The sequence below is a fragment of the Kogia breviceps genome, chromosome 3, assembly GCF_026419965.1.
Source record: "Kogia breviceps isolate mKogBre1 chromosome 3, mKogBre1 haplotype 1, whole genome shotgun sequence".
Taxonomy (NCBI): Eukaryota; Metazoa; Chordata; class Mammalia; order Artiodactyla; family Physeteridae; genus Kogia; species Kogia breviceps.
The window spans coordinates 1,085,040-1,198,932 of NC_081312.1; the positions used below are offsets into that span (position 1 = coordinate 1,085,040).

General features: G+C 59.7%; 2 protein-coding genes and 1 long non-coding RNA gene across 11 annotated transcripts; all 3 read right to left on the reverse strand.

Annotated features, from left to right (window-relative positions):
- Positions 1–230: 230 nt before the first annotated feature.
- ADSS1 (adenylosuccinate synthase 1) lies at positions 231–18,735 on the reverse strand. Of its 2 annotated transcripts, XM_059058856.2 has the most exons (13): positions 18,441–18,735; positions 11,519–11,621; positions 8,196–8,258; positions 7,406–7,456; positions 7,112–7,178; positions 5,742–5,849; positions 5,564–5,645; positions 4,947–5,073; positions 4,335–4,489; positions 3,465–3,589; positions 1,984–2,081; positions 690–839; positions 231–617 (listed from the first exon to the last, which is right to left on the reverse strand). In XM_059058856.2, exons 1-13 carry the CDS (start codon positions 18,630–18,632, stop codon positions 565–567), a joined length of 1,374 nt encoding a protein of 457 aa, XP_058914839.1. In that variant the 5' UTR covers positions 18,633–18,735; the 3' UTR covers positions 231–564. The 2 variants fall into 2 exon arrangements, with proteins under 2 accessions (XP_058914839.1, XP_066883737.1); XM_067027636.1 differs by lacking the exon at positions 7,112–7,178 and having other exon boundaries at positions 18,441–18,716.
- A 2,991-nt stretch (positions 18,736–21,726) lies between these two features.
- On the reverse strand, positions 21,727–49,510 carry INF2 (inverted formin 2). 8 transcript variants are annotated; one of them, XM_067027644.1, is made up of 23 exons: positions 49,207–49,510; positions 37,852–38,251; positions 36,544–36,659; positions 36,319–36,478; positions 35,802–35,835; positions 34,724–34,865; positions 33,952–34,093; positions 33,120–33,737; positions 32,560–32,708; positions 32,421–32,482; positions 31,642–31,744; positions 31,419–31,504; positions 30,773–30,873; positions 30,197–30,267; positions 30,006–30,113; positions 29,621–29,691; positions 28,239–28,359; positions 27,652–27,816; positions 27,465–27,570; positions 27,153–27,293; positions 25,892–26,539; positions 25,400–25,457; positions 21,727–22,747 (listed from the first exon to the last, which is right to left on the reverse strand). In XM_067027644.1, the coding sequence occupies exons 2-22, from the start codon at positions 38,240–38,242 to the stop codon at positions 25,402–25,404; spliced, it is 3,591 nt and encodes a 1,196-aa protein (XP_066883745.1). In that variant the 5' UTR covers positions 38,243–38,251; positions 49,207–49,510; the 3' UTR covers positions 21,727–22,747; positions 25,400–25,401. The 8 variants fall into 8 exon arrangements, with proteins under 8 accessions (XP_066883745.1, XP_066883741.1, XP_066883740.1 ...); XM_067027640.1 differs by lacking the exon at positions 49,207–49,510 and adding an exon at positions 47,976–47,994; XM_067027639.1 differs by lacking the exon at positions 49,207–49,510 and adding an exon at positions 47,484–47,530.
- A 3,195-nt stretch (positions 49,511–52,705) lies between these two features.
- LOC136793901 (uncharacterized) lies at positions 52,706–54,137 on the reverse strand. Its single transcript, XR_010839978.1, has 2 exons — positions 53,717–54,137; positions 52,706–53,421 (listed from the first exon to the last, which is right to left on the reverse strand). It is a non-coding gene; the product is annotated as an uncharacterized lncRNA (long non-coding RNA).
- Between the last annotated feature and the right edge of the window lie 59,756 nt (positions 54,138–113,893).

The following is a 113,893-nucleotide window of genomic DNA, read 5'->3' on the forward strand; positions in this document are numbered from 1 at the left end:
GATGAGAGGCCCGCGCACCGCAACGAAAAGTAGCCCCCACTTGCCGCAACTAGAGGAAGCCCGCGCACAGCAACGAAGACCCAACGCAGCCAAAAATAAATAAATAAATTTATTAAAAAGCAAAAGGAAATGTGTGTCACCCAGACTGCTGATGCGGCAAAGTGGCGCCTTCCAGCGTTGAAAAGTCACAACGACGACGACAAAGTCAGAACAAACCATGCACTGCTAACTGCTGTTCAGCGGCTGTCAGATTTATTACTAAACTGCTCCAACCGGGCATACAACCATGTGACAATTCACGTGCCACAAAAGGTCTCTGTTTTGAGCGCTTCGGCTCATTTGAAATAGCAGGATTTTAAAAAATGTACCCAACGCTGGTTTTCAGATGTTTAAAGTTGCTGTAGAAATTAGCAGGTGGAGTTGAAGGTTTAAAGAGAAATATAAAAGTAAAGTAAATAGTTTTCAGATCTCTTTGTTTACGGCGTTGGTTTTGCTGGCTGCGGAAAGAACACTGCTGTGGCTGCTGGCGTGGACGTGGCCTGCTGGCATCAGCTCTGTCTTTGTCTAAAACAGCTGGATTATCGAATCTCTGGATCTGCCAACACCAACCCATTTCACTGAAAGGGAAAGGGGAGGTTCAGCCCAGGGCGCGGCGGGGAGAGGGGGCAGCCAGGGCTCAGGGCACGCACCTGCCACTCCAACGTGGTTCTCCACAAACCGGATGTAGCTCTGGGCCTGTGGGGGCAGGTCCTCCCACTTCCTGGCACCCGTAGTGTCCGCTTTCCACCCAGGCAGAATTTCATACTCCACCTCCACCTTCTGCAGAATCTCCTGGTTGGCTGGAGACACGCAGGGCACGCGTGAACCACGGTCCGTGGACAGTTGCTGGGCCACGGGCCCGGGACCCCCAGCCTGGGGTCCGCTTGCCCCAGGGCTCAGAGGCGGGGAAGGCAAGCCGCCCTGCTTGGTTTACTCAGGGGGTGGGGGTGGTTCTCGGACACTGGCTGTACCCCTTCCAGCCCAGGGGACACGCCACCCTGGACACGGATTCACTACGTGCTCTGCTGCAACTTCCACAGCGATCATCAGAGGAGCTCCGAGGCCCCCGCTTGGAAATTCTAAGGGGATCTAGGGTCCTGAAGTGTCAAGAGGTCCTAAAGGACCTACACCCCCCTCCTCAGGGCAGGGACCCCACTTGGAGGGGACTCCGGGGCTACAGCAGACACCAACCACCCCTTATTATCAGAAGACGCTGCAAGGAGCTATCCACTGCAAGGGCCCTGGATGTGCTCCCCTGGGGTCACAGGGTCACGCCACAATCCTGCCGCGCCCTCTCGAAGCTCAGGGTCCGCAGGGCCGGGGCACACGGGCCGAGAGGACGCACGGGGCTCCCACAGCTGCCGCTGCTGGCGGGTGTACACGTGTGCCGGGGGCGGGGTAGCGGGGGGGGGGCAGCTCGCCCGCGGCCACTGGTGAGGGTGGGGTCACGTGACCCCGGTGCAGATGCACCGGTAACTGTGACCCCAGCAAAACAGCACTGCCTTTACGCTTTTTCAAAGAAAGGAGGCTTGCTTGGTCACAGAAACTCCAGTTACGACCTTAAAGAGTTTAACCAAAAACGTATGTTTTCTTAGGTCAAAATCATCTTCCTATCTGCCCAGAGCTTTGAGCGTCCAGACCTGACGTGGGCTATTTCCGGTGAGTTCCCAGCTCCCGGGAGGTGGGCCTTGACCCCGGGCGCCTGAGGGTCCCTCTGGGCCTTTGCCAGACCATGGATGCCTGGCAGCTGCCCTGAGGCCCGGCCCGGCCTCCCATCGGGGGGAGAACCTGCCACACACAGAAGCGGGATGAGTCTTGCAGACACGCGCTCACCCCGCGTGTTTGACACATACACCCTGTCCCCTGGCCCCAGAAACCACGGGTCCCGTCTGTTCCCAGGTCCCGCGAGACAGGCCAAGGACAGGAAAGCCGCCGTGCTCGCACCTGGGAAGTAGGGGATCCGCTTTCCACTGAGCTTGTACGCGATGCCGACTTTAATCTCGTCCAGGGCGTCCAGGATGTCCAGCTTCGTTAAGGCCAGCCTGTCCAAAACCAGGCGAGAAGCCGAGGCGCGCTCAGCTACGCCGTCATTTCTCCTGCCTGGGCTCCACCCCTCGCTTCTCCTCTACTTGCCAGGAATCGAGAGGAGAATGGAGAAGGCCGCCTATGGCCAGGCTGGCGCCCAGCTCCAGCCGCCCGGCCCACCTGGCCCTGAGCACCCAGGGGACCCCGGTCTGGTGGCCGTGTCCTTTCTACCCTTCTCACGGCCGCGTTGAGGGTCTGGGCGTGTGAGCCTTGTGCCCGTCCACGCCGCTCTGACCCGGGAGACCCCGAGCCTGGGCCGAGACCACCGATGCCTACGACATCGTCCACCCCTGAGGGTCTCCCGCACCATCTGCCCAGGGCCAGGGAGCCCGGGCTTCATGCAAGTTTCTCCCCTTCCTTTTCTCATCTCTGGCACGGCCAGGCCTCAAGGGTCTCTGGGTGGGTGTCCCTGGGCTTCCCGAGCCCACGTGGGCCACCGTGCGCGGGGCCACTGCCCTGACCTGGGCTGGGCCGTTGCCCTTGGGGCCCCGGGAGGCTGCATCTCCCCGTTTTGCACAGGAGGACTGCGGCCCGGGGACCACGGACGCCGTGTCCTCGGCCACTTCGTCCCTGTGCCTCCCGCGGACAGCCAGCCCACACACACCGAGCGCGGCTGTGGTTAACTCGTGGGCCATGCGCTGTGACAAGTGTGCACCCCGCACCCTGGCCCGTCTTTCTGGGGAGGAAGCAGCAAGTCCTCCGTTTGCACGAAGCCCCTCATTTCCCAGGGCAAGGTCTGAGCCGCCAGAACCACAACTGTCACCAACGGCAGCCCGGCTGCCTCGTCGGTCTCGGGGGCCCTGTGGGGGCCGCCCTGCCCCCCAAGGGGGATGCACTTCAAGACGAGGGGGACTCCTGCTCCCGGCACCCTCGGGGTCACCCTCCTGTCCACAGCCTCGCAGAGCGGGGCTCCAGAGAGGGGGGACCTGCGGAGGCCCCCGAGGGGCTGCAAACCCGGCCGGCTGCCCTCCAGGCCCAGCGCAGGCTGCACCCCACTGCGGCCTCTCTGCGGGGCCTCGCGAGCTTCAAGCGTGGCTTCTCCTGATGGCGGTCTGTTCCGCCCCCCTTCTTAGGAGCCCAGTATCACCCTGGGGGTTTGCGGGAACTGACCACAGGGCCAGCTCCAAGGCGCCCTGCCTGGGCCTCCACGTCACCCCACTGTGGCCTCGCCGTGGAGAAGGGTCTCCCTTGGGTGACATCCCCCTGCGTGGGGATACGGTGGCCCTGAGCCCCGACGCCCAGCTCCCCTGCTCCCATGGTGTTGGGGACTCAGGGACGGACCCCAGGGTGGACGGGCACCCGCTGGGCTCAGCAGCAGACGTGCCAGCAGCGCCACTCACGCGGTGAATCCGTTGACCATGTGGGCATATCTGAGGATCATCAGGTCCAGCCAGCCACAGCGTCTCTTCCTGCCCGTGGTCACCCCCCACTCGTGGCCGCGGCTCTGCAGCAGGTCCCCGATCTCCTGCGCGGGGACAGGGAGGGCCCCGGTGCCACGGGAAAGGGAGCCTGTGCCCGGCCGCCTGGCACTCACCATCATCTGCTCTGCCCTCCCCTCCGACCCTCCCGCAGCCCCTGACGACCACCCCCTCCTCACGCCTGCCTCCCCGGTCCCGGGTCCCCGGCACACCTGCCCCAGCTGAGGCCCCCACAGGCAGGGCCGCGCTGACCAGCGCCTCCTTCCGGGCCTCGTGGGCAGGTGAGGGTGGACTGACCTGGCCCTGCAGCTGAGCCTCGGGCAGGTGTGTGTTTATTTCTCAGGGATCCCTATCCCCATCCCTGCGCCTCATTCAAGCCCCTTCCCACTCTGGCTCTCAGACATCGGCCCAAAACGAGAGTCTCGGGTGCTCGCCGGCCATGGGGGCACAAGGCCAGGTGAGAGGAAGGCCAGCGGTGTCCTGAGCTTCCAGAAACACCCACGAGGCTGGAGAGCAGTTTGCTGGGCGGGGCGGGGGCGGTGCTTCTGGCCCTGCTCTAGCGTGGCTCAGACCAAAACCCAGGCGGGCTCAGGCCCCCAGGGACGAAGGTGGCCTGTGCCCCTGAGGGTGGAGTGGAGACACAGCTCTTGGTGCCCTTCCCAAGCCGAGGGGCTCCGCCGTGTACGGCCACACGGCGCGGGACGGGGCTGGAGCGGCAGCTCCGTGCATCTCTTTAGCCTCCCCGGTCCCCTCAAGCGGGTGCCCACGCGATCCCGCGGGGCTGGGACTCACGTTGATCTGCTCGGTGGGGAAGGCGCCGATGCCCACGCGTGTGGTGTAGGCCTTAACCACGCCGTAGACCTCGCCTATGTTCTGGGGGGGGATGCCCAGGCCGGTGCACACGCCGCCCACCGTGCAGTTGGATGACGTCACAAAGGGGTAGGTCCCTGTGAGACAGCTGGTCAGGCCCCCACCCCGCAGATCACCGGGGCCGAGGGGTCCCCCCCGCTTGGCAGGGTCTCCAGGGGGACCATCCCGGGGGAGTGGCTGGCACAGGGCGTGGTGGGTATGAGCTGGGGTGGCAGGGGAAGGAGAGCGTCGCTCGGGTTTGGACAGCGCGTGCCTCCCCTGCCTGCGCCTTGCGGCCTCGGTGCTGGCGTGTCCCTGGGTCGGGGACCAGGTGGACAGAGGCCCACATGGGGCAGCTGTGGCCCTGCCGGTCTCTCTCTCCCTCCCTCCCTCTCTCCCCTCCAGCCCAGCTTCTCCCTTCTCCCCTCTCGGCTGAAGCCAGGGAAACGAGGGTGGTACGCTTCCCGGGCACAGCCAGCAGCGTGGCCGTGGAGGGAGGCCGCACCACGCCTGTCTCTGAAAGGCGGGGTTTGTGGGGACGTGGCCGGGACGTACCAAAGTCAATGTCGAGGAGGGCTGCGTTGGCGCCTTCCACGAGGATTTTCTTGGGGGTGCCATGCAGCGCCTCGTACATGAAGTAAACGCCGTCTCGGACCATGGGTCGGATCCGCTCAGCGAAGCCCTGGGGGAAGGGGGAGGGTGCAGGAACCAGGGGGTCCACCCAGCTCTGGTCCCCCCCCCCACAGCCTCTCTTTTCCAGCACATTCCTGCCCAGCGAGGGGCTCGGTCTGCAGATATCCCCGCTCATCCCGCCCTGCCACATTTACAGCCCCCGACGAGGCTGGAGGAGCTGGGGTCCCAGCCCTGGAACCTTCCAGAAGGGCTCTGCACTGACATCCTCCTGTCTCCCGCCTGCTCCTGCCCCAGACAGACAGGGTCGGCCTCCGTCCCCCAGCGCATCTGGGGCAGTTTCCTCAGAGAGGAGGCGAGGGGCCGGGCCAGTAGTGAGCCCCCGGCCTCCTGAGACCGTGAGCACGGCTGGCCAGGGGTTTCCCACGGGAGGCCCGCGGCCCCCGAGCCCAGGCAAACTGTGATAACGCGACAGGCGCGCTGCGTGAACGTGCACGGGTAGTCGGCGGGGTCTGCCTGGATGCTGAGGCGCCCAGCTCTACCTTGAGCCTTTTGAGTTGACCTTCGACGTCGATTTCCAAAGTGGGGAACATGGACTGGTGCTGATGGGCCAGGTTCTTGAATCTGCAGAAGCGACAATGACTGAGACCCCCCGCCCCCTGGAGCCCTGCGCCCACCTCCCCAGCCAGGCTACCCTGGGGTCACGGGCAGGTCAGGTACCGGGTGGAGAACTCGCTGAAGTCCGACAGGAGGTCACAGATGCGGAGCCCCGTGCGGGCCGCCTTGGACGAGTAGGCCGGTCCAATCCCCTTCCTGGTGGTGCCGATGCTAAAAGACAGGCCACAGGCTGTGAATGCGGGTTCCCTGGCCAGCCCCTCAGGCCTCAGTTTCCAGCCCCATAAATCAAGGTTGAGCTGGGTGACATGTGAGGGTCCCTCCCAGCAGCAGCACCCGGGGGTTTGGGACGGCCATGAGAACCACAGGACGCCTCACGTGGCCAGCTTCCAGGGACCCGGGGCTGCGGTGGGGGCACGCGGCTCTGAGTCCCAGCCCTGACCCTCCCTTACCCCCGCTCTGAAGCCCAGTGCCCAGTGGTGCCCTCCCGGCCCGTCTGCCTTCTGCCCTGGCTTCCCTCTCGCCTGGCACGGAGGCTGCTGCTCCGGGACCGGAACCCAGCTGTGCCCGTCCTGTACTCTCTGCCCGCCACGGCCCAGCCAGGCTCAGCATTGCTACCTGCATGTGCCCAAGCCCTGTGTGCGCGTGTGCATGTTTGTGAGCACATGTGCTCCTATGGGTGTGTGCGCGCACCTGTGTATGAGCACGTGCAGCGTGGGATGTGTGCGGCGCGTACACCTGCGCACGTACGCGTGTGCCTGTGGATGAGCGTGTGCCGTGTGTGAGTGCATGTGGCGCGTGCACGTTTGCGCGCAGACGTGCGTGCGCCGCTGTGGATGTGTGTGGCTGTGTGTGGTACACGCGTGTGTACGTACGTGTGCACTTGTGGATGAGCGTGTGCCATGTGTGAGTGCATGTGGCGCGTGCACGTTTGCGCGTAGACGTGCGTGCGCCGCTGTGGATGTGTGTGGCTGTGTGTGGTACACGCGTGTGTACATGCGTGTGCACTTGTGGACGAGCGTGTGCGGAGTGTGAACGCGGGCAGTGCAGGCGCGTGTGCACGTGTGTGTGGGAGGCAGCACTCTGGCCCAGTGTGTCCCTGTCCCGGCTTTGAGAACCGTCCCTGGCACCTTCTCATAAACATCTCTGCAGAAGCAGTGACCGGCCACCGAGAGCCGGTGGGCAGGACGGGGTGCTGTGACAGAGCTGTGGTCAAGGCTGGCTGGCGATCCCAGCAGGGGTGGGGGGCTCGGCAGGCGACGCGGCATGGGCGCTCCGCGGGGTGGCAGCCGGGGAGGACGGCGAGGCCCCAGGGAGAGGCGGCTCGCTCGGGCTTCAGTGCCAGGGAGGACTGGGGTGAACCGACGGGCACCGTCCTCGGGGGCTTCGGGTGGACGCACGCCCCCCACCCCACACGCCCCCAGCTCTCCATCCGTGGACTCGAGGGCCACGAGCTGAGCACGCGCGCTACTCACTTCTTGCCCTCCTGGGCCTGCCTCTGCACCTCCTGGAGCCCATCCACCGCCTGGTGAAAATCGAACACTGCCGGCCGGGCCGGCGGGGGCACCACGAGTGGGAGAGACAGACGGTTACAGGGCCTCCGGGGACGCACTGGGGTCCCCCGGGCCTCAATCTCCCCACCTGCCAGTGGGGGCAGTGATCCCGACCTGGCACCCCCGGAAGCCCTTGGAGAAGGCGTGGGGGAGCCCCAGGCCATGGTGGGGATGGGGGCGTCACTCTCAGGTGGGCAGGGAGGGCCTGAGACTTACCGAGGTGGGCCCGGTCAGAGATGATGAGCCTCTTCTCCCAGTCCTTCAGGCCTGCGGACACGGCACGTGTTTGGCCACGGGCCACAGAGTCACCTCTGGTTAGTGGCGGGCCCTCCCCCGGGGGACGTCCACGCACGTCCCCATGGGCGAGCCTGTCTCCCCGTGGGGTCTCCGTCCCGGCACATCCCGGTGCCCGCGTCCCAGGGCCAGGTCCCCACTCGCTCTTTTCCTGCCTGCACTGAGCCCTGAGGCCGAGGCTGTGCTTCCTCCACGGCCTCTCAGGGCTGCTGGGTCATCAGCTTGCCTCTAAACGACCACTGGGCTCCCACTTGCCCAGAGGCCTGGCTGGTGGCCTCAGTCACCGCCTGCCAGCCTCCTGCCCCTGAGCAGCCCCCAGGGACCACGTTCTTCCCCGCCCGCCGCACAGTCGGCCCGATGGTCCCCAGTCCCAGCCGGACATCAGGGTCATCATTCCTGGTTCCAGGGCTCCTTCCTGGACAGCCTGGTCTTTATCTCCCAGTGCCACCCGTCCCCGGTGTCGTGAAAGCTTCCCTGTGACACCGAGGCTGTGGCCTGAAGCCAGAGCTGGGGGCCTCTGGACTGCCCGCTCCCAGCTTCCTGCACAGGCAGAGCCAGCAGGCCCGGGCAGGCGGCCAGCCGTGGAAGCCGCCCCACCCGCTCACCTGCCGCCGCCCTCAGGAGAAACCACATGGCGAGCCACCCGGCAACTTGGCCACTGGGGACATGCACGTGTCCTGAGCGGGGCGGGTCTGCGGGGACGCGGACCTACCTTTCTTCTCATTCTTTTCTGCTTCTTCGAACAAGCCTGGTAAGTGGACAACCACTCCGTTGCCTGCAACGCACAGACACAAGACTGAATCGTATCACGGGCGCGTGGGACTTACGTTTAAAACAGCACAGGGACTTCCCTGGCGGTCCAGCGGTTAAGACTTCACCTTCCAATGCAGGGGGTGCGGGCTCAATCCCTGGTCAGGGAGCTAAGATCCCACATGCCTCATGACCAAAAAACCAAAACATAAAACAGAAGCAATACCATTGACAAATTCGATAAAGACTTTAAAAGTGGTCCACATTAAAAAAAAAATCTAAAAACAAAAACAGGGACTTCCCTGGTGGCCTAGTGGTTAAGAATCCGCCTGCCAATGCAGGGGACTTGGGTTCAATCTCTGGTCCGGAAAGATCCCACATGCCGTGGAGCAACTAAGCCCGTGCGCCACAACTACCGAGCCTGCGCTCTAGAGCCCGCAAGTCACAACTACTGAGCCCACGCACCACAACTACTGAGCCTGCGCTCTAGAGCCCACGTGCCACAACTACTGAAGCCCGTGCACCTAGAGTCCTCGCTCCACAACAAGAGAAGCCACCGCAATGAGAAGCCTGCGCACATCAACAAAGAGTAGCCCCCACTCGCCGCAACTAGAGGAAGCCCGCGCGCAGCAACGAAGACCCAACACAGCCAAAAATATATAAGTTAATTTAAAAAATAAAATAGGGCTTCCCTGGTGGCACAGTGATTGAGAGTCCGCCTGCCGATGCAGGGGACATGGGTTCGTGCCCGGTCCGGGAGGATCCCACATGCTACGGAGCGGCTGGGCCCGTGAGCCATGGCCACTGGGCCTGCGCGTCCGGAGCCTGTGGTCCGCAACGGGAGAGGCCCGTGTACCGCCAAAAAAAAAAAAGAAAGAAAAAAAAAGCCTATTTTAAAAATAAACAAGAACAAAACCAGCATGAAACTCGCACTCCCATGTTCATTGCAGCATCGTTCAAAATAGCTAAGATGGGGAAGCAACCCAGGCGTCCCTCAACAGAAGAATGTGGTTCATTCACATGACGGGGATACTATCCAGCCTTAAAAAGGAAGAGCATTCAGACACAGGTGGCAACACAGATGAACTTCAAGGATACAAAGTGAAATAAGCCAGACGCTGAAGGACACGTCGTGTATGACGCACGTGTATGAGGTCCATAGAAAAGTCAAACTCAGAGGGACAGGAAGTAGGATGCTGGGGGCAGGGGCTGGAGGGCGAAAGGGGGAGTGAGTATTTAACGGGGACAGAGTTCCCGTTTAGGGGGACGACACAGCTCTGCAGACAGATGGTGGTGAAGGCTGCGCAACAACGTGAATGTACTAACGCTACCGAACTGTACAATTAAAAATGGCTAAGATAGTAAATTTATGTTATGTACATTTTATCACGGTAAAGAAAACAGTCAAAACAAAACAAAAGCCATCATGAAGCATTTACAGAGACAGCAGATCAGTGGTTGTCGGGGGTGGGGTGGGAGGGGCGAGGGGAAACTCCCCAGGGGGAGGAAAACGTTCTAGAACTGAATCGTGATGGATGTACAATTGTATCCTCACAGGAGTGACCTTCGTGGTACGTAAATTATACCTCGGTAAAGCTGTTGTGTTTTATTTAAGTGGCATGGAAATGGGAAAGCAGGAGGTGCGGAGAAATGCAGCCTCTGGCCGTTCCTGGGACCCAAGCAGGGCCTTGGGGGAGCCAGGCTTCCCCATCCACGTAAAACTGAAGTAGGGTCTACAGAGGGCGGAGGCTGAGGCCAGGGAAAGAAGGGGCTCACCAAGGTCACGAGGCCACCGCGGGCCCGGGCTAAAGCCAACGCCAGCCCCTTCCCCTAAGACCAAGCCCAGCTGGGCAGGGCCCCCCGCTGCCTTCCTGGGAGGGGCCTGGCCCCCGAGTACCGGGACTGGCCAAGAGAGACAGGACGCGGGTCCAGACGGAAGCGACTCAGAGATGACGCAAGCCACGCCGCGCACAAAAGGTCACCTAAATGCCACGAGTACTGAAACGACCACGTGGCCTGGCCTGGGGGAGCGACCCGGGCTGGAGGCGCAGCTGTGTGTGGGCCAGCTCGCTCTGCCCTTGCTGAGCGGCTTCCCGCCGCCGCCGTCTGGCCGCGCCGACCGCCGCGCTGGGCCCTAGGCCGTGCTCCCCGGTGACGGCTGCCCCCCACGCCCCCCAGCTCCTCCGAGACCGGGCAGAGCGCCCCCTGGTGGAGCGGTGCCTCCTTGGCCTCGTTTCCCCCCAGAGGGGCCCGGGGCCCAGCCACCGAGGCTGGCGCTGAGCAGCTTCCTGCAGCAAAGCCCCGGCCCCTGGGCGTGGGGTCCCGGGTGAGCTGGCGTCCTCGCTGCCCCGTCCTCATCCACTGCTGGGGCCCGGTCTGCAGCCACGGCGGAGGCTCCGGGAGACCCTTTCCTCCAGCTCAGCCTGACTGACCACTGCCCCTGCGGCCCCCCTGCCGCGTGTCCCTGGGCTCACGCTTGGGGGCAGAGCCTCTGCCACCGCTGGGCACACACCTGCCGCGGCACCCCGGCTTCCCACCTTCCCAGCCGGCGAAGGGGCGGGGCAGATAAGTCACGAGTGTGGGCCTGCCCAGTCGTGGAAAGAGCCAGAAGGAAAAGTACCAGAAGCTGCCAGAGCGTGTCCCACGGCAGGGTGGGCAACAGAAGGCGATGGGAAGGGGCCGAGGGGAGGCCAGGAACAGCTTCCCTGCACAGACCGCCCGCCTCCTGCGACGCAGCGGGGGCCACGCCCGACCCCGCTCTCGCGCACTTAAGGACACGCACAAGAGCACGCATGCGCGGTACCCGCACGCACGCACACGCTCACGCACCTACGCACGCACGCTCATACACATGCACACTCGCACGTGCGCTCACTCACACCCAGGCACACAGGCCTGTACACACACACTGCAGGCGTCTGAGCGCTCAGAGGAGCCTCCTGCACTCTCCCTCCCTCTGGCCCAGGCTGGGTGGGGTCCTGGGCTCCGGGAGGGGCTCTGAGGACAGGTCCTGGATCAGAGGCCTCTGCGAGGGCTGCCCCTCGAGGCTGGGACCTTGAACCTCCTGGCCCAGGGCCAAGGCCCCGGCTGAGCAGGTTTCTCCCTCCTGGCCAGGAGCACCTGCTCCCCATGCTGGGCAGGGCAGCGCGGGGGGGCGGGGGTCCAGCCCAGCTCTCCGGCTGCATCCAGGCCTCACACCGGTCCCTTGGGCTGGATGACGTCCCAGGTCTGTCCTGCTCACACACTCAGGAGCCCAGACTGGGGTGGGGCGGGGCGGGCACTCACCAATGAAGGACATGGCCTTGGTGTTGATGATGCCGCTGGGCAGCAGGTGGAAGTCGTACTCCTTGCCGTCCACCACCACGGTGTGGCCAGCATTGTTGCCCCCCTGCGGACAGAAAACAAACTGGCTCAGCATCCAGGAGCCCGGGGGCTTGGACCCACCCTGGGAAGGCCTGCCCAGCAACCGGCCTCACTCCAGGCAGCTCTAAATGCAGGCGCTCAGGAGACCCCTCTGGGCTGCCCGGGGTGGTGGTCCTGTCTCCCAAGGAGTGTGAGATGCCGTCCACGCTTGGACTTGGGGAGTCTGGTCCAGTGGTCGGCTCTGATGCACGTCTGGGGTGCTGGGTTAGGGCCCTGCTCCTGGGATGGGGTGAAGGGGCCTGGCCAGGGGACTGGGTCCAAGAGAGGGGCTGGCCCACACCCAGGACCATCACGTGCTGATGCTCTAGGGAGGCTGGCCAGTGCAGCCCCCGAAGCTGCGGACACACTCAGCCCTGCCCGCCCTGCCCGTGAGTCCCTCTGGGGGTCCGTCCTCTGATGCAGGAATGAGGGGGCCCAACCATCCCGGGAAGCAAACTCGGGCCCCCACGGCCGTTGCTGCCACACAGCCCGAGCTCCAGGGAAGCAGAGGGCGGGCCAGGCAGCACAGCCCTTCTGGGGCCGGGTGAGGGGACTGGGTGCTGGCACAGGCCAGCAGGGCCAGGGCCCCTCACCCCCTCAGCAGGGACCCTCCCTGGGGCCTGTGTCTCCCATATAAGAATAATGAGGGAAAAACCACTCTGAGGCTGGTGGGGCTGAGTCGGGGGAGCCAGGCGCCGGCCTCCAGTCCCAGTTCCGGCCACTAGCGCACAGCGTGGGGCCCAGCACGTGCGCCCCCAGAGCCAGTGAGCAGGGCCTGGGGAGGGGCACATTCCGGCTGCTGCCAGAGGCCGTGGGCCTGCCCTGTGGGGCCCGCTCTGTCCCCAGAGCCTCGGAGCCTCGTCCGGCTCCACCTTCCCAGCTGAATCTCCTGCAGGCGCACACGCCTCTCTGCGGAGGCTCTGCACGGGGGGGGGGGGGGGGGGGGGGGGGGGGGGCTCCGCCCTCCACCCCTCCACACCCCACTGTCCTCCAGTCTCGTGGAGGGGCCGTGGCTGCTGGCCGTGAGCGCTCCAGCCCCGCCTCCGCAGGGCCCGGCAGGGTGGGGCTCCCCCCACACCAGGCCTCTCCTTGCCCCTTCCAGGCAGGGCTGAATGAGGGCGGCCCCCTCCCGCCAGGAGCACCTGTTCCTCAGGCTGGGGCTGGATGAAACGTACGTGTCTCCCGCCCCCCCCACCACCAAAATGGCCCAGGCTGGGGGCCCAGGCGCCAGGAGACCTGGCCAGGGCCTCTTCCTCCTGGACCTCACTGCACCCCCGGGTAATTTAAGAAGTGGGGCCAGAGGCCAACCTCACCCACAATACCCCTTTCACCCTGGGGCTCGGCCACGATCTGTGCCAGACGGCCCCACCACGGCCCGGCCAGGAGCCCCTTCCACGGGGGTCCCCAGACACCCTAGCATTCCGCTTGTCCAGCACACGTGGGGAGGCCTGTCTGGCCTGACATGGGGGTTGGAGGACTGGGGTGGGTCTGCCTCTGACTGACTCCTGGCGTCACTGCGATGCTGCTGTGCATGCCCGAGGCCCTGCTGCGCGGGTCCCACGGCTCAGCCGCCCCCCCCGAAAGCCGACAGTGGCTGGAGGCCAGCCTGCCGCCTCCCCGGGTGCCCCAAGCCAGGTGGTTGGCTGCGGGAACTGCGCGCAGGCTCTGAACGAATGACGGGGGAGCAGGGCAAAGGGCACGATGGGCGGGCCTGGGGGCCAAGGAGGGGGCGCCCTGTGAGCAAGGGCGGGCAGGCAGTGTCAGGCCACGGGGGGCTTGGGTGCAGACTGTGCTGGGGGGTGAACCGCGGGGGCCGCCACGGAGGGAGACAGGGAAGGGACCCCAGAGGGGCTGCGGGAGGGAAGGGGGCTGGTGCTGACGAGGCGTGGGGGGCGGGGGAGCAGGGTGGTGGGCTCGGCCTTGACCATCAGTCACCGTGACTGACGGGCCCCGGGTTTGGGGGTCAACTGTGCCACCCCCCGAGACCCCCGTCCTGGCTCTGCCCTTGCCTCGGTACACGTGCAGTGAGTCCCTCACGTGAAGGTTCTCTGCGGAGTTCACACCCAGGGTCAGGTTTCCCACCGTAGGTGGGTCAGCCCGCGGTGCGTGGCCTCCTTTGACAGATGGGGAAACTGAGGTCCCAAGAAGGGAGTCTGCAGCAGAGCCCAGGCTAGACCAGATGGCAGCTTGCAGATGCTCTCCCCGTATGCCAGACACCCCCCCCCCGCCAGCCGCATTCTGCCTGCCTTTGTGGGGGCCCAGACAGCCCGCCTCCCTCCCCTGCTCTCGAGTGCCCACTGCCAACGCCAGCTGGCCTGAGCACACCCCACATTTGTTTGGGGTAAACACCAGCGCCTAGGAACGGGCGCAGGCCACCGTGGGCCTGTGGGAGGCAGATGACCCCTGCCGGCTGCAGGGCCCAGGCATCAGGTCACAGTCCGCTCCCAGGGACGTGAGCCAGCCCTGGACGCTGAGCCCAGGGTCTGCTGACCCGCAGGGCGCACCTCCCAGCAGTTCTGCAAAGGTCCCCGTGACCGCCCCAGAGAGACCCCCGTCTGCTCTCTCCTGGCTGCACAGTCAGGGGGTGAGGTCGGGGCAGGGACAGCCCACAAGCCCTCCTAAGGCTCCAGCCCTGAAGGCCCAGGGAGAGCCGGGCGGGGGGCCGGCAGTCCACGCGGGGCCTGATTTGGAAAACCACTTGGAGGGGGAGCTGGTCCGGGTCCCAGGCCCAGCCCGGCTGCCTCTGCAGGGCCTTCACTCCCGGGTGATGCTCTGCCCCCCCGTCCCTGGGTGGGCAGGTTCTGGAAGCTCCATGCCCGGGGCCCCGCAAGAGTGAGCTGGAGCTGGCCTCACCCCTTGTCTGTGTCCCAGGGGCACCCTCAGGGCTCTGCCAGCCTCCAGGTTCTCCCCTCCGTGATGCAGCTTCAGGTCAGGCACAGCTCTGAGTCCCCAGGGATGCTGAAGCCACCCCTGTGGTCTGGCCGGTCCCTCAAACTCCCTGGTGCGTGCTCCTGCCGGCTGCCTCCCTGGCAGCAGGGATCTAAGAAAGGGGGGCTCTCTCGCTCACGGACACAGGAATGGGGCCAAGGCCAACCCACCGGGGAGTCTCACCAGCCCTGAGCCTGCTTGCCTCTGCAGGGTCACCCTCTCTGGGGGCCAGGGAAGGGGGGACAAAGACAGCAGAGGTTGAGGGCGGGGCGACAATGTCTCGGGCTGTGAAGCTGCGCCCACGCACCTGGAGGGGGGCCATGGGCGGGGCAGGAGCTGCGGGCACGCACAGCACGCAGCAAGGGGCCGGCTCTCCGGCTGGAGACCTTTGTGAACTGCCCCCCACCCCCAGGGTCGGGCTGAAAGCATGGCGTGCACGCACCCAGGCAGTCCTCAGCTCCTTGTGCGTCCGCTCTGCTGGCAGCCTCCTGCCGTTCATTCGTTCACCCACTCATTCACTCATCCCAAACAGAGCTACTCTGTCCCATGAGGCACTGGGGTGAGGCCTGGAGGACGGAGGGCGTGGGCTCCACGTGCATGTTCCCACAGCTGCGAAGGACCGGGAAACCCTGCGGAGGGCCTCCCCCTGGAGCACTGCCAGGGGGCCGGTGTCATCGGGGGGTGTACGTGTGGAAGGGGGGCTGCTTCTGGAGCGACACCAGGTGTTTTCCCCACTCTCTGTTGCCCTCGGAGGCTCCTGGACGAGCCTGGGGGTCCAGGTGAGGCATTTCCCAGTCGCCCTCCCGGGGAGAGGGGACCCAGAGCACCAACAAGCCGCAGGACGCGGCCCCCAACGAGTGAGAGCGCCGTTTCCATCGCCACAGCCCCTGGGAACTGACGGTGGTGCTCTCCCAGGGAAACGCCGGGCCGTCTCACTGCCCTTGGAAGGAGGGGAATCTGAAACCCTGCCCAGTGCGCGAAAAGGCCTCGGGGTCCTGGGCGGGGGCCCAAAGGCTGACGGAGGCAACTCTGGGAATGGAAGGAGGGCTGGCGCCAAGGCCCGACAGCCAGGTCAGGTGTGTGGGCTCTCAGGCTCCTATCTGGACCACGGGGGTGGGGGGCGGGGTGGATGTAAAACAGCAGGAAGGACGCTCAGCAGACACGGAGAGCCGAAGCCCAGCGGAGGTGCGGGGACTCCCAGGAGTGGGCGGAGCCCTCGGCCGCTCCGTGCAAACAGCAGAGGGGGCACGAGGTGCCAGCGCGGGGAGGCCGCTGACAGATGGGCTCTGGGGTCTCTCTTGCAGCGCTGTGGCAGGATCTGAACCAGAGAGAGGAGAGGGGGAGGCTGCGTGGCCATCCCTGAGCCCAAGGGGCTGGGCTGGGAGTGAGGAGAGAAGGGAACCAGCCCAGGCTGCAGAAGGGCCGCTGCTGGTGAAGGGCAGGGCTGCGCGCCCTCCGTTCAGGGGGAGGGGAGGCTGTCAGGAAACGGGTCCCAGAGTCAAAGAAAACAGCAGGAGGGGCCTAAGGCCGGAGTCTCTGGACCCTAAGGAAGGTCTTGGGGGTCTTGGGGTGCTGACCACAGGCCCCCAACCGCTGAGATGGGAAGAAAAGAGGGCGGCCGCTGGGGGCATGGGTGGCTCTGGCCCCAGGCCGCCTCTGGGCAGGCGGAAAGCGAGTCCAGGTGAGCCAGGTGGCCAAAGGCCACCAAAGGGCTTCCCGCTTGTACCAGAGCCAAGACGGAAGGCAGGCCCGCTGGTGGCAGAGGCAAGATGAGAGCTGGGCACCAGGGCAGCCACGGGGGCAGCAGCTGCCACTCAGGACAGCCCCAGGCCCAGGCGACAGGCCAGGGGACCCTTCCGGCCACTGGGGCTGGCCGGTTTTAGCCTTCTAGGCAGCCGCCCAGGCGGGCCCGGCCCAGCCCAGGCCACCCCTTGCACGTGGCTCCACTGCCCGCTGCCCTGGCCCCTGGCTCCCGAGCTCGGACCAGCTCCTGGGGTCAAGGTGCGGTGTGAAGGTTACGTTACGACTCTGGGCTTCTCGCATACACGCTCTAAGTAAAAGAAGCCTTTCCGGGGCACGGGCTGGACCCTCCCCGCGCCAGCCCCTGACGCCCAGCGCCATTGCCATGCGGGTGTGGCCCACGTGAGGGCCCGTAAGTGCTACTTATTCCAACTGCTCAAGTTCTCTGAGGCCCCACCTCACCGGCTTGTTTGCAGGCTGGAGAGAAGCCACAGTGGGCTCCCAGGACAGCCGGGGGTTACTCCCACAGGTTGCAGAGCAGAGGCCTGCAGGTGGAAATGTACTGATGTCAGCTGGAGAACATGGGTGGGGGAGAGGGTGCCTAGGGGGCCCCCCAGGTGGGTGGGGGGTTCCAGCCTGCTCTGCCCTTGGCTGGTCCTGTCCCAGCGATGGAAGAGGGCAGGGCCTGGCCTGCTGACCCAGGTGGTAGAGCAGGGAGGGCCTCATTCCAGAACCATCTCCACAGCCAGGACATCCCGATGGCTTCAAGATGAGGGCTCTCACGGGTACCTGCAAAGCCCTGAGGTCACTTCGAGGAGGGCAGACGGCCACAGGCGGGTGGGTGAGGCTGACCAGAGCTGTCAGGTCACACGGAGGGCCCTGGGCATCATTGCTGGAGCAGACAGGCCCCAGGAGGGGATGCCCTGAGCTGGGGAGGGAGGGGAGTGGGCATGAACCACGCACCCGGCTGCAGGGTCCAGGGGAGAGGAGTGGACTTGCCCGCCGTGGCTTAGGGCAGAGAGAGGGTAGGAGACTTCTCACCACCCCAGGAAGCACCTTCCAGGAACCCACTGTCTGCGTCAGGCAGGAGTGGTCCAGATGGCAGCGTCTTCCCCAAAGCCCGGCATGTCGGTCTCCCCTGGGGCGCCGGATCCCCAGGCCACCTGGCGGGAGCTCAGGAATGAGGCCACAGAGCCAGGGAGGAGAAGCTCAGAGGGCATCCCTTCCTCATTTTTGGCAGCATTCCCACCCGTGGCTGCAAAACCTGGCAGCGCCAATGCACGCACCCCAAAGCTGACCCCTGTGTGCCCTGAGCTGTGAGTCAGCCCACAGCAGCAAGCATGGCACGGGGCCGCAAGGGACTGCCCGGTGGCAGTCAGGACAGACGGGGTGCAGAGAGCAGCCAGCAGCGGGCAGAGGCCCCGCCCTGGGCCCTCAGGAGACAGAGCTTGTGCCTGGCCTCCTGGCTGGCACTGCCAGACACTGGGTCCGCCCGGCCGTAAGTCCGAGGCTCCGCCCTCCCCTGTCCCTGCTCTGCCTGCCTCAGGACCTGGCCCGCGGTCCTGCCCTGGCCTCTGCCTCTGCCTCTGCCTGGCGAACCCTCCAGGGCCACCCCTCTCAGAGGGGCCTTGCTCACACCCATTCTGGGCTCTGCGCACTCAGCCTCCGCAGCGTGCACTGACCCCTTGTGGCCAGCCAGCCCCGTCCCAGACCCAGACAGAACCAGGAAGGGAGGGTGTCTCCGTGGCCCTCAAACCACGGGGAATCTGGGGTCCCCGCCCCCCACACTTCAGCGCCCAGTGTCACACCCCCGGCACACCCCACCCCCTGAGGATCCGGTGTCCCCAACTCAGCGACTTGTATTTATAGCTCTGCCCCTGGCCCACTGCCCTGGGGGGTGGGGCTGGTGCGGAAGGCGGGGTCCCTGGGGGAGGCAGTGGGGGAGGGAAGCGTGCGGTCCCATGAGTGGCAGGGGGTTATGAGTGGGTGGTGTGTGCGCGCGAGTGGGCCGGGGTGTCTCGGGAGGGGAGGCGTGTCCCGGGAGGGCTGGAGGGCAGGGAGGACAGGGTCCGTCTGGGTCCGAGGGGAGGGGGGCTCACTGGGCGGGTGGGGGAGGGACCCGGCGCCCGGCCCGCACCTGGAAGCGGCTGATGATGTCGGCGTCCGTGGCCAGCAGGTCCACCACCTTGCCTTTGCCCTCGTCCCCCCACTGCGCGCCCAACACCACGGTCACCCGGGAGCCGGTGGTCGCCGCCTCGTGCTGCAGCCGCCCCCGCTTGACGCCGCCTGTGTGGGGGGGCCGGTCGTTGGAGGCTCGGGTCCCCGACATGCTGGTTCGTCTCGTCCTCTGCGCTGGGCCGCCGGAGAGCCCGCCGCACCACTGCGCCGCGCCATTAAAAGGACCCGGCCGGGGGCGGGAGGCGGGGCCGGGGGCGGGCTCTCGGGCGCCGTGACGCGCCGCCGTGACCTCCAGGCCGCCGGGTCACGCCCCCGCAACCCCCCGGGAGCCAGGTGGGGCCGCGGGCCCGGCCAGAGCTTGACGGGCGCAGGCCCGACGGCGCCCTCCGGGGTCCCACCACGCGGCCAGGCCGGGGGAGCCCTGGGAATGCTCTTGGGGGCTATCGCGCTCGCCTTCCCCGAGGCGAGGCCTGGACGCCGCGACCCACCCCGCCGGCCCCGCTAGGTCCAGGACCTCGGCGTTCCAGAAACCGCGGGGGTCCCCTCCAGGGCGAAAGTGCGGTTTGCCAAAGAGGAGGTGCGTCTTTGCGCCCCACTCGGGGTGCGCACCTGCCCCGCGGTGAACCCGGGTTCTCCAGACTGGCGCGGGCGCCCTCTGGTGGGCTCAGAGCGAGGACAGTGCCTCCCCCACCAACGTCCCCCCTCCCCTCGCCCTCCCACATGGGCAGGGGCCCCGGAGTCTGGCACTGGGCACCCAGGTATCACAGGCGGGCTAAATCCAGGAGCCCGGCTGCCCTCGGGTCTCAGGGCCCTGAGTCCATGGAGAAGGGACGGTGCTGTCAGGTCCCGTGGTTGGGCACTGGAGCCGCCAGTGGTGCTCCATCAACCACACTGGGCCAGGGTGTCTAGGAGGCCCCACCAGACCGCCTCCTGCCCCAGCCTGCGCAGGGCCTGGGTGCCCAGAGAGGGTGCACCATGGTCTGCTGGGCTCCTGTGTTCCCAGCTGAGTGAACGCCTGCTCTGCCCTGCCACCCACACACCCCAAGTGGACTTGGGCTTGGACACGACTGGCCCTACGGGTCGGAGAAGGGGCGAGGGATGGGCCTGTGGGGGTAGGAGTGTCCTATTAGGCCCCTGCCCCAGGGCTGGGAGCCAGTGCCCCTGGTTCCTTTCCTGGGGGGACTCTCAGTGCAGAGGGGCCTGGAGCCTGTCCCCTGGCCTCTGCCCAGGGCTCAGAGAGCCACTGAGCTCCCTGGGCTCCCAAGCCAGAGGCAGGGGACCAGATACTGCCCAGGAGCAAGGGAGTGGACCCTGGGCTTGTCACAGATTCCTGGAGGCTCAGTGATTCAAGCCCCAGCACTGCCCCACCTCCCCTGCCCCCTTCCCCCCACCCCTGCATCCTCCAGCCCCCTGGGCTCCTGGCCAGAGCCCTGGCTCCAACCCTAGGCAGGTCTCTTGGCCCCTCTGTGCTCCAGTCCCTCTTCTCTCACATGGGGACACCAGGGGTTATAAGTAGGGTGTGAGGCCTCCCTGGATGACAGTGACGGAGTGGGGGTGGGCAGCACCCCTCCCCCCCACCCTTCCGTGGGCCACCAGCCCTGGGAATCGGCTGGAGCAGGGTCAGGAGGGCCGGGTACCAGGCTCTGAAGCCACCGAGGGCTGAGGAGGCCGAGGATGGGGCGAACCGTGGGCTGGCACGGGGGGCCTGTGGCCAGGGGTGCGGAGTGTTTCAGGGAGTGAGGGCGTGGGAGGCTGGCTGTGTCGACAAGGAAGAGGCGGGATTGTAGCGCGAGGGACCAAAAGAGTTCTGGGAGATTTCTTTGCTGTTTCCGGATGCAGGAGTTGAGCTTTAGGACGGCCACCAGCAGCCCTGGAGAGGGATTTGCTGGAGTCACATCAAAGCGGGGCAGTGGTGACGCTTCTCTCTGTCCACCACTGGGTGGTGCTGAAGGCCCCAGGCGGGGACTGCTGGCTCCGAGCCCTTCCTGCGGGAGACGGGGGCTCTGGGCCAGCAGGTGTGAGATGGAGGCTCAGGGGGGCCAAGGGGACACCATGGGGGTTCAGGCGGGCTCTGCAGGGCCAGACGCTGCCCGGGGCACCAACTCCCCCAAGCCTGGGTCTATAAATAGCCAGCAGGCCTGGGGGGAGTCAGGCTTTTCTATAAACAGCCCAGTCCAGGCCCAGCAGCTGGGGCCCTGCCAATCACATGGCCCAGCCCGAATTAGAACAACCCCCCTGCAGGAGCACACAGGCTCGGCTTCCCCCTCTCTGGGGCCACACATCGAGGGACCTCACCTCACGTCATACGTGGTGCCTCAGGTGCCCCTGGAACTTGAAACAGTGCACCGGCAGGAGCGAAAACTGGTGCAGCTGCTTTGGAAAACAGTTTGGCAATTTCTTAAAGAGTTGAACATAAACTTGTCATGTGACCCAGCCATTCTTGTCTTAGGACTCTATCCCTGAGAAACGGAAACACACAGGCAGCACACACGTGTTCACGGCAGTGGAGACCACCCGAGTGTCCACAGAGAGGTGAACGCCTGAACAAAATGGGGTCCGGCCACAGAATATTCTTCAGCCACACGAAAGAATGGAGTCCTGACACACTACAGCCCGGCCAAGTCTCAAAAACGTGCTAAGCCGGTCACGAAGGCCACCCGTTGTCTGATCCCACTAACGTGAGATGTCCACGGAAAGCCAATCCGGAGCGACAGAAGGCGCTTCAGTGGTCGCTGGAGTTGGGACAGCGGGGAGCGGCTGCCACAGCGGGAAGGCGGGGACGCGGGGGGCGTGATGGAAATATGCTAAAAGTGGATCACGGTGATGATGGCAGTAGCTCGTAAATCTGCTGCAAAGGTAGCTGAATTACATACACTTACGACAGGTGAGGTTTCTGCCTGTAAATTACAGCCCCACAGAGCTGTGCTCATGTCGCCACTGCCCTGCCCTTGCCCCTATTCTAGGGGCTCTGTGGGAGCAGGCAGGGCCCCTCAGGCCCACCCCTCCCGCCGTCCCCCGCTGCCGATCCATCCACCTGTCCACCCATGCGCACAGCCCCCTAGGTGCTAATGCAGCCGTACCCCCCTCTACCCATTTACCCGCCTTCTCACCCCCCCCACCTGTCTGTCCTTCCCTTCCTCCATCCACCCGTCTGTCCATCATCCATCCATCCACCCACCCACATAATCACAGCCATTGTGATCAAACCACATTCACCCACGGCTTCTAAATACGACGTAGTCACGTGCTGGGCAAGCTTTGCTCTTTATTGGCCAAAGTTCCTCCAGTCTCAGCAGCGCACAGCAGGGGGGTGGGGGGGATGGGGGGGTGGGCGAGGGCGCAGTGCAGGCAGGGGGCCCACGGGGTCAGAGACGAGAGGGGGCAGCCCCCCTGGCTAGATCCGTCTGGTCCCCTAGGCCTGGATCCCGGCCTCCCCTCAGCCCAGCCGGGTCTGGAGGTGGCAGCAGCAGCTCGCAGGGCGGGCTGTGTTGTCGAAGAGGGGACCAGGTCCTGGCTGTGGCCGCAAGGGCAGACCCCTCCCCACCTCAGGGCTGGAGATGCTCGGACGGGTGTCAACTCCATGGGGTCCCCTCCATTCTGAGTAGAGGAACGCTGGCCCTCCCAGGCACTGTCAGACAGGCTGCCTCTACCCAAAGGCCCTGGGGTCCTCTCACCCACCTACCTATCCCCAACTGGGCCACCACAGAACTGTGGAAACGCATGAACAATCCCATTTCAGCTAAACACGACTGCTTCAGACCAACTGAGTGGGCTGGGGGGATGAGCTGTGGCGCCGGGGCTCCAGCCGCCCCCCCCCCCACCCACCGGCTAACTGCAGCTTCAGGGAGAGGGGGTCTGTGAGGGCCTGTCCCCAGAAGCAGCTGGGTGCCGGGTCACAAGCTCAGTGGTGCCCGGGCCCGCAGCCACCTGACCCTGCCCCCTGCAGGCTGCAGGTAGGCGCCGTGGTGCATGCGGTGTGGGGTCAGGGCTGGGCATCGGCGTTTGGAAAGCATACCGCGAGGGGCTGGGGGCATTCAGGCAGGCCAGGAAGGTGCTAGGCGGGCCGGGCCCCAGCGCCCGTTGGGGTCGCAGCCGTCAGCCCCTGCCAGGGCTCCGGGAGACCGCGGCACTGGCTGGGTAAGGCACAGAGTTTTGGTTTCCCGGGGGCTGGTCCCAGCCTGGCCCCGGAGGGGCCCCGCTCGGCAGCACGTCCGGCGGTCCTGCTGTGGGTCCTCTCTCACTTGGTTCTGGGCCGGGGCCTGAGGCCTGCGGGGAGGGAGGGGGAAGAACTCGGTCAGGAGCAGCCTTGCTGTGCGCAGCGGCAGGTCCCCTGGCTCCTGCTGCCCCCCCGCGACCCCTGCCCAGTGGGCTGCACCACGCGTCCCCAGGTCCACTCTGACCGCAGGCCCTTTCTCTGGAGCAGCGAGGCTCACACAGGAAGCAGGTGCCAGCTGACCCCTGGCAAGACGGCTCGTCCTCCTGTCCAGACTGGGTTTCGCAGAGCACGTTTCATCACCAGACGGGCGGGGTCTCCCCAGGTCTCACTCCGTCTATACTCACGGGTCCCCACTGTCACCGGCTCTCCCTGGAGGCCCCAGTCACTTCCCCACCGGCCCCTCACGTGGGCGCGTCCTGCCGCGTCTTTCTGCGGCTCTGTCCTCAGGGCACCGGGCCCCACCCTGCCGGCCCTGCGCCCACCCAGGGCCCTCCCTGCTCTCTAGTTCAGGGGCCCTCGCCTGGCTGTTGCCCCCAGATGCCCTGCGCCCACGGCACCCCGGAGTCAGGCGGCGGCGTGGCGCTTGGGGACCAGAGCTCGAAAGAGATGGACCAGGAAAGCAAGTGAGGCAGGAGCAGAGTCACCTCCCACCGTGGCTCCAGCGCCGGCCCCACGGCAGGCCCAGGAGGAGCAGTCAGGCGGGCCCGGGCCGGGCCGGGCAGGCAGAGGGCGTGGGGCCGGGCTGCACCCAGGAAAGGACCAGGGGAGCCAGCGCCGGCGACCTGACGCCACGCCCCCCGCTCTTCCCGCAGCCACGGGGGAGCATCGCGGCAGAGGATGGAACAGACCCGCCCACGCTTGACACTTGCACGATCGAAAGGCGGCAAAAGAGAAGTTTGCGGAAGGCACGACAGAACAGAAATGCTGGTGCAAACTGGGACACTGCCCTGGGGACACACGGGCCCCTGAGCCCCTCCCGCGATGCTCTGGGGGAGGACTCAGGTCATGGGTGTAGGATTCCTGCCCTAAACACAACCTGGACCCAGGTGGGGGACAAACAGGACACCTCCAAAGTGACTTCGTGTCTTCGGTGTTATGCAAGACAAAAGGGGCTGGACGTGTGGTCCTGGGCAGGACTTTGTTTCCAGAAAAGCAGAGCCAACGACTACCACAGGTAGACTGGGACCAGGGGTCACCCCGGCCGGGGCTGCGGGTAAACACAGCTCGGCGTCTGGGTGTGCGGGAGAGGGGCCCTAACCTGGGGGCCCCGGGGACAAACCCCAGCACAAGGTATCCTGATGGCTCTAAGCAACTCTCAAGTCGGCCCGTAAAGCTGCGGGGGCTGGGGGGAGCGATGCAGCAGGTGGCAGCAATTCTCCTAGGTTTTCCACACTTTTGTAACTTCAGGGTAAAGGGGAGGTGGCGTTCATCGGGACCTCCTTGCAAATCTTCTGTCGAGTTGAAGTTCTTCTCCGAATGAGAAGTTAGGGAGACAAGGAGGGTGGGGGTTCTTCCTCCCGTCCTAATACTGGGATGACAGGGCCCACGAGCCTGCAGACTGGGAGCCCCAGGCCTGGCCGGGGGTGGGGTGGGGGGGAACTTGGAGACCGCAGATCCTGCACTGGGCAGAGCGGTCTTTCACCAGTGGCCACACGTGGTTGCTGTCCCCGAACCCACAGACTGCACACTCCAATGTCCCCCACACCTAGGGCCAGCAGCTGGGGCTGCAAGGACAAATCCCGGCCCCGAGGGACAGGCGGGTGCCCTCGTGAAAGCAGAGAGCCCAGCTCGGAACCGCCCGGGGGGCAAAGTCCTGGGGCGCAGGGTGAAGGCTGAGCCCGGCAGTGAGGAGAACTAGGTCACGGCTGCACTGGACCGCACCCCTACCCTGGGCTCTGGCACCGGCCCGAACTCACCTCCGTGCCCTGTCCAAGCCCCGGGCACATCGGGCAGGAGGTGTGTGAGGAAGAGGGCGTCCCCCACAGAGCTCCCACCCGGGCGGGGCTCCGGGGCCCTGCACCAGCTCGCGGCCCACAGCACGGGCCGGGATGCCGTGGGGACCCAGGCCCATCACTCTGGTCGCAGCTGTGAGCCTCGTCAAAGACCCTGACTGTCCCACCCCCTCGCGGGGATCCCAGGAGGTGCCCCCAGACCCACCCACTGCCTCCAGGGAGAGGACGCCTATGTGTCCCCAGGGGGGCCGGGGGCCTGCGTGTCCCCGGCAGCGGCCTCCAGGGTACATCCTGTCCCTCACAGCCTCCCTGGGGATGCGTGTGGCTGGAGCCAGGGCCAGAGGAGGGCCGGGTGCCCTGCGGACAGACTCGGGGCAAGCGAAGCCTGGGGGCCGGGAGTTAGCACGAGGCTCTGGCAGGGCGACCTCAGCCTGCCCAGCCGGGCCGAGGGCCACACCGTCCCCGCCCTCCGGGCCCTGGAGCCCTGCTCCCCGAGGGCTCCCCGGCTGGCCCCGTCCGCCCCGTCGGCCCGGCGGCGGCTCCGAGGCCACACCTCCCCCAGCTAGGCGAGGCGTGGCTCCCGCCCTTCTCCGAGAGGGAGGGGAAGCCGGGCACCAGGAGGGTCCCAGCCTCGCGGCCCGGGGGACGCTGGCTGGAGGGCTGGGGGGGCTGGGTGAGTGTCCAGGAGGGCCGGGCGCGGGCCCTGCCTCTGCCGCCGCCATTAGTGCTGAGTGCCAGGCTGGTACGTACCTTTACTGGATCACACAGAGTCTTTTTGTTTTGTTACCGTCAGGGTCAAGGGCAACCTCTGCTTCCAAATAAAAGAAACGTGCTCAACAGCTCGCCCCTCACAAGCGACCCTGAACTCAGAGCCAGGGCCCGGGCCGCACGGACGCTGAGCCGAAACACAGCCGCACCCCAGGCCCCCCGCCGCACCCTGCTGGAGACGGCCCACGTAAGGCAGGGTCAGCGGGTTAGAGAAGTGGTGGCTGGGAGGTGCCCCCCAAGGCTGCCCCTCCCGGTGCAGAGGCGCTGCCACCTCCTCTCCGGCAGGACACGGAGATGCCCCGGGAATCGCCCACGCTCGCGGGGAAGGGGTGGCAGCGGCCGGCCGCAGGGAGAGCTCCAGGGCCCTGGCGTGTGACAAATGAGCTCCAACCACACGCCAATGCCCCGAGCCCTGCCGACTGCCCACCCGGTACCCCTGCTCGGGGTACGAGGAGGGAGGGGGGCCCAAGTTACCTTCCTGGCTCCTGGAGGAGGGGCGCTTCTTCCTTCGTTTGCCTGTGCCCTTTGACGTCCGGCCCTGGGCCCTGGGGAGGGTGCCGGACCCTGATGAGTCAGTCACGGCATCCTCGGAGAAGGACCTGTCCAGGGAGGTGTCCAGAGCGGAGTCTGGGGCTGTGTGCTCCTCATCTTCGTCCCCGTCCCCGCCACGGCCTGCAGCAGGGAGGCCAGCACCGCGGCTGCGGGCAGCTGCGTCCTCCGCGCCCTCGCTTGTGGTGTCAGCCTCGGCCTGGCGGGCGCCCGGAGGGGCCGTGGGTTCCTTGGTGTCTTGGCTCAAACCCGTTGCCTTTGAGGGCTTGTCACTGGAGAAGTTGAGGGGCTTCAGGGCCTGACTGTCTCCCAGCACCAATGGCCAGGCCCCTGCAGAGGGCTGGGGGCCCACGGGGTCCTCGGTGGCCAGGAAATCACTGGCATCCATGTACCAGGAAGAACGCCTCTCCAGGGACCCAGGACCACCCTTCTCTGATGAGTCTCCAGTGGGTTGGGGGCTGCTGAGGGTGGCATCCGCGAGATCCCAGCCGCGGGGCTCCTTGGCCGCTGCAGCATCGAGACCAGGCTCAGACGTGGGGAGGCTGGTGCCTCCCACGGGGTCCCTGGTGGCCGCTGTGGATGGAGTACACATCAGCGGAGGGCAGGGGCCCCTCAGTGATCCCGATCCCCAGGACCTGCCCAAGTCCAATACCACCCACCCTGCAAAGCCCCCTCCCCGGGAAGCTTTTCCTGGTGGCCGAGTGTGGGTTCCCACAGGGCAGGCCCGGGCCTTGATGTCCACGGTCTGTCCACAGACGGGGAGAGCAGGGGACGCTGGGCCCCGAGGTGACGGCACCTGTCACCTCTGCCCCCAGAGTCCCCAAGGAGTCCAAGGCAGCCTCCCCAGGAGTGGAGAGTCCCACCCCAGGGCCTCATGCCTGCCTCCTCCACCACCACAGAGCCCCTCTGAGCCCCAGGGCATCTGTAAGCGGGCCCATTGGCCCAACTCTTCTGCCGGCCTGGGGGCTGGATGGAGGGCCGTCACACCAGTCGGGGAGCCCTCTTGGAGCAGAGACATGCAAAAGCATCACGGGGGTGAGCTGGCCCTTATCTCAGAGCAGCGGGGGAGAGGAGCGGGCTCTCCTGTGAAATCAAGGAGGGCTTCTCGGAGGGAGGTGCTGGGCTGCAAGGATGGCATAGCACGGGGGTGGTGACATGGTGACGGGGAGGTGGGGGAGGGTCTCACCAGGTGCCTTGTTCCTCGGGGGGTCTGCAGCCGTGTCCCCTCGGCCACGGGCCGTCTTGCGCAGCTGGAAGCCCTTCCTGATGTCAGCCAGCAAGGCGTCGATGACACACACCTCCTCCTGCTTCCCGCCTCCCTTCCTGACTGAGAAGCCCAGAGACGCGGCTCAGAGGGTCCCTGGAGCCCACCCGGGGAATCACCCCAGAGGAGGGGATGTAGTGCTGCAGGACTTCCAAGGAAGGAGGCGTGGCCACAGCCCAGGGCCGGTGCCCCGCACCCCACGGCCTGGCCCTGCTGCCCCAGGCCCGGCCTCACCAGGCTCCCCATCCTCGCCCCGCAGCCTCCGGGCCTCCTCCTCCTCCGCCAGCTGCCGCTTTCTCCTCTCGGCCTTGGCCGCCTGCTCTTTCCGGTCCTTGTTCTCCTGCGGGACAGATGCGGCCCGTGACCCGGCCCTCCAGCACCCCCACCCCGCCTGCCCTACCCAGCGACGGCGGGGGCGCACCTTCAGGGCGCGGATGAAGAGGGCCCGGAAGGCCTTCATGGTGCTGAGCGTGTCCTCCAGGGACAGTTGCTGGGCATCCTCACACAGGTAGGTGGCCAGCTCCAGCCGCTTCTGCTTGATGGCCTGGAACACCTCCTCCACCTCCTGGGAGGCCGTGATGCTGGCCTGGGGGCACAGGGGCAGGGTCATGGCCCTGGGGGGGGCCCACGCAGGGCACCGCGTGCTGTCATAGGGAGATGCCCAGGCTGGAGCTCCAGGGAGGGCGGGGCAGGGCGGGGCGGGGCCCATGGCCGCAGGAGGACGCCGCCGGCACAGGCCCTGCAGGCACTGTGGTCTCTGAGCAGCACCGAGGGTCTGAGCGCTGCAGCCGCGCGATCAGGGACCAGGAACAGGGGCCGCCCTCCGGTGCGGGGGGTGTCTCTCACTCCGGCTCTCTCCTCCCCACCGTCACCTGCCCCCCGCCCGACTCGCCAGCCCACCTTGCGGACCCCAGGCCTAGCAGACTCCCCAACACTGGAGGGGCCCGACTCCCCAGAGACCACTGGGCAGCCGCCCCCTGCCCAGGGCCCCACCCGCCCAGCACTTGCCTGGAGGCGTTGGGAGTACTGCTCCCGCACCTCTGGGATGGAGAAAGACACCTTCCGTTCCATCTCCAGAAGCTTCTTCAGGTTAGTGCTGCACTCTGAGTGGATGATCTCAAGGTTTATCCTGAAGGTGCCAGAGAGCCGGTAAGGTCAGGTGACAGCTGGTGTCCAGGCTTGCTGGGACAGCGGAGGACCCCAGACTGCTCACCCTCGGGGATGGCGGGGACCCCCGGACTGCTCACCCTCAGGGATGGCGGGGACCCCCGGACTGCTCACCCTCAGGGATGGCGGGGACCCCCGGACCGCACGGTCTCAGGGACGGCGGGGACCCCCGGACCGCACGGCCTCAGGGACGGCGGGGACCCCCGGACTGCTTGCCCTCAGGGACGGCGGGGACCCCCGGACCGCACGGCCTCAGGGACGGCGGGGACCCCCGGACCGCTCACCCTCAGGGACGGCGGGGACCCCCGGACCGCACGGCCTCAGGGACGGCGGGGACCCCCGGACCGCACGGCCTCAGGGACGGCGGGGACCCCCGGACCGCTCGCCCTCGGGTACGGCGGGGACCCCCGGACCGCACGGCCTCGGGGACGGCGGGGACCCCCGGACCGCACGGCCTCGGGGACGGCGGGGACCCCCGGACCGCACGGCCTCGGGGACGGCGGGGACCCCCGGACCGCACGGCCTCGGGGACAACGGGGACCCCCGGACCGCTCGCCCTCAGGGACGGTGGGGACCCCGGATTGTACATCCACTGGGATTGTGGGACCCCGGACCACACGCCCATTGGCTGCCAGAAACACATCAGAGCTTTCAGACGGGCTGTGTCGGGGCGAAGTGCCCACCCTAGAAGGCGCTGCGCCTGTGGCGTTAGGACAGTAACCGCCACGGGTCAGCCTGTCCTGCTCGCCTGACCCTCCACAAGGCTCAGCAGCCCCAGGACCAGAGGACCTTCCACGGCGGCGCGGTGCCGGGCAGAGCCTGTGCTGGGACCGTGGACCCTGGAGGTGGATGGCCGGGGCTGCCCGCCCAGAGCTGCACCTGGGCTATGTGACCCCACGGACCCGGCCCCGCTCCCCTCCTTGTACAACGGGGTGGCACTGCCTCGTCTTGAAGGTTCACCTCGTAAAGAGGGCGTGTTAGACCAGCCCCTGGCCTGACCGTAGCCAGGTCACTCCCCGACATCCTAGGCCTCGGTTTCTTCCTCTGGGTCACACGGGCGCAGGCCACGGTGGACACGAGGTCTCGCCCAGGGTGCGAGTGGGTGTCTATCAGGCAGCGGATCCTGGGGGCCCGGGGTGGTGCCGCAGCGTGCGACCCGGCCTAGTCGAGCTGCCCCACTGGCCGGGTAGCGGGCAGTGGGGGGCAGGGCGGGAGGTACCTACCCTGCCGCCTGGGAGGGCAGCTCCAGGTCCTGGGGCAGCTGCAGGAGGTCCGGATGGCTCTCCTCCACCTCCTGCAACACGACGTGTCCGGTGAGACCCGCCGGGGCCACCCTGCGGCCCCCACCCTCGGTCGCTGTGGCTCACGGCCCTCGGAAAGCCCCCGGCACCCCGGGCCTCCAAGGCCTTCCCTCGGCCCTGGCCGGGTTCTGCCACTTTTGCTCCCCTTAGGGTCTGGGGAGGGACGGAGGCCAGCCGGACTGGGTGAGGACTGCGGGGGCTGCAGCGGCGTGAAGGGGAGACCGGGGGCTCGAACGGGAGCCCGGAGGGGCTGCGGGCAGAGTGGGGCGTGGGCGCCACCCCGAAGGCCCCCCGGGCCCGCGGGCACCTCCAGCACGTGGTGCAGCAGAGTGACGCGGCTCTGCTGGGCCTTGGTCTCCGTGAGTTTCAGCAGCGTGCTCATCTTGAAGCCGTCCGCGTCCCCGGTGTGGCTGCCCTGCGAGGGTGGGAAGTGAGCCTCTAGGCCGGGCCCGGCGCGGGGATCGGGGAGCAAGGGCGGGCCGTGTGCTGCCCACTCACGTAGTTGAGGAAGTTCCCGATTTTCAGGATCAGCAGGCAGAAGCCGGGCAGCCGGTGGCTGGCGAGCAGGCCTGCAGGATGGCGTCCCTTCACTGCCTCCCCTCTAGGCTCCAGGGCACGAGGGAGGGGACAGGGCAGCGGAACCCTGACCAAAAGCAAGCCTGGAGGCTCACTGAACCTCACGCCCCCGGGGGCAGGTGACCACTGCCCGTTCTGGGGGCGAGGACACTGAGGGGAACCTTCTGGAACCTGCAGCCACCCTGGCTCTCAGCCCGTGGCCAAGACGACAGGGGACATCCCCATCCGGCGTGCGACCCCAGCGGAACCGAGCCACGCTTCGGTGGTCAGGCCCGTCCGTGTCCCTGCCCGGTGGCTGGGGACTCCTCGCTCAGGGAAAGCAGTGTGTGTGTGTGTGTGTGTGTGTGTACGTGTGTCGGCGTGCGCACGCGTGACGGCTCAGGCTTCAAGAGGGGGCGGTGGTCTACAGGGAGGGGAAGCCCGGCACCCCCAGGCGCCTCCGCGGCCCGAGGGGCGCCCTCCAGGGCCTGCCCGCCCCCAGCCAGGTGCCCCACTCACCCTCGCAGGCAGCGAGCAGCAGCTGGGCCTTGGGCCGCACCATGTCCAGCACAACGGCCGTGCCCTCACACAGCAGCATGCACTCGACCCGGAGCTGGTAGCTGGGGCGGCAGAGCAGGAGCTCAGGGCCCGGGGGCCTCCACCCATCTGCCCTGGGCCCGCGGGGTCCTCTTGGCACAGAGCTGGTGGGGGCCGGTCCCACGGCCTGGCCCTGTTCAGCACGCACCTTCCCGGGCCAGGCCCCAGGTGGGATTCAGCAGGACTGGGGTGGGCCCGGGGAGGGCGCTCTGGACAGGCCCCTGGCTGCCGAAGATGAGGGCAGCCGCTCCCCGTGGGGCACCCCTCCGTCCTGGAGCAGGGGCCTTCCCGGGGGTCACAGAGGGGGGCCTGGGCCGGCCTGCTGGAGGCCACACAGCCCTGCCCACTGCCGTCGCTGACCTGGAGGAAGGCCCCGGCCCACGGGGTCCCGTCGAAGGGCCCCAGGGCTGGGGGTAGCACCGGCGGTATCTGTACTGCTCTTCATGGAACCCTGGGGACGGGTCTGCACAGCCCTGCTCTCTCCCCTGGGTCTGGGCCCAGCTCCTGCCCTCAACTCCCCTCCCCTTCCCAACGGGCAGGGCCTCGGGTCCGGGGCTGCCGAGCTCACCAGGGGATACCCAGCAGGAGTAGGTAGAACTGGTCAGCGCTGGCCAGCCTGGCCCGATCCTCTGTGAAGGAGCGCAGGTTTTCGATCTGCAACAGGAGGCCCACGCGTGCTCACCCAGGAGGCCTGCGGCGGCTCGCTGAGGGGCCCGCTCACCGGGCACGGCGCAGGGTGGAGCTGCAGGCCCCTCGGGCCCCCCCGACGCACACCTCTTGGGCCCACTCACCTCGTGCTTCTCGGGAAGGAGCTTGCGGAGCTGCTTGAGGACTTCCACGTCAAACTTGGTGGTGTCCCCAGCCCGGATCATAGCGGTGACCTCCTCGTTGGAGCTGGAGGAGCGAGAGGACGGGGGTGGTCACACGAGGCACCCCGCTTGGCCGCCTCGGGACCCTGCCAGCCTGGGACGGCCCTTGGCCCACGACACCTCTGCTGGTCATACCCAGGTTGCTTCCCACACCTAGGAGCTCGCAGGGGTCAGGGCCGTGGGGCACAGAGAAGGCAAGCCACCTGCCCGGGGTCACACAGTAGTAATGAGGCTGGCGGCTGAATAGAACACTTCCCATCTGCCAGAGCACCCTCTTCCTCCTCCTTCCAGGGGGCTGCTCAGGACACAGGCGGGATGGCTCAGCGGTACCCAGTGAGCTCCCGGGCAGGACACCTGCTGCAGGGAAGGACTCAAGGGCTGGGAGGCTGGGCCAGGTCCTCGGCCTGGCTTGGCCACCGCCTGTCTGTGGCTTAAGGGGTCCCCACCACTCTCTGGGTCTCATTTTCCCCAGGGAGTCTGGACTGGTGGTGTCCAGAGCCCTCAGCTGGGGTCCTCTGTGGCTGTTACCCCCGCCGTCTCTAGCCCCGGGGATGGGATGTGAACTTCCCGGGTGGCCTGCAGAGGGCACTGCTGAGCCGAAGATGCGGGGCCTGGTCGGGCGGGGCCTGGGAGTCTGACTCGGGCTTGGCGGGAGGGGCCGGCTCTGCAACACCAGCTGCTCTCAGATCCTAGCAGCTCACCATTTAAACTGCTTCAGGAAGATGTTGAGGTTCAGGCTCTTCTTGGAGTCCAGAAAAGTGATCTGGAAAACATCCGTGACCCATCAGTACCTGGAGGGCGGCCACGGAGCCCTGTCTAAGCCCTGGCCCCGTCCCCTACCTCCTTGGGCTCCTTCCTGGCTGGGGCCACTGCTTGTTCCTTGGGCTTGGCCACGGGGAAGGAGAAGAGCCGCTCGATGCTGGAGAAGTCAGGCTCCACCACCTCCACCACGTCTGGGCTGCTCAGCGACGCCCACATGGAGCTGCGCTCTGCGGGCAAAGGGGCCGCCAGTCAGGCTCACATTTACCCTGGGAGTCTGGGGGGCAGGTGGCCCAGGCCTCGGAGGGCTGGCAGGGATGCCCTGCCTGGGGCCCAGCCCAAGGCAAGCATACAGCAGGCACTTAATAAATGCCTGGCAAAGGAAGCCCTCCAGCTGACGTCATGCCACGTATGTGGGTGTGGCTGCACAGGGGGCCTGCGTCCAGGCTGGCAGGTGACCTGGCCTCTAGCCAGCCTTGGCCTTGACCTTCTCTGAGCCCTCGGCACCCTCAGCCCCTGGGCGGCATCAGAGACACACACTGGCCTGCAGCTGCGGGAGGAGAGGGGCCTCGGCGGTGACCCCTGACCTGTTCCTGCCCCGGCTGCCCTCAGAGGGAAGCCACCTGGGGGCTTGGACTCACCGCGGGCCACGCTGGACGGCAGCTTCTGCCAGTTCAGCTTCTTCATGCGCAGGGTTGGGGGGTGCACTCGCCGGTGGCTGGGGACCCAGGCGGAGCCCAGCCTGTGGCCCACGGTGATCTCCTCCGCGCCCCCTGCAGCAGGTGGCGCGGAGGTACCCGGCAGGGGTGGGGGCGGGGGCAGGCACCCCAGCCCTGGGAGTGGAGGCGGGAGGGGTATGGTCCCACTAGGGCCTGGCAGTGGGGGAGGTGGGGGTGAGGGGAACTCAGCCCCCAGGCTTGGCAGGGGCGGGGGTGGAGGAGGCGGGGGGGGCGGAGGCCGGGTTGCTGTGCCAGGGAGTGGGGGGGCAGCTGGGGGCGGGGCGGGCTCCAGCTGCTCCGGGGCCGCGGGCTGCCTGTCGCCCTGGACGCTGGCAACGTGCAGGCCGGCGAGGGCTGCCGCTGGCTGCTGGCCCCCGACACCCACCGTCGGGGCACCGGTGTTTTGTGGGGAGCTGCCCCTTGGACTCTGGCCGAGGTTGACCTGGATGCCCTTGTGGGCCTTGTCCAGGTAGTGCGGGCGGGGCCGCCCCTTGATGGACAGGAGCCGCTCGACCATCTCTTCCAGGGTGCACTCCTGGGCTAGGGTGGGGACATCCAGGTCAGGGTAGGGGGCATCCGGAAAGGTGCGGTCCCCTCCCTCGGGCAGGGGCGGGTTAAGGACCGAGGCTGGCCCCCTCCCCCACAGGCTAAGAACCCGGTGTCTGCCCACCAGGTTGGGGTCAGGGAGGGGGCCGTGGGTGGGGGCTAAGGGCACGGGGCCCTCGCCCCCGCCCCCGCCCACCCACCCACTCACTGTCAGTGGCCAGGAGCACGGCCCGGTTCACCAGGCTCTCCAGGGCCTCCCAGAGCAGCCGGCCGGAGCGGAGGGTGGGCTCCAGATGCAGGAGGCCCTGCAGCACGGACAGCAGGTGGGCAGACGCCGGGGAGCAGCTCACCTGGGCGGGGCGGGCGAGGAGTGGGGGTCACAGCCACCGCCCCCCCGGGAGCGCCCGCCCCGTCGCCCCTCTGCACCCCACGGGGGCCCTGGCGACGCGCCTGAGTCAGGGCTCCCTGACGGGCACGCCGGTGACACCCGGGGTCAGGTCACCGTGTGGGGGTGGCCGTGCACTGTGGGAGGTCCAGCAGCGTCCCCGGTCTCCACCCACTCGAAGCCAGTAGCACCCCTGCTCAGCTGCGACAACCCCAGACGTCGCCAGATGTTTCCGGATGCCCCTGGGGACACTGGCCCCTGGCTGAGAGCTGCGGGGTTCGGTGAAGGGAGGGGCTGAGCTGGACCAGAACCCAGCCCCCTGACTCTCGCTGCTCCCGAAGTCCCCTCAGTACCCCTCGCGGTGGCTGGTCGGCTCCTGTGGGTCCCGTCCTCCTGGGTCCTGTGGCCCTGGCTCTGGCCGGGGACAGCCCAGACCCGGCCCCAGGCAGCGGGCTCCGGCCTCTGCCTCTCTCCAGCCCCGGTGTGGCTCCACCCGGCCCCAGCAGGGCAGGACAGGAGGCCACTTCCGAGCCCTGAGCCCACCGGCCCCTCCCCGCCGACAGTCCCAGGAGGGGCTGCCCCTGCCCCGGCCCACCTTGTGGAAGAGGGAGGAGAAGACCTCTTGGTGGCTGTTGATGTCAATGCCCCCAAAAACCCGCAGCAGCTCCTCCTCGTCCTCGGCCTTGGCCTCCCGGAAGGCCTCCAGCTGGATCAGCAGGTCTTCGTCCTCCAGGTCTCTGAGGCGGGGGGGCGGGAGGGGGACGGGCAGGTTCAGCGGGCCGCTCCCCCAGCTCCCCCGGCCCCGGACAAGTGCGCAGACCGCCCTGAGCGGGGCCTGAGGCCGGCAGGTGGCCGCCGTAGCGGGGGCAGCGTGGCCTGTCGGGCCTGCCTCTCCGGTCAGCTCTGTGCCCCTCGGGACGGGAAGCGCGAGTTCTCACGCTCACAGGGACAGACGGAGGGGCCGCGCTGCAGGGGGCACAGCAGGGAGGGCAGCACCAAGTCTGCCCCTGAGGGCTCCACCCGGCCTCCGCGAGCAGGCGCAGGGCTCCGGCCTGAGCGGGGGGCTGCGCGTTCACTGAGCCCAGCACGGGCCTGTCCTCCGCCCGGGCAACGAGCCGCAGCCTCGGCGCCCAGCAGACCCCTGCCGGAGGCCAGCGCGGCACCGGTCGCACCAGCTGGGGCTCCTGCTCCTGGGGTCGCCCCGTGCCCACTTCCTGGGGGTGGAGGCCCCACCCTGGAGAGTGGTCCCGATAAGGCCTGGGACGGGGTTCTCAGCTACAGGGGATTCTAGGTATCCATTTAAATCTGAAGTTTAGATAAACACTGAACGGTGTTTAGCACAAGTACATCCGTGCAATACGCGGGACGTACTTATACTGCAAAAGCGCTCTGTGGTCTATCTACGATCCAGTTTAACGGGGTGTCCTGCACCGTACCTGCTAACTCAAGTTTCTCGGGGCAGCTCCCGAGCCCCTGGGCGGGAAATACTGCTTAATGGCCTGTCTAGCAGCGCTGGACAGGGACGGCCAGCTGGGTTCTCCCTGGGACCTGGCCCCGGGAGGCGTGGGCCTGCCGGGGCTACTCCAGGAAGCCCCCTCCCTGGCCACCTGGAGGCGCTGCTCGGGACCCAGGGGGAAGGGGGGCCTGGCTCTGGGAACAGGGTGGGGACTCACCGCAGCCGCATCAGGACGTCCAGCAGCTGCAGCCCTGGGAACGGACAGGTGCGGTGAGCCTCAGAGGCTGCTACTCGGGCAGCCCACCCCCGGGTCGGCCGCGTCTCCGACACCTTCCTCTCCACCCTTTCCCCGGGCTCACTCCTACCACCCAAAGCACCCGGCCCGTTCCCGCGGGACGCCGGGGACGGGGCTCTCGGGGGAGGCCGCGCTGGACGCACAGTGGTCCCCAGTAAACGGTCACTGGCACAGCCAGCAGGGCTGGAACTGGACGTCAGAGGACCCGCCTCCCTCCACTGCCCGGCAGCCTTGCACGGAGAGCCCTCCAGGGCCGACGTCCAGGGGTCCCGAGGCCCTCGGTCCACCAAAGGGAGCAGGTGGGGGCAGGAGGCTGCCCGGGCCCACGCAGAGCCGGCCTCCGGGGCCCTCGAGTGGAGGGCCTGGCGCGTCTCCCCAGAAGGGGGCAGCGCGGGCCGGGTGGCCAGGGCCCCAGTGGCGGAGGTCCGGGCAGGGTTACCGATGAACTCGCTGCGCAGCTGGGCGCGGGCACGGACGTCCTCGGGGCCCAGGATGATGGCGTTGACCACGCTGAGTAGGGTGGCCACGTAGGGCACGTTGTCACTGTCCGAGAGCTCGTTCACGAGGACGCTGAAGCGGTACTGCTGGCTGCACACCGTCTGCGGGGGGGCGGGGGTCAGTGCGCCCCCAGGCCCCACCCAGGCGCCAGCCACCCACTGCTCACCTTGTAATGGTCCAGGGCGTCCAGGGTCAGGGTGTGGCCCTCGGGCGAGTAGACGCACAGGGCCGCGAGCAGCTCCAGCACCTGCTTCTTGACCATCACGTTGGATGTGTCCAAAGCTGCCGAGGGCAGGGGGCCTCTCAGAGGGGCCCACCAACCCCCCGCCAGGGCTCCTCCTTCTCCTCCCAGCCCCGCCCTTCCCCCACCTGTGCCCACCGCCCGTCCTGGGCTCCCACACTTTAGCTGCCAAGTGCCCGGCTGGCAGAGGCCAGGGAGCGCTCTGTGTCAGCCCACTGCCCACATCAGGCGCTGGCCTCTCCAGATGCGCTGACCGTCCCCGGGACCACGGGGAGGGGTGCGGGGCAGGCAGGGCCCCAGGCACCCGGGGTCTGGTCCCCGCGGGCTCCGGGCCCAAGGCCCACATCGGCAGCCCTCCCAGGGCTGAGCCTGTGTTTTCTCCAAACTTAGTGTTCCCGGCAGACACAGCCTGCGATGCCTCCTCGTCCCCGGGTACCCCTGCCTCCCGTTGCGTTCCCGGAGCTGGGGAAGTTTTGGGGGTGTCTCTCGGCCGGCCCTGCTGAGACTAAGGCACAGAGGACTCCACAGGTGGCGACAGCTGGGCCTGGGCCGGGTGGTCTCTGGTTCGCTCACCCCCACGGGCCCTGCCCGCCCCGGAGCCCCAGCATCAGTGAAAGCGGCACAGCCTGGCAGGCAAAGAGCACACAGTGAGCGCTGTCCACCAGGGCTGCTCGCGGTCCCTCCCAAGGGTTGGGGACTAAGTCTGGCTGCAGTCTGGGGAGGCTTCCCAAGAGAGGCGACAATGAGCCGGAACCTGAAGGGCGGGCCGGACTTGGCAGGCACACGAGGGCACGGCAGCCTGAGTGGGGGTGCAGGTGGAGGACGAGGCCACTGGCGAGGGCCGCGGACCTGAAGGGCTGAGGCCTGGCTAAGGCCGAGGAACCCGGAGGCAGGCGGAGCGGAAGCGGGCCCCTCAGGTGGACATGTGTTTCTGACCCAGGTGACTCCAGCTGCCATGGTGTGGACGGGGGTCCAGAGGCCAGAGACTGGGGAGGGGGCAGGACCCAAACTGGCACAGGACTAGGTGGAAAAGCAGGGCAAAGTCACAGAACAGAGCGGGAATCTAGGTGCAGGTGGTAGAAGTTCACGGCTCCAAGGTGACCTGGAGGCTTCAGACTTGGGAAGGTGGGAAACTGGTTCCTCCTCCAGGAAGTCCTCCCTGGCTGCTGGGGGCCAAGCTCGCTCTTCCTGTGCCCCAGCCCTCCCGCCGCCTTCCCCAGCCCGGAGCCTCACCCTGGGAGAGCTGGCGCACGTAGGCCTGGTTGCTGAGGATGTACTGGATGCCCTCCCGGGAGTTCATGACGGCGCGCACGCAACTGACGCAGGTGAGCTGCAGCAGGGCGTCGGCGATGCGGGCCACGCCGCGGCCCGACAGGCGCGCCAGGGCCTCGAGCAGGAGGTCCAGGCCGCTCTGCTCCAGGAACTGCACCATCCAGCCTCCGTCGCTGCTCTCCAGCCGCTTGCGCAGCCCCGAGTAGTTGACCACGGAGGGCATCTGCAGGAGCCGGATGCACAGCTCGGGCTCGGCGCTCTCCAGGTTGGCCTCCGTGGGGTCCGAGTCCTGAGGCCCCAGCTTCTCCTTCAGCGCCGCCCACTTGCGCTGCGCGCCCTCCTTCACCGACATCTTGCTGAACTGCGGGGCCAGAGAGGGGTGTCAGCCCGGAGCCCGGCCCCGGGCCCGGAGGGGAGCCACGGCCCATCTTGGCCCCTGGCTGATGAGTGGAGGCGACGTCCCCCGCGCCGAGCCTCCACCTGCCCACGGGGGGCTCACCGCGTTGCTTGCTGATGCCCAGGCCTGCCCGGGGGACACACTACTGTCAAAGCCTCGTCCCACCAGGGCTGCCGCTGCCCGCGGGCTTCCCCTGCGCCCGGCTCTGCTTACACCCAGCCCTGTCTGCATCACCACGGCAACTGAGGAGGCAGCACCTCTGTCCTCACCGAAGGCACCAGACCCCAGAAGGCTACACGGGCAAGAACACCACTGACCCGGCGGTGATCAGGCAGCAAACATGGTGTCTCCGGAGCTCCCTTATATGGCCCCCAGGGTGCTTCCCTGCCCAGTGGACAGAATCAGATGGGGCCAATAGGGTGGGCGGGGACAATTCCAGACCCTGGTCATTTCTAGCCTACCCACGGCATTGGGAATGTGGCTGGGGAGGGGGGCTGACGCGAGGGTCATGTCCCCCGCCCACCCAATTCTGGGCAAGACCAGGGCCCTGTGGGGAGCAGCCCTGCCAGGCCTGGTTTCTGTGGGCCTCACTCTGTCCGTCTGTGTGCCGTGGAGGACCAGGGTCCCCCGGGCCTGTGGCTCTCGGAGACCGACCTGGACGCAGCCGCAGGAGGTATGATCGCTGCCCAGAGAACATCCCCCGGAGGCCGAGGGGGTGGCCCAGCCCAGAAGGACCCCCAGACGTGCCCTTTCCAAAACGGAACAGCAGGACAGGCGGGCTGTGCCTCTGTGTCATCACCGCACCCACCGAGCCCCCTCCCTGGGGCCCTGGGCTGTGACGCTGTCCCCAACCACAGACCCTGGGGCTGGGCCCCAGAGGTCAGTGGCAGTCCAGGCTCTTCCGCGACCACGTATGGCGCGGGTCTTCTACTTAGCGTGTGAGAAGGGCAGCACGGAGGGAGGCCTCAGGGGCAGGGCACGGCAACACCCCTGTGCCTCACGCCCAGGGCCTGGCGCCAGCACTGCCGCCCCCCCCGGCCACCCGGCAGGCGGGCACAGTACGCCCCCACCTCACAGGAGGGGACATGGAGGCAGCACCCAGGGAAAACAGATCACGTGCCCACGGCCCCAGAGATGGCAATGGCAGAGCTGAGGTTGGACCCCGGAGGGTGGTCTGGGGCCCTCGAGATGCTGGATGTCCAGTGCAGCGTTACCCTACGGGCTGCTGGCCCTGGCAATTTAGAGGGGAGACCCGTGGGGCCCCCTGAGGTCACGGGAGACAGGCTGAATGGGGCCAAGAGCCCAGGTGCCTGTGCCCAGCGGGGCTCGCGGTCCCCAGTGCTGCTGCTGTCTCTCTCGGAGGTCCTGCTCCCCCTCCGCCTGGGTGAGGGGCTTGGGCATCGTCCCTGGAGCCTCCGGAGCCACCGCCCTGGCCCCCGCCTGCCCGGAGCACAGAGCACCCCCCCCCCCCCCCCGCTTCATGCTCCACCTGCCCCGTGGGACCCAGGGCGTCCTTCCGGGAAGCAGCCTGGCTGCGGGGAGAGAGGGCTGACCTGCAAGTGCCCCCAGCTCTGAAGCTCCCAGCAGACCCCGGCCGAGCCTGCTCCCTCACTTGCACCAGCGTCGGGCTGCTGGCAGCATCCCGAGGGGCCTGTGCGGTGCTCCCCAGCCCTCCCCCAGGGCCCCCATGGCGTGGGTCCCGTGCTGGGCCAGGCCGCGGGGAGAACCCGGAGCCTCCCCGTGCCTGCACCCTCCCAGGCCCGGCCGCCTCAGACCCCCAGGCGCTCACCCAGATCCGCAGGACCTTCCGGCTGCCTCGGCCCATCCGTTCTGGGCCCTGCCACCGCCCGCCCCCCCCACTCTCCTGGCTTCTTCTCATTGCTGCTGACCCCTGAACGGCCCGGTACCAGCCGTGGCCCTGATCCCTCCCAGGCAGCCTCTCAGTGGAAGGGAGGAGGCCACGGCAGACGGACCTCCGCACGCACTGCCACCCGCCGTGGGTGCTGCTGCTTAAGGAGGGCCCAGCACCGCCCCGCCCTTCCCGCCCCGCCTCCACTGGCCCGAGCCCCTGGCTGCTTGGCACAGGCTGAGCGGACGGAGCGCGAACTCTCCCAGGCCAGCACTCTGGCCTCCAAGTGTCCTCGCCAGCCAAGAGCCCCAGCGGTCCCTGGATGCAGAGGCAGCCCACGTCACCAGAACCACCCTTCCCGGTGCTGCCCTGTCCTCCCAGTACACACCCAATTCCCGGGCCCAGCAGCGTACTGTCCTGAAAGGCCCCCCACACGGGAGCCCCGGGTCTGCGGGAGGGGAAGCGCAGCAGGGGACCGGCCCTGCCCTCTGCCTGCCCGCGAAGGAGCCTGTGCCATGTGCCCTGGCACCGCGCTCTGCCCCGGGCGCCGCGTGGGGCGGCGACGGTGCGCGGGACTCGGCGGGCCGCGGCCCAGTGAGCGCGGGGCGTCAGCTGGGGGCCCGGAGGCTTAGGTGGGGGGCTTTTCTCCCTCTGTGGTGCCCACCAGGCCGCCCGACATCATCGGCCCTGGGCTAAGGGCATCTTCCTAGAAATGTTCCAACTACTTTTCAGGATAAAGACTGAATACATAAATGGACCACGACCAGACCATACATAAACACGGAACTCTGGGCCACAGCTGCAGCCACCAGCCCGGGACACCCGGCCGCCATCACAGGAAGCAGCCCAGGAAGCAGCCTGCCCCGTCCGCGCCAGGCCTGCAGGAAGTCAGACCTCCATCTCTCGCGACAGCCCAGGAAGCTCTACAACTGCCCTGTGACATCCCCTCACAGCCAGGACTTGATCAGTAACCCATGGCTTCCACCGCCTTTATCCTCGCTTCCAACTGAGGACCACCTGGGGAAAACCGGAGGTGCCCCAGCCACCCCGTGGACGCCCCGCGTCTTACGGGCCGTCCAGCTTCCCAGTCCCGCAGCCCCCATCACGACCGAGGCCCCCATCACGACCGAGGCCCCCCTTGTCCTGTAAAGAAGCTTTCTGTATGCAGAAAATATCTTAACATATTAACATACATCATAGAACATGTACACAGACGGGTGTCTGTGTACGTAACATTCTACGTCTGTAGTAACCAGCCAGCAAACGACTCCCTGGCTGCAGCAGCTCGGAACAAACAGCCTTCGCCTGTTCCCGTCTGGGCGGTGGCGGAGCACTTCCAAAGGGACACCGGAGGAACCCAGGCTGTGGGGACGGCCCTTCCTGACGACACCTGGGATGCCGCGTGGGAGGGAGCGTGGTGGAAGTCTGCGCCTGCATCCTGGGCTCACCGGCTGTGCGCCCAGGGAAGTTACTCTGGCCCTCTGTTCTCCACCTGTGAAGTGTCTCCGAGGGCTGCCCCGGGTTTCCGTGCAGAAGCTGGACCCAGTGGGCGGAGCGAGCGCGCAGGGCGCTCCCAGCTCGTCATCCTGTCCGAGGACGCCTGCCTCTCTGCCCTCGGGCCCTGCTCGGCCCCGGCCCACCGTGGGGCCAGTCCAGACGCCAGCCAGGCCCGGTGGGGGGCCGCGGGGACCGACCCAGCTTGGTCTCCGCGGGGCGGGGCGGGGCGCCAAGCTCAGGAATGTGTTCCCAGTTCTGCAGGCCCCCCCCCCCCCAGATGAGCGGCGTGGCCAGCCTGCCCAGGGCAGGGCCTGCCCAGGAATTTGCAATGGCAGACCTTTTTTTGCAGCTAGCAGGGCAGGCTTAAGAAGAGCACGGCCACCTGGGGCTCCCAGGGGTCCAAGTTCAAGTGGCTCAGGCCAGCCCCATCCCTTGGCAACTGAAGGGTGGGGGCGCTGCAGCACCCCCATCTGTCCTCCAAGCAGTCCGCCCCACCCTGCACCAAAACTACAGGGGCGGCGACCCTTTGCAGAGGGAGACCCCGAGGCTCTGACATTAGTGGGACGTTGCCCGTGGATCTTTAACGTTCCCCTGTTTTCCTCCATTAACGTGGAGTTTCCACTTGGACCGGGTCATGCCGTCCCCTTCGGACGGGGACTCCAGAAGGTAGGGTCTCCCTCTGAGCTGTCCTAGGCTCAGCGCACCGATCTGGGTGTCCTGCTCACGGGCACTCGCGCAGCCCACACAGGTGCCACTTCCTCAGACACCCATCTGGCTCTCCTCCTGCACCTGGCCAGCCTGACACGGTGACGCTGGCGCCTCCACCTGGGCACCTTCGTGCCTGGGCAGCGGTGCAATCTCGGGAAGCCACGGCCCCTGCTTAGCACTCATCAAACTGAGTGCGTGCGTACGGCGGGGGCAGGGTCAAAGCTGGCCTCCCAGACCTCCCAGACCAGCCCCTGCAGACGGAGAAACCGAGCCAGAGAGGGCGAGCCAGTCCAGGCAGGTACTGGGCACCGAGCTGTGTCCCGGGCGCGGCTGCTGGGAGGCCCTGCACGGGTCCGTCGGGCTTTGAGCAGTGCGGTAGGGTGGGGAAGCCCAGACTCGCGGCTAAGCACCTGGCACCCTGTGGAGGTGGGTGAGGCCTTCTATTCCTTAATCCCTGCGAGGGCAGGAGGAGGGGCTCTGGGGCCAGGGCTAAGGAAGGCGCCTGAGGCTGGGGAGACAGCTCTGGGGTAGCCCTGCCAGCATCAGCAAAGGGGCTGGGGTGCTTCTGGGCCCAGAGCCAGCGAGGGCGGGGGCGGGTGCAAAGAGTTAGCTGTCTTCCCCCGGGGTGGGCGTAAAACGGCAGGAGGGGGGTTCCGGAACTGGGAGGCAGGGGCTGCCACACTGTATTTTTAGCTCCGACAAGAACCCAAATTTTTCCACTGCCTGGCAACTCTTGGATTACATTCCTGGCAGCTCCTGGAGCTCAGGGGCAGCCCGGGCCCTGCTGGGTAGGAGGGGGATCTGAGGTTGCCCTGCTGTGACCCTGTTACCCCTCCTTTCCAGAATCTTGGCTCCTGTGTGTCATCTTCACCAGGCCCCGAGCCCTCACGGTGCCTCAGCTCAACTGTGCGTCACCTCCTGTGGGCTCACCCCAGGTGGGGGTCCTGTGCACAGCGGGCCTCGGGGAAGGAACTGAGTGTCCACCCATCGCCTGCCCGTCCCAGGGCGTGGAGTGCGCGGGGTTCTCGTGGTTCCCTGGCCTGTCTCCCGTCCAAGGAGCCCTCCTGCCGTCTCCAGGATGGGGTGTGAGGCCCCTGCCTCCGGAGCCCTCACTGCACCCAGCAGCGGGACGGAGGGGCCCGCTGGGAGGTGGGTGGGTGCCAGGACATTCGCGGCAGCACCAGATTAAAACCCAGAGGTGACAACGAGGATGCCAGGCGCACCGCGCGGGATCCCAACCATGTGAGATGCGACGTGTCGCACAAGACACGTGCCAAACACATAGAGATTATGCATCCACGGTGAATATGCTCATTTCCATAATTATAAAGGCACAGAGCAAGCAAAATGACAGGAGACCAGCAAGCATCTCGCAGAGGGAGCTGGGCTCAGAGCAGGTCCAGCCCCAGCTCAGGTCCCCAGGGGTGGAGGGGCGGACCTGGGAGCTGGGTCTTCTGTACGGTTAGTTCGTGGAGGAGGGCCGGGGGCCCGGGCGACCCACTGTGCCCAAGGATCTGGAGCAGGTTGGAGTCACGACCGACACAGCCTGCTCAGACCCCCCTCGTTAGGAGTAGAAGCTGATGGGAGCCACACGGAGAGCGCCCTGGTGCAGGGAACCGACTCGGGTGGACAGGAAACGCCAGCCGGAGGGGGTGGGTGGTGCCGCCCTACCCTGGGCTCACTGGGAGGAGGGTCCCCGCAATGCAGCCCTGAACTGGGCGCTGTGGGTGTCTGGGCTTCTGGGAAGGGGCTGGGGGTGATCTGGGAGCCCTATTCCCTGGGGATGAGCCAGCTCGGGTGCAGGGAGAGGACAGGAAGGGTAGAGGTACCCGCACCAGGAAGCCAGGCTTTCACTGCCACCTGCCCTGCAGGCTTACAGGGACCGGGTCTGTCCTCGCCTCCCACTGTCACCTGGTCTCTGGGCCTCGGCCTCCCCAGCTGCACACAAGCAGAGCCAACGGGGAGCTCCCAGAGGGCCCGGCTACCTCTGCCAGTCTCAGGGCTCTGGTCCAGGTTCTGGGGGATCCCAGGTCGGGAGGGAGGAGACCGGCTCAGGGGCCAACAGTGACAGAGGCCACTGCCGCCTTCTGGAGCTGAGTCAGCTCTGACCACGAACACTTCAGGGAAGTAACGTGTGCAGACCCGCTGTTAGGGAGTGAGCGAGGGCAAGGAACTTGGTGGCCCCACGGGTGGCAAGGTGGCATCTGGCCAGAGCTTCCACCTGTAGGGCTCTGCTGGGCCGCATGCAGACCTCAGGCCCGCCACCAGCATCCCCTCTGCGTGGGTTCTCTCCCCCAGGACCAGACGTAGCTCAGAGCAGCCTCCTCCAGGAAGCCCCGTGTCCCCCCCCGCCCCCCGCCCCCTGCTGCCCTCAGGAAAGGCCTCTCCCAGCAGGGAGGAGGACCCTCGGTGTCGGGGAAGGGAAGGGGTAGGCCAGCTTCAGGCCCCAGGGAATTGGGGTGGGACACGAAGGCCAGCCACTGCCTGCCCCGGGGGGCCCCGCCCACCCCAGCCTGTCCTGCCTAGAGTAGGGAGAACAAAGCAGCTGACGGTGGCGGGGAGGGGCCCAGCCTGCACAGCCTGGCACCGCAGCCTGGCACCGCCAAGGGCGGCCGCCAGGGCCTGGGGGCAGCTCAAGTTCTGGCCGAGACCAGGCTCTGCTGCTGACCGGCCGTGTCCCTTGGGCAACACACAGGACCTGCCGGGCCCTGGGTTCCGTCCTCACACAGGGATGCGCACGCTGGTGCCGCCTCCCCACCCGTCTGCTGACGGACCCGCGGATGCCATCTGCAAAGTGGGCCCGTAACCGCCAGGAAGTGCCGCGCCCCGCTGCCTACCAGTCCAGTGCGCGTGACGTCGCCTCGGCCAGGCTGCCGAGGCCGACACTGAGCTGGAACGGAGCTCGCCTCTTCCCCAGCCCCCGCTCGGTGTCCCTGGGCCACCCACCCCGAGAGCCGGCCCTGCCGGGCTCGTGGGGCCCTGAGCACCGGGCACAGATGCTGTGCACTGTTCCCTGCCAGGCCCCGAGGGGCCCGGCCCAGCCTGGACTTGGTTTCCTCATCCGCAAAATGGCCAGAATGTTGTCCACGGACCGTGGGTTGGCTGGGCCGGTGCCATCTGCACAGGCACCGGGCCTGCCTGGCCGGTAAGGCCCTTCCCAGGCGGCTCCCCTCCTCCTCTCAGAGGTGACCTCCCAGGTGCCACCCCTGGGCCTCTGTCCCCGCCGTCCCTCCCGTCACTCTGCCGCCTTCCCCAGGCAGCCCCGACCGCTCTGCCTCCACCTGCACGGCCTGGCCCAGCCCCTGGGTTGATAGCCTGGAAACACCAGGCAGGGGCCACGGACGTCCCCAGAATGGGCAGCATCCGATCTGGGCACGCGGGGCTGGCGCTCTCAGGCCACTCGCGCCCGTGCACGTGGGGCGGCGGAGCCAGGCCGGGAAGGGGGACGGGCAGCACCCCCTCCCCGCCCTGGGGCTGGGTGAAGAGCAGATGTCTGTTTCCCGGCCGCGGTGCGCAGGCGGCAGTGCCGAGCTGTACATACTTGGAGCAGAAATGGGGACACGGGCTCGGGGACGTGGATGGCGGGAGAGGCAGACTGCACACCGAGGCCACATCCCAGGGCCCCAGAGGACCGGGACCAGGCCGGACGGGGAGACAGAGGCCCTCTCACCCAGCTGGGCAGGGCCCGCGCTGGCACCCACGCCCACACCCACCAGCACTTGGCGAGGACCAGGGTCAAGCTCGGGGACGGAGAAGGCCCTGCCCCACCAGCTGGGACCGTGTGTGCGCGTGTGGAGCGGGGGAACCGGCGCTGTCTGGCTGGGGCCGGCCTCTGCTCACACAGCCGAGCGGGGTCTCGGGGGGAACGCAGGGAAACCACGGCCCAGGGCTGTGACGCGGCCAGGGTGGGCCGCCCGGCCCCACCCCTCGCCCCTGACCCGCCGCACCCTCCAGCCGCAGCGCTCCCCTTCGGTGCTAGGCCTCGGCGGCACCGCCTGCAAAACAGGAGGCAGAAGCAGCCTCCACCTCCCCAGGCGCGCGCCTCCCACCCACGGAGGGCTTCACTCACTGGCCCCGGCCCGCCGGGCCTCCAGCAGCGCTGGCCTTGCACCCCTTCCCGATCGGGTGGGCCCAGGCACAACCTCGTGGGAGCCGGTGGTCCTCAAGTCTGCCCTCTGTCCCCCTCCCCACTGGGCCCGGCTCACGGAATGGGGGGCGCGGAGGGCGCTCTGGCAGCCTGTGAGCAGGGGCCCTGCCCAGGGCACGGAGGAGGTGCAGCTGGGAAAGCTGCCGCGGGGGAGGGGGCTGCGACGGGGCAGGACGGCAGGCGGAAGTAGAAAGCGGCCTTGGCCCCCGCCCCCCTGTTTCAGACAGCTCAGGGAGAGCCTTTTCGTCAGTCACCCACCTGCGACTGCTTCCACCCCCTTCCGCCCCCGGCCGCTGCCGGGAGGGTCCACCGCCCTGATCCGGCGGCTCCCGGGCTCCAGGGCAGCTGTCTGTCTGCGTTGGCTGCTCTGCTCTGCACTCACACAGGGGGGTGCCCCGAGGGTGGGCCGGCACCCCCTCCCCGCACTGGGGGCCTGGGGCAGGGGGCGCTGCTCGGCCGGGACAAAGCTCTCCTAACTCCTAGGGCATCAGGCCTGCAACCCAGGGGCTGCTGCATCCACGTGCTTGCTCCTCCCGTGGGAACTGCGGCGGCAATGAGAAGCAGGAGGGCAGCCCTGGCCTCCAAGTGCTCCCCGGGGACCAGCCAGTTCTCCCCCGGGCCGTGGGCAGCACCTCCCGCGTGCCCAGCGTGCGGCCGCCACGCTCTGGCCACCGCAGCGGTGAGCAGAGCGTGAGCGCTGACGCGCACGGTACGGGCTTCACGGACGTCTCTTGCCGGGAGGGCAGCGCTGGTTCTGTCCCCGAACCACCCCTTGTCTCAGTCTCCTCTTCCCCGTGAAACAGACAAGAACCCCAGGACCCACCCTGACCCCGGGACGGCGTGAGGGTCAGAGATCACGGTGGGAACGCGGCAGGCTAGTTCACTCGGTCCTCCTCTCCTTCATTCCTTCAGCCCACAGACCCTCAGACCGTGGGGGGACTTTGCCTCTGGGTTCCTCCTCTGGGTGCCCTCAAAAGCCAGGGGCTCGAGCTCACCTCAGGGAAAGCACCCCCGCCAGGGTCCAGGCCAGGCCAGCTGGTCACACCTGCTCCCGGGGCGGCACCCCATCATCATCCAGTTACCATCCATCCCTCCTGCAGCCCCACAAACCACTAACTTTCCCCACCCGGAAAACAACTTTGCGCTTGGATGAAAGGCAAACGGAATCTATTCAGGGTGTAGCTTCCAGGCCCCAAATGTGAGGTGTGTGCAATTAGCGCCGACAGCCTGTCAGCACCTCCACAAAGCGGGGGCCCCCACCTGACGGTTAACTCTTTGCTGCCAAGGAGCGGAGCCTCAACGGACTTGCGGCTTGGATGGGTCACGGGAGGGGCAGCCCCACCCGGTCACCCGGGTTCACGCCCCCCCCCCTCCCGGCAGCGCCCCCTCCGCCTGCCCGCCTGTCCCGAGCTGGGGGCCGGGAACTCCTGTGGAAGAGACGGGAGGCTGGGCCTGGGCAGTGGTCGGGACGGGCCTACCACACCAACCTGGCTCCGAGCGGAAGGTTGATGTCGGCCTGGAGAGGAGTGGGTACGGTGTGAAGTCTCAGACTCCAGACCTGGAACCAAACGCCCATCCACAGCTGCTACAAGAGGGCTGCAGCGTGCGCTACCCAAAGCCCGCCACCCTCGGAAGCGCCGGGACGGGGTGTGGGGCTTTGTTCTGGGTCCCCAACTCCTTCATGCTGGGCGACAGAGAAGATTCACTTCTGAGCAACTGTCCCCACCCTTCAGGTGGGGAGACTGAGGCCCAGAGAAGGCCAGAGTCCCGGTCGGTTCCCACTCTGCCCCCGAGGGAGAAGGGGGCGGGGCTGCTGGGGAGGGGACTTCCCAACTCCAGCTCCTTCATGGGCGTGCCTGACCTCTGGCCTTGTTCCTGATTCCCAGCTGGGACAGGGTCATGGCCACCTTAGGTGCCCTGAACTCCTGGTATGTGCGTCCAGCGGGGGTGGGGCACTAAAGCTGCGGTCGCAGCTGAGGCCGGCCACCGTGCAGCCTGGGGCCCTGGGTCACAGAGGCTCAGGAGAAGGCACACAAGTCTCCCGTCGTGTCTCCGCAGGAGCAGCCAGGGTTGGTGGGAGCACGGATTCCCTCCTGAGGCTATGGTCACTCCCGGGGTCCTCCCCAGGAAAGGGGGCCAGGAGTGGAACCGGAGGGGCACGGGCCAGACTCCCGGCCCCGTTCTGGAGGAACCCAGAGCAGTGACGGGGCATCGCTCGCCCAAGGCCTGCCTATGGGGGTGCCAGGGCCCCGTGTGCGCCCACCTGCATCCAGGCGGCTACAGACCCAGCAGCCCAGGCGGAGCCGCAGGCCGCCGCATGCCTTGTGGTGCCACGCGAAGTTGAAGTTTATTTCCCCAACTGTGGCTGATTCATAGTCAGGATGTAGTAGCCGCGAGGCGGGTAAATTCTGCCGGCACCGGGCAGGGAGGGCGGAGGCCCGGCCGACCCTCGGCCCACCACTCGAGGGCAGCGCGCGCTCGGGCGGCGTCTCCGCGCCGGGGCCGGCAGTCCGGAGAGGGGCGCGCGCCGGCGGGGCCGGGGTGCCGCGGGGTCCCCGCTCGGGAGCCGGCATCCCGCCGCCCTGCGCGCTGGGCTGCGGGGCGCCACCCCGGGCGCACACACCGCTCCCTCAACCCCACTCCCCGACCCCAAGCGCCCCCATGGCCCGGACTCAGTTTCCCCACGGCTCCTGGCCGGCCCAGAGGGCGCGGACTTACCGGGAGGGGACGGCGGCGTTGGGCGGGTGTATTAGGCCAGCGCTCGGTCCGCGCCGGGTGAGGAGCCGCGGACTGCCGGCCCACAGCGGGGCTCCGCACAGCTCGGGCTCCGGCTCCGCTGGGCGCGCGGGAGGAAGAAAAGGCACCGCCCAGCCCCGCCCGCCGGCGGCCACGTGGGGAGCGGGCGGTGGCCGGGGGCGGAGACTGCGGGCGGGTGGGGTCGTCCCGGGAGAGGCCCCGCCCACTCTTGCCCGGCGGGCTGGGGCGCCGAGGGAATCTCCCCGCGTCTATAAATACCCGGGCCGCCTCCGCCGCGGCTCGACCTGTTCCCGGCCCTTCCAGTTTCGCTGTTCGTGGGCTGGGGTGGCGCTGGGGAGTGAGTGAGACACACAGAGCGGCGAAGGGGTGGGGGCGTCCTGGGAGACATCTGGAAGTGGTGTCCCCACCTGAGCCCTCACTGTCCGCCCCCTCCCTGGGCTCCACTGCTCCTCCTCCCCCCACAAAGGCCCTGCAGGTCCACCCCGCGCTGGCAGCGCTCCAGGTCACCGGCTCACCCACTGAGGCTCCCCGTCAAAGCCCGGCGGTAGGCGGGACCGGCTTCCCACGCTTCGCGCACTGCGTCCTGAGTGGGAGCCCCCCTTGGGCCCGCTGCTCCCACGTGCTGACGTCTGAGGCACCCTCATGGAAGATTGGTCTCCCGGGTCTTCTGGGGTGGAGCGTGTCCCGATCGACCGGGCCAGACGGTGTGGCCTCCTTCCAGCAGTGCTCCCTGATGCCCAGCAGAGATGGGGTCTGGGTGGTCTCTGGGCAGCCTGGACCCTGCTGGGTGGTGCAGGCGGCAGGCCTGAGGAAGCCGCCTCTGCCCCAGCAGCCGTGCGTGCCACCCCCTCCTCCTGCGGGTGCGGACCCCACCCCACCATGACCCCCACAAGGCCCAGTGTGAGGCCTGCTCATGGCGGGGTGGGGGGGTGGGCAGGCCTCCCACCAGCCCCAGTCCGATAGAGGAGACACCACCCGGCCCTGAGGGTCCTGCACGGTCAGGGTGGGACCTCAGGCTCGGCTCGATGTGCACTGCCGACCCGCAGTTCCCCCATTTGTAAAACAGACTGACAATGACGCCTAAAGGTTACCAGGCGAGACGAGCACGCGTGGTGAAGTGGCTCCACTGTTGGTTTTGTCTTGCCACATCTCCCCAGAGACCTGCCGTGTTTGGACCGTGGTGGGGGCAGTGTGGGTGGAGCCGGCTCACATGGGCCGCTCAAGGCAGGGCAAACAGCGCCGGGTCCAGGCAGCTTCACAACCTTGCTTCCGCTTCTCCCTGGGGCCAACCACATACCCCTCATCCCCCAGGCTGCCCGTCGGGTGGGGATAAGAGCAGCGTGTACAGCCCCTGAAGTCTCCTTGGCTCGGCCCCAGTGGCGGAGCAGCTTCTGGCAACAGGCCCGTGGGGAATGAGGGCCCCCGAGGGCTGGGCGTGCCCAGGTGAGCCGCCAAGGAGGGTGCGCTGGCTCCTGGACGCCCTCCAGCCAGGGGACGTGTGAATGCGGAGGCGGCTCCCTGACGGGACGCTGCCCGGACTCTGCTGCTCTTGGAATGCGCGAGTCCCTTCTCCGAGGGGCCGGGCCTGCCTCTGCCTGGAGGGCTGGCCAGTGCCCGACTGGCTCCCCACCCCTCTCCGCGACCCTCCCGCGGAGCAGGATCGTGGCTTCCTCCTGGAAGCCTTCCTGTCTTCCCTGAGCTGGATTTCAGGCCCCTCCATGCCCTCCTGGATCCCAGCAGTTGGCACCTCTGGGGATGACACCAGTTGCTGACTCACTGCTTCCCCATCCTGGCTCCTGGCCGCAGCCGGTTGTGGTCAGTGGGGTGTGTCTGTCGATCCAGTGGATGGAGAAGCGCAGGGGAGGAAGGTGGGCAGTGACTTTCCAGCCTTCAGGCTGGGCTGGGGAGGGTGACCCAGCCGGGAGACCAGCGTCGAGCGGGGCCTCCCGTGCCCTGTACCCCCAGCTCTTACCACCTGGGGCGGGGAGCAGGCAGTATCCCGAGCCTCCCCCAGTGGCTGAAGCGGGAGGCCTGGCTTTGGCCAGGGCTCTATGGCTCGGCCACTGGGTCAGCCCTTCTGTGGCACACTCAGCCATGAGGACCCCTCCCCCGACGGAAGAGAGGGAGGCTCTCGTGCCCGCAGAGCCGGCTCCTGCGCAGGGCTCTCTCCCTTGCGCTCCAGCCTGCGGCAGGTGGGCACAGTCCTGACTCTCCGGGTCTGGCGGGTGTCCCGGACGGCGCCAATGGTAGAGGCCTCACCCGGGGGTCGGGTCCGTTCACCGCACCCGGCCCCCCCCCCAGCATGCACCCGCGGCGGCACTCGCGCAGGCCTGGCGCCGACCCGCAAAGAGCACGCACCCACAGCACCGTGCCTGGGCCACAGAGAGCCCGCGGAGAGCGTCCCTGCCTCCTGCTGGGGTGCAGAAAACGGAGATTTGGGGTGAGGAAGCAGAGCAGGCTTGGGCGCTGCCGGCACGTGAGCTCTGGGAGCAGCCAGGCAGGCTCCGGAGTTTCTCAGAGAGACGTCTTCCAGCCCGGGGCTTGGTGCCAGGACAGACCCGAGTGTAGCGGGTGGGCACTTGTGGGCTAAGAGGGGAGTCTGGGGCCCACCCGGGGACCCCAAGCAGCCGCCTGGCCTGGGGTTTCATTTCCTGTGTCAGCACAGGAAATCAGCACCCAGAATGCTTTTTACCATTTGCCTTTTGAAATGTTTTTCCCTTTTTATCCTGTTGGGGTGCCCTGATGTGACCCCTGATACTGCTACAGAATGGAGTCAGCAGAATTGTTCCCCGGATCCATTCACCCACCTAACCACCCATCTACCTATTCACCCGTCCACCTATCCATCTACCACCCACCCACCCACCCACTCACTCATCCATCCATCCACTCATCCACTGCAGGACTAGGTCTATCTGGTGGGTAAGACCTGGGGGACCTAGCTCTGCTACAGAGCAGCTATGGCACCTCGGGCAGCCGTCCTGCCTCTGCGCTGGTTGACAGCAACCTGACCACCCCGGTCACCTCCAGAAAGGCGGGCTGTAGTACGGCAGCAGCCGCAGGCTCCAGCCCCGGGCCCTGCTCCTCTCAGCACCCCTGCCTCTCCTTCAGCGCCTTTCCTCTGTACCCCCCTGGCAGCTTTGGCCACTGTAGCCTCAACACGCCCTCGTGGTAGGAGGGGACGTCAGTCAGGGCCCGTCCCTGGTCTGGGGAGGGGGGTGGGACCCGGGGCCAGATTCTCAGAAGGGACAGTGGGTGGGCTGGTCAGTCAGAGGCCCGGTGGGTCACTAACCTCCAGCCTCTTCCTTTGAGTGCTGGTCACACACTCAAGAGGTCTCATCATTTGCAGATCTGTATTTGGGAACTTGTCTACTCGCTAGAATCTATTTGTGACCCTAAAATCACTCCTTGTTTTGCAGTCTTTTGCTGTGTAGACCGGCAAAAACTCTGAGTCCCCAGCTGAGGTCGGACGAGGCGGTGCTCTGTGCCTTCTCGTTTAATCGCATGCTGCAAACACGGCCAATTTAGTGTTCGGTTTTCCACATTTCTGTGCTTTTTCGGGGGAAGATTTCCCTGTTTAAAGTGGCCCCCAGCACAGCTCTGACAGAGAACAAGCTTATGTATCAACTGGCTGAAAGAATGTGGCCCGAGGCTGGTGGGACCCTGACCCTGGGCTTCCCCTGGGGCGATGGCTCAGTTCTCCAATGTTCAGTGTTTGTGGCGACTCTACAGACCAGAACTGCTGTGCCCTGGGGCTGGCCGAGACGTTGTGTGGCTCCCGCATCGGGGCAAGAGGCCCACGGGCTCCCACACGGACCTCCCCTCCCCGAGTGTGCGGGCCTGTCCAGCCAAGGAAGCCACGATGCGGAGGGGTGGGGGTGTCGGCAGAGCTGGCCGACCTCTGGGCTGCTGGTCTCTCTGTCCGTGGCCACCTCCCCTCTGGTGCCTCTCTGAGCAGCTTGGCCAGTGGTCCTGCAGTCCCTAGGGCAGTGGGTGGCCGTCCCTGGGGAGTGCCGGGGCCATGCCCAGAGATGCTGCCTGCAGAGCAGAGAGGGGCTGGCCTGGGGCCTCCGCTGACCCACCAAGACTTGGGACTGTCCCTCGCCTCCTGGACTCCCTCCGTTGCCTCAGTCACCCGGTGAAGGTCGAGTTGGAACAATGGTTTTCTCCTTGGTTCTGCAGAGATAACCCAGTGTGATGGGGGCACACGGCAGCTCAGCGTTGACTTCTTTATATGGGGCGGGGGAGCATCCTTAACTCAAGATAAAGATTCTTCAGGGAAAGAGGCCAGAAACCACTGGGCCGTGCAGCCCTGGCTCTGGGAATGCTGCAGGGGGCGGGGGAGGCTGCCGGGCAGGCACACCCGCTGGAATCCCAGGGACCTCCTTAGGGCTTCAACGGTGAGGAGGTGCCTGAGACCCACCCTGCCCCAAATCCAGTGTTTGCGTCCACGTAGCAGTTTTCGACTCACCTTGCCCTTGGCCTTGAAGCTGCAGACTCAGAAGCCGGGTCTCCCCTCTCCCTTCTGGAGAGGCAGGGCTCTGGGTAGAGGGCTGAGGGGCACAGGTGACTTGGGGGGAAGGGAGGGGACAGGGCATTTAGGCTGAAGAACTGGGTCCCCCCCCCCCGCCCCCGGTGTTTGCTGAGAGATGGAAATCAAGGCTGGAATCCTTGATGCTGGTTTCGGCCACTGCGCTGTGTTTCTCAGAGGCACAGCACCAAGCCTGGGCCTCCCAGGTCTTGGAGGTTTTGTCCTGGCGCACCTGCCTCACTGCGTCCCACCCCTCCCTACTCCGGCCTCCAGACCCTCCCACGCGGCAGTCCCCTGCTCCTCCCGGGATAACCGGCTCCATTCGGCCCCCAGCCATCCTTGAATCAGGCTCCCAGCCTCTTCTCCTGTGTGGAAAAGAACCCGCTGGCATCTGAGCTTTCCCGGGGAGGAAGAGTTCGCAGATTTCAGGCGGGGATGGAGGAGGGGCTCCTGTGGCCCCCCAGCCCCCAGCGGCGGGGCTCCACTCCCTCAGGCCCCCGGACAGGGCTCTGCCCCAGCCCCTCCCGCCCCCACCGCCTAGCTGTCTCCTGCTCAGTATCTTCCTGACCCCATCACAACTCTCCTTTTCTCCTCCAGCCCAGTGGGGAGGTTTTAAGGGTTAAAAATAACCCCCAAACCATAACCCGCATACGGTTCTTCCGCATACACCGGCCTGGCTTGCCAATTCCTAGCCCAAGCCCTCGCCGTCTTTCCCGTCCCTCTGCACAGGCCGTGGGCGATGTACGGGCCGCCGCCTCCTGCCCTGGTTCCCCACCCCAACTCCCCGGGAATTTCCGCTGGCCCTGCACTAGGACCCCCTCACGGGGAGCTCCACCTCTCCACACCTTTCCGGGCCCCAGGAAGAATCACTGCGCTGCCCTCTCTCCCAGGAAACTTTGACCTCTGCTCTCCTTGCACAGGCCCGTGTGGGCGTCATCCGCGTCCCTGATTGGACTGTGAGTTCCAGGCGGAGTGTGGCCGAGAGCCAGGGTGCAGGCGGCCCAGGAGTGTCCGGTGTGTGTGGGGGTGGGAGGTACGAGTGAGCTCCAGCCCCTACCTCACCCCCAGCTCCGCCCACCCTGTCTCTGCGGGGTGCGTCAGAATGGGCCCCGGACTGGCCCCACTCCGCGGTGCAGCTCAGGACCCCGCCCGCCTCTTCGCGCCCTGCGCGTCCTCCAGCCTCCCACGGCTCTCGGCACCCCGCCCCACCCAGGGAGGCCCTCTGTGGCCGTCCCAGGCGGCGTCACCGTTTCCTTTCATCCATCAGTTCCTTAATTACCTTGGCCATATTTTTTTTCTTGAAATGAACTAGAAATCAAGTTCTAATTTGAGGATTGGCGCGGGGACTGAGCACCACCTCTAGCGGGTGTAACTCCAACGCGGTTAGGGACGGCGGATTGTTCCTTGAGCGCCCTGGGGTGGGAGGCTCCGTGGGCGCGCACGTCGGGGCGCGCTAGGGGCCGGGTGCTAAGCCGGGGCCCTTCTACAACGAGTCCCACCCGACCCTCCGCAGGCCACGCGAGCCCAGCTGGGGCGCAACCTGCACCGCATCTGGTGCCGCGAAGGCGAGGGACAAGCTTTCTCTTGATGGCTCTCAAGGGATTTTCTTTTTTTTCTTTTTCGCATTTTAAATTGGATCAGTTTCCTTACTGAACACTGAATACATTCTTAAGATCCGGAGTCACCAGCCGGTAAGGGGCGGAGGAGAGGCCCCCTGCCTGCTTTAGCTTTGGGGAGGCCCTAACCCCGGCGCTATTTCTTCCCGCGATGCGTCTGTGGATCCCCCCGCCCCCCACCGCCACCTGCTGCCCTCCCACCTCGCACCTCCCAAGGCACAGCTCCGTTTCCTCATTTGCTCCTGTGCCCACCACGGGGCCTGGCTCGTGGGGCGCTGGCTGATGGGCGGGTATGTGTTGGGGGGCATGTGGCTGATGAGCCCAGAGAGCTCCTTCCTGGGAGACCCCACCTCACTGTCCCTGGCTCCTCTGCCACGGGCTGGGCTGGGCTGGGCTGGGCTCCTCTCCCACAGGCCCAATTCCAGAGCTCTGAGCCTGTCGTGGCCCGGGTAGGGAGGACCCTGCTGGAGGCCAGGTGCACCCCTGTGGGCAATGGGCGGTGTGGCCCAGCGGTCCAGCCCAGGAACCCTGTAGCCAGACAGCCTGGGCCCAGATCCTGTTTCTGCTGCTTGGAGCTGGGGGTCCCCCGCCTGGGGCTACGGAGGCTTGAATGGGGTCCTCTGAGCAGTCCCCCTACCGTCTGCACGTGGAGCTGAGTGTCACGAGGTGTGGGTGGGAGATGGGGCTGAGCTGCCGGCAGCCCTTCAGTGACCTGGCCGAAGTCCAGGGGTGGTGGTGCTGGGCCGCTTCGTCGGGGGCAGGGAACGTTCCTACTCACCAGGGGGAGGGAGGGGCAGGAATCGGTGTGAAGGTCACGCAGGCGCAGGGCGAGGAGGGTCGTCGGTTTTACTCTGAGGCCGGGGAAGGAGTCAAAGGGGTTTAAGCAGGGCTGGGCTTGGGGGACCCTGACTTACGGTGTGGAAGATCCCCCTGGCGTAGGGACAGACGGTGGGGGACAGGGCCGGGCGCGGCTGTGACGCAGGGGCCGCGCTGGCGGGCCTGCTGGGGGTTAGACGTGAGTGCACGCGTGGGAGCCTGTTGAGGGGTCAGTTTTCCGGGGCGGGGGAGGCGAGGCATGGACGCAGGTGTCCAGCGGTGAAGGCTGCCAGGCCCTTGGTGTTCACTGAGGATGAAGTAAGCTTAGGACTAAGGGGACAGCTGGCAATTCACAAAGGTTGGGGACACTTGGGAACCTGTCTCGACTATGGTGCTGCCTTCCCCTGGGGCCTCCGTCCCCACTCACCCCGTGACCGCCTAGAGAAAGGCCACAAACCCCTGCAGGGGTGGCCGGCTCTCCCACAGCCCTTGGCAGGTCCTGGACTTAAGACCGTCAGAGCCACAGAAACATACCAGGCCCGGGGCCCTGGGAGCTGGGTTTGCCTCTGGTGTTCTCCGGGTGGCTCAGTGTGGCCCGGCTTCGTGGTTCACCTCACTGATGGATGTGGGCCAGTACCCGGGGCCCCAGAGCGCGCAGTGGGCAGCCAGGTAGGCAGATGAGCCGAGGAGGCCCAGCCCTGCCCTGGGAGGGCCCTGAGCTGGCGGGGGTCCCGGTGGTGGCCCAGAGGTTTCCGGGCTCCCACCCAAGGTGTCTTCGGGGGCTTCCGGGGGAGGACTTGGTGGGGGTAGGGGGACGCTGTCCCGCGCTCAGAGCAGTTAATGTCCCAAGGGGATTCCTGGGTGACGTCTGCTCCCCTCTGACCCACGTTCTCCCGGGAGGAGGCCAGCCTGCCTGCTTCAGCGTGGACCCCTGCAGGTCAGACTTCTTGCGTCTGGAGACTTCTCTCGTCCTCGCTTGGGACTCCCTGCCGGGCCTCCCCCCCCACCTCCCCTCAGCCGTCCGCCGGGCCAGGGCAGTGTCCCTGAGTACCCAAGCTCAGCCCAGGCACCTGGTCCAGTCCAGGCCCCTCCACTGCCCCACTCCCCAAGCCTCTCCCCCTGCCTCAGACACCTAGGGGGGCCCGGAACACGCCGATCTCCCTACTGCCTGGGCGTAGGGTGCTGGTGCCAGAGGGTGAGGGGGGCGGGAGAGGCCTCCGCAGGGTCAGCCCAGGTTGTGGGGGACGCGCAGCTCTTCCCTGCTCCCGGGCCTGGGGTGGGGGTCCTGGCAGAGATTTTCCAGCTCCTCCTCCCTGTGGCCCCCAGGTGGAGTCTGGGGGGGCCTGGGAGCCCCTGGGCCCCTGCTGGGGTGGGGGAGGGCAGGCTGCAGGCTGCTGTGTGGGGCTGAGAAGGCAGCTGCATCTGAGTCATGCTCCGGAAAATGAGAGGCCGCTTCCACCACCATCTGGCTCCTAGGGAAGAGGAGGAGGAGGAGGAGATGGGGGGTGGGGGCTGGCGCGGAGAGGAGAGCGCAGGGCTGCAGTGCGAGGGGGAGAGGGCCGCACCTCGGACCCTTCTTCCCTGTCTGTCCCCGGAGGCTCTTTCCCAAAGCAGCTCTGCCTCAGCCCCCAGAGGGACCCCGCAAGTCAACAGGGAGGGGTGTCTGATGCTCAGCATAGCAAACCCAGGCCACACCAGGCGCTCCCGTGAAGGGTCTTTTCGGGGACTCCCTCACCCCAGTTCAGGGACCCCAGAGCCTGCAGGGCTCTCCTGAGCCCAGCCCCGTGCGGGACGCCAAGTGCCCTGCCCCCACCCCTGACCCGATGTCCCCCGTCCCCCGGGCTGGGAAGCCTTGGCTCAGAGCCTTTGAGCAGCACCAGGCCTCCCATTCAACACGTCCCTGAGGCCACCGCCCTGGCAGCTCTGCAGGTGGGGGCTGGGTGTGAGTCGGGTGACTGCAGCCCCTCCTCTGGCCTCTGGGGCAGCCCCGCCCCCTGGGTCTGGGTGGGTGGAGGCGATGCCCTTTCTGACTGGCGCACCCCCTTAGGCTGCACTGCCTTCCCACCCTCTTGGAATTATGACAGATTCCCCTTGCCATGTCATGTGCAGAGGGGGCAGCTGGGGCCTGAGAGGGAAAGGAGCTCCTGGACCCCGGGTCTCACTGCAGGTCTCTCTGCAGCTGCAAAAACAGGAGCTGGGCTGGATCAGGGGGTTCTAAGGTGTGTGGAGCGTTAGTCGTATTTCAGCAGTGAGACCTCTGCCCAGTGAGAGCTTATACAGATGCTATAACGCCTGAGAGCTGAGCTTCGGCCTGCCCTGCGCTGTGCGCCCCCTCGAGCAGACGAGGGTGGGGCACCCCTTCCTAGATGTATTCACCTTCCTGAGCTTCGGGTTTCGGGACTGGAGGGGCAGAGGTTGTTCCTCTGGTCCCTGCGGCACCCGACCCGGGTCAGAGTCAGCAGGAAGCCGCCAGATGGGAACGGTGTCCGCCACCCCGAAGGCCGGGGAGGCGCTGCTGGGCTGGGCCCGGTCCTGGGGAGGGGCGGCGCCGGGGACCGTCTGTGGTCCCTGTGCAGGGACGTGGAAGTAGTCAAGAGGTGTTTGGTTGCCAGGGTCAGAACCCCAGCCTGGGGGAGGAGAGAAAGATGAGTGGACGGACGAGAGTCACAGGGCAGGGGTGCATATGGGTCCGGAGGGCCTCTCCACCCGCGGGCTCAGCTCTGCCCCGTCAGCGTCAGCGTTGTCCTCCTCCAGGCTGGTGCCGCGTCCTGCTGTAGCTGCGCCCCACTATTCCTTGCCTGGGGCCCTTGGAGGAAGAATCCGGGGGCTGGACTCTCGGGACAGTCCCGGTCCCACCCCACACCCTTGGGCAGTCTCTGGTGGGCTGGGGGGAGGGGAGACAAGGTGCTGTGAATGGGAGACTTGTCTTCGATGCCTGGGTTTACGGGGGGGGGGCAGCTCTCCAAAAGAGGGAGGCATAGCTGGTTAGCAAGACACACCTGGTGCGGGTCCTTCCCGACAGGTGGAGGTGGGTCTCAATGGAAAGGCTCGGTTCCCGTGGCTCCCGACCCCGAGGTGGGAGAGGTGTATCCTCTCGGACATCGGGGCTGAGGAGGCCTCTGAAGGGCTGCCAGGCGACACTGGCGGGCTTGGCCATGGCCACGGGCGTGGTCGGCTGTCTGGGAGCAGCTCCTTGGTCCTGGTCACCTTTGTGTGAAGGGCGAGGCTAGGAAGTCAGGGATCTCAGCAGGGCTTTTTTTTTTTTTTTTTTTTTTTTTTTTTTTTTTTTTTGCGGTACGCGGGCCTCTCTCTGTTGTGGCCTCTCCCCCCGTTGCGGAGCACAGGCTCTGGATGCGCAGGCTCAGCGGCCACGGCTCACGGGCCCAGCCGCTCCGCAGCACGTGGGATCTTCCCGGACCGGGGCACGAACCCGTGTCCCCTGCATCGGCAGGCGGACTCCCAACCACTGCGCCACCAGGGAAGCCCTCAGCAGGGCTTTGAAGGCTGCCGGCAAGTCATGTTACCCCCTCCCCGTGTCAGGAACACGCGGCCTGTGCCCTGGCACACTGGCTCCCTCTTGTCTGGGGCACGACAGAGCCTTCCCATTTACACATACAGAAGCTGAAAAGGACGGTGCCAGAGACAGTGGGATGTGTTAGAGCTAGGGGTCTTCCCATCAGCAAGCTCTTCCTTTGCTCCTGTCCTGGCTCTGTCGTGAGACACCCAAGGCTGATTAGTGTTAAAACCTTTACAGAGTCCAACACCCACCCATCCACCCATCCATCTATTCTTCTATCTATCCATCCATCCATCCATCCATCTACCGAACATTTATTGATGTTCGATTGCCATGTGCTGGGCATAGGGTTAGTACTGGTTATACCAGGTGAGTAAAAGCATAGCACCACCCTTGAGTGGTGTCGCCAGCTACAGTAAAGAGAAATACAGGACACCCGCCTCTCTGTCAGGCTGGGAGAATCTGGGTCCAGGTATCCCTGACTTTCTGGTCTTGGGGCCCTGCCCAGCACTGAGGGCTCCGTGCCCCTGGGGTGGGATGCTGTCTCTGTGTGGTCACGGGCCCCTCAGGAGGCCTGCCACCCCTCACCCCCCGGCCCTGGCCCACCCCTCCATTTCCTCCTGGCCCTGTTTCTCTGCCCCTCACGCCTGCTCGCTGGCCACCCCCAGGGCAGCAGGTGGTTAATTGGCTGGGCTTGGGTGTTTGCCTCCATCTTGTGCCGCTGGCCTATAATCTCCTTGCAGGAAAGGCTGAGTCTGTTTGTTGTTTTATCCCTTATTCACGCCTGGCAACGACAGCAGCAGCTGCTGTGCCTCACGGGCCTGTCCTGCTCTATGGGTGCTTTGAAAAATGATCTAACATAATTCTTACAAAAATCTATGAACTCGGTAATATTATTATCTGCGTTTTAAAGTTGTAAACAGAGAGGCTCAGAGAGGTTAAGAAACTTCCTCAGGGTTACCCAGCTAGGAGTGGCTAAACCAGGGGCACAAAAGAGCAGTTTTATCATCTTGAAAAATGCTTATTATTAAAATATCTATTAATGCAAAAAATGACGGAAAAGGAAGTCTGTAAAAGTCCATTGAAACCCCATCACTAAGAGGTAACCATCGTTCAATTGCCCCCCGCCAACCCAGACATCTTGCTTCACAAAAACATAGAGGGAAGAGGGTTGGAAATAGCTGAAAAACAGCTTGGGCTAATACTATATTGCTTTACTCTAAAATAAAATGTCAAACTTTATCTGGATTTAAATAGAAGGAGTTGCTGAATTTCAAATATGTATTTTATGACAACAAAAGAGACTGGTTCCTAAAAGATCTGCATGTTTTCCATAGTCATGCTGTAAAATCTGGGCGTCCTTATGTTTATGTAACCACGTAATTGACAGCCATCCAGAGGTCCTGAGCCCCTCGGAACAGGAGGGGAGGCGCCTCCCAGGCTTCTGGCCACACCCACTCCTCCCTCCGCTTCCGCGTGTAATAGACGCACAGGGAAGTGCTCCAATGTAAGCAGGGCTCAGTGCATTTTCACACACCCTGAACTCACCCGCAACCACATGCAGACCCAGGGGACCATCCCAGCCCCCCTCAAAATGCCCCTAACCCTCCTCCCGTCAGCACCCCACCCAAGGAGGGCCATGAGTTACTGGGTTTGGTTGCTTTCCCTTTGCTGGGCTCAGAAGCAGGTGTGGGAGTGTCGCTCTTGGCCTCCTTGCCCAATGCCATTTCCCCGGTGCATGGCCCCGGGTTTGTGTCCCCCTCCCCGCCCCCCACGTCTCGTTTTGAGGCTGATGGGCACTGCAGGGGTTCAGCTTTGGCCTCCTTTGTTGCTCTGAACACTCAAGCACCTGTCTCTGGTCCGGACCCTTCTGTTGGGTAAATCTTAGGCGTCTGTCTGTGCAGGTGCAGTTCTCCTAAGTGGTCACACCGGCTTTTACTGTCACCAGTGATCATGAGTTCTACTTGCTCCACATCCTTGCCCACAGGGTAAGTCCCCTACATACGAGCCTTCGAGCTGAGGACTGTCAAAGATGCGAACGTGCCCCAGTACGCCCGCTGTTGTGCTGGACTACTGGACTTTTCAAAGTACTCTACCGTAAGATGAAAAATGTTTTTGTTACTTTGTGTTTGTTTTTTAGGTATGATTTGTGTGAAAAGTATTCGAAACCTATTGCAGTGCAGTACTATATAGCCGATTGTGTTAGTTGGGTACCCAGGTTAACTTTGTTGGACTTACGAACAAATTGGACTTATGAACGTGCTCTCAGAAAGGAACTTGTTTGTATGTAGGGGACTTACTGTAACTGGAAGTTTTCATCTATAGCACGTTGACCATTCTGTGGGTTTGGGATATTCCGTTGTGATTTTAATTTGCATTTCCATGACGATTAATGAAATTGGGTCACTTTTTATATGTTTACTGATCTCTTGACTCTCCTCTTCTGGGAAGTGTCTGTTCAGGTCCTTTCACCCATTTTTCTATGGAGTTATCTGTCCTTTACTTGTTGCTTTGTAGATGTTCTTTATATATGTATATGTTCTGGACATTAAGTCTTTGGTGGTTTGCTGCACGTGCATTGCAAATATCCCCCACCTTTATTGTTACGCATGTAGCTTTACTTATATTTTTAAATTCTATAAGATATTATGAAGGACTTCCCTGGTGGCACAGTGGTTAAGAATCTGCCTGACAATGCAGGGGACATGGGTTTGAGCCCTGGTCCCGGAAGATCCCACATGCCGCAGAGCACCTAAGCCCGTGGACCACAACTACTGAGCCTGCACTCTAGAGCCCATGAGCCACAACTACTGAGACCGCACGCCACAACTACTGAAGCCCACGTGCCTACACCCCGTGCTCCACAACAAGAGAAGCCACCGCAATGAGAAGCCCGTGCACCGCAACGACACTTCCTGCAACTGGAGAAAAGCCCGCGAGCAGCAACGAAAACCCAATGCAGCCGAATAAATAAATAAATTAACAAATTTATTAGAAAAAAGAAAAAGATATTATGAGTATTGTTTTGCAGTCTATATTCATTTCAATTTGCCCACAGATTTTATCCTTTTTGGTATTCTTTATTTTTTCCTACATTTTCATGTTTACATCTGGGATCCTTTTCCTTTTGCCTAAGTAAATTTCCTTTAATATTCCTTTTAATTCAGATCTGGCAAAGATGAATAGTTTTAGTTTTTATTTCTCTGAAGTCTTTTTTTAAAAAAATTTTCTCAGGTTTGTTTTGAAAAAAATATTTATTTATTTATTTTTATTTGGCTGCTCCAGGTCTTAGTTGCAGCATGTGGGCTCCTTAGTTGTGGCAGGCGAACTCTTAGTTGCAGCATGTGGAATCTAGTTCCCTGACCAGGGATTGAACCCGGAACCCCTGAATTGGGAGCGCAGAGTCTTAACCACTGTGCCACCAGGGAAGTCTCTCTTTCTCTGAAGTCTTGATTTCATTTTCATCTTGGAAGGATATTTTTGAAGGGTGCAGAATTTTAGGTTGGCTGTTTTCTTTCCTTTCAGCACCTTAATGATATATTCCTTTGTCTCCTGACTTCCATCAGTTCTTTTTCCTGAGTCTCAGTCAAACTGTCCTGCTTCTTTGCATGTGTATTGGTTTTACGGTTTTCTCCCCTGCACATTGTTGTAGGGACTCTGGATTCTGCTGTGTTCTCTTTACACGGGCTTTAGAGCACAGGCTCAGTAGTTGTGGCTCGCAGGCTCTAGAGCACAGGCTCAGTAGTTGTGGCGCCCTAGCTTAGTTGCTCTGCAGCATGTGGGATCTTCCCGGACCAGGCTCGAACCTGTGTCCCCTGCATTGGCAGGCGGATTCTTAACCACTGTGCCACCAGGGAAGTCCTGTGGCTCTCTGTTTTCTGGGATTTCCCCTCATTTTCTAGCTGCTCTGGTCACCCCAAACTCTGTCTTCTGGTTCTTCATGTTAGTAAGACCGCATGTTTCATCATGGTTTTACAGGGCTGCCCTTGGAACACGGGAACCTCAGCTGTTCCCTTCTCCCCTGTGTCCATCCCCTACAGCCTCTGTCTGGTCCTGGCTGCTCTCTGGTGCTGTCAGACAGTTGTCTTTGTGTCCAGCAATCGTAGTTGTTACCTGTGGAAGAGTTGGTCCAGTTGGAGCCACCCGGCCGCTACTGGGAGCAAACCCTCAGGCAGCTGCAGGGCTGGAGGAGGGCAGATCCCGCAGCCGGATCAGGAATGACCTGGGGCAGGAAGGGGCTTGTCTGGTTTGGGGACTGGTCTCTTCAGAGATTCACACACGTGTGCACGGACACACACACACACACACACACACACACACACACACACTGAGCTTGCAGCTCAGCCTCCTGCCGAATACAGCACCACGACCTTACAAATGTTTTGTAGTGGGGTTGGGAGGCCAGCGGTGTGTTTAAGGCCCCTGAATTCTCTCCTTTGGCCATTTTTGCTCCTGGGACTGTGCCAAACTTTGCTGATTCCTCTCCTCTGCAGCTGCTGGGGCCAAGCGCAGTCCTCGGCCCAGCGCCCAGACCGACAAGAGTCCCCAGGGGACAGACAGCTGTGCGCCATCTGCCCGTCTGGACAGTTCTCCTGTCCCCAGAGTTTCAGGTCCTTAAGTCCTCAGGGCGCCACAGCCCTCCGGCCTCCGCAGCAGGATCTTTGCAATGTGTCCGGCTGCTCTCAGTGGCTGTCTTCAGGACGCACGGCCTTCCGTGTGGGATCCACCCTTTCCTCCTCAGAAGTGGATGTCCGGTAATTAGTTTTACATTTGTTATTTCCGTTCTGGTCTGCTTCCTGTCATTTAGCCTCAAATCCAAAGTGGGGTGTTTCCGAGGCTCCCTCTAGGCCCAGCCTCCTTCGGTTTGTAAAGATCAAATGAGAGGGCTTCCCTGGGGGCGCAGTGGTTGAGAGTCCGCCTGCCGATGCAGGGGACGCGGGTTCGTGCCCCGGTCCGGGAGGATCCCACGTGCCGCGGAGCGGCTGGGCCCGTGAGCCGTGGCTGCTGAGCCTGCGCGTCCGGAGCCTGTGCTCCGCAACGGGAGAGGCCACAACAGTGAGAGGTCCGCGTACCGCAAAAAAAAAAAAAAAAAAAAAAAAAAGATCAAATGAGAGATCAGAAACAACAACAGCAAAAAAACAACACAAAAAACCCTGTCCAAACCTCTGCTTTCCAGCTGGTGTTCAACCAAAAGAGAAACCTTTCAAACGCAAGTGCGGGGACTTCCCTGGTGGTGCAGCGGTTCTCCTAATGCAGGGGCCCCAGGTTCAATCCCTGGTCAGGGAACTAGATCCCACATGCATGCCCCAACTAAGGAGCCCGCCTGCCTCGACTAAGACCCAGCACAACTAAATAAATAAAATAAATATTTAAAAATAGATTTTATTTACTTTTGGCTGCATTGGGTCTTCGTTGCTTCGCACGGGCTTTCTCTAGTAGCTGCGAGCGGGGTCTACGCTTCGTTGAGGTGCACAGCCTACTTAGTGCGGTGGCTTCTCTTGTTTGCGGAGCACGGGCTCTAGGTAGGCGGGCTTCAGTAGTTGTAGCACACGGGCTCAGTAGTTGTGGTACGCAGGCTCTAGAGCTCAGGCTCAGTAGTTGTGGCGCACGGGCTTAGTTGCTCCGCGACATGTGGGATCTTCCCAGAGCAGGGCTTGAACCCGTGTCCCCTGCATTGGTAGGCGGACTCTTAACCACTGCTTCATCAGGGAAGTCCCAATAAAATAAATATTTTAAAAAAATGCGAGTGCCTTTTGTCGCAGCAATACCAGTCCTGGGACTTGATCTCAAGGCAAGAATTTAGAATGTGCTCAGAGATCAAGCTGCCAGGGTGTTTACAGCAGTACTACTTCGAATGTTGAAAGAAAAACTATAGAACAATAGGTAGTTGTTGAAAAAAAATTTTGGTTTATGCAGAGCGTGAAGTCGTGTAGTCGTTAAAAATATGGTGGCAGATGTAGTGGAAACATCCTCTGGCTTTACTATTGATAGAAGTTTGCAGGGTCCAAGTCCGTGTGTGCTCTGAAGGCTTCGTGGGCACGTCGCCGCGGGGGTGGAGGAGGGGTGTCTGGCGGGGCCCGCGCACCTGCTCTCACAGCCGTGGACTCAGGGTGCAGTTATTTAGTATCTTCAGGTTGTCTGTGTTTTCTGATTTTTCGAATAATGACTATTTTTTGATTCTGTGGTTTTGAAGTGTGAGTTACATACAGTAGAATGTGTAGACCCAAAGTGTGCAGTTTGATGAGTTTTGAGAAATAAGTCGCCCGTGTAACCCTCACCCAGAACAAGGCATGTTTCCACCTCCTAAGAATCCCCGGCGCCTCGTTCCGGCCTCAGGTGAAGGTGCGTAAACACGGATCAGAGAAGCTGTGTTTGCAGCCGGGCCCTCGGGGAGGCGTGTCCACATCATCCCCGCCTCCGGGAAAGCGGCCAGGCGTGGGGAGAGGGAGGGGCTCTGCAGCGGGAGGGACCCGCTACCCCGCCTCGGCTCCCGTGTCAGCTTGGGGTCACCGGGCCAGAGGGACAGAAGAACTTTTGTAGCAGAGGCATCTTCTGCCCTGCAGTGGAGGCGGGAGGGGAGAAAGGCTGCATTCCTGGGGTGGGGTGGGGGTGGGCGGGGCACTTCGTTTTGAGCTGCCGGCCAAGCGTCAGCTGCTGCCTGGAGCCAGCTGGGGCTCTAACCTGCCTCGCGGCCCGTGGCAGGCAGGGTGGGCCGACTCGGGGGACAGGAGCTTAGTCTGGGGGCGGAGCGCGGTGCCGGGTCCGGGGGCTGCTGCTGGCCTCAGGGACGCGTCTGCCAAAACCTCCCAGGCTGCGTGGCTTAGTCCAGAGACGTTTATTTCTCCGGGGAGACCCCTTTCCTTGGGTGGCAGGCGGCCGCCTTCTCACCGTGCACACGGGGGAGAGATTTCGAGCTTGGTGTCTGTTCCTCTTCTTACGAGGACACCAGCCCTGTGGAATCGGGACCCACCCTTCTGACCTCATAGGCCCCCGTCTCCGAATACAGTCACGCTGGGGGTGCGGCTTCACCAGTGAAGTTGGGGGGCACACGATTCGGCTCACAACACTCAGGCGCCGGGCCAGGGCCCCGCGGGGCGCGCGGCCGTGCTCTGCTGCCCCGGATTTGGGAGGGGCTCCTGCAGGGGGGGCCCTGGGCGCCTTCTCACCTCCCTCCGCAGGTGTCCCCAGGTGCGAACCCGCAGTTCCGCCAGCTCAGTCCTGCCAAGCCCAGGCTTCTCTCCTGCACAGCCCCCCAGCAGTGCTGGCCTCCGCTGCGCCTGATCCGGCGGGGCCTGATTCCGGGGGGAGCTCGGAACCGGGCCCGTGTGCCAGCCACTGGGGCACCTGGGAGCGGACGCACCTGCCTGCGGCAGGTTCCTGCTGTGGTCACGGCCCTCTGTTAAGCACTTGGGCTCTTACCTTGGCCCCTCCCTGCCCTGGCCTCCCTCACAGATCTCCCCATTAATCCCACTGTGGAAAATGCCCAGCGACCGGAGCAGGACGAGGGTGTGAAGGTTGTGTGTGTGTGTGTGTGTGTGTGTGTGTGTGTGTGTGTGTGTCCGTGCACACGTGTGTGTTGGGACGGGGTGGTCCCATCCCCCCTGGGCATTAGACCCCCCTCAGCGGACCCCCTTCTCTCTGCCCACGCCCTGCCCCAGGGCGTGGGGGGGGTGACCTCATCCACACTATCCCGTCCGGGCAGGTCTTCCTTTAACCCACCACAGGTGCTGCTCTGCAGAGGCTAAGACATAGTTACCTGGCGAAGCCTCAGACAGCACAAGAGGGGGGGCGTGGGTTTGGGGGTCCACGGTCTTCCCCATGCAGGTCCCCCCTGGGGCCTGTCTTCCCCATCCTGTCTGGATTCGTGGTTAGTATGGGCTCCTCCCCAGTCAACCCCGGGAGACCACAGAGGGCAGGCAATGGTGGATCTAGGGAACCGTAAAACCCCAGCAAGACGCCAGGGAAACCCCTGAGATCGAGGTCGTCTTCAATGGGGTGGACGCGGTAGGGGGCAGCCACGGCCAGGCTGCAGGGTGGCCGTGGCAGGTGCACCTACGCACGCTGGTGGGAGGGATTGATGAGCCCTTGGGTGGAGGGGGGAAGGCCGGGCGCTGACGGAGGGCTTCCTGGAAGAACAGGTACGGGGGGAATATGATTCTGACCTCAATTCCCGTGTGAGTTTCTTCCCCACACCAAACAACTTCTCCACACCAGCCAGGTGTCCTACAATTCAACTCGATTCTGACAAGACCTGGAAACAGTGTCAGATCCTACAGGTTAAAGGCTCAGCCCCACAGGACTGCCGCCTCCCCCCACTTCAGACCCCAGTCTCAAGTCCAGGTTGTGACCCACTGGCTAGACCAGAGGCTCCCACGACCCCTCCTGGGGTTCCATTAATTTGCTAGAGCTGCTCATAGAACCCAGGGAAACAGTTTACTCACTAGATCACCAGTTTGTTATAAAAGGATATAACTCAGGAACAGCCAGGTGCATGAGACACCTGGGGCGAGGCGTGCGGAAAGTACGAGGAGCTTCCAGGCTGCCTCCGAATGAGCCACTCTCCCCGATTCTCCACAGGTTCACCAGCCAGGAAGCCCTCCGAACCTCGTCCTTTTGTGGTCTCGTGGAGGCTTCACGCATGGGTGCAATTGATGAAAACATTGGCCACTGATGGTTGATTCCACCTCCAGCCCCTCTCCCCTCCCCAGAGGTCAGGGATGGGGGGGGGACTGACAGTTCCAGCCCTGTCATCACGTGGCTGGTTCCCCTGGCAACCAGTCCCCACCCTCAGGTGCTTCCAAAGCCACCTCGTTCACACAACAGAAGACATCTTGACCACTCTCTTCACTTAGGAAATGCCGAGCGTTTTAGGAGCTCTAAAAATGCCAGAAATGGGGATTAAGGTTAAATATGTATATATCTCTATTGTAAATCACAAGATCACAGGGAGGCACATCACTTGTCCGTCCTCCTTGGGCTCTGGGGATTAGAAGCAGTGGGTGCGGCCCTGCAGAACCAGAACCAGAACACGAGTTCTCACCAGGAACACGACCCCAGGAAGGGACGCCAGCTATTCAACAACATCCATGGTGTCAGGCGCCACGATTGGAAGAGGTGGACCAAGAATGTGACATAAGCATAAGATTGAAGTGGAGCAAATGGGATAGATCTACTTAAGTGGGTAAAGGAGCACAGCAAAGAAAGAACCTAGTGGAGATATTGGGTTTGACAACCGTGATTGTCGAAATAAATCACACGACAGGTAAGACAGATAGCAGGATGGATACAGCTGAACCCACGAGCAGGCTGTAGGGCCAAGAAAGCATCGGAGGGGTGGCCAGAAACCGTGGCGAGATGAGATTGCAAATATACAAGAAAAGCTGAGGGACATAGAGGACAAAGTGGAGATGTCAACCCTGGGACCCAGGAGTTCTGGGGTGGGAGGTGAGAGGGGGCATTTGACAACATAAGGAGGAGACCTTTTCAGAATCTCTGCTGGGAGAATTCACGGGCTCAGATGTGGATGGGAGAGGTAAGGGCATCCGGGCATGTTTTTGTTTCCAAATACAGGAGACAAAAAGAAAATTCTAGACGTTTCCCCCCAAAAGAGAGAAGATTCCCCACCAAAGAGCACATATCAGGCTGATACCCAGGGTCTCAGCAGCAATTCTGGATGCGAGAAGTGGAACAGTGTTGGTGGAGCTGGACCCCGGAGCCTGTAGTCAAACCACACCTAAACTCGAGGGGAAAAGAAAATGTTCTCAGGCCACAAAGCCGAGGGGAGTTTGTTCCACAGAGGCCGGCAGGGAAAACCTGCCTGGAGGAGGTGCTCATCGGGGAGTGAAAGGAATCCGGGAGGACATCCCTCCCCGCCAACAAGGCATGTGGGAAGGAGGGGGATCCCCGGCCTTGGTTCGGAATATGGTCTTCGGAGAACGTTCAGGACTAAAGGAAAAGGAGCCGTGTATTCACAGCACTTGGGTGTAAACTACACCGAGTGCCTGAGCTGCAACGCACCGAGGGCGAAATTTGGGACGTTCGTGAACTCCGATGGGAAAAGTCCCATCCTTACTTTCACGGACCCGTCACCTAAACTGAGTGCCCGCCTGTGAAGGCAGGAGGAACCCCCGAATGCCCTGTCCGTGTCCAGCCGCCGTAGGAGCTCAGCAGCACTTTGGCTGCTGCATCAGCGGCACTGATGGTCATGAGACTGGCCTCTGGATCTCCCCTAAAACCTTAGCGGGAAGGCTCCTTTATTACCGTATAAGAAGTTACACTTTGTGTTATTCCGGTGACCGTATTTCAGTGTAAGTGGTTTCCCCTGCAACTCCATGTGTTTTATTTTGTGCATTTACAAACCGAGTTCTGGGAAGGGAATCTGCAGGCTTCCCCAGAGGGGCCGTGGAGAAGGCTGACACCCGCCCGCACCACCGGGGGGTCGGCTAATGCACTTGCAAAGCCGGCAAGTCACGGCACTGCTCTATGCCTCGGTTTCCCCATCTGTAAAACGGGGACGATAAAGGTCCCACTTTACAGAGTTGCTGGGAGGATAGGTGAGTCATGGCATATCCCACGTCCCACACGCGACCACACTTAACGGCTGCTTCAGGACCGCTGGGTCCAACAGGAAATTGGACATTCTTAGGATTAAATAATGTTTGCACCACATGCCAAGATTTGCAAGACCCAGCTGTGCGGTCCTTAGAAAGAAGCTTATAAAAAGCAATAGGTTCCAAATTAGAGGAGGGCTGTGCACAATACTGTCATTTCAGATGATAAATCGGAAAACCTAGATGGAAGCCAGTAAGCTCCTTGAAGAATGTGAACTAGTAAAATAGGCACGAGACGAAATAGAGAGCTTGAATACTAATAAGTACTAAGGAAATGGAAACGGTAGTCAGACTCCCATCCCCCTGCCCCCGCCAAAACACCCACCTAGGCCCAGCTGGTTTTACAGGGGATTCTACCGACCTTTAAAGGATCAGTTAATTCCTTTCCTGGACAAATGGTTTCGGAAAAGAGAAGACAAGCTGGTGGCCCAGCTCGTGTCATGAGGCTAGAATCAACCTTGACTCTAAAACCAGGTAAATGTATGAAAAGATAATCTGTCCATCTCCTCTGTGAACTTAAGCTGAAAGTCCTGCATAACTTACTAGCTGAGTAGGGCTGGGCGGCTGGCTGCTCTTGTCCTGCCCACTCCAGCCTCTGGCCTTGGCCTTGACCTTGGCCTGGGAGCCTGGCTGGAAAGGCTGTCTGCGGCCTCAGGACCCTCCAACGTCTCACCAGCTCAGCCAAGGGGGAGCCCTGGTTGGAGATGGGGGTTGGGGGCAGGGGGGAAGGGCCCATCTCCCCATTTCCTTCTTCCTTTCTTGTTCTGGCTCTTGGAGGGAATGGGTCTAAAAGATTCTGTACTGAATGTACTTAAAACATAGCCTGTTTGGGACTTCCCTGGTGGTCAGTGGTTAAGACTCTGCAGTTGCACTGATGGGGGCGTGGGTTTGATCCCTGGTCGGGGAACTAATATCCCACAAGCCGTGCTGCAAGGCCAAAAAAGAAAAAAAAAAAATAGCCTGTTTATTTTAGAATAGTTTTAGATTTACAAAAAAGGTGCTAAAATAGTACAGGATTCCTGTCTACCCTGTACGAATGCCGCTACGTTAGGGAGACCTTTGTCACGACCACTGAAAAATAATAATACAAAAAATAAATTTATTAAAAAAAAGAGAAGCAGGCAGAGGGCATTGCGGGGGTGGGTGGGCCTGCCCTGGGAAGGCTCCACAAGGCACTGCTTGGTTACACAGGGAGATTTCTCTCGTTTCTTCTATTATTTATTGAATCATGTGTTTATATGGCTATGTCCTCTGAATACTTATTTTATACTTTTGATTAGAATCCAGGGCTATTTATTTTATTGCTCAAATTGTGCCGGCCTTGGCCATTGAGCCCTTTGGGTGGCTCCTGTGTCTTTGACATGCTTTATTTGTTGACACTTTCTCACTTTCCGGCACGACAAAAAACTGCAGGTTTTCTGGAATTTCCTCTGGCCCGGCCCCAGAATCAGCCATTTCTCCAGGGAGCCCTGGTTCCTCTCATTGGAGCATCCTATTAGAAACCAAGATCTGGGCCCTAGGCCTGCTGGCTGCTCCTGGGGTGTTGCTGCTTCTTGGCCCTCTCGGCTGACAGAGCCAGGGAATACGTGTGTGTACTAACTCGTGTACATAAACGCATGTCTGCACGTGTGTCCGTATGCACCCACCTGCATCCCTATTAAGCTGCACGTGAGTTCCTACAGGCGTCTCCACCTCAGATCCACCGCCACGTGGGTCGTTCTGAACTCCCCCGAAAATTCCCACCCATCAGTGAGGCCCTGGCCCCCACCCGTCGCCCACTGACTTCCTCGTTACGCTGCAGCGTACGCGGTGAGTGGTTTCCGCGCTGTACCCCCGTGGGGAACAACCGTGCTCGTGTACGTTTTTATTTTAAGTTTTACAGGCTTTCGTTTTCCGGTTTCCACTGATTCCTCAAGTTACTTAGGTCAGCGTCGTTCCCTTCCACGGGCTTCCAAGAGGTTGTTTCATACGTTTGTAATAACGGGTAGATTCTCTTGTCACCGTCTGCATCCCATCCCAGGGCACCTGACCTCTTAAATGACTTTAAATTTGCATACATTAACGTTTGCTCTTCTGCTGTAAAGTTCCATGGATGGTGAAAATCACAGTGCCCTGTATCCACCATTCAGTGCTGCACAGAATAGGCCCTAAAACATGCCCTGTGCTTCTGCTGGCCGACCTCCCCTCTCCCCAGGCCTCAGCAACCACCGCTCTGTTTGCCTAAATCTAAATACGCTCTTGCGGTAGGTTTTCAGTGAGTTTATCAACTTGAGAATATGCTTCCTTTGCCTCTATTCCTAATTTGCTGAGAGACTGTAAAAAAAGTCACAGATAGGTGTTCAATCTTTTTCTAAATCTTAAAAGTCATAAATAGGTGTTAAATCAGGTGCCTTCTCTTCATCACCTGAGAGAATCCTATGTTTTTTGTCTTGTAATCTATTCATATGGGATTTGCATTGACTGGTTTCTGACGCTGAACCTTCCTTGAAATCCTGGGAAACCTTAGATCTCTCAGGGTCCCAGCAGGAAAGAGAGTTGCACTTAGATTCGGTTAACTGCAGGAGGGCTTAGGCAAGGGGCAGGTGTCGGGGACCCCCAGGGCTGCCAGCACGACGGGGGAGAGAGGTTTCTGGAACCTGAGGGTGTGTGGAGAGCTGGACACCTGGAGAGGAGCCCTGACAGCCCCAAGGTGCCAGCTGGGGTGGGGATGGCAGGGGGGGCTGTGGAGTTCCCGGGGGGGGGTGGGGTGGGGGCGTGGCCCAGCAGCCTCAGTGGGGTCCCTCGAAGGGGGACTGTGACCTCAGGGCAGCTCACGAGGTCCCAGGTTTCGATTCACTGTGGGGTAAATGGGGAGGAACCCCGCCCCCCTCAAGGAGAAGGGCTGATGGCCTGGGTGCCCTGCCTGACCCTGTGGGCTGGGTCGACCCCAGTGGGGAGCCCAGGGAGCCGCGGAGGCCCCGCTGCCAGTTGGCTGTGCAGCCTGTGATCTGGCTGAGACGTGGGTGCTTCGGGGGGCTGGACCGGCCAGGGGCCCCTCCAGAATCCGGACCACCTGTGTGGAGTGCTGGAGGTGCTGGGCTGCTTTGCCACACGGCCCGCCGCGGACGCTGTCGGGAGCCCTGACACTCCGCCCAGGTGCGGGAAGGCTGGAGCCTGCGCCCGCTCCCCTCCCGCCCCCAGAAGCCCTCCAAGAAGCGCTTCCCCTTCTGGGATCAGCTTACGTCTTCCTGAACGACCTCTGATTCAGTATAAAGCAGAAAATAAGATTCCAGAAACCAAACTCTGAGAAAATGAGACATTTTCACATTCAGTTCCTTAATTTCCCCTTTAAAGAGCAGGAAGGAAACTCACCCAGCTGAGCCCGATGGCAGGGTCCTGAGCCCCTCCCAGGAAGGAGCCGCCTCAGTAAGGCCCCCTGGTTTTGTACAGACAGGATGACGTCACAACTCATCCTCCAAACCAGGATACTTTTGACAGAGGAACGGGGCCTGCCAACGATGGCACCAGGTCACGCGGCGGACCGGGTCTCTGGCCGCCCCTCTGCAGAGTGACCAGCCCTGCTGCAGGCTGACCGGCCACAGGCAAAGTGCATCTGTTACTGCGGAACAAGCTGCCCTCAAACTTAAACAACAGTGACCGCTTCTCTGATTCACAGATCTGCAGTGAGCAGGGTCGCCTCACCTCTGTCAACATGGCAGCGGCCGGGGTGGCTCAGCTGGCAGCCAGAGGATGCACTTCCGGTGGTTCGCTCACATGTGAGCAAGGGTCTGCTGGTCCAAGAGCGGGACCCCCTGCGGAACATGGGGAGGGGCTTCCAAGTCACGCAGCATCACTTCAGCTGTCGCCAAGGCCCGCCCAGATTCAAGGGAAGGGGGCTCTCCTTCCGGACAAGGTGCTAGGAGGACACGTGGGGCGGGAGACACTGTGCGGCCACTTTTGGGAAACGCAGCCTGCGCCGTGGGAATGGAGGCTGTCCCGGCACCTTACAGAGAACAGCTGGATCCCCGTGGGGGCCTCCGCCTCTCGGCAGTGCCTGGGTGAGCCAGGAAGATGCTTCTTTCCTAAGTACAGATTTGAGGCTGCACCTCCCTGCCCCGGCCGTTCCTTGAGGAGTCGTTTGGGGGTTTTCTGCAGGCTGTAGACCGGTTCCTCTCCCTCCTTTGTGGGTGACAGCCCAGACGGTCATAGCTCCCCTCTGTCCCCTGCTCGGGTGGCCACAACAGAACACCAGAGGCTGGGGCTCACACAGCAGAAGTGAACTCCTGACGGGCCTGGAGGCTGGAAGCCCAAGGTCAAGGTGCCGGTGAGGTTGGTTTCTCCTCTCTACCTCCCTCAGTGTCCTCACAAGGTCTTCTCTCTGCACATGTGCCCCTGGTGTCTTCCCCTTCTTGTGAGGTCACTGTCCTATTGGATTAGGGCCCAACTCCTATGACCGCATTTAACCTTTATGACCTCCTAAAGACACTATCTCCAAATAGAGTCACACTGGGGGTTAGGGCTCCAACACGTGGATTTTGTGAGACACAGTTCCATCCAGGACATGCTCTTCTTCCCTGGCCGCAGCATCTCAGTCCCTGTGCCAAGCCCCTGTCCCGACTCTAAACATCCAGGTGCCCAGGGCATGGTCCTGGGCCGCTTCTCTTATCTCTGTCCCTTTACATGTGGGTGCTTGCATCCTGGCCGTCTGTGAAGACTGCCTGCCTGCCGCTGACCCCAGGGGTCCCTCCACCCTGGGTCCCTCTCCTGAGCTCTGCCAGGCCTCCACCCTCCCTCTGCTCTCCCCGTATAAGTCCAAGGGGTAGCACAGCTTGCCGAGGCCAGAAGAGAGCCCGTGACCCTCTTCTGCCCTGTCCCCTTCCCCCTGCAGCCTTTTCCATCCCAATAAATCACCCCAACACTTTGCTGGAGCTCCAAACCAGGCCTCTCTCCTGATCGTCACACGCAGAGGGGCTTGTCTGCTCCCCGAATCTCTCTCGCATCCACGGCTCCTGCCACCACCCTGGTCCACGGCCCCTCCTTCTAATCGGGCTCCTGCAGGTTCACCATGAGGGACCCAGTTCGTGCTCCTTTGTCCTGCTCAAGATTATTGGGCTTCTTGAAACCGAGGTTTCAATAGTTTATCAGCTCTGGAAAGTCCCCAGCCACAGCCCCTTGCCTGTTGCTTTTCCCCATTATGCATATGTTTGCCTTGCGGAGAAGCAATCAGAAGTGCCGCGCCTTCGCCTTTGCGTTCTCCCTCCTATGACTCCTCCTCTCTCTGCTGGATCCTGGGGGGCCTTCTCGGACGGTCTACCAGTTCACCATTCCTTCTGCATCTACATCAGATCTGCTGCTAAACCGATCAATCAAGTTTCAGATTTCAATGACGATGCATAAGTTTAAAGTCTATAAAAGTCTTTTTTTTTTTTTTTTTTTTTTTCTGTACGCGGGCCTCTCACTGCTGCGGCCTCTCCCGTTGCGGAGCACAGGCTCCAGACGTGCAGGCTCAGCGGCCATGGCTCAAGGGCCCAGCCGCTCCGCGGCATGTGGGATCCTCCCGGACCGGGGCACGAACCCGCGTCCCCTGCATCGGCAGGCGGACTCTCAACCACTGCGCCACCAGGGAAGCCCTATAAAAGTCTTTTTTTTTTTTTTTTTTTTTTTTGCGGTACACAGGCATCTCACCGTTGTAGCCTCTCCCGTTGCGGAGCACAGGCTCCGGACGCGCAGGCTCAGCGGCCATGGCTCACGGGCCCAGCCGCTCCGCGGCATGTGGGATCTTCCCGGACCGGGGCACAAGCCCATGTCCCCTGCATCGGCAGGCGGACTCTCAACCACTGCGCCACCAGGGAAACCCCTATAAAAGTCTTTTAAAAAATCTGGTAATTTTTGGTAGTCGTGTGTACCTTGCTTATGTTTGCAATTCCGTTTAATTTTTTTAAAGTTTTCATTTTTATCAAATTTACACACCTACCTATATCCAAGAGTCAGTGGGGTTCTACACAGCTGATTTTCTAAAGTTCTAACTTCTACCAACTTTATACATACACATAGTATAAGAAGTCAAGAACTTCTCTGGTGGTGCAGTTGTTAAGAATCCGCCTGCCAATGCAGAGGACACGGGTTCGAGTCCTGTTCTGGGAAGATCCCACGTGCCGCGGAGCAACTAAGCCCGTGCGCCACAACTGCTGAGCTTACCCTGAGCCACAACTACTGAAGCCTGCGTGCCTAGAGCCCGTGCTTCACAACAAGAGAAGCTACCGCAATGAGAATCCCACGCACCGCAACGAAGAGTAGCCCCCGCTCGCCGCAACTAGGGAAAGCCCACGCGCAGCAACGGACCCAATGCAGCCAAAACAAGAAGACGTCAATGTGGTTTATAAGCATTTTATTTCCTTAATTTTTTTTTTTTTTTTCCAAGACAACAGTCCATTACCACTATAGCCTGGATTCCTGGCTCATAGGTGATGCTTGTTGCTCTAAGGCATTGAAACATCCTAACGTCCTGGACTTGGGGAAGGATGTGTTAGAAGTGGCTTACGGTTTAGCTCTCCCTAAACCCCACAAACCCACAAATCCACCAGGACAGCGAAACCAAAGTGCATGGACACCATCTGCAAGAAGCCAGATGTCAGTGCATCCCTCTGTTGGTGGCAGGAAGACCCCGCCCGCAGAGTGGAGACCTGTGGCCTTGGAGCAGGAGGAAGCCCGGGGAAGCAGCTGGGCACGCGGCGGGCCTGAGAAATCAAAGTCCCAGCGAGAACTTCCTTAAATGCTCAGGAGCCAACGTGGAAGCAGCAGCGAATGCCGGGGTGGGGGTTGACGCAGCAGCGGGGTGCGTTCGTTAGGGGAGCAGCAGAGTCAGGCCGGCCCATGAGCTCTCCGAGGAGAGAGTGCTGGGAATAGACCCAAACCGGGAAGCACAGGGAGGAAGGAAGACGTCCAGGCTGCCGCCGCGGGTGGCGCACTTCCCAACATCAGCACCAGGGGGAGCTCGAGGGTCGTGAGCTGGAAACACGTCCGAACCACATCTGGTTCCAAAGCACAGGGAACCCGGTTAATGTAAAAGTGAGCAACAGAAATGGCTTATCGTCAGATCCTGACCCTGCACAGAGATACTCCAGGAAAAGAGAGGGCCAGGCGTAGCATAACATCCCCGCAGACAAGGACAGACACGAGAAGAGACGCCCACACAGCCGACTGCATGGGTTTCCTTTGCTACGTGAGGAGCCATCCACCACACGGTGGTCATGACAACACACCCGGGCACCATCTGTCATGCTTGCTGTGGGCTGGCCCTTAGGGGCTCATTTGGGAAGCTCGGGCTTGGGGTCCCCCGTGTGGCCAATGTTTGCCTGGGTCCCTGTCATCTGAAGGCTGGATTGGGGCTCAAGACCTCCTTCCAAGGCAACTGGCTCACTGGGGGCAAGGCAGGTTCACTGTGCGGACCCCTCCACGTCATGGCCGAGTGTCCTCACAGCAAGGCGGTTGGCCTCCCCCAGGCGAGCGCGCCAAGAACCCAAGCGGGGGGGAGGCAGTCCCTTTGTGACCTGTGACCAGGAGTCAACGCTGTAACGTCCCCCGGTGTTACCGAGCGCACGAGTTCACCTGATTTTAACGTGGGCGGGGGCTACACTGAACGAGGATGCTGGGATCCGAGGATTAATGAGCCATCTTGGACGAAAACACAGCCTAATACTTCAAAACAAACTTAAAGATGGTAAGAAAATGATAACAATATATGAAAAAAGTAGAAATCAGTATTAGAAAAACTTAGAAAAGAATAAGCAATGAAAGGAAAACTATTTTGGGAAACTAAGATTAAACCAGAGGGAACAAAAGAGTGGATAAACATAAAAGAAAACACTTTGAGAAAGAGAAAAAGAAATGAACAAAGACATGAAAAGCATTCACGAGAAAATGGAAAATACAGAAAACAGGCAAAGAAGGTCCAATAGAAATTTCTCCAAAAAAGGCTGTATGAATTTCTCCGTGAAGCACACGAAAACATGCTCAACAATAGCGAAATGCAAACCAAAACTGCAGTGAGGGCTTCCCTGGTGGCGCAGTGGTTGAGAGTCCGCCTGCCGATGCAGGGGACACGGGTTCGTGCCCCGGTCCGGGAAGATCCCACATGCCGCGGAGCGGCAGGGCCCGTGAACCACAGCCGCTGAACGTGCGCGTCCAGAGCCTGTGCTCCGCAACGGGAGAGGCCACGACAGTGAGAGACCCGCGTACCGCAAAAAAAAAAAAAAAAAACCACACACAAAAAAACTGCGGTGAGATACTGCGTCATATCCAATAGGATGGTTAAGATAAAAAGAAAGGCAACGGCAAGTGTTGGCGAGGATGTGGAGGAGGTGGAGCCCTCGTGCACTGTCGGCGGTGGGGATGTGCAAGGGGGCAGCCCCCGGGGAGAACAGCTCAGCAGGTCCTTCCATATGATTGGCGTTTCTACTCTTAGATATCCACCAAAGAGGATTGGAATCCATGTCCACCCCAAAACCGGTATGTGAATGTTCATAGTAGCATTATTCATAGTAGCACCAAAGTGGAAACAGCCCAAATACTCATCAATGGATAAACAAAATATGGTATATTTATATACTGGAATATTATCATGCTGTAAAAAGGAATAAAGTACTGACACCTGCTACAACGTGATGGACCTTCAAAACCATTCTGCGTGAAAGAGGCCAGTCACTGAAGGCCACATATTGTATAATTCCACTTATACAAAATGTCAGAATAGGGAGATCTGTAGAGACAGAAAGTATTTTTCCAGAGGCTGGGACTGCTGCTAGGTATGTGGTTTCTTTTTTGAGGTGATAAAAATGTCCTAAGATTAGATTATGGTGACGGTTCGGTTGTACAACTTTGCAAATGGACTAAAAACCGCTGAACTGTACATTTTAAATGGGTGAATTTCATGACGTAAGTTATATCTCACTCAAGGCATTTAGAAAAGAAAGAAGCGGGAGCCAACGTACATATACAAGGAATTCCTGGAAAAACAGAATCAAAAATCAAAAGCATTGGAAGAGAGCATATATTAAAAATTAAAATCACACATGATTCATCTAGCATAAAGAGATCTGAAACTTATATATTGAAAGGACACATTCCATACTGAGGGAGACTGACCCAGAATGACCAACCCTGAGACATATTTTTGTAAAAGTATTGGATATTAAAGAAAAAAAATCCTGTGGACAGCCAGGCAAAATGCCTGTCGTCTATCCGGGGAAGAAAATCAGATTGTCTGCGACTTTTCAAAAGCAATGGTGTATGTAGGAAGAAAATGCAGCGATATATTTAGGACACTAAAGGGGACAAGGGAGCTGGGTTTTTCACGTTTGGCTGAATAACTTGCACATACAGTGGCTGTTGACGGACTGCCATCAACACGCAAGAGTTTAGGGATATTGTCCGCACCGTCTCTTCGTTAGAATCCACTAAGAGACCCATCAGACAACTGAACGGCCGGGAGACACGGGCACACAGAGATGTTTACCGGTGGGACTGAGCCTGGAGTAGTGACGAGAAATATGTTATATACGTTCAATGATAATTTCCAAAGACGAGGAAAGTTACAAGCCTCATGCAGATGTAAAGGTGAGCACTTGTTCCAAGCTCCTCGAATTGTTACGTCACGTACGCACAGGATTTTTGCACAGGTATCGGGGTGCCTCAATAGGCTTTAGCAACAAACAACCCGGCACCCGGCGAAGCGCTTCCTTAGCTCCTAATGAAGCATCGGGCGGCTGCCAGGTGGAAAAGGACAATCCAGAACAGATGTGTTTATGAGAAGATCGGGAATATCAAGGCGCTGGGCGGCCCTCCGGGGACGGAAATCTTCTGTGCGCGTGGGGAAGGGTTATTTCTCTCGCTGTCAGAGGTCCACAGGCTGAGAAGTGCTGACCTGAGGCTGCGAGCATATCTGTGCCCAGACTGTGGTCCTGAAAGACCCTTTCCCACGGGAGCAGCCAGGGCCTCTTGGAGGAAGGAAGGGCCAGCCCCAGACCCGAAAATACGAGAAACAGACGCTCGCAAAGAGCAGCTCCACGGCAGAGGGGCGGCCACGCAGCTGCCGCCCTGGCCCTGCCCAGCGTGAGGGGCGGGGCCCCTGTGCCCTGTGCACCTCCTTCCCGCACACCAGCCACACGTTTGGGGCCTGGGGCCTTTATATATTTCCTCAATCAGCAGGACCTGGGGTGGGGGGACCTGACGAGAGGCCACGAGCCTCTGGTGTCTGTCCATTGTCCCCGGCTCCCCTCCCCGACTCTGGCCCCCAAGCCGCTGTCCCTGACGGCTCTGTGGTCTCAGCTGGCCGGGCACTGAGCTGTCCCTCTCACTGTCCACTTCCAGGTCACCCTCCCCCAGTGAAAGGCCAGAGTGTCCTGCCAGGGGCGCCCCAGTCTGAGGTCATGGGACCCCCATGCCTGTGCCAGGACCCTGGGCTGTCAGGGTCTCCTGTCTGTAGGCACATGTGTCTGCAAATCGCCCATGTGGTAGTTTCCACTTGGAGGATCTGGGGCTCTAAGGCCTTAAAATATCTAAGGAACTAAGGAACTCCTGGAAAACTCCCATCCGGGCGAAGGAGCCGTGGTCTGTGTGGGCAGATGGCCCTGCCTCAGCTGCAGGGACCCGCAGAGCCACGAGCTGTGGGGACAGACCAGAGGCCTTCTCAGGCTCCCGAGCGCACCGTGAGACAGCGCGACACAACGCGGGACAGGGCGGCGCCCTGGTCTCCTCCGTCGGGGGAGGTGGAGAGCTTCCGGCAGCCCCTCCTCCTCCTGCGCCCCCAGGTCACCTGAGCCAGCCCCGTGGGCTCGGAGCCCCTCAAGGGCGAGCCGCGCCGTGGGGGCCCAGGATGTGGAGCGCACGGTGAGCCGGTGAGCCGTCCAGCAAGGCGGCCTGAGAGGAGCGCCCCGGTGGAGCCCCGCTGCCCCAGGCCTGCAGGGACCTCCTCGTGAGCTCGGCTCCCAGGACAAAAGTACCGCCCGCCTGCCTCACTTCCCCGGCTCCAGGGCGGAGCGGCGGCTTCCACCACCTCCGGGAGGCTAAGCTGTTCACCGGGGCCCCGAGCCCGCTCCGACGTGTGGGTACAAACGTGGGGACACGTGAGGGCGTGCACGTGTGTGAAGCCCCGCGTGATGTGGGTCAGCGTGTTGGAACCTCTGACTCTATAAGGCCGGCCTCCGGCTTCCCCAAGGCTGCGAGGCTGCCTTCTTTTCCATCTTCAGAGAGGAGGACAAGGCTGGGAGGGGCCGGCCGGGAATCCAGGCCTCGGCTGCCCACGGGGGCCCCCTTCTCACCCGAGGGGACTCAGTGAGGACCCGCCCGCCCGGCGTCCGTCCGCTCCCCCAGACCTGGCCCTGGCTGGCCGGGCCCTTCCCCTCGGGCCTCTGGGGCTTTCCTCCCTGAACGGCGGGAGGGGGGCCCTAGCCCCTGCCAGCCCCGAGGCCTGGGTGAGCCCCGAGGCCTGGGCGGGCCCCTCCCAGGGTCCTGAGTTCCCGAGCTGCTTCCAGAGCAGTGGGCAGGCAGGCGTGGGGCTGCGGGGACCCACCTCCCGGACAGGCCCCGGGAGAGGAAGGCGCGCTCAAGGGTCCCCCCGGACTCCAGTCCCAAGGGACGCGGACGGTCAGGGTCCTGGGAACCGCTGGGGCGAGGAGGCTTCTCTCTGGCTGGAACGGGTCTCGGGGGCTCCGGGCAGGACCCTCCCGGCAGCGCGCCTCTGCGGCCTCTCTGTCTGCCCGTCTCTGCCACGTGCCCAGAGTGGGAGCTCGTCCCTCCTGACCGCATGCTGTCCCTCTCCCTCCTGCCCGAGTGACCTCTGCCCTCGTCACCCATCCCAGGCCCCAGGCCGGTCCCTGGGCCCCAGGCTAACGCCAGCCTTGCCCACCTGGGAGTGCCCAGAGACCCTCCCCGGCCCCATGTCAGCCGTCAGGTCCCGTTTCCACCCGGTGCCCTTCTAAGCAGTGGCCGCAGCCCTGACAGAAGCCTTTCTCAACCGGCCAGTCCCCCGACCGGCCAGGAAGGGGGGACCCTGCGCCCACTTTGCACAGAACCAGCTCAGGGCCTGGGGGAAGTCCTAGGGTGAGCCCCCCAGGCCCCGGAGCGAGGCCGCGTGCTCCCAGGGCTGGCCGCGCCCCTGGCTGGGCCCGGGCTGGAAGAGGGGAGGTCAGGACAAATGCCGTGTCCCCAGCACCTGCTACGTGCTGGCGGCAGAGGGCGCTTCGGCACACGACCTGTTTGCCACCCGGGCAGAAGCCATCAACTCCCTGCTCTGCAGAGGGGGAAACTGAGGCCTGGGAGGTGAAGTGGTCCGGGCCGAGCTGGGCTGTGATGGAGAAGTTGGGGAGTGAGGGCCATGGGCCAGGCCGGCCCTTGGGTCCTCAGGGCGGGGGCGCCTTGTCCTGAACTGAGGGGCCCGTGGGGTTCAAGATCCTAGCCGGGCCTTCTCTTTCAGGGCTTCGTGGCTGAGGCCTCATCTGCCAGCCTGGGGTGGGCGGGGCAGAGGGGACTCAGGACATGCCCTACACTGAGCCGCTGTTACCACATGCGGAGCGGAGACGGTGGGTCAGGGGCTAGGCCACGACCGTGGGGGTCACCCGGCTCCTCGCTGACCACGCCAGGGCTCGGTCCAGGAGACTGCCCCCCTCCCCCGCTCCGGGAAGCCCTGTCCTTCCCTGAAGCGGCACAGGCCCCGCTCCTTGGAACTCGGGGGCAGGTGCTTTGCAGAGAGGGCTGCACGCCCCCTGCCCCTCCCAGGACCTCAGACGGTGTCTGTTCCAGCAGGAGGTCCTGGGGGTCTTGCTGGGGGAGGTGGTCCACCCCGCTCGCGGGACCCCCACACCCAGCCAGAGCTCCAGGGCACAGTGATGTCGCCAGTCCCCCTGGACCCAGCTGCTCTGCCCCGGAGTGTGGCCAGTGAGAGGAGGGGGCTGGCCAGGGCTCCAGCCAAGCCGAGCCCCTCAGCCAGGAGACGGGGAGACAGGGCGCCCGGGGCTGAGCCAGGACCAGCGCTCAGGGCTTCCAAGCCACTCCAGCCCGGGGCAGGCACGCGGAGGGCAGGTCCATGGAGCTCCCTGCTGCTGAAGCCTCGCTCCTCCCTCACCCCAGGCAACTGCAAGGACCACCCGAACCTGCCACCGGACCCCTCCCCAGGCAGGCGTACTCAAGCCCTCTACCTGTCCTGGTCCGTTTGGGGCCTGGCGCGCCCTCTGGTGGCAAGATGCAGCATCACATTTCTTGTCTTCGCTGAAAGGAGGTTCCAAATGGAGGGAGGCGGCGGAGAGTGGTCTCCAAATCAGGGTTTGTCCACGTGAGTGACACCAGCACCGGGGTGGCAGATGGCTCTGCAAGCAGCTGACCCTGAAAGTCACTTTTGATAATGTAACTCTAGGTAATTTTTGGAATTGCTGTAACAAAACTCCTTTCGTTCCTGTATACCTACTCATGGGAAAAAAGTCACTTAGTGCCAACATCTTTTTAAAAAAAATTTATTTTATTTATTTTTGGCTGTGTCGGATCTTCGTTGCTGCACACGGGCTTTCTCTAGTTGCAGTGAGCGGGGGCTACTCTTCGTTGCGGTGTGTGGGCTTCTCATTGCAGAGGCTTCTCTTGTTGCAGAGCATGTACTCTAAGCAACCCGTGGGCTTCAGTAACTGTGGTGCACGGGCTTAGCTGCTCCACGGCATATGGGATCTTCCCGGAGCAGGGCTCGAACCCATGTCCTCTGCATTGACAGGTGGATTCTTAACCACTGCGCCACCAGGGAAGCCCCCCTTCCTTATTTTTAACAAAGATGAGCACAAAACACATTACATTAGGATAAAATTCAGAGAGCAAAGTGGAATGAAACTACTGGTAAATTAGAAAAATATTTATGCCTATTACATAATTGCCTTTTAAAAAGTCATCGATGATGGTGGGTTTTAAATCACCATATTTAGATTTTGTTGGATATATTTAAAAGACTGATCCAACTCTTATTTTCAAAATGTCAATGCACCTATATGTGCAACATCATGGATGAATCTCAAAAACGTGCTGAGTAAAGGAAGCCTTACACACAAGAACTTCTTAAAGGAAAGCACAGTTTCATTCTTTCTTGCCTTCTATCAGAATTCCTTAAGGCTATCCATTGTCCTTAGGGAGCTGTTTTGGCTGCATTCACATTTTTTGACATGTAGTGCCTTCATTATCAAATTTATCGAGAGTCTAATGGGATGTTTCATTTTCTCTTTAACTCAGAAGATTGCATCTCATCTTACATTAGTGATGGCAGCTGACATTTACTGAGTGCCCTCTGTGTGCCAGGTTTACCAAGTGCTTCATCACGTTCAATCTTTGGAACACACACAGAAAAGTGTAGATGACAGAGTGGCCCTCCTTCTGCAGATGAAGAAGCAGAATCATCTAGCTTGTAAGTGGCAGAACAGGTTGGGTGTACTCTGCTTTGCCAAGCTGACAAGAGGTCGTAACCTTAAAAACATCGTCTGATGTTAGTTCTGTGTTTTACTGCATGTGTTCAGGGGGCACTGCCTGCGTGATTTCCGATCTTAGGAATCTATTGAGATTTTCTGGGAGTTCTCACACATGCTCTTTTTTGTTTGTTTGTTTGGCCTTTGAAAGGAATGCACTTTCTTTCATTGTGGAATGTAAAGTCCTGTATATCTAATTTATGGTGGTTAATTGTTCTATTAATATTTTTTTCTCCTTTACTCATCTTTTTGATCTGGCAATTGCTGCTCGAGGTGTGTTGGTCTCCCACTGTGACTGTCATTTAGGCAAATCCTCCCTGGGTTTATAACAGCTTTTCTCCGTATGTTTTGGAGCAAGAGGTTAATAACTGTGATGTGGTCTCAGTGGATGTGTCAGTCTGGCCCAGCTGGGGGCTCCACCATGGTCTCTGCCTATCCTAGCATCCAATTCCTAAATTTAATTTCCTACAAGACGTGTAGGATTTTGCTCCTTAAGGATTTTAGGAAACAAAACAACCATCCCAGCTTCTTATACCAGTTAAAATAGATTTGAAGACTGGGAAGCGATAAAGCAGAGTGATGCTTGAGCTGGATTTGCGGGGAGGTTCTCTTGCTCTGAGACCTTCTGTCTTCTGGTCCTGACTGGGAGCTACTTGTCTGGTAGAGAAGGCTCAGGTCTCATAAATAATTGGCTGGGACTTCTTCTTGGTCTTGGTTCCCAGGTCCCATGGAAGCTGGGACTTTTGATTTGATGACTCCATTGCTCACTGCTGCCAAGCTCAGGTAGTGTGTGTCCCCACTGGGACTGCACGGGAGGCTGTGGAGTGTCCCTGGGAGGCCCACTGTGGGCTGGGCTTGGGAGTCTCACAGATGGGGCCGTGTTTGCCATTGGAGGTGCTGACATCATGACAGAGGCAGAAATCAGCCATGGCTGTGATGGGCAGCTTTGCCTCCCCATCATGGTCACAGGCATAGGATCGAGAAACCAGCAACTCAGAGCCCACACCGTGTCCAGGGATGGACGGTGGGTTGGTTACCTGTGATGGCTCATTTTATGTGTCACCTTGACTGGGCCACAGGGAACCCAGCTCTTTGGTCTAACAGTATTCTGAGTGTGTCTGGGAGGGCGTTTCTGGATGTGATTAACATTTGAATCAGATTGAACTCCGCGGTGGGGGTGGGCCTCACCCAAACAGTTGAAGGACTGACTAGCATAAAAGGCCGAGTAAGAGGGAACTTCTCCAGCCTGACTGTCATCCAGCTGCGACATCAGTCTCCTGCCTTTGGACTCAGACTGGAACTTACACGATTGGCTTGCCCTGGGTCTCCAGATTGTTGGCTGCAGAGCTGGGGATTTGTCAGCCTTTGTAATTGCACAAGCCAGTTTCTTATAATAAATCTCTCTCTTCCTCTCTCCATATACATATAGATGTAGACACAGATAAAGATATAGATACAGATATAGACATAGACATACACACCCTATTGGTTATTCGGTCTGCTTCCCTGGAGAACCCTGACTAATGTACTGCTTATATTCTAGACTTCTGGACCCCTCAGTTTATCCTCATGTTCTGAGATGCTTGGACTGTTTTCCTGCATGCAGACCCTGCCCCCTTGGGAGGCATGGAGGAAATGTGTGGCTGTTGGAGCTGGGCAGGTGGTGATATGTGTGTGTGCAGCATCTGTGCATCTGCAAGGCACAGCTGCCTGGTCACAAGGGCCACAGGGGGCTTACCCTCTCCTTGGAGGCCAACCCATCCTCCAGGGCTCACCAACAGGGTCTAAATAGAAAACCTTCTCTATTCCATTTAGAACTTTTACCTTGAAGTCAACTTAGTTGGACACTGATATTGTCACAAATTCTGCATTCTTTTTTTCCTTTAATTTTTGTTGGAGTAGAGCTGATATATAATGTTGTGTTAGTTTCAGGTGTACAGCAAAGCGAATCAGTTATACATATACATATATCCACTCTTTTTTTTTTTTTTTTTTTTTGCGGTATGCGGGCCTCTCACTGTTGTGGCCTCTCCCGTTGCGGAGCACAGGCTCCGGACGCGCAGGCCTAGCGGCCATGGCTCACGGACTTAGTTGCTCCGCGGCATATGGGATCTTCCCGGACCAGGGCACGAACCAGTGTCCCCTGCATCGGCAGGCGGATTCTCAACCACTGCGCCACCAGGGAAGCCCCCCACTCTTTTTTAGATTCTATTCCCATATAGGTCATTACAGAGTATTGAGTAGAGTTCCCTGTGCTGTACAATTGGTCCTTATGAGTTATCTCTTTTATGTATAGTAGTGTGTATATGTCAGTCCCAATCTCCCAATTTATTCCTCCCCCCCTTACTCCCCGCTAACCATAAGTTTGTTTTCTATCTTTCTTTCTTTTTTTTAAAACTCACCTGTTATCTCTTTGTCCATTCGTATATAGTCAACCTGTGGCATTCTGTTTTTGGTGCCTCCCCTGTAAACAACACAGCTGGATTTAAAACAACTTGATTTGAGAGACTGTGTCTTGTCAGGAGAATCTGCCACGTTTACGTTTATTGGGCTGAGTGTACGCCTGGCCTCGGGGTCCTGCCGTCTTGCTCTGTGCTTGTGGTGTGTCCTGCCTTCTCACTATAGGACACGTTGGAGAGCGCCCCCTGGGGGCCTCAATCCTCGTAGCCGTCTTTTAGCTGAAGCTTATTTCTCCCAGGCTCAGAGGAATGAAGTTAAGTTCCCAAGGTCACAGAGCATGGAGCAGCGGGGCTGCAATAGACACCAGGCCTGCTGGAAGTTTTACATTTCATTTGCATTTTATTAGTGGTCGGCCTTAATTTTTTTTTTTGCCAAACTGCGCAGCATGCGGGATCTTATTTCCCTGACCAGGGATCGAACCCAGGCCCTCAGCCATGGAAGTGCAAAGTCCTAACCACTGGACTGCCAGGGAATTCCCTTAAATTTTTAAAATAAAAACATCGAAGCGTGTTTTCCACTCACATTGCATTTTAATCATGTTTTTCCTCCCTTTGAACAGGACACGATGTTTGACACCCATTTAGTCCTTTCTTTTTCACCCTCATCTCTTGTTTGGTAGATGTCTTCCAGAATTTTAGCTTCTAGCTGTTATTAATGCCTTTTATCTTAAATATCTACTATTTTTAGGAATCCTTTTTAAAATAATCACATTAAACATTATGACTGCATTGCTGATAATTATCAAGAATCATTCTGTTTTATGGTTTCTTTGTTCATCATCATTTCTTGATTTAAATTTTTCCCTCTTTCTTGAATTTACTTTTTCATTTTGCCAGTGTAGGTACATGAGCGCTTTTGCTCTTCCAAAGAGGGTTTGAGTAATTTACTAGTCTTTGCATATCTGAGAGTATTATTCCCCACCCCCCAATATTTGAATCATAATTGGCCGGGGTGTTGAGGTCTAGGAAACAAATATTTTCCTTTGATAGATGTTTCCCTTTGGAATATTGGCCTTTAGGGTTGCAAAGGAGCTGTCGTCTGCCCACCTGGTGTGCATTGCTCACCAGGTAATCTGTTTATTCACACCGACAGCTTTTCTTTTTCATCCCTGGAGTTCCGAATTTTCACCTGTGTGTATTTCCTTTATTTTTATTTATTTATTTATAAAATTAATTAATTTATTTATGTTTGGCTGCGTTGGGTCTTCATTGCTGCGCGTGGGCTTTCTCTAGTTGCGGCGAGCGGGGGCTACTCTTCGTTTTGGTGCGCGGGCTTCTCATTATGGTGGCTTCTCTTGTTGCGGAGCATGGGCTCTAGGCGCGCGGGCTTCAGTAGTTGTGGCGTGTGGGCTCAGTAGTTGTGGCACGCGGGCTTAGTTGCTCCGGGGCATGTGGGATCCTCCCGGACCAGGGCTCGAACCTGTGTCCCCTGCCTTGGCAGGCGCATTCTTAAGCGCTGCACCACCAGGGAAGCCCCTGGGTGTGTTTCCTTTAAAGAAAAAAGTAATTCCATAAGTCAGGCAGAGAAAGACAAATATCATATGATATAGCTTATACTGGAATCTAAAAGAAATGATACAAATGACCTTATTTACAAAACAGAAACAGACTCACAGAGAAAGAGACTTGTGGTTACCACAGGGGAAGGGTGCGGGGCAGGGATAGATTGGGGGTTTGGGATTGACATGTACACACTGCTATATTTAAAATAGAGAACCAATGAGGATCTGCTGTATAACACAGGGAACCCTGTTCAATACTCTGTAATAATCTAAATGGGAAAAGAATTTGAAAAAGAATAGCTACATGTGTATGTCTAACTGAATCACTCTGCCGGGCCTGAGGATTTTGTATCCTCCTCCCTCTCTGCCGTCTTCAGCATGTAGACTTGTTGCCTCTTGATGACAAGTTGGCTACCAGAGCTTCCCGCCATCAGGTTCTCAAACACCGTGTTTAAAAGCAGGAAGCAGGGGACGCCAGTGTGGTATGAGTTTCCACACGAGCCTTTCTTCTCTTGCAAGGAGAAATCTTTCCCAGAAACCCCTCAGCAGATCCCCAATTCACGTGATGGGACAACACTCGTTTCAAAGGAGACTGGGAAAACGACATGTTGACTTTTTTAGGCCACGGGGTGGGAGTCAGGCAAAGGGGCAAGAGTTAGTGACTGTCAGGTACAATAGATGCTCCTTGTCGTTTGCCGTCTCATGTCCAGACAGACTCCTGTGACCGCATTTCCCAGATTCCTCACTCGGTGTTCGGTCTCATCTGAGCTGCCGGTCTTTCCGTGGAACTTCACCTCTAACCCCAGGAACTCTCCGATGCTCTTCCCCGGCAGCCCGTTTGGTTCTGTGGAGTCTTATGAACTCTTTGAACTTTCCTTCTGTTTCCTGCGTTATCTCTATCTCCTTGTGAGTTGATCTGTTTACAGTTTTAAAAAATTTTTATTTATTTATTATTTTTTAAATTTATTTTGGCTGCGCCAGGTCTCAGCTGCTGCAAGCGGGATCTTTAGTTGCGGCACGCGGCCTCTTAGTTGCGGCATGTGGGATCGAGTTCCCTGACCAGGGATTGAACCCTGGCCCCCTGCATTGGGAGAATGGAGTCTTACCCACTGGACAACTGGGAAGTCCTGATCTGTTTATACTTTAAAAAAAAATTTTAATTAAAAATATTTTCTTGGAGTACAGTTGATTTACAGTGTTGTGTTAGTTTCTGCCGTACAGCAAAGTGATTCAGTTATACATATACATATGTGCACTCTTTTTTAGATTCTTTTCCCATATAGGCCATTACAGAGTATTGAGTAGAGCTCCCTGGGCTATGCAGTAGTAGAGTTCCCTGGGCTATGCAGTAGGTCCTTGTTAGTTACCTATGTTATATACAGTAGTGTGTATGTGTCCGTCCCAATCTCCCAATTTATGACTCCCACACCTCTTACCCCTGGTAACCATAAGTTTGTTTTCTACATCTGTAACTTTAGTTCTGTTTTGTAGATAAGTTCATTTGTACCCCTTTTTTAGATTCCACATATAAGTGATATCATAAATTTGTCTTTGTCTGTCTGACTTACTTAACTCAGTATGTGAACCTCTAGGTCCATCCATGTTGCTGCAAATGGCATTATTTCCTTCCTTTTTATGGCTGAGTAATATTCCATAGTATATATGTACCACATCTTCTTTCTCCATTCCTCTGAATGGAGATCTGCTTACAATTTTAGTGCTTCTCTTGCACTTTGTTGCTTTTCCTCAGTTATCTGGGGGTTCTTAGTTTTATGTTTATATTTGTAAGTAAAGGATTAGATTGATCAGAACGTGTCACTGACACCCGGCGGGTGACGAGTGTGGTTGTTAGGGGGGGTCTTTTCTGTCTCCCCAGAGCTGAGATCCTTGCCAGATACTCACTGTGTTGGCTGTGGGGTCACCGTTTGTACAGCACGGGAGCCTTTGGACCTGAGGTGTGACCTTGCTCACCTGTGCTTGGCTCTCGCCAGCCCATGGCCTCCTTCAGCCAGATATCCAGGTCTCACTGGACTCAGCCAGTGAACACGTCGGGGAAGACAGAGGGCTCCGGCCTCACCTGGGACTTCAGGGAGGTCTTGTTGGAGGAAGTGACTCAGCCCTGAAATTCAAGCGAGTGAAACCTAGGTAAAAGGAAGGGAAGACTGTTCCAGGTGGGGAACGGCAAGTCAGGATGCTCTGAGGCCTGAGAATAGCTTCCATTAAGGAGCTTCCCTGGGGTGTGGAGAGGTCAGTGGGGGCCAGGCTAGGCAGGGCAGGGTGGGCAAGGAGATGGTTTTTAAGCTGGGTGGTGCTGGGGACAAACTGACATTTAGGAAGAGCCCTCTGGCTGCCTGCGTAGCAGGAGGGGGCAGGTGTGGAACAGGGCGCACCCAGGGGAGAGCAGCTGCTGGGGGGGCCAGGCACGTGGAAGTAGGAGCCAGGCCGTGGTGCTGACCCCCGGGGACAGCTGGCCTCCAGCCCCACCCGAGCGAGGGGGCTGCGCGGGCGGGCTCTGCTGGCGCCCCCAGCTCAGAAACCTCCGCAGGGGCTGCTTCCTCAGACTTCTCCTCCTCCCAGGCATTGGTGGGGCCCAGGGGAAGGGCGGCAGGTGGAGGGATGGGGCGAGCACAGGAGCCAGGGCAGATGGGGCATGGGGCTCGTCCCGCCCTCCCCTGGAAATCCACGGAGCCCCCTTCCCTGGGGGAGAGGAGGGCGGCAGGGCGCAAAGATCAGGCCACAGGGACCCCACCCTTGGTTAAGAGTCGCTTAGAAGGGCCTGGCATCCCATAGATGGAAGTGGGTCCCCCAGGCACAGCGACCCCAGAGGTGTTTCTGGCTGGGAGGAGGGAGGGCCAGGGCTGCCAGGCTCCCAGGGTGGGGCGGGGCTGCCTCAGTAGGAATGGGGGGCAGAGCTTCTGGGCTCCTCCCCCAGGTCCTGCAAGACAGTCAGCAGGCAACTTGACCCGGGTCGCGGACTCCCGGCCGCTGGTGGGGCCGACCCCAGTGGGCGTGAGGTCTGCTTCTCCCTGGGCCGCGAGCCCCTCATCTCCATCGCGTCCTCGCTGGAGCTCGTGCCCACACTGGCCACGCGAGGGCGCCCGAGCTCCACCCACGGGCCCCGCGCCGGAGGGAGGCGGGCAGTGGGTGCGGCCTCCGGGACCCCTGCTCGCTCGGCTTCCAATAGGAAAACCCGGTCCTCTCCGGGCGCCCGGATCAGCTGGGGCTGGGAGCAGCCCACCCACACCGGGCGGGGCGGGGGTCGCCGGGACGATGGGCGGGGGGAATCGTTGGGCTGGGCCAGGTCGTAGGGCCTGGCACCCCCAGTCAGAGGGTGAGGACGGGGAGGCGGGAGGGGGCCGGGCGCTGCTTCCTCTGAGCAGACCCGGAGGGCTTCCTGACGGAGGCGGCACCTCTGGCAGCAGCCCGCGTGGAGATGTGGGTTTCCGCGGGCCGCGGGTGGTGCGGTGCTTAGGAGAGACGGCCCGTGGGCAGCCTTGTGGTTAGAGCTCACCCCACCCGTGGAGAGGTGTCCATCTCGTGGACTCCTCAGCCCGGGAGGCCACCGCCACGGCCCCCTCCCCCTCCCGCGAGAAAGCCCCTCCGCCAGGAGCCCCAGGGGTTGGGGGGCAGGTCCCACCCGCTTCCCTGGGGCAGAGTTGAGGTTCGTGGTGAATAATGGATGTCGCACAAACAGAGGTATTACCGCGCGGCTCGGGGTGGGGGAGGGACGCATCCCTTGTTAATATTTATTCAACCCGCAGCCCCGTCATTCAAGAGCCTCATAAATATTAATCCCCAATTAAACATTTATATGAAGGAGATTGTTTCTCCTCCCCCTCAAAGAACCTGTTTGAAGCTGGGGCTGCTGATGGCTGGGGGAAGTGGGGGTCTCCAGGGAGGGGCGGGAGTGGGGGTGGGGTCTGGCCGTGGAGCGACTCCCCTCTGTGCCTGGACCCCAGCCAGCAACTGGCCAGCGCCCCCTCCCCACGCCAAGCCCCACCGAGGGGTCGCCCCCGTGGTCAGGGCTCCCGTGCCGGCTGCCAGGTCCGTGTCCCGAGGGATTTACCCGCGAGATCAGCCGTGGGCACCTCATGAGGTTTATTTGGCGGAGGGGGTGGCTGAGGGTCTAGCGGAAGAGGGCAAGCGGGCCGCCCTTCGGGCCCAGGCTGGCGACGCTCTGGGGCTGTCCCTGCAGGCTCCAGGGGGCAGTGGCAGGGTCTCCTCCTCGGTGGGTTTGGGGTGTCTATGTGGAGGTCTGGTTCCTGGTGGCCCTCAGTGCCCTGCTCCGTCGGCCTGTGCACACTACAGGCCTCAGCCCCCCAGCCCCTGCCCAGCCCCTGCTCAGAGCTCGCACTCCGAGACCCTTGAATAAGTTGGGACCGTGTACAGAGGCCGGGGTGGGCGGCGGAGGGGTGGTGTGTGTGCGTTCACTCACAAATGCCATCTGCACGGCTCTCTGCGTGCGGCTCCAGGGCCAGACCCCAGACTCCACTCACTGTGGTGGCGTCCTGCAACCCCCTGCCTTTTGTAGGGCTGTCTGAAACGGCGATGCCGGGGACCCCCAGCAATGCGGCCCCGCCAAGCACGTTGCTCTGATGCCCAGGGCACCCTGGGGCTCCCCGTGGGCTGCCCGCGGGCAGTTGTTCCCCACGTGGGCCGGTGCCCAGGGGCCAGTACCCATGGTTCTCTCACACTCGCCTTTAGTTCCACGCCTGCGATCCGTCTGGAGCCAGCTTTTTATAAAGACCAACCTCCCCTCCCCGGTGATGAGCCGTGTCCCTAGCACGTGTCACCTGGTCGTGGGTCACTGGTCCCCGCTGGAGCCTACGTGTCCCCAGGCCTGTCCAGGGTGACCTTGCTCCTTTGTTGGCAGAGCTGGCCTGCCGCTTACGTTATTGTAGTGACCATGGCTTTGGGGCTGTCTCCATTCTGGGGGAGCGAGTGCTTTCTCTTGGCTCTTTTCCAGTTCACGTCCCCATTTCTGGGCCTTGATTCCTCTGCGGGCTGATTTAGGAGGGGTTTCCTAAAAAAAAGCCTGCTGGGATTTAGGTTTGCACGACACTGATCTAGACACTAACTTGGAGACAGTTGTCAGCTGTGCTGTCCTGACGGAGGCACTTTCTCCATATTCTGTCACTCACTCTTTGGTACTTAATTCCTGGATTCGGCTGCCGTGGTGAGTGGTGTCTTATTTTCTGCTTATTATTGCTGGTGTGGAGACTTACTACGATTTCTGTAGGTTTATCTTGTGACCCATTAGTTCCAGGGGTTCTTGTGTTGACTCGGTTACACTTTCTACAAAGACAGTCACATTATCCGCGAGTCACAAGGGTCTTATCTCTTCCTTTCCAATCTGCACACCTCTGACTTCATGTTTTGGTCCCGCATGTTTCCTGGGACTTTCAAGATTATGTTCAAAAGAGTGGTGACAAGGGACATTCTTGATTTACTTCTGATCTTGAAGAGATTATGTTTTAGATTTCTCTTTTAAGTCTGATATCTGCTGAGGGTTTTTGGAAGATAGGTGTTATCAAGTTAAGGATATCCTCTTGTATTTGAAGCCTTCTGGGAGTTTTTTTTTTTTAGAAATTATAAACAGGTGTTGAACTTTGTACAGACCTTTTCTGTGTCTGTCGAGATAATTCATGTGGCTTGTTTTTGTCCTTTGGTCCTTTCAGGAGACAGTTCATCTAAGGGCGAGCCATCCAGACTCTGCTGGACTAGGGGTTGGTATTATTTTTAAGTACATCTTGTGGAAAGGCATCTATCACAAGGAGCACCATTATTTTATGGAAAGAAAAAAATGCCGCCTGTAAAAACAGGGACGAGGGCTTACCGTGCAGAAGCTCGATTTTATAATCATCCAGGTACTCTTTTGGACTTCCCTAATCGTGGGGTTTACCATAGCTCTCGCTCACGCAGACGTGCAGAGAGAATAAGAGGGACAGGTGTGGGCTCAGGTATTGCAGCTCTCGCTCACGCAGACGTGCAGAGAGAATAAGAGTGACAGGTGTGAGCTCAGGTATCGCAGCTCTCGCTCACGCAGACGTGCAGAGAGAATAAGAGGGACACGTGTGAGCTCAGGTATCGCAGCTCTCGCTCACGCAGACGTGCAGAGAGAATAAGCGTGACAGGTGTGGGCTCAGGTATTGCAGCTCTCGCTCACGCAGACGTGCAGAGAGAATAAGAGGGACACGTGTGAGCTCAGGTATCGCAGCTCTCGCTCACGCAGACGTGCAGAGAGAATAAGAGGGACACGTGTGAGCTCAGGTATCGCAGCTCTCGCTCACGCAGACGTGCAGAGAGAATAAGCGTGACAGGTGTGGGCTCAGGTATTGCAGCTCTCGCTCACGCAGACGTGCAGAGAGAATAAGAGGGACACGTGTGAGCTCAGGTATCACAGCTCTCGCTCACGCAGATGTGCAGAGAGAATAAGCGTGACAGGTGTGGGCTCAGGTGGCCCCGGACGTCCCTGTGCTCACGACTGCCTTCTCTGGATCACCTTGCACTGAGTGGTTTTGTCCTTGTTTTCCGCAGGGAATGGTCCCCGGTCCTTCGGGAGGGTGGGCAACGCTGCACTCTGGAGGAGGTGCACCCCGTCCTGTGGGCTTTCCTTCCAGCTGCTGACAGCGCCTGGAGGTTTGACGCTGGTGCTTCTGTGATCTTCCCAGAACCCATCGGGGAAGGCGGTCAGATAGCGGCCAGGACTCACGCTCCTTCCCCAAATGACCCTTCCGTGCTTTGCTCACAGACCACCAGGCCATCCGGCCACCGTGGCCACATCCCGCTGCTACCCCCGCCAGGTTGGGGAGCCCCTCGCTGGTCGCACGCAGGCTGTCCTGTGTCCTGGCCCGCCCACCCTTCCCTGGCCCGGGCACTGAGCTCGGTTCTGCACGGACCCTTCAGATGTGGGCTGATGTTGTGTCCCCCCCCACTTCAGATGTGGGCTGATGCGTGTGTCCCCCCACTTCAGATGTGAGCTGATGCTTGTGTCCGGGGGTGGGGCCTCCGGGAGGTGATTCGGGTGAGATGAGGTCATGAGGGTGGGGCCCTCAGGATGGGGCTGGTGCCCTTTTAGATGAGGAGACAGAGACGTGCCCACACCTTGAGCTTGGACATCCAGCCTCCAGGAGCAGGGGCCACAGATGTCCTGGAGGCATTTAAGCCCTGTCTGGGGTCTTGCTGTGGCCACACCTGAGCTAAGACATTACGCTTCTTCTGGTTCCCAGCGCCCTCCGTCCTCCTCTCTCCAACCACCCCTCCCCATGTAGGATCGGCCTCCACGGAACAGTCACCTGTCTCACATGGAGGACAGACCACGAACCCCCACACCTCTGCTGCTTCTGCTGTTCCTGTGACTGGGGTCCCGGTCTCCCCCAGGGCACAGCCCTCACCCCCCAGCCGGGGGACCCCGGTCTCCCCCAGGACACAGGTCTCCCCCAGCGCACAGCCCTCACCCTGGCCTCCCTCCGTCCTAGGCTTGTGTGTCGTGTGGGCTCTGGGCTCTGAGGCCCGGGAGCCTACCGCAGGTTGCCCTCAGTTTTCTACCTGTAAAGTCGCCAAGTCTCACCTGCAAAGCAGGAAGATACTAGACCCTGTGCCCAGGGTGGGAGGGGAGGGAACGTGGAAAGTCCTGGAAAGGCTGCCCCTCCTGTAAGTCCTTTTTGGGTCAGGGACAGTGAGGGAGCCCGTGCATCGCAGGCCTGGCCCCCCGGGGCCCTGGGCCCCACCAGCAGGACGGCAGGAAGTGGCTGGGGGAAGCACAGGTGTGCAGAGTAGCTGGCCGCCCTGAGCTGGACCCCCGGTGTCTGGGGCTGCCTGGGTGCCCTGTGCTCTGCGAGGGGCCCAGCTGGGGAGGGGCCCAGCTGGGAACGGGCATGGGAGTGGGGGAGGGGCGGGAGGAGGAAGGGAGGGGGAGGGTGGCGGCACTCCCCCGGGCCTCTCGGCGTCCTTGCCTCTCTGGACAGGCCCTCTGCCACTGCCTCCTCTTTTCTCAGGGGCCCGTCACCCATGGACCCTTCCGGCGCTGCTTCTCTGAGAGGGAGGGGCGTTTCGGGCTCAAGGTCAGGGGTCGTATCGGCGCAGCTAAGGTCATTGTTCAGACCACATCCCGGACAAGGGTAGTCGTACGTGGCAGCTGGCTGTGCGCGCAAGGAGGCAGGATCCCCTTGGACCACTAGGCTGGTCAGTCCCCAGGCCCCCGGGCCCAGCAGAGCTGCTGCCCGTGGCCGGGGTGGACGTGAGGACAGGCCACAGGCTAGCTGTGGGTGACGCTGCCCGCTGGTTGCTCCCGGGGGGCTCTTCTGGCCACAGCTGACCCCTAGCGCCACCCCCTCACTCCAGGGTTTGCTGAAACTCAGGGCTGGGGCCAGCCTGGTTCATTACTCACTGATTTAAATGAGATAACAAAGGCTCTTTATTGATTTGCATATAAAAGTTACGAAGCGCAATTTATGCGGGACACGGACAGATTAGCGGGCCATAAAACCACGGGCGGCCGGCGATCTTCCGGGAGCTTTAGGCCGGCAGCCGGGCTGGGAATAAAGGTCAGCGGGAAAGACGTATGGACGCGGCTGCAGATGCGTTGCTCCGAAAGCCTGGGCGCTTTCCCGCAACCGTCCCTCCTGCTCCTCGCGGGCGTCTGAAATGCGCTCTGTGTAGATAGTATTAACTTAGTCATAAATTAAAGGCATTAGCTCAGAGAGGAGCCCGTGTGAACCATTAAGTTCAAAGCACCGTGTGAAATATGTGTGTCTAGGCCGACGGCTGGGAGGAGGGGAGACACTGGGGTGGGGCCTCCCCAAGGGCAGTGAGTGTCCGGCGTGGGCTCAGCTCTCCTCCCACTCAGCCCATTGGGACCTGGGACCTGCTGCCTCGGCCGTCGGTGCCCCTGGGGGAGAAGCCAGCTCAGAAGTGTCCGGCACCCCTGGTCCTCAACCCTGAGCTGCCCCCACTTTGCCCTCCCAGCTGATTTCGGGCTAGAATCCCCGGCTGCTGCAGACGGTGAGTCGGGCTCCCTTGGGGCTGCGAGCCGGCCCCGGTGGGTCTGCTCACCAGGCAGGATGTGCCTTGTCCTGCTCCCCGGCCGGCGGGTGCTGGGGGGCCGAGCGCCACCGCCGGGGCCAGGCTGGCGCCACACAGAGACACTGGGAGACAGGCTGCTGGGGCTGAACTGTGTCCCCCCAAGTTCCTATCTGAAGCCTAACCCCCAGTGTGGCTGTATTTAAAAAAAAATATTTATTTATTTTGGCTGAGCCGGGTCTTAGTTGCGGCATGTGGGATCTAGTTCCCTGACCAGGGATCGACTCCAAGCCCCCTGCATGGGGAGGGCAGAGTCTTAGCCACTGCGCCACCAGGGAAGCCCCCAGGGCGGCTGTATTTGGAGACATAAAATACTTAAGGTTAAGTGAGGTCCTAAGGACGCTGCCTTGGCCCACTGAGGCAGGGCTTGGTCCACTGATGCTGCCTTGGTCCACGGTCAGCGGCTCAGTCAAGGTCTGCGGTGGGGGGGGGGTGTCTCGAGAGAACCCAGGGTCCTGGCCAGGGCCGGCGGGACCGTGTGGGACACAGATGAAGGGAGGATTCTGCCCGCCCGCAGGGCCCAGCTGCTCGCATCCCCGTGGCCGTGGGTGGACGTGGCCCCGGTCCTCCCTGCGTGGTCTCTTAGCTGGCCCTGCTCATCTGTCTCCACCGCCTGGCCTGCTGTGGAGACCTCGGGCTGCGGTGATGTTTTCATCGGACGGCACATGGGTGTCCTCTGATACAGGGGTTTAAGCAATGCCGCTGGGAGGGAAAGGGGATTGGGCTGAATTTGTTAAAAACCAGGTGGGGGACTTCAGTGATGGGAGAGGGACAGCAGGTGCACGACTGGCCGTGCTGACGGGGTGACAGCCAGGTCTGGGGTTCCAGTAAAGTCGGTGTCCGCTGCCCAAGCAGGAGGCCACGTGCAGGAATAAAAGATGCCAGAGACCCAGTGCCCCCCCTTGACCATATCCTCGGCTCCCTTTTTCAACTGGGTTATACGTCTTTTTCCTTTTCAAATCAGTGTTTATAGGAGTTGTTCACGTGTCTTCTGGGTTCTAATAATTCATTACTCACATGCACGGCCACAGTTTTCTCCAAATCTGTGTTTGCTTTTCACTGTTTGTGGAATGCTTTTGGCATTCAGAGTTTCACATTCAAGCTGGACACACTTATTATTATGTTCCTTATTGTCTGTGTATGGTCTGCCTTGTTTAAGAAATCACTTGCTTCATCAGTATCCTAAGCATACTCTCTCTGTCTTCCTCTAAAAGTTTTATGGTTTGCCTTTTCACATTTTGGTAGGATTTTAATCCCCCTGGAATTCAGTGTGTACATAGTGTAAGACAGACACTGAATTGTATCCTTTCTGTGTGGAAAGTCAATGTTCCTGGTGCCATTTGTTGTATTTTTATTTTTTGGCTGTGCCACACGGCATGGGGGATCTTAGTTCCCCGACTAGGGATCGAACCCGTGCCCCCTGCAATGGAAGCACAGACCCCTAACCACTGGACTGCCAGGGAAGTCCCCCTGTGCCATTTGTGAAGCAAGCCTACCTTTATGCCAGCACTACAGTGAGGTAGCCCAGAGCCGCATGTACTATTTAAATTTAAACTAATTGTCATTGAATAAAATTAAAATTCAGTTTCTCAGACCCATTGGTGATATTTCAAATGCTCAATAGTCACACGAACTGATAATTATAAAAATGCATAAGGATAGGAAAGATGTAAAAACACAATTCCGTAGTGTAATCACATGAATGTATGTGGGAAACTGCACGAATCAGAGGTCATCCTTCTTAAGGGTGGAAGATTTACAAAGATTGGCCACATTTCAAAAATACCAACAAGTGGGTCCTGCAGGCCACATTCTCTGCTCAAACAGTAGTCAACTTAGAAATCAATAGCAAAGGGTATTAGCAAAACCCACAGTTTTGAAATGAAAAAACACTTCTAAATAATCCAGCTTCAAAGAGGAGCTCATAAGGGAAATGGGAACATGTTTAGATCTCAGCAGTAATTACTTATCAAAACTTGTGGGGCAAAGTGGGGTAGAGACCATCTGTTTTGTGCATCTTTGTGTAAATCCAGTGTTTAGTTTGTTGTTTCTCTTTATTGATTCTTTGTTCTCTGTTCTATTGATTTCTGTTCCTGCTCTTGTGGTTTCCTTTCTTCTACTTTCTTCAGTTTATTCTATTATTTTTCTACCTCTTGAATTGGATTCTTAACTCATGAATTTGTATTATTTATTCTATTATAATATTTGCAATTTTAGGTTACAAATTTTCCCTTAATTATTACTTTGGCTGCACCTCATTAGATTATGCTGCTTAATTGTGCTTGTCACTTCTTTCCTATTCTTACTCGTTTTTGTTATTTTTAGTTACTGAGGAGTTATATTAAAATCTCCTACTCTAATTGTCAATTTTCCATTGTACTACTGTAAATTTTTGATTTATACATATTTGAGTCTATGTTCACCATTCTATAGTAATTTTAAAAATCATTACTGATGATTTTTCCTTAAAAGCTGTTTTGTCTGATATTAATGTAGCTCTATAAACTTTAAGGATATAAAATAGTATTTGCTAAATTTATTTGTTTCTTCCTTTTTGCAGTGAAAACTTTCTGTGTTCTTATATTTTATGAGTTTCTCTTATGACAGTATCGAGCTGGATTTGATTTTGTCACATCTCCATTTTAACTTGCAAATTCAGTTCATTTATATTTATTGTCATATTTGGATTTATTTCTATAATTTTATTTTGTGATTTCCATTTATCTGTGATTTTTCTTTGTTCTTTCCCTCTCTTTTTCTGCTTTCTACTGGATTAATTTTTCTTTATTATTTTTTCTTCCCTGACATGGTGTGGACTTTTCAGATTCTATTTAGATTCTATTTATAAAAACATGTACACTTGGCTTAACAAAGTCTAAATTCAATCCAAATCTCTACAATCCACTAGAACATTAAAGGGACCTTAGGATGTTTCAATTCCTATTATATGATTCTGTTTTACATGTTATTCTGAACTATTTTAGTTTCATCTTATTTTTATGTCACAAAATCTGCCATTGTTAATATTTAATAATAATTAATCTTGTTTGGATTTATTTACATATTATATCTTTACCCCCATCATTGTTTCTTAAATCTCACTCCTTCTTCTGGTTTTGTTTATATTTTTCTCTTTGAAGAATATCCTTTAGTAGTTTTTTCAGTGAGGGAATGCGAATGTTAAATTTTTGTTTGCTGAAAGGTTTATCTATATGGTTCCCAATCCTGACTGGTAATCTAGCTGGGTATAAAATTCTAAGTTGACAGATACCTTCTTTCAGCATTGTCAAGACATTTTCTGGCTTTCTTCTGGCTGCTGTTGCTGCTGTTGAGAAATAATGTCAGTTTAATTATGGCTTTGTTGTAGGTTATCTGTTGTTAGGAACTGAGTTGTGTCCGCCCCTGCCGCCCCCCCCGCCGCTATTCGTGTATTGAAGCCCCAATCCTCAGGACCTCAGATTGTAACTGTATTTGGAGATAAGGTCTTTAAAGAGGTGACAAAGTTAAAATGAGCCCATTAGGGTGGGGCCCTAATCCAACATGACTGGCATCCTTAAAAAAAAAGGAAGAGATACCAGGCGTGTGTGTGTGTGTGCACATGTGGGGACACAGCAAGAAGGCATTCACCTTCAAGCCAAGGAGAGAGGTCTCAGGAAAAACCATACCTGAGACACCTTGTTCTGGGACTTCCAACCTCCAAGATTGTGAGAAAATAAATTTCTGGTTTTTTAAACATCTTTATTGGAGAATAATTGCTTTACAATGGTGTGTTCATTTCTGCTTTATAACAAACTGAATCAGCTATACATATACATATATCCACATATCTCCTCCCTCTTGCATCTCCCTCCCACCCTCCCTATCCCACCCCTCTAAGTTTCTGTTTTTTTAAGCCACCTAGTTTGTGATATTTTTTTAATGACAGCCCTAGCAAACTATAATACATCTCCTTTCCTCTCTGTTTGCTTTTAATATATTTTCTTTATCATGATGTTCTGCAGTTATACTGTGATATAATTAGGTGTATAGTTAAGTAAAAAATTCTGCCTAGAACTTTTGAGGCACGGATCTGAGAATCCACCTTTCATCAATTCTGGAAACTTCTCAGCCACTATCTGTGCAGAAAAGAGTTCACACAGAGAGGCTGAGACTGCTCTCCTTAGAAAGTCCTGCTTGCAAGAGTGACGCTTGGCTGACCTCTGGGAACTTGGATTTCAGGAGAGTTCCTGCCACTTCTAGAAAAATTGTTTGTGCAAACAGTATGGTTTATGCTGAACCACAGATGGGTAGAGGCTGCCCACATGAGCAGCTCCCAATAAAACCCCAGGTGCTGGGGCTCTGATGAGCTTCCCCGGCAGACATTTCACACATGTCACGATTAGTTGCTGTAGGAATTAAGTGTGTCCTGTGTGACTCCACTGGGAGCGGACTCTCGGGAGCCTGGTTTCCTCAGACGTCACCCCGTGCGCCCCTTTCCTTTGATGCTCTTGCTTTGTGTTCTCTGACTGGAGGACATCGCAGCCGTGAGCACCATTCCTTTTGAAGCTGCCCAGCCCTTCACCGTGTGCGTGCATCATGGTTTATTCAGCAGCTCTTCTGTGCCTGCATGTGGGTGTTGAGGTTGCATCTGACATTTTGCAACTACAAACAAGGCTGCAGTAGGTAACCTTGTGCCCTTGATTTACAGGGTGCATCCCTAAAAGTGGACGGCTGGGTCACAAGGTAAGAGCATGTATCGTTTTGCAAGACACTGCCTAATCCTCTCCAAAACGTTTGTTCCAGTTTGCGCTCTCATCAGCATGTAACAGGGGGCCTCTTTCTCCACAGGCTCACTGGCAGACCGAGTTGTCATCCTTTCTGGTTTCATCAGTGTGAAACTGTATCCCAGTGTAGGTTTTTTCTTATTGTGGCAAAATAAACATTTACAATTGTGACCACTTTTTTTTTTTTTTTTTTTTTTTGCAGTACGCGGGCCTCTCACTGTTGTGGCCTCTCCCGTTGCGGAGCACAGGCTCCGGACGCGCAGGCTCAGCGGCCACGGCTCACGGGCCCAGCTGCTCCGTGGCATGTGGGATCCTCCCGGACCGGGGCACGAACCCGTGTCCCCTGCATCGGCAGGCGGACTCGCAACCCCTGCGCCGCCAGGGAAGCCCTGTGACCACTTTTAAGCATGCAGTTCTGTGGCATCGACTACACTCATATACTTGTGCAACCATCCCCACCGTCATCTCCAAAACTTTTCAACTCCCCAGACAGAAACTCTGTCCCCATTAAGCTCTCCCTCTCCATCCCTTCCCCCAGCCCCTGGCACCCACCACCCTACTTTCTGTCCCTGAATCTGACTATCTAGGGACCTCCTATGAGTGGAATCATACAGGTTTGTCCTTTGGTGACTGGTTTATTTCACTCCGTATGATATCCTTAAGGTTCACCCATGTTGTAGCCTGTGTCAGAATTTCATTCATTTTTGAGGCTTGGGGTCTTAATTTGCATTCTTTAGTGATGTGTGAGGTTGAATATCGTTTCATGTGTTTAAGGGCCATTTTTACATCTTATGGGGCAATTTTCTGTTCATATTTTTTCTCCATGAGTGTCTAGTGGGTTTTTGTTTTTCCTTCCCCCTTCAATATTTAAGAACTTTAAAAAAAAAAAGTTTATTTTACTTTTGGCTGTTTGTTGCTGCACTTGGGCTTTCTCTAGTTGTGGCAAGCAGGGGCCACTCTTTGTTGTGGTGCACAGGCTTCCACTGAGGCAAAAATGAATAGTAGCAGAGATACTAGACATCCTTGCTTTATTCCTAATCTTAGAGGAAAGTCTTCTTAATATTAAACCAACTCTGTATTCTTGGAATAAATTCCACTTGGTTATGGTACATTATTTTCTTTATGTGGTATTGAATTCTGTTTGCTACTACTTTACTTAGCGCTTTTGCATCACTATTTATACTGGTTTATCATTTTTAATACTGTGTTTATAAGATTTAAGTATAACACTAAAAAGATGTACATGTTTTCCTTCTTTTTCAATGATCTGCGACAATTTGTGAAACATTGGAACTATTTGGTCTTTGGAAATTTGGTAGAAATTGCCTGTGAAACCATCTAGGCCTGATGCTTTTTAAAAATAATTTTTAAAAATTTTATTTATTTATTTATTTATTTATTTATGGCTGTGTTGGGTCTTTGTTGCTGTGCATGGGCTTTCTCTAGTTGTGGTGAGCAGGGACTACTCTTTGTTGCAGTGTGCAGGAGTCTCATGGCAGTGGCTTCTCTTGTTGTGGATAGGCCTGATGCTTTTTTTTTTTTTTTTTTTTTTTTTTGTGGTACGTGTGCCTCTCACTGCTGTGGCCTCTCCCGTTGCGGAGCACAGGCTCTGGACGCGCAGGCTCAGCGGCCATGGCTCACGGGCCCAGCCGCTCCGCGGCATGTGGGATCCTCCCGCACCGGGGCACGAACCCGCGTCCCCTGCATCGGCAAGTGGACTCTCAACCACTGCGCCACCAGGGAAGCCCGGGCCTGATGCTTTTTTATGGGGAAGTTCCTTGACAACTTTCTCAATTTCTTCTCTGGAAATTATTCTGTTTATATCTTCTGTCTCTAGTTAGGTCAATTTTGGTAATAGGCATTTCTTTAGGAATTTATCTCTTTTATCAAGTGTAACAAAGTAGCACAAACTGGGTGGCTTAAAATAACAGAAATTTATTGTCTCAGTTCTGGAGGGTAGAAGTCTGAAATAAAGATGGCAGCAGAGCTAGGCTTCCTCTGAGACCTGCAGGGGAACCTTCCTTGCCTCTTCCTGGCTTCTGATGGTTGTTGACTATCTTTGGCCTTCCTTGCCTTGTGGAGACATCACTGCTCTCTGCCTCTGTCTTCACATGGCATCTTCCCTCTGTGTGTCCAAATTCCCCTCTTCTTCAGTCATATTGGACTAGGGGCTCACTCTACTCCAACGAGTTAAAGTGGGTTAAGGTGACCTCACCTTAACTAATGATATTGGCAACAACTCCCCTTCCAAATCAGGTCACATTCTGAGGCACTGAGGGTGGGATCTCATATCAAAAACAGTAACTTTTTTTTTGACAGGGGACACAATTTAACCCACAACATCAAGGTTCTAAATACTATTTGCATAGATGTCTGCAAATTGGTCCCGTGATTTAAAATATTTCTTCTGCTCCAATGGTTACTTTCTTCTTGTCACTTCTTATTTTGTGGATTTGATCTTTTCCCTTTTTTATGATCAAGTTAGTTAGTGGTTTGCCTATTTTGTTAATTTTAAAAAAATCAGGATTCTGATTTATTAATCCAGCCAAGTTTTTTCTGTTATCTAACTCATTCATTTCTACTTTTATCTTTATCATTTCATTCCTTGAGCTTTCTTTTGGTTTAGTCCATGATGCTTTTTTCTAGATATTTGAGCTGGGAATTTTATTCCTTCCTTCCTTCTTTCATGTTTATTGATAAAAGTGTTCAGAGTTGTAAATTTCCCCTTGCTCACCGCTTTAAATATATCCCATGGAGACCCATATGTAGCATTTTCCCTATCATTATTTGTAAAAGAAAGTATGCAATTTCAGTGTGGATTTCCACTTTCACCCAATAATTATTTAATAGATTAAAAAAAATGTCCAAGTGGAAGGACCTTTTTGTTTTTGCATTTTGTCACTAAATTCTACTTTTATTGTATCGTGAGACGATTGTTTGTTTATTTATTTATTTATTTTTGGCTGCGTTGGGTCTTTGTTGCAGTGCGTGGGCTTCTCATTGCGGTGGCTTCTCCTATTGTGGAGCACGGGCTCTAGGCTTGCGGGCTTCAGTAGTTGTGGCGCACGGGCTCTGTAGTTGTGGCTTGTAGGCTCTAGAGTGCAGGCTCAGTAGTTGTGGCTCACGGGCTTAGTTGCTCCGCGGCATGTGGGATCTTCCTGGACCAGGGCTCAAACCCGTGTCCCCTGCATTGGCAGGCGGTTTCTTTCACCACTGCACCACCAGGGAAGTCCTGTGAGATGATTGTTGATTGCAATATTTCTACTTTATGAAACTTACTGATTTTTTGTGGCCTCATCTATCACCAATTTTTGTGACTGTTCCATGAGTGCCTGAGAAGGTGCGTTTGGGCTTCTCCACAGGCTTACTCTGTGTGTGTGTGTGTGTGTGTGTGTGTGTGTGAATGTAAGGTCTATGAGGCCGTCTGTAACCTGTGGCCACGTGGAGGTGTGTCCCTCAGGCATTCCCGCCAGAAAGAACCTGTGGGGAGAGCAGCTGGCAGGCGGCCTCCGGCTCAGACTCGGGAATGGCTATGTGTCTGAGCCACAGCCACGTTCTGCCCCCTACCCCCCGGGGGTCCCGACAACAGCAGTGCCAAGTGGGGCCCTGGGACCTGCCAGCGCTGCCCCACGTGGCCTCCACTAATGTGCAGGCTTGGCTTCCAAGTGGCTCAGGGGTTGGTGGAATCTCCCAGGTGTGTCTCCCAGTCTGAGCCTCTTCCTGTCCGATCCTGTGGACCACCCCCCTTCATCTTTTACAAACGCCACCCCTTGACAAGCCTCCCGCACCTCCCGCCTGCTTCCTGGAGGACCTGCGCTGACACCCCTCCTTCTTTCCCTGTCCCCCGGGTCTGTCTCATCCTGAGGGGACATGGTGAACCCTCAGTTCTTGTGTCTCTACGACTCCTTGAATTCCTGAGCTTTTCCTCCACACAGGTGGCTGCTGTGTTATTTGCTGCATAATTGTTCTGTTTTTGTTGGGAATTGTGTCTATTTGCATTAAAAGTCCTCCTTTGTCATGTTGAATGCTTTCTGTCCTGACGTCCACTTTGTCCACCTATTTCCTTACAGCTTCTGTGCGCCTACCGCACCTTTTCAGGTGTGTCCCTCCTGTAGGGTGTATAGTAGGCTGTAGCTTGTGAGCCAGATTGAATATTTTTCTTTTAATAGTGTGTCAAGTCCATGAACGTTTATTAATATGACTCACAGGTGTGATGTCAGCTGTTATGTTTTATAATTATGTGTGCTGATAATGTTTGCTATGTGATGTGTGCTCTTTGCTCTTTTTGTTGTTGTCTTTGTAAGGGTTTGTATCTTTTTCTCATGATTACCTCTGTACTTGTACTTTTTCAGTGCCCTCTAAGTTTCCTGTTTTCTTATTTACACTCTCGCTGTGGGTTTGTCAGTTTTTGACGGTAACTCACTCCCCCTGGCTCTCTGTGCAACGCTGACGAGTGCATTCTCTTTTCCTCTTTTTCTTTCTCTCCTCCTACTTCGCAAAGGGGCGTTATTCCTATTGTGACACAACACATAATATTAGTGAACTAGTTTTCCACCCTCCTCACCCCCCCAACATTAGTCCTTTTGCTGAAGTTTTCTGAGTCATCCTTTGGGTTGGGTGAAGTTAGTCATCTAGAAGATTCCTCAAGAAGGGCTCCTGGTTCAGAATTTCACAAGTTCTTATATGTTTGAAACTGTTTTCTGTGGCCTTGATACTCGAAGCACACCTTGACTGGATATTGATACAGTTTTGTATTTGAACTTATTTATTTTATCCTGAACGCAGGTAAGCACGAGATCTCTGGGTTAGAGGAAGACCAAGGATTTGCTTACAGAATATCTCTGCTTCGGCTCCCTGTGAACGGGCCCCACTCCAAGCAGCAGGTGAGAGCAGGATGGACCCTGCTAGTGCAAAAGCTAGTTTTGCCCACTGGAGAGGGACCCCAAATTATGAATCTTGCAGCTGGTATAGGAACTGCTATACAGATTACCCCCTCCTCAGTCCAGCAACCACCTCCCTAGGTGCCAGAGAAATGAGTCTTCTCTTTCTAACGCAGAGAACAGAAGGGAAGGTCCCTAGTTTACCACCCTTTGGGATGTAATGGAATGGCTCTCAGTTTTATCCCATTTTGAAATCTAAAGACACAGCAAAGGGAGATAGACCTGGAGTCCTCTCTCCTGGGTATGTCACCATCTGAGACTTCAAGGCTGGTCTACCTTCCGGGCACCCTTTAAACCAAGTTACCAGTACTTCTGGCTCAGAAAGCCACAGCGTTGCGGAAACACAAAAATATTTTCTCTACAGATATGAACTCCTTGGTTCACACTTTCGTTGATATTTTGGGAAGGTTGGCCCATTGCTGTTTTGCTTTGCTGTTAGTTCTGAAGCCAAGAGAGTTCTTTTGCTCTTGTGAGTTATTTTTGCTTTTTCTTAGCAGCGTAATAGTTCCTCTAGGAAATGTCTCAGAGTTGATCATTTCAGGTTAACTATCCCAGATATGCACGGGGATGGGCTTTCACTGTGAGGTTTCCAGGCTTCTGTTTCTGGACCATTTTCTTGGGCTGTGGTTGTAAATATTATCTCCGCCCACTGTCTCGTTTTCCTCCTTAGGGGCAGCAATTACGCGTTAGCATTCCTTCTTTGCTTGTTTTCCTCATCCATCCCTTTCTCCCCGGCACCTTTTCACTTCTCTCATTGTCTCATTTTCAGGCTCTTGGTTGCCTTCCTCTTTTCCTCTGATGCCTTTGTAAATTCAAATCTATTCTTTCTCGGGCACCTTGAACTTAGTCTTTACTTCGTGGATGATTTTTCCTGTTCCTTCCTTTTCTTTTATGATTTCCACCAACCTTTTCATTTCTTCTCACTTTTGTCCATTTGTGTTCTTAGAGTTTGAATTTCTGGCTCAAGGTGAGTTTCCTTATCCCCAAATGCTTTTGCAAGTATATTTAATTCAGTTTGGAGTGTTGCCTCACAGTATTTTAATGCTTCATTTGTTTTTTTCCAGGAAGGGTTTTTTTTTTTTTTTTTTTAATCAGCTGAAGTGTGTCAATGTTCATGTTCTGATTTTTGTAGTAACTTAGAATAGAGGTAATTTTTATCTGTTCATTTTGTGGATTTTGGTGGTTGACAAGATTCTGGTTCAATGGCCCCTCTTCCCTCCATGCAGCAAAGTCCAGGTTCCTTAATGGCTTTATATTTGGTGGTCGGAGTGGGACAAGTTGTGTCGCCTGCAAAGTTTTGGTTCAGTCTTTCTAACGGGACCTGAAGTCTCCTGCTTTTACTCTTTTCTGCCTTTGCCACGTGACGCCTAAAGGGCATGTCTCCCTTCTGCTTTGCTTTTTGCTTCTCCGGACACCTTGCCTTTCAAAGATCTCACTTTAAGCGGATGCGCTTTTAAGTCCCGTCTCTGCAGTCGGCGCTCTGGTGTATCGGAGGCGTTTTCAGTGTGCGCAGCGGGACCAGCCCTCGCCTTCGTCTCCCCCCACCCCGCCTAGTCATGCTGGGCTGCTCTCACTCACTGCAAAGGCCGGGAAAGCCTGCCGGCAGCTCTGGTTCTTTCTTCTTTTCTCTTTGCACTTACAGTTGTCTTGAAGTCGGGGCGTCCCCGTCTTCTGGTTATGCTGAGCGCTAGGCTTCCGTGTAGTTTTATTTGTTCTTGTTCTGCACTGATGCTGGAGGCTCTGCAGGGTAGTGCAGACCCAGGCAGCATCTGCGCTCTTTGGTTGCCCCAAGTCCTCTTCGGGTAGCTTTAGTGTACATTGCTTTTCTCTTTTTTAAAAAATTATTTATTTATATTTTGGCTGCGTTGGGTCTTCGTTGCTGCGTGTGGGCTTTTCTCTAGTTGCCGCGAGCGGTGGCTACTCTTCGTTGCGGTGCGTGGGCTTCTCGTTGCGGTGGCTTCTCTTGTGGCAGAGCGTGGGCTCTAGGCGTGCGGGCTTCAGTAGTTGTGGCACACGGGCTCAGTAGTTGTGGCTCGCGGGCTCTAGAGAGCAGGCTCAGTAGTTGTGGCGCACGGGCTGAGTTGCTCCGCAGCATGTGGGATCTTCCCGGACCAGGGCTCGAACCCGTGTCCCCTGCGTTGGCAGGCAGGTTCCTAACCACTGCACCACCAGGGAAGCCCTAGTGTACATTTCTTTATGAGAATGATTTAAAGATCCCTCTCATGTGTTTAAGACTCAGTTGATTTTATTTTCTGTAATGATTCCTCTTGCTTGAAAATTTCTTTCTACTGACTTGTGGGCCCTTCTCTTATTGATTTTTAGAAAGTCTTTACGTATTAGGAAAATTGTGACGTGTCTTGCAAAAGCTTTTCCCAGGTTCCTAGATTTTCTGTTGATTTTGCTGACGGAGCGATGTTGTCAGCTCTGAGTGCAGGGTGAGCCGTTAGGCCTTTGCGTTCACTTGGGGACAGGAGATCTGAGAACAGGGCCTGCATGTGTGGGCGGAGGCGCTGGGCAGGGAGGGGAAGGAGGCAGCAGAGGGGGGCCCCAGGACCGTAGAGGAAGAGGGCAGGAGAGCGTGTGGTGGGGGTCCTGAAGCTCCATGAGAGGAGGGGAGGGTGGTGCCAAATGGAGACGTGAGTGCATTAGAGGCGCAGCTGCGCAGAGTGGGGGACCATTTGCTTAGCTACTGTTTGCAAAAAGCAATTAGTGGTTCATTTACGTGCAGCGAAGTAGCAATTTGCACTTTTTTTCAGGAACAATTTCTTTACCTCTGTGCACAAATTCGATGTGTTGCCATTGGCCTTCGATAGTAGGGCGTGGCGGTTTTTTGTTTTTGGTTCTTCTCTTGGTTTCCTGAGCTACAAAAATTTTCTTTTAAAAAAGGAAGTGCCACATTAAGGGCGGAAGTTCTCCAAACTCGCCCTCTCCGCCCTGGTCCCTTTCCCCCCCTTTTCCCCCACTGCCCCGCACCAGCCAGTTCTTGTCCAACTGGAGACTGTTTCCACATTCTGTCTGTGGCCACAGACTTGTAACAATAGTGAGTGGGGACAGCTGGCCCTTGGGTGGGAGACAGAGCCGCCCCTGGGTGTGGGTCACCCCAGGAATCAAACAGGGTCTGCTCGGTGCACAGAAAGGCCTCTGTTCCCTGAAGTCTCCCCTCTACCCTGTACACACCGTTTTCTAGACCTCTTTAAAAAATCGATGCCTGTATGTAAATGCAGCCTTCTCACCTGGGCAGTGGTTGGCCGAACTTGCACCCCCGTCTCCCCACCTTGGGTCAGGGTCAGTGACCACGAGTCTGCCTAAACCAGGGCCAAAGGCTGTGGGATCTTGGTTCAAAGAGACAGGGCATGTCCTGGGGCCCCGTGACCCTGGGAGGGGTGTGGAGCACCCGTGCCCAGTCTGTACCCAGTAACCCCAGTCAGGCCCGGCCCACCCTCCCCACTCTTACTGGGGATTGAAGTTAAGTCTCAGCCAAAGCTTTAGCCTTCTCTTTGTAGAATAAAAAAAAATTGCACTGGACACTTTATTTTATTTTATTTTATTTTTTTTTTTGCGGTACGTGGGCCTCTCACTGCTGTGGCCTCTCCTGTTGCGGAGCACAGGCTCTGGACGCGCAGGCTCAGTGGCCATGGCTCATGGGCCCAGCCGCTCCGCGGCACGTGGGATCCTCCCGGACTGGGGCGCGAACCTGTGTCCCCTGCATCGGCAGGCGGATTCTCAACCACTGCGCCACCAGGGAAGCCCGCACTGGACACTTTAAAAAATGGCAAGGGAGACTTTATTCAAGACTGTTGCAACAGGAGAGAGAAACTGGGCTCAACTCTGAATACACAGGGACAGGTGGGCAGGGTGAGGGAATGGATGGAAAATTACCAAGAGGGACGTGGGAGGTATCAAGGGTGGGGCAAGAGGAGCTTGGCTGGGTATCAGAGGTGGGGGATTCTTTTTTTTAAAAAAATAAATTTATTTATTTATTTTTATTTTTGGCTGTGTTGGGTTTTCGTTGCTGGGCGCGCTTTCTCTAGCTGCGGCGAGCGGGGGCTGTCTTCATTGTGGTGCGCGGCTTTCTCATTGTGGTGGCTTCTCTCGTTGCCGAGTGCAGGCTCTAGGCACGCGGGCTTCAGTAGTTGTGGCTTGCGGCCTCTAGAGCGCGGGCTTCAGTAGTTGTGGTGCACGGGCTTAGTTGCTCCGTGGCATGTGGGATCTTCCTGGACCAGGGATCCAACCCATGTCCCCTGCGTTGGGAGGTGGATTCTTAACCACTGCGCCACCAGGGAAGTCCCAGTGGTGAGGGGTTCTTGATCAGCTGGACTCAGCAGGCCAAGGACGAGGCTCATTTGCGAAGAGGGTTCAGAGGAGACAGAAGTTTGGTCACGAGGGGCCCTTGTCACCCCCGAGGGTTGTGGCAAACAGTGCAGCACGTGCATCACGGGGAGGCACCACTGCTAAGGTGAACTCACCATCGGGCATCACCCGGTTTCTGAGAGATGTGAACCTCCATGAGGACAAAGGGAAGCAGAGTTAATGGAGCCAGCAGGGCAGACCTGAAGCAAGTAAGATTGGGGTCCTGAGAAATGAGACAGGCAGGTATTTCAGAGAAACCATGAGAGGCCTGGGATTTAAACAGTCATTAGGAGGACGTCCCTGGTGGCGCCATTGTTAAGAATCCTCCTGCCAACGCAGGAGACACAGGTTCGAGCCCCGGTCCAGGAAGATCCCACATGTCGCGGAGCAACTAAACTCGCAAGCCACAACTACTGAGCCTGAGCTCTAGTGCCCGTGAGCCACAGCTACTGAGCCCACGTGCCACAAATACTGAAGCCTACACACCTAGAGCCCGTGCTCCGCAAGAGAAGCCACCACAATGAGAAGCCCACACACCTCAACGAAGAGTAGCCCCCGCTCACCGCAACTAGAGAAAGCCTGCGCGCAGCAACGAAGACCCAGGGCAGCCAATAAATAAATAAGTAAATAAAGTCATTAGGAACAAACCAAAAATGTGTCTGTGGATGAGCTGAGTGGAGACGGGAGGTGCTGTGGCAGAGGCAGTGGGCTGGGAGAGGGGCCGAGGGTTCTACTAGAAGGGGGGCAAAGGGACAGAGTCGGGACAGAATCGGGATGCACGGGACAAGCTGAGATGTGGAGGGCAGGTCTGGAAGCCCCTGTACCCATCTGCAAGGATTCCAGGAGACAATCAGGGGAAGGCAGAGGTGGGCACTTTTCCAGAGGTAAACTGACCTCACCAAAAGAGACCACCAGATGCTAAGCAGGACAAATACAAACAGAAACCCCCAAACTGGCTTCTGGACACATCAAAGTGCAATGTGGATCGTTGATGAGACAGAGGAAAAATCCTGAAGGCTTCCAGGTTGGGGGTGTGTCTGTGTGGAGGAGGAGGTAGGGCACTTTACTGAAAAAGAACAGGGACCAGATTGACACCTGTCTTCTCAGTGTTGGAAACAGCCAGACAGCAAAATCTTCCCAGTTCTGAGGTAACCCCCTGGATAATTTGTTATTTATGTGTGAATAAAAAAGACATTTAGGGACTTCCCTGGCCGTCCAGTGCTTATGATGCCATGCTTCCAATGCAGGGGGTACTGGTTCGATCCCTGGTCGAGGAACCAAGATCCCACATGCTGCATGGTAAGGCCAAAAAAAAAAAAAAAAAAAAAAAAAGACATCTAGCTCCCACAGTCCGCCACTCTCCGAAAGAATTGCTAGAAGATGTGTTTTAGCAAGAAGAAAGGGGACCCAGGTGCTGCTGGCGATGGTTATTGCTATTGTTAGCTCTCTGCTAAGTGCTGCATGCGGATTACCTAATTTAGTCCTCACAGCAATGCCATGGGTCAGGTGCTGCTATTCACATTTCACAGGTGAGGATGGAGGTGCAAAAATGCTAGCACACTGTGAACTTCAAATAGGTATTGACTATAAAAAATGTTAGCAGTCTGAAACTAAAAGTCCATGTGGATCAACAGGGAAGGTTGGGGGGTGATATGAGGTGTGGAGAGAAGTAAAATTATGCTATGGGCCTTGTCTTGGTTTGAGGTATCTAGACTTGGACCACTGCCAGAAAAAATGTAAGTTGAAATCTATAGGCAATCAAGAGAGGATTGGAAATAGAATGTAAATATTTCAAAGCCAGTTGAGGAAAAAATGGAATGAGAAAACTTTTCTCTAAAATAAGGTAAGACAGGGGAAAAACAAATAAAATAGAAAATATAAAGTAAGATTTTATTTTTCAACAAATCACAATAAATGTCGATGGGTTAAACAAACATGTTAAAAGATAGAGACTCTCAGATGGAATAGAAACAAATAACAAAAAAGGCTGAAAAA

What these genes read in the sequence shown, in the direction of transcription:
- INF2 (XM_067027637.1), bottom strand. Translation starts at nt 40,112, where the DNA reads ATGGGCCGAGGCAGCCGGAAGGTCCTGCGGATCTGG. An exon ending in GCCGTCCAGCGTGGCCCGCG is followed by an intron (nt 32,709 to 33,119) that starts GTGAGTCCAAGC and finishes CTTTGCCCGCAG; the next exon opens with AGCGCAGCTCCATGTGGGCG. An exon ending in AGTACTCCCAACGCCTCCAG is followed by an intron (nt 27,817 to 28,238) that starts GCAAGTGCTGGG and finishes CTGTGCCCCCAG; the next exon opens with GCCAGCATCACGGCCTCCCA.
- ADSS1 (XM_059058856.2), bottom strand. Translation starts at nt 18,632, where the DNA reads ATGTCGGGGACCCGAGCCTCCAACGACCGGCCCCCCCACACAGGCGGC. An exon ending in AGAAAAGAATGAGAAGAAAG is followed by an intron (nt 7,457 to 8,195) that starts GTAGGTCCGCGT and finishes CCGTGTCCGCAG; the next exon opens with GCCTGAAGGACTGGGAGAAG. An exon ending in GAACCACGTTGGAGTGGCAG is followed by an intron (nt 618 to 689) that starts GTGCGTGCCCTG and finishes TTTCCCTTTCAG; the next exon opens with TGAAATGGGTTGGTGTTGGC.